Source organism: Chlamydotis macqueenii, chromosome 2 (genome assembly GCF_036417535.1).
Source record: "Chlamydotis macqueenii isolate bChlMac1 chromosome 2, bChlMac1.mat, whole genome shotgun sequence".
Lineage (NCBI taxonomy): Eukaryota > Metazoa > Chordata > Aves > Otidiformes > Otididae > Chlamydotis > Chlamydotis macqueenii.
In genome coordinates, this window is record NC_141557.1 from 33,186,532 (window position 1) to 33,316,488 (window position 129,957).

A 129,957-nucleotide genomic window follows, 5' to 3' on the forward strand; every position below is an offset into this window, starting at 1 on the left:
TAGCGTTTTCTGTGGGAAACTCTAAGCAGATATATCTACTGGGTTTCTGATTTGCAGCCTTGTTGTGTTTGTTAAGTGCTGGAAAGAAAAAAAAACCTAGCCGGAGAATCAAAGGCAGAAAGATATTCTGTAAAGTGGCAATATCTAAAAGCCTGATGTTGTAAATGTTCAGAGTTTGGAGCTCCCTTTGAAGTGACATGGAATGCGTATGATACCTGCCTATTCATTTAGCCACTGATAAGGTCCTAATTAGCACAGCACTCCCATAGCACCTCCCATATAGTGAAGTATAGAAATAACCACGTCTTTTACTTCCTTCCTTCGCAGCTGTAAGAGAAACATCTTTTGGGGTTTTTATTTTTTGCCAATGTGTGCATTCAGTGTACTTGTAAATACCTTGCTAAGCAAAAAAAAAAAAAAAAAAGAAAAAGAAAAAAAAGAAAATTTGCTTTTATTCCCAGGAAGTGGTGGATTCAGCAGTCATTTGAGTCACGCGAGGGAATGAGTTCTGTGGTTTCAGGTCAAGCTCTGCTTACAAACTCTGGCCTGAAGGCTAACACTCTCCTCGGTTCAGTGCAATGTAGCTGCCGCAGTGAGTCATGATTGCTTCTCCTTCCAGGATCAGGCCATCAGACCCTTACATCCTAAAAACTACTTCAATGGAAATGTTCCAGCACACAGGAGAAGTGCCTCCTGAAAGCAAAACTGCAGGATCAGGCCCTTCAATTTTAAAAAATGACATTTAATATGGACAGACAAAGGCACCGGGGAAGAACACACTGACTCTCTGTACACCTGGAGGAGGGACAGCAGTACAAAACAAGCTTTTCTTTAACCACAATGGCAATCTTCTAACAGCAGCACCCACTCAAAAGCATAGAACTCAGAGGTTGATAATCATCTTTCAGTTCAGGTTATTGCATGCAATTTTTCACATTCATTCAGTTTTCTTCATACTGCTCTTAGTAAAGTAACTCCCTTAACAATAAAAGCTTTTATGGCAGCCCATTACACAGGAGAACTAACCACTCCTAGTTTTTTTATTGACTTCTTAGAATATTTATAGCAGTCTTTGTTCTCCTTGCAAGCTTATGCATCTGGGTGTGTATGGAGATTTTTCTTCTTTTTTTTTGGCAATTGAGTATGACAGCCAAATACATATATTTTTACATTTGTAAGGTTTTGAAGTTTTATATTTGTTTTCCTCTATGTATTATTATTGGCACCAAAGCCAACATTCAGCCTGCTCCTCATTGTTTAGCACTTGAATATTCAGTGCTGGAAATTTTATTCCAAAAGTTGCCTGACATAAAACTTTATTTGCCACCATTCTACCTCTTCCCAATAAACTGGTTACACTGTGCACACAGAGATGTTTTGATATTTGGCTCCATGCTAATAACGCAAAGAATTTGCTTGGTGTCTAAAGGAACAGATTAAATTTCCATTTCAAGAATGTGATAGAAAAATCTCACATTAACACAATAGTTTGGCATCCTTGTAGAAATCACCTCAGCAGTGACCAAAACTATCACAATGACTTCTTTCTGCATAGCATTTTGGACCCAAAATGGTCCTAAAACTTTTGATGTAGCTTACACAGAAGAAAAAATGGCACCAAATAGGAATCTGTTTTTGAATACCACTATCCTGGTTTTCAGCATTTTTCATTTAATTTTTTATTCTGTCTTTCATAAACAACAATATTTTGTTGTTTACACCATCCTCACAAAACTCAGATTGAATATTGGAATAGATGGAGGAATTCAAGATATACATTGGCTTTTCTTTATTTTCCAGTATAATGAAAGAAGAAATTGTACAAACTGGAGTGATGGAACTGTTAAAATTAAAAGCAGAATTCATTTATCATTTCTCATTTACAGTTCAGAAAATAATCTTTGTACTAAGAGTTAAGGCAACACAAATAATAAATAATAATAGTAATCATCTAGTAAATACCTTCTTGAATTTATTATACACATACTTACTGAATAAATAATTAATAATTGAAATTATCCCTTTTTTAATCATCAAGATTAGAAAGCTATGCTTTATTAAAGTAAAATAAAGATACAAATTGCTGATATGATGTTAGGTTTTTGTAGTGTTCTTAATAAATACAAGAGTGTAGTAATAAATGCATTTTTCATGGTATCTTTCACAGAGACACATTTCCCTGGAGCTATGCTGCCACTGGAATGCCACTAGGTAGGTGGAATCTTAATTTTCACTAATAATACCAAGCAAGTTATTTGGGCCTTGATAATATAGAAGCTACATTTTGCTGTGTTGACCTGGGGTAACTTCTTGGAATGGCTTTATTAGGTGGGTATATGCTCCCTACTGTGGGGCTACAGAAATGCCTCATCTCTACAGTGATCAGAGGTTTTTAATAGGGGAATAGCGATTGTGTGGTTATCGCTACATTTGGATTCTTGAAAGCCCCACTGGCTCAGTCAGGGCAGTCCTTGTTCCTCCTAGAGATGAAGGTTACAGGCCATTTCTTGGGCTCCTCCTCTCCCTTGCATCTTGTATTCCCTGGGAAAGGACATGAGCCTCTTAAGTGACACTCTACATGTCCTGCAAGCTGGGGAAGAGCCCCACTTGGCCCTGGCCCTGCAAGCTCATGGGTCAGGTCCGGTGGCTGCTTCCTGGCATGGAGCTGATCTTCGGGGAAGATCTCCAGTGACCCCCTGAGCTAGTCCCAGGATGTGCAAAGATATGGAGTTCAAAGGAAATTGAGTCAGCAAGCACCAAGCACCTTCACTGGCCTAAGCCACCTTCCAGAAGTTCACATCTCGTATGGAAAGCTTCTTGTCCCTGTTTCAAGACACAAATCACTTCTTAGGGTTCAACTAAAGTTTGTCATCACAAGACAGCAGCTGCCATTCCGTTGTCAGAAAGGACATAGAGTGGAAGCAGCTTTGGTGATGTAAGTCGCCTCTTTGTGATGACTTAACTCCTCACCTCAGATTTTGCTTGCAAACTAGTACTGGCTTCTGTCTTCAAGATCAATCAGCAGTTGATACACCATATCTGTTTCACCACGTCTAACTGGAGAGAAAAGGTGTGGTGTGTCAAAAAGGTCCTGAAAAACCCACAGGGATCTCTTCCATAGGGGTGAATCTTGTCCCTGCTCTGCTCCAGTAAAGACAGGAGACCTCTCACCATTGTGCAGAGAGGTGACAGACCTCACTGAAAGTGACCTCCCAGGTACCTCTTACAGGAGCCTGGTAAGGTGAAACTTTGCATATGAGGAGTCATCATCTGTGCAAAGAAGTAGGAAAGATATAAGCAAGATGTAGCTGATATGAGGGAAAACATGAAGCAGAGAACATGGCAAGCTCGCTGTTCACTGGACGAACTGCCATGTCAGATCCTTGTCCTATTGTTTAAGAACTTAACCAGGTGACTCCTCAGCTGTGCTTGTCCAGGACAATGCAGCTCAGACCACAACAAATGAAGTACTTTTGCAAGAGTATAAGACAAAATGTTGACAAGTTGCAGAGTGACTTTTGGGGAAGATGAGACTGTAGAGACTTGCCACCAGAATAGAAATAGGAGGTGATGGTGAAAATTAAAACAACAAAAAAGAAGAGTTGTTTTATACAGGCTTTCCCATTAGTAGCACCTTTGTGAAAGACACACAGGAACTCCACAAAGTCCCTCAGTGTCACTCATTTCATGATGTAGTTTATGCAGAAAGTATCTGGATCCTGTAGTGATGGTAGTTGTAAAGAATAGCTGCGAAACCCAAACCAGACGGCAGATCAGGCAAATTGGCTTTGGGAGGAACAACCACCCGCCTTAACCCAGCGTACCTTTTCAGTAGTCTGAAAGAACCCTGTAAACAAAACCATAGTTTGGATATCAGTAGACAGATTAACTACAGGCATTTTCATGCTGCCATTGCACTGCTTTTTATGTATTCAGCCAAATATTTCTAAAAGGGTTGTGACTCCTCCCTGTTTGAATTAAAACTCCTAGAAATTCAGAATGCTAATACAAAGTAAAATTCAATAAGCTTTGCAAAATGCTTAAAATTATACTATAAATATTATTTAGACATATTTGTAGGCTTACGCGTAATGAGTCCATGAAAACAATAGCAAAATACTATTTTGTTCCTTCAAACGTTTTTAATTTTCATTGTGCCATTACATTTTTTGGATTGAAGTGAAACAGAGACATGTTTAAAGGAAGCATAATTGGGCTTTTTTGAAATTATTATTCTGAGAGTTGAAAGAAAGAAAAGTCAAAGAATGTATTAGAAGTCAGAGTTAGAAGGAAGTCAGGGAACACATAACCTTTCAAGATTTTAAAATGCGAGGTATAAATAATGTTTGTTTCCTGGTAAATAGCAATCATATGCATAAAATGGGAATGAGCTGTAGAAAGAAATAAATAAAGAGAAAGTCTATTCATCTGAAATCCTAGGAACTTTAATGTTGTGGAACACTGTTGGACTGCTTCAGTTTTGCAAGCGCTTTATCTCAGCTGAAAGGTGAAATTAGCAGCTTTCTCAAAACCCTGGGAAGCTATTGTGTCAATGCTACAGGCTGGAGACCACTGTTTGATGCCAGTGCCACTGGTTTAGATGAGCACTGCAATCAGGAGTATTAAAAGTGAGTTGGTGAAATGTGTTGCATGAAGCAGTGGAGCTGCTTGCAGACAAAGGATCTGAATGGGGCTTTATAGACGTCTATAGGAGTATAACAATGTCAAATATACCAACTGATGAAGCTGAATTCAGCAAAATTAAAATAAGCAGGCTGGGAAAAAAGCTGGGGAGAGAAGGGAGATGAAGGGAGGACATTTGGATAAAATAATCAATTAATAAAATTAATTGTAAAATTCAGACACAGCTGGGCAAGTCCCTGAAATATTAATACTCTAAGGAATAACATATTAAACATGTCTCTCATAAGCTACTACTCATGGTTTTCTCCACTTTAACATGAGACTGTTTGATTTTTAATCCGTCAAGGTATTGCTTTAATTTAGGAGGAGATTACCTCACCGCTCATTTTACCACCAAGAAGACGACTGCAATTTACCCCGTGTGGTCACTTTGCTTTCTTTTTTTCTTTCGTTCTTTTTTTTTTTTTTTAAATGTCATCAAAGTATCTTCAGAAAATTTATAATCTTGGATTAGCCTGTGGTCTTTGTCACATTCATGTAAATCTGAAGTAACTTTGCTAACAGGTAGTTCTGTTTTTCAGGTAATTTATAACTTTTACATATTTTTTTCTGACACAGAACAGCTGAAAGCATTCTGCGCAAGCCTGCTGAAAAGCTTGTGTTGGAGTAATTATATTTTTGCTACTGTGTGAAGGAGTCGAGGTATGATATTCTAAAGATCATTATCAGAAATGATGGGAAATAAATAATCTTTCTGCTATGTGATGAGGTTTATGAGAATATCCCTAGACAACTCATTACTTTTAAACTGACATGAAAATCAATTAATTTTAATAGGGAATAACAGATTATGTGTTTAATAATTCATCTAATTTCATGAGGCAAAGTGAATTAGACAATGCAATGTAAATCTAATAGCAGTTGTAACCACATAATTTGACTGTTTGTCAAGAGCAAAGCATGGTGAAATGATCAAGAATTACACAGAGAGAAAAACACTAATTGTGTGTAAACTGAGTGACAGTTACTTGTAACCCTAAAAGCCTGCGAGTTCAGTGTAATTATTTCTATTAGATCTTTCCCTAAAATTGTCCTGTATCATTAATTATGTATTCATATTAAGCAGGCAAATTAATAACTAATACAAAATAACTTTCTCGTGCTTTCAATTTAGAGATACTATTCAGTTGCTAGAGATTTTATAGAGTGAAACTATGTGAAAACTGTTTTATAGTCTGCATTAATTAAACAATAATGACCCTGAGAGCAGGCATTTCTGCCTGTTAATGACCAGCTGGAAGAGTTGAGGACCTGACGTCAAGCAGGGGGCCCTTAACCTGAGTGGTCATTAATGTTGGGGAAATGCCCGACCCCCGGGTCACTGCTGCTGTTAATCGAAGTCATGATAATTGTTATGTTATTTTTTTTTTTCCATGGACAGAGAGCAGGCATGTGCTTTCCATCTGAGTGACATTTATTTCAGATTAAGGAAAGCAACAAAATAGGAAAGAACAAAAATGAAGTCTCCTTGTGCCACACGGCACCCACCCTGCTGAGTAAAATGGCAGCCGCGGGCAGCCGCCTGCTAGAAACGTAGCGCGGAGCACCGGCAGCGAGACCGTAGCAGTCTCAGCTCACATGTTACAGGCCACATGATTGTGTTAAAGCACAAATATTATATAGAGATTGCCCTTGTATATGTTTGAAAATATATGTGTTGAAATACATGTTGCCATGGATGCAGGTTTGTCTTTAGAGCAATGGTCTCTGCCTGCAGGGTAATGACACGAGTCACCTATAGAATCAAGGAGCATCACACTTCTGTGTGTTAATATGAAAAAAAATAAAACATTTTTCAAAACAAGTCAGAAAGACCCAAAGTACTTTTCTTTTTACAAAAAAAAAAATACAGAGGAATCATAACTTTGTGGATTATTTTTCTTGTTTGTAGCCTGGAGAAAAAGTCTTATTAGTGGAATTACAGCCAGAAAACGTGACCTGACCTATATAGAATGTGTGCTCCCATCCCTCTTACCTTTAAAACAGTTTGGATTTGAGGCGCACAGGTCAGCACAGGAGATGAAGCAGCTGCCAGGTCAGGGTGTGAAAATCCAGCAGCCACCTATGCCAAAGGAATGGAAGATGTCAATTCTCCACATACTCTACCAAGAGCAGTGAAAAACTTTGAGGAGATGCTCAGACATTTGTTTTGTTACAGTAAACAGAAAGATGGAAGAAGCAGGGTCTGGATACGATCCTGGAATTGCAGATCCAGACAGGAGAGAAAAATATTCACATCCAGGGCTGAAAGGGCTTCCTAGCAGTTTCCTAACAAGACAAGACACCACCTCTTGTGAGTCCGCTTCTCTATACTTGCTTCCCTCGTCCCAGCAGCACGGCCTACTTCATGTGTAGGAATGAGAAATATTTACACAATATTTGCCTCTTGAGAGACATGCACTGCCACACAGTCTTTCTCTTATATCTTGAATTAAGGGGAGAAAGAAAACCTTAAGGTGCCAGTCTTTTCTGCTGGTTCCCTTGGTTTTGGAGACACCAGAAGAGAAAAAAACAAAGCTGGAGCCTTCTTGCCTGCGTGTGGCCCACAGTATTCTGTCTTCTGGGATGTTGACCCTATGAGTTGTACAGGGGGAAGCACAGCATAAAAGTGAAATCGGAAAGATATACATATAGGCTGAACAAAGAAGAAGGGGTAAACAGACACCATGAAAGGAAAGCATATCTTCATAAGGTTGGAGAATGCATTGGTCTTCTCTAGCAGACCTGCCTGTCTTCCAGCCATCTGCCAAGGAGTAGAGGAGAACTGCTTCTGAACTCCACTTGGAGGCTCATCAAGTCATGTGTGCAGATTTGGTGCAGTTTCTTGCATGCTACTGCTTAAAATAGTGCACCTAGGTGCAGTAACTGAAAGCTGGACGGAGAATTTCCATGGTAGTTGTCTATGAAATATCAGTTTCACCAAAACTTCCGTACTTGGCCCTTAAAAATTAGCTTCGTGTTCCTGTTACACCTATTGCTCAAAATATGCTGATCTTTCAGTTTGAGAAAGGCCCTTCGCTAAGTGACCACAGCTGAGAAGACTTTCAGATTACATAGGACCTCTGCACCAAGATCCTGTTTTGGCTGAACACATTTTGGTCAGCTTCTAGCACTGGTCTGCTGCACGATGAGAGTGTAGCATCCCAGATGATACAAAGAGCCAATTTTCTGTTTCCATACATAGGAATTCTGAAAGACTTCAATAAAAACTACCATTAGCAAAAAATAAAGGAACATAAATGTGTTGCTAAAAAAGTTTATCTGCCTAATCACCTCTGCTGTTTTTGAAATTAAATGCTATTTACTGCTCTGTCATGTAATGCGGTGAGCTAACTAAAGCCACGTGTTCAAACTACGCCTGCCAATGTCTCAGAAAAAATTTGCCTTAGCTAACCAAATGCACCTGAGTAACTTTGTTATTTGCATGCATTGGTATTTGGCATTTGGCATTTGCATGCTTTAGGTATCCTTTCCCAAGTCTGTTAGTAAAATGAAAATTTGCTAAAGAGAAAATTGTTAATATTTAGGTCAAAAGTAGTCAAAAGTAGACATAGTGTCAAAAGTGTCAAAAGTAGACATAGGAAATTCTTTACATTACAATAAACCATAAACTCAAGCCCAAAGATTTTCATGAGAAAGGAAAAAATTTGATAATTAGTCTTTTGATTCAGTCATTGCTGCCCTTATGCTTTTAATCATTCTAAAACCTAGCACTAGGTTACATACAGAAAATCTAAGCAAATTGTCTGAAAGTCCTGAAGGAATTTAAAATAAATGCTTAAATGAATCTCTCATTACTGTCATGCGACAAATGCTAAGATGTATTCATAGCGATGCACACAATTAAGTTTAGAAGAATTGTATGAGGTCAGTTTCAGCAGATTCCTATCGATTGTCCTAGTTAATAAAGAGTTAAAAGATGAAGTGAGTTTTTAAAAAATATAAGTGCTTTAAAGGTGCTAGAAAGGAAAAGCATAGTACTAAGTGGTCATGTGGCTAGTGCCATTCATCTTGGTAGTGACTATCTGTCAAAAGTGGCAAGAGCCCCTGTTAACAGCCCTGACCTGTGCTGTAATGAAGGGAGAGTGCACAGCAAAGTGTCCATTATCAGGCAGTTGGGAGCAGTAAATTGGTGCAGTTTGCCTCAATCTTGCAGCAAGTTGAGATGTAAGATAGGTGGGGATCAGCAAGCAGCAATTTTATCCTATGATCATTTTTGTCAGATCACATCAGAGTAGGAACTTAGTCAGATTCATTATTTCAATTAAATAAGTCCCCTCATTAAGTGACCGCTGGCATGAATGTTTTCTCTTGTCCTTCATTTATAATCGTGTATACACACCTGCTAATATTTGGACAGGGACCAGTGATGGAGAAGCAGGAAGGTAAATGACACATTAAGATGATAGTCAGGTACAATCAAACAATTCTTGCACCTTCTCAACAGGGCTAACAGCTTGCAATAAAACAGGCCACCTATGTTACCTATACACTAACCTACAGTGCTTACATGCAGTTCTAACTAGGAAAATCCATTTCAGACTGCTTAAAAAAACAAAATGTAGAAGTAAAATTCCACCTGTATTCAATCCCATGCAAATGAATTGATGCTAGTGCCATTTTCCTAGGGAATAACCCCCAAAATCCAGGTGATGCCCAATGGGATGCTCTCGGGTGCCCCGACATGAAAATGTTCTGGATGAACTCGCAAACTCTCCAGCAGACTTAACCCTTAGGGACCCTCCAGTAAATTAGATAAGTAAACTGAAGATAAATGTACTTGTCACCACCACTCACTTCTCCCTTCTCAGCAGCAAAAGCCTTTCAGATCCGCCCACCTGTTTTCCAGACACTAGATCACATCATCCATATTCCTACCCCATAACCGAAAGAAGGAATAATAAAACTTCTGTAATTCACATAATTCTGTACAACACCCCGTCATACCCTTCTGCCAAATCCTTGTGAAACATACCTGCCCTCTCTGCCAGCTCCCAGCCACACAGGTAGATTGGGTGATGGCCAGAGAGGTAAAGCTCAAGTCCAAGTGGTATTACATTGCAAATGGCCACAGCTTTGTCCTGAGCAGTACCATTCCCCAAAGATCGCCTTCCACATGTGGGTCAGTCCTATAGAACTGAATAGAAAGTGCTTTTTTTTTCCTCACAGGTGCGTTAAATCAACGGTTGAGTGCCTTTTTCCCTCTTAGTCTATGTCAGGAGTGCAATACCCAGCTCTAAAGGAAGGACACAACTCTTCTGTTCTTTGTCATTAGAGATAAACTGGAAATACAATCTTCTATATGAGTAAAAGTTTTTGCAACCTTTAAGATGCTGCGCTTATACCTTGCCTACCGCAGTAAGTTTCTGAAATTTGATAAGAGACTAGAGAAAATGCACCTTGACTCTCCTTTTATTGTTGTTTTTCTGGTTTTCATTAAATGAAATTTAACTAAGCATTTGCTAAAACAAAGTGCTGAAAATCACTGCTTCCCTCCTGGCATTTGTGTTCCTCAGAAAAGCTTTGGCAGCAGGCTAAAAATACTTATAAAAAACCTTGATCACAACCTTCTGAAGACTGAATCTGTACAACTAACGAAGTGATTATTACTAGCAGGTACTTCACCAGGAGCACATGAGACCTGAGAGCTATAAAAGTAAGCAGTGTTGAGCGTCTCATCTTGGGACATTGCACCCAGCAAACAATATATTTCTTTCCTGGGCTCAGAGGCACATGTAGCTGAGCTTTTGCTTAGCACGTACAGGCATTTCGTGCCTCCTTCTATCTCCCACTTTAATATAGTTATATTCTTATCAGAGGTAGTAGCAGCCTCCTGCAGTGCTGCAGGGTTTCTGTCCTGCTGAGATGTGTGTTGCAGAATGTGTGCATATATGCACAGATATAAGCACATATAAAGAAGAAAAAACCTCTTGAAGCATCAAATTTACATGTAAATCTGACTTTGATCTTCTGTCTGTGCATTATAACACCCCCAATAATGAAATGGCCGGATAGAGAAATTCAACTTTGGGGCACCCCTTTTCCACTGGATGGACACAGAAGGGCGCAGAACATGTAATTAGGCCATTTTGTAAAATCTTGGTGTTTCCAGCTTGAGAAAGCTTGATCTCAGCAGCCTGGATAATGTTCTTCTAACAGAGTCGGCAGTGATGTATGCAAAGATGTGTTGTATCTCTGTACTAGGGTGTTACTTCGACTCCTACAAAATCACAATTCCCATGTAAGCAGACCCAAAGCTGTCTACCCTTCTGCTAGTAAGCAGACATAGAGCACAGAATGGAATCAGGACAGGACCTAACTTTATAACTTTTCATCATCTTGGACACATTTTGGAGGCAAAAGCATCAGAGGAGGATTTCAGAGCTGGAGGGAAGGGGAATATTTCGGTCCTCCGGAGTCCTCACCAGCAAGTGAGCTGTGAGGAGCAGCTTGGAAGATCTGCAAGCTGAACCCATCCTGAGCTGGGAAATGCAGAGACAGGAGTTTGGGAGGTGATAATAAATAGAGATGATGGAAGCTGGTAAAAGATGCATTGCTGACATAACATAGAGGTTGGACGATATTGTGAAATGCGGATCTCTTCCATTGTCCTAAAGTGTCCCTCCCAGACCAGTGCTCCCCTGTGCTCAAAGAAGTGCTGGCACAAATCAAAAAGACTGCTGCTATCTCTAAAAGCAGGTAGAGGATATGTAGTAACGAAGTCAGAAGAAACTTAATAACATTAAAAGTTTTCTGGATATTTTGATAGGTTTTAGAATACCTGGTAGGAACATGGTCTACTTATTGATTTTAGATCTTTAACCCAAATTGAGGGAAAAAGAATTAAAAAAAAAGAAAGGTCAGTGACAGTTGTAATCTAGCCCAGGGTACAACATCAGGCTGAATCTGGTAACCACAGCATGAAAAATTTAGACGGAAATTCAAATCTAATCTGTCCAAAAGCAGGGTGAGAATTAGTTTTCCTTGTGGTATTAGCATAAACGTGTGCACTGAGCTAATGTTGATACTGGGATTCCCACCTGCAGGTGCAACGAGATCCTTGCTTCATTTTTCCTGTACTGTAAAGCTGTTAGCATTTCTCAATGCCTTACAAGTTACATGTGCTAAGTATCAGGACCACCCAAGCAAGAACCAGGATTTATATCTCATAACTAATTGGTCTGTGTAATACCTGCAGAAGAGGAGTTTTAGCTTGTAAAAGGGGGCTGGTCTTTTGCACAGGCTGTAGTGTACAACCAGAAACATGGAGTTAGAGGCACAATGGTGAAACACAAGTGAGGAAATCGCCACTGTTCATATAGTAGGTAAAATTCATTTTGAAGGGGCTAGCACCATCTGTTACTACTTCTATAACAACTCTTCCTACAATTTATCGGCTCAAACAAGGCTGTAAAGGGGAACAGAAGCTCCTGCTTTCTCTGTGTACCTTTGCAGAGCTGTGGGAAGTGAAGGGAAATAAAATTGTCCACATTAGTTGTTACACAGGCAAAACTGTAATTTTGGAGGGGGGGGATGTTTGCCTTAAAAGCTGTGTAAATCAGCTTGAAACTGAATTAAACAGGTGGCAAACCACCTGTACATAATGATTAACTGTGCTTACACAATAATTTATGTGAAAATGCTGTCAAATTGTGATAACATCACATCTGTTACTACTGTAGTACTGTGCAGTATATTTGTATGTATTATTTCTTTAAAAAAAAAGTTAGGTATTATTGCCCTCTCTTCCCTATGTATTGCATTGAGGTAAAGTATTTGCGTTAGAAAGCTTAGTAGTCTGCCTACTGGTGTCAGCTTTGAAGTATCTTATTTGTCCATATTTGGCCATTGGAACAAAAAATTCTGAAACTTTAAGTACTGCAAAGTACCTTAATTAGTCTGATAAACTATTATATTTTTAGCATTTAAAATGTTGTTGAAACACCTTACTACTTACAGGTATTTACATTTACTACCCTGCTTATATTTAGAGTGATACTGGAGTTTGCTTTACCTTTGAGAATATTATAAACAAAAAGATTTGGGCTTTATTTAAATTCTATTCGTAGAAACAAAGGCAGATTCTTGCCAGCCAGTATCTCTAAGTCTGTGAATTTACACTGTTACAAACAGAAGCAGAATGAGAGTCAGGCTTCATGGCATGCGTTTCCATCCCATGAAGGTATTTTAACCTGCACATGGAAGTACAGTGTCAACACAACAACTTGTGAATTTTGGCTAATGCGACCACCTCACCACTCATCCATCTGACCACTCAAGTGAAAGGCTATGAAAGAGCTCCCATATTCACACAGGTTTACACAGGAGAAGCTGAAATCCAAGTCAGTTTATTTGCATAGATAGGTTGAAATGAGCAATGATATAGGACCTGTTTCATGAGCTTTTCAGCCCCTTTGTGGAAAGGCTCCAGCTTCCCTCAGCTGGATGTGGCAGTCACCAACTCGTTGTCAGTTCAGCCGCTCACCATCAGTGTCCAGTTGTACCCCACCTCCATCCCAGTGGGAGAACTCAAGTTTGGTGGCACTCTTACATAGCTTGCACAGTTGGAAGATATGACAAGGTGTTTGGAAATGGCAAATCAGATTCATTGGATTAGAAAAAATAATAACAACTGTACACTTTAAGGAACTGTTACTAATGGCCAATAAGATCCCGTTTCTATCATAGTAGCATGTTCAATTCATTGCACATTTATATAGGTGTAAATGACAAGGTAAGGTGTAGAGAATAGCAAAATATTTTAATATTTGAAGTAACTAACCCAGAGACCTTCAGGTTACTGCCTCTTAATGAGTTTTTGTAAAGCATCACATCTATGTATAGGTTTTCTTATTAAATAACTTTTAATCACTGTAATATTATTTAAAGGCCTAGCATAAATATGTATTTCTCTCATAAACTGGTGACTAAACACACTGGTATATCTAACCAGGGAAACCAAAACAGGGAAATTTGTATAATGAGGGAAATTTTATTATAAGCCAATGTGTTATTAGTCTTTTTAAATTATATAACTATAAGCCTAAAATTACCTTTTTCATACATTTGCATATTCTCAGTCATCTTAAACTGAAACTGTTGGAGAATGAGGGTCAAACTAAGAAATGCCATAGGAATCTCTTTTATACAACACAAAAAACCCCCATTTTTTTAAAATTCAAGTCTGCAGGGAATCTTACTAGTGAACACTGGAACTAACTACGGATAATTCTTTTAATGTATGTATCATGCATTTGTGAATGCCTGGCTAATAGCATACCTTTATGTATCTTGGATTTAGTGGCATATCTATAGTAGGGAACAGCACAGTTGCACTACTCACTACATTGGTTTTGTGCTAATTGCCTTTTCCCATAGCAGGTCTCCGTGGGCTACATAAATCTTAGCCAGGATTATCCTGGCTGTTTCAGTCTGTGGCATAGCTTTGACTTCACGCCATAACGTTAGAGCTGACACGACAGACCCGGTTCCTGATGTCCGCATAGCTGCCAGCTCCGAGGCATCTTGGCGTACCAATCCACAGGGCACTTCTCAATCCCCTGCTCTTGTTTATCTTCTGCAGTTCTTTAAAAGCAGGATTTGCCTCTTCCTTTCCAGAGAAAAACCACTTTGTCAGTCAAACTGTAATAGGGAATGGTTTTAAAAATCCTTACAATCAGTATCTTTTCAGTGTTGCTACAGTTTTCACAACTACAACCATACCAAGGATTTTAAAAAGATACAAGAGCAGAAGATGTCATAATTTATTCCCATTTTTATTTAAGGGTTGATTTTTCAGTGCACAAAAGGGAAGAATGGGCAATGAGTGAGAATTGGGCCCAAACTTCATGCCTTTAAGAACTTCCATAATAATTTAAATCATGCCTTCAGCAGGAGGGGCAGCATCTTTTGCAAATTTAGCTGCAGTGGTTCAGGGTATTATCTGTGTTGGCTACTCTTTGCCCCACATTTCTGCCAGAGGTTACCCTGAAGAAGCAGAAACAGCAAACGGACCATCTGCTTGACTCTCACTATCTCAGTTCCCTACCTCAGATGTTAACACAAACTCACTTGTGTTACAGGTTCAAGATAATACACCACACCAAACTGGGGCGGCTGCTTGAGGCACACGTTACCTTCTAACATCCCTGCTTCAATCCCTAGCATCAATCTCTAGCTTGTAGGCTGACTGGAGGGCTGACAAGTAGCATTTCCAAGTGCTGTCAAAATGTTTGCCAGCTTGTCTAGCAGAGACATCACATGACAGTAATTTCATGTATTTGGGGTATTTAGCCAGCCCAAAGTTAAGTGTCTGGTTTGCTAGTCTTAGGCTTTCTCTGAAGAGAAAGGCAGGCACTTAGAGAAAAGATTTATCCTATCCTGTAGCATATATCTAGGACTATCTAAAATGAAGTGCCCTTTGGAGGTGCTTGTCTCTCTCCATTGCCTGTAGGAGCCAAAATAAAAAAAAAGTTATAGTAACACAATTTTTAAACAACTATGCCAGTGGGTGCATATCTGTGGGTTGAGAACCCCTCTAACAGGGTGCCAGCTTAAATAAGGACAAGTTCCACAAGTGCGTAGATGGTCACAATTGTGAGCTATACTGAAATCCAGCTTATGGTTTTTTAGCATGCATTCATCTTGCTGAGGATTTAATTTAAACAATTCTTGTGATGATTTATCTTTGAAAAATTGAAAAATTGTATTGCCTTGCTAGCTTACAGGGATAAAAACTTCTCTTCAGTTGAAATTAAAGTAATTTAGTTTGGGAGCACTACAAAAACTTTTGTAGACATTTATTTGTCTTCATTTATACATTACTTTTATGCATGTCAAATAAGTATTACAACTTCGAGAACAGCACTGTACTGAGATCATAACTTGATGGAGTTTAACTAAGCCCTTCATGTTCTTTCTCTGGTGGTGCTGTTTTTAATGGGAGAACAGATAAGGAAGAAAGCACTTGTTATAAAAACCTATCCTATTATGATAATTAAATAATGTTATTACAAAGAAAGAAATTAGTGCATGAAACCCTCTGAAAATTAAAATTTTACTTGGGCCTCCCACAAGATATCACAGAGGCCCAGAGAGGAGTTTTAGTAGTTCCTCATGAAGAAAAAACATGCTTGAAATAAGAAATTCTATTGCAAGGAGCTTTTGGATAGCTTGGAGAGTGTCTGAAAGATATCCCAGCTTTACAGCATACCCAACTGAGGGCAGACAGCTGCTGGGATAGAAGTATCTGAAATTACCATAATTCTTCCCAGTTTGATTTTTCCTCCCTGATTTGTAGGCATGAGAAACTCCAGTGCACATAAAATTCCAGTGTTTCGTTTGGGTATAAAACTAAGCTCAATTCACACAATTACTTGATCTTCCTTTACTGAAAAAAAAAAAAAAAGGAAAAATAAAGTTCTGCAAAGTATATTCCTGTATCAAACTGGATGTTTTATAGATTTTCTTGAAATTCTGTATCATTGCAAAAGGCCCTAAGTTCTATCAAAGCTTTGCGTCAAGGACTTACATCCAGGACCTAGTGCAAGCCTTTGCAGAAAGCTGAATTTCAGCCTTTGTGAGCACGCAATCTATAGACTCTCACTTTTTTGTTTAAGTTATTTCTTTTAGTCTTACACTGAATCTATAAAAATTATTATTGTGGAGTCAGAGCTGCTTTACTATAAAAATTAATTTTTCACTATGGAACAGAACATAAACATGCACCCATTAAACTTCCAGTATAACATTGATGAAAGCCTCCTGATATTCTGCAAGTCTACAAACAGAGTTAAATGATGACAATATCAGTACCTTTCTATGTGAATTTCAGCCTCACCCCATCAGTTTTCAAAGTCTTCATTAACTGTTTTAAAATCACACCCTGAAGGTGAGTATAAATCTATGCTATTTGTGTATTTCATGTCTTTATTGTAAAAAAAAAAAATTAGTCTCCAATAGCAGCCACATTTATTTTGCTCAAAAAATGTGCAAGAAGTAATTAAAGCTTTTCTACTATACCATAAAAAGATAGTTATGTCATTTTTCTAAGTTAGTCCTGATCATTAATACTATAATGCCAACAGAGAGATTCTTATGTGCGTGTACCCCTGGAGGCACCTCTCAGAGAGCTCTTTGAGCAATAACAACAACACAAAGGAGATTTAATCTTTATGAAAACGCTGCTGCAAACTCTCTGGGTTATCAGAACAGGGCCAGGAGTCCCCTTGATACCAGCATCCATGATGGAAGGATGCATACGTGCCACTGCATCAGAAGCAACGCACTTTTCATGTAGTTGCATGTGTGTCGCTGTGCCTGTCCTGTTATCCACAGCTCCTGTTTCTGTATTGGTGGTTCTCTGCATTCACAGTAGAACAAACAGCCTAACAATCAGTTAGGAGAGCTTCAAATACCAATTGCAATGGCAGCATTTCCAGTATGATTAAAATTCTAGCCTAACTCACATTTGATTTGGGGAGTCACTACTTCTTAACAGGATAAATGGAAGAATCCATTGAAAAAATGCATAACATGTATTTTCTGTCTCCAGCTGAGCCTATATAGTCAGTTGGCCTCTGGACCCTTGGATTTTATATCTATCCCATCACTTTCCAAGCTATAATTCACTCCTTGTCTTTCAACACTATGCTAACATGAACAGGCTTTTTTTTACAATACAAAATCCTCTGACAAATACATTTGATGACTCATAATTGTTCTGCTTTGTTTCTTGCAGGGATGCCAAGAGCATTATGTCCGTTGTACAGGAGTTGATTGAATTTATTAATTAATGCTTATCATTAATATTAAGAATGTAAGGGGTTTTTTTCTAAATCACTTCCTCCATTGTACATTGGGTTTATTTTTCATAAAAATGTAGAACAGATGTAAATCTAAAAAAATCTACTCAATCGAGTGTTCAGAAAAGACTAGAGGAAGAGGCCTGCCATTCTCAATGACACACTGATTTGGAAGCTGTCGTTGCCCCAAAAGAATGGGTCTGTCCCTTCTCTCTGTGGATACCTCCACCTGTTCAGATTTTGGAGCAGAGGTTTCTTGAGGACATGGATTGCAGTTTGCATCTCCTCTGGTTAATTTCTTTCTGCTACAGGAAGAGTAGAAAAGGTCCTGCTACCTTGGCACTCTATGGCAGTATCTAATTCATCCACACTGCATGAACTTTGCTTTTTCCTGCAAGTTAAAAGACATTAATGTCTTGATGCACCTAGCAACTCTGTCATGCTCACGTTACATTCACCCATAAAGATCCTGCTTTTCTCTTGAAACTGGCATGGCAAATCATTAATGGTTTGCATTGCAAAAATCTGTGCTGATAGTGTAGCAGCTCTTCTTGGTTAAAAAAAATGTTTCCCTTCATCTAAATCTCTCCTCTGCTGCCTGGCTGTCTTGTGTTGAGAACCAAGAGCAGCATCCCTGAGAGGATGAGAGACAGGAGAGACACCCACCCACCTTGCAGACACTCAGGAAGAAATCCCAAAGAAAATGTTATCTCGGCTTGGAAGTATGATCCCCCTTTGGGACCCGAGCTAGGATAATGTGTCTATACATTAGTCCTTGCACATGGTCACTTTTGAAATTATGCCCAGGATGATTACAAGACAAAGTCAGGACTAAAATGCGCAGTGATCACGGAAAACCAGCCTCTCTTGGGATTATCTCTCACAAATGTGACATAACTCAGTCCCTGCTGCTTAGATCAGGAAAGTTGAAATGAATGACCTTTTTAGTAAGTCAGTTTTCTGCATTTGGTTTAAACAGGAAAACTCTGGTCCCAGCTGTAGAGCTCCCCTCTAGCAGTGAGAACAGTGGGAATAATATAGGGTGTCGATTTATGTGGGAGGAGGAGTTGACCCTTAGTCAGAATGGATTGGAGGGCCATTGCCCTGTGCTCTGCTCTGCCGAGTTTGGAGGCAGAAGTTCATTGCTGTTGTGACGACTGCTATCGGGAAGCTGAAGTGCCCTGGGAATTTCAGATCGCTCTTCCCAGGCATGAGGAGTCACGGATGCCCGCTGGCACCTCGAGCTTTAGCTCCCCACCTGACACAGGACCTCATGAACTTTGTGAGCAGCAGGGGCCTGGAGAGTGACATTCAACCACCGGCAGAGTTCAGGCAGGGTGTGAAACAACCCACAGCTGGCCATCAGTCACCAGAGCTGGCACAGACCCTGACCCCAGGGACTATCGCCAGATAATTGCTTTAGACCAAATGCTGCAGCTTATTCTCTAGCCGTGGCTACCCTACATGCTAGGAATGACTTCTTTACAGACTTGTTCCATGGTCACCTCCCCTTTGAAGGACAACCACAGCCCTACTGCTCTGTGGTCCTTATATAACCTTCCTATGAGGGGAGAACATCATCTTCTTCTTCTTTTTATTTTTTATTTTTTTTTTAGCCCACCATCTGCTCAGCAACTCTGAATTATTCTTCTTTTACACTTATTTATTTTTTCCCTCCACCCTCTCAGAAGCATAAACCTATTTTCTGGCTCTGTGTAACTGATTTAAATGCTTACTTTTCTAAAGTACCAAACAATTTAATGGAATCCTTCACTACTGCATATGCTAGTTATTGTTATTGCTACATTGTACTTAACTACATTTTTTTAAACCATTTTCTTATTGATGGGTATTTCAAGCCATTCTTTCATAGCTATAAAGGACACAGTCAATTGTAACAGATGTAATGTAAGATATGTTTCGTCTTTTGAAGAACAAGATAAGGAAGCACATTGCAATATATACTCAGGTTTTGAAATGATAGAATATAAGAATTGGAGTGTCATGAACCTAAAGATTACTAATGGAAAGGCTACTTAGTTTTTAATGCCATATTTTCCAAGATGATGTGGAAGGAACAATATGCAGTAGGCATAGCAGTGCTAGACACTTGGAAACAATGCATGAGTGTGTATACAAACCTGTTTTGATGGTTAAAAAAAGACATACATTGCCCCAAACATAAGAAGGACATGGACCAGTTGGAGAGAGTCCAGAGGAGGGCCACGAAGATGATAAGAGGACTAGAGCACCTTTCCTATGAGGACAGGCTGAGAGAGTTGGGGCTGTTCAGCCTGGAGAAGAGGAGGCTCTGGGGAGACCTGATAGTGGTCTTCCAGTACCTAAAGGAGGCCTACAAGAAAGATGGGGAGAGGCTGTTCAGTAGGGCCTGTTGTGATAGGATGAGGGGTAATGGTTTTAAAATAGAAGGAGGTAGATTCAGATTAGATATTAGGAAAAATTTTTTTACAATGAGAGTTGTAGAGTACTGGAACAGATTGCCCAGAGAGGTGGTGGAAGCCCCATCCCTGGAAACATTCAAGGCCAGGTTGGATGAGGCTCTGAGCAACCTGATCTGGTTGGAGATGTCCCTGCTCCTTGCAGGGGGGTTGGCATTATCAATAAATCCCAGTGGGTACCTAATAGCATCTTTGCACATATAAAGACATTTTGAAGACTTTGCTTACAGTATCAGTCCTGAAGAGCAAGTTGTGATGTAGGAGTCCTGCTAAATAGCAACAGGGAACTTTCAAGCCCCTGCTCATCCTTTGCTGGGAGATACTGAATGGAATCTGCTTCACCTGCCTGCATGCTTGGTTGCGGGAATTGTTACAAATGAATCCTCAGGAGCTCAAGGCTGAAATGATCATCCATTTGTTACTTGCCATGTTATCTCTGCTAAGCAGTGCAAATGAATATGAAATTCACTTCTGCATGGCTCCTGAAAATGACAAAACATTTCTTATCTAACCATAGAACACAAAAGAAGATCCATAGTTGCTAATGGTACTGACATGTAATCTTGTCTGACATTCTTCCTACAAGCACTTATTAGTAATTTGCTAAAGAGAGGACATACGAGTAACTGGGGTCAGTTAGTCATTCAATTTGGCTAGATTTCCTGGATTTCATGTTTGGATCCTGTGAAAGGCTAATCTCTATATTTGAAACATTTAAATATAATGTAATCATCAATGACACCATATAAAAAGAACCAGCTCTTGTTTATCACATGTATTTCCTAATGTCCATAATCACTGCTTGAGCCCAAGCCCCAGAATTATGAATTTGTCATTTGTCTCCAAAACTTCAGGTCAAACATGACCTATAGTCCCTTTTTTTTTTTTTTTGGGGGGGGGGGGGTGGGTTACCATCTATTTCTCTTTCCCCTTTTTCTTTGTATTAAATTGCAGGAAAATTGCACATTTTTCTCTTGGTCTTTTAAAGGCACGTGGAATAAATACATACAAAGTATTTTTCCATAACAAGTCCTCAGAAAAAATACCATCTGGAACATTGTGCTAACTATAAGCTTTCTTACTCACTGGTGTCACGGCTGATGTGGTGGGAAGACTCAAAGGACTATCTACAAGTATTTTAAGTCAATTCCTCTTCTGATCCAGTGTGGTGGCTAGAGGAGGAGAAGCAATAAATTATTGTAACAGAAAGCAACTTAATTCATTCACTCTTGGAAACAGCATTAACAGAGATAGCCCTTACAGGCTGTACCCACAACAAGGAGTGTGAGGCCAAGAAGGGTGTCTACGTGGAGTAAAACAGTTGGTGCAGAGGACCTGAAGATCTCATTATATATGTTTCCATTTTTTTTTCTCTTCTGCTCTAGTCTGGTTCTGTGATCTGCATGCCTACTAGCAGTTAGAGCACTAGCCACTCTGCTAATGCAGTTTCCAGTTTAGTTTCACTCCAAAAGGAATGTGCTGTGGAGAGATTGCACCTCAAGTAATTACTGTAAGCTCACAACAAATGTTGGCTTACAGTGCTGCTGTGAAGTGTTGCTCACAACATCCATGCAAGAAATTTCATGCTTAGCCCTACATGAATAACTACTACTATTTGCAGGAGTCAGCAGGACTCATTCAAGCTTCCTCCGATGGTGACGGATGGGTGAGTTCATACTGACAGACCCTGTGAAGACAGGAGTTACAATAGTGTTGAAGTGTGGCATGCAAGTGCTTTAGGTAGTCTTAAAGTCTTAAAAGAGCTTTTAAAATAATCTTAGAATATCCCACTACTATGGGAAAGGAATTTTTCTAGAAATTATATGAAAGTTCAGGAATTGTGCTAGAATTTAACATATTTCTCTCCAGATGGAGCCTCTAAGGTAGAAAGTAGTTAATGAACAGTCTGATGTCAAGCAGCAGCTGAGGGGACCTGGTCCTGAAAACCTACTATCCTTGTGCCCAGAACTGCTGTTTTGTCTTCCTGACCAGCCTGCTGGAGCTGACCCTACTCTCAGCAGGAGATTGGACTAGGTGATCTCCAGACACCTCTTCCAATCTCAACAACTTGGTGATTCTGTCACAGTTTCTCTGATCTGTGTTTCACCCACAGGCTTTATAATCCTGGAAGAAAATGTAATAAAGATCTAACCATCCTTGATTTTGGGTTTTTAAAAGCTAAAAATATCATGCATCACCCCTCAGCGGTGTGCTGAGGCTATAGTCTTAGGCTCTTGAAAGTCACACACACACAAATATCAAAGAATTCATCTTCATGTAGGTTCTTATGGAGCCTTAATTCACCCCCTAATAGGAAATATGTGTGCTCATACATGCAGAGTGGCACCCTTAAATGCTAAAAGGTCAAGAAAACTCGTCAAGAAAATCTTTCTGATCTGCCACGATCTGAGTTCAGAGACCTGCTTCACCTAACACGGATTAAGAGATTAGATACTAAGTCAAGCAGGAGCAGTAGAGATGTCACTGATATATGTCACTATCCTGAACTCAGGTGTCATGTGGTGAAGCCAAGAGGAACTGAGAAAGCCCTATGATTGCTAAAGGATATCCATGAGATTGAGACGGTAGTGTACATTCAGTTACTAACTTGGTTTCTTCAAAGATTGCCTTTATTTTAAATAGTGTTTTCCTTTTGATTTAGAGGGCAATCTACTTAAGTTGTGTATATGAATCAAGGTATACAAAAGCCATTTTTTTGGTCTACATTTTATTATTTTGTGATCTGATTTAAATCTATTATGACTTAATATCTGGTTACATTCTATATGCCATTGACAATGGATACATTTTAATCAATCAAACTTCTCTGCAATTTTAAAAACTTCAGAGATTCTACTTACATGAAGCAGTAATTCATGCTCTGGATAAATTTAAGCTCTAATCTCTATTCTTGTATCATCATTTTTTATTATTATCATTATTTTATTATTACCATAATAAACAACTATACCTATTTGGAAGAAAAATTAGTTCTTTCCAATAGTGAAGAGAAAGTAAACAAACCAGAAATGAAGCAAAAGCCTATGACAATGTTGTATTCATCTTCCTTCTATTTAATCTGAAAGAATGCCCCTTTTGTGCTCACACCGACGTTGTAAATATTATCATTAAATCTTGTATTAACATGGGCCTAGCCCACTATGGTAAACACTACCTTAGCAGGAGATTTTTACAGGGTTAATCAGTTCTATGGTATTCCCTCTAATTCTATTTATTCTTTTCATACCAATCCTACCCGTTTAACATTCTTTCCAGTACTTCTATTCTTACATCTTTACAGTTATTTTATGCTTTTTCATATTAATCTATTAATGAACAGAAAGTATTATTCTCTGATTGCAGTGTCTAATTCTGTCTCAATTACAGATTTCTTTTATTGGCACCAGTACTCTGCCATATTTTCCAAAATACATAGTCCAACTAATTCTTGTTGCAGCTTACTTCTCATAAGGAAGGAGCAAAAGGAGAGATACCTAATGCCCCTCTACTCTTTTTTTTTTTTTTTTGCTGTACCACCGCATAGCAGAAAACACCTGAAAAGGGAGCATCTGGCTCTCTCTCATACATTTAAAGTAGTTTTTATAATCTTTTTGAGACTGACAAAATATTTCACATTTTTTGGTCTTACAGAACTTTGAGAGAAAGGAAATTATTTGCTCACTTCAACAATAAGAAAAAAAAACAAATACACCAATACAGAAATTGCACCTAGAGTATTTCCAAGGAGGTGATTAGATCCAGCTCCATGTGACAAAGATCCAAACAGCCCTTGGGACAGTCAAACTGAGAGCTGAGCTGCCTGATTCAAGATCTACTTCTCCTTCCACATAAGAAACACCACAGAAATTCAAGACTAAGTGAAATATGCCTATGATATATGTCTAGTGACACAATTAAATGGGTTTTGAAAGTTCTTGCTCTGGGAGTTATCAGGAGGTGACAATCACTAGACAAGCTAAAAAGTGTTTATTGCAACAGCGAGGCTCTCAAAGTGAATTTCACTCTTAAGAGCTTATTGCCTAAATAAATTCAGACTACATAATCCAGCAAGAGTGTGAAACACTAATTTTAGTGCTTCTATAAAATGAAGACCCCAAACTCTGGAAACAGAAAACATGGAGTGAAAAGCATATCTGTTCAGATTAAGGAGCTGAATTCAGGGCTTGACTTTTAAAATTCTGAAAAATCCACTGGTGGCTATCATGGACACTTGAGTGCCTTTACCTGCACTCTGAAGTAGGACATCACCCCATAAAGTAGCCAAGGTGACAGATCTGTCTAAGAAGTTATAAATTTAATATTGCACTTTTCTTCCTCAGTGCTTTTGTGTTCAAAAATAAATTATTTGCCTTTCATACAAAAATTTTCAAAAATGCTGTAATTTCTAAGCTCTAGTATTGAAGCTCACTGTGCTGTGCCTAAATGTCTTATATTTGCTGTCTCACTAATTAACATCATACAGAATATTGGGATTCCTCTTCCACTTAGTACATAACACCTGTTATTGCTAATGGGAGTCATAGTTAATTATTAAAGAAGAGTAGATCTCTATTCATGCTGCAGTTTGCAGTTCAGTGGGTTAAAAAATATAGCACAGTCTCAATCTTAAATTTCATAGATGATATGCTGGCCCTGTTGAAGTAAATTAAAATTTTGCCATTGATTTCCAGTGGTGAGTGTTCCACAATACGGGTTGGTACTGTAAAAGAAATCAATATTATTTTAAGGCTTTTACTGGCTGAATTCTGTTTATTTTTAACTCCCTTGTTTCCTTCATGTAGACCAAGAAAAACTCATTCAGAGGACTTTGTGGACTGATAGTTTAATGAATATGATTTAGACATGAGGCAGCAGCTTAAATCATACGGCACTTTTCAAATTTCCCTTTTATGAGCGAGGTGGTTTTAGCATAGCAAAATGAAAAATTCAAATACACTCCCACACAAACCCAAGACTATCAAACAAGCTAAAACAGACGTCCCAAATATTTTGTTGTTATGACCTGGTTTTGTGTGAACACACAATATATAGATATCCTTTACTTATATCTGCCCTCTCCATCATTAGACAATCAGCAAAAGTGGCTCATTTTGAAAGAGTATTCAAGAAAATGTAGCACAGAAAATCAGTATACCGGCTGAGATCCTGCCTGCTCAGTTTTTGCCTAGAATCACTTTCCCTAACAAAGATAATAATCCCTGAAAATATTAATTTAAGGGATGTACTGACATCATGTATCTGTATATGTACTTCACTAAGTTGCTATGAAATTGAACATGTATTTTTATTTTACAGTATCCTAATTTTCAGATTTACAACATGCTTTTAAAAAAGCATAACAATTTTATGCTTATTTTCAATTTACAGGGAATTATTCAGTTCAAAATGTCAGTACAACAAGCAGGTTGCTTAAGATAATACATGGCATTTGATATGACAAGATTACTTCAGCTGCTGTATATTAATATGTATATGTGGAGTATAGTTTTGGAAAATTAAAAGGTAATTTTTTGTTTTAATTTAAAGATATTTCTTGAACAGCTTTGCTTTTAAGTTCTGGAAAGGCAGCCTGGCTATTTTCATATTTTGTAAAGTAGAAAGAAATACATTTATCAGTATTAAATGTAGCGCAATATACTTTACATAATGACACACAGAGTAGGCACTTGTATATTATATTTTAGATAATGTTGTCCTTGCATAATTTGTCCCACAGTATACACAATTTTCATCAGCAAGGAAATTTATCCAACATATTTGCAACACCCTTACACTCCAAATATTTGGACCACTCTGAGATGTTAAGGGAGTTACTTCATGAGACAGATCACACACTCTTGTTTCTCTGTGAAAATGCGGTGGTACCTTAATGAATGCTGAATTGCAGTGGAATTCCATGCGAGTACTTACGACATTCACAAGGCTGTGGAATGAGTTAATTATGATCAGTGTTATTACAGTGAATACCTAATGAATTAATAATGCTGGCAGACTTAAAGTGAAGTGTTACCGAGGACTGTGGTAGAACATGTAAGGTTAAATATTATGTGATGAAAGGCATTACGCACTCAGCGGGAAGAAGCAAAACTCAGTCTTTGTAGCTCCACACTCGCAAGCACAGTATCTGCTTAGCATCGCGCACGCTGCCTCTTGGAACAAGTCGAAACCACACTTCCTTGCAGGAACAAGTGTTCAGCAATGCTAGCCGCAGTTTAATTTTCCAGGGGTAGAAAACATACCCTGTAGAGAAGCAACATTTTGTAGCAGCACTCTGAAGCTCTCCTTCTCCTCCAGAGAGTATTTTTCTGGGTATCTGTAACGTTAAAACAGTTCGCTGACAGAAAGCTGGAGACAGAAAGAACACCTGACTCTCCTACAGCATGCTGCCCCGAGTCGTGCTGTTGCTTACCAAACACTGTGGGCTCAAGCTGGAATGAAACTGTGAAATACAACAACCTGACCGTACCTAATAAATTATTGCTACATAACCTTCTGAAGATAACCTGCCTAGAACTCATCGTGAAATTTTTGTTTAGTTATAATATATTGCAACAATTCAACAATTCATATCTATTATAGATTTCTAAGATGCCAAAGCATAAATGGATTTAATCAGACATAATTATTTTTATGCTCACAACTCAAAATATGAATTTATGGCTATTTGGAAGCCAGTGGGAATTGTTTTTATAAATTTTGAAACAGCTGTTGGCAAATGTAAGTGTTAAAGCACAGAAAACAGCTTTTAACTTCTACTCATCAGGTTTGCAATAAAGGAATCCTCGTTCCTTGCGAGGGCCAGACTTGGATCCACGTACACTTCCAGCAGCTTCACTGAAATCCCTCCATTCATTCCGCACTCACAGGCACAGAAAAGAGATAAGAATTTGCCCTCTTAATTTTGATTAGTTCTGCACTGGCCCTCTTATTGTCTGTAATTACAAACACATATTATACAGCAATTATATGGGGGATTAATATAGATGAACGGATAAAATGAGGACTTTACTGCACTTTTTTTCTCTGCCTTGATCCCTAGTATCTTATCTTTATCGAGAGATGCTTATACTGCCTAACGCGTGTGTATCCACCTTTACATGTGGATCGTATGCTTGCATGTTTTGTTAAAGAGGACCAAGCACGTACTTAAAATCATGTCAGTGCCTAACTCCTGTGTTCGCCAGAGCTAGCACGCATCATCACTTTCACAATTTTATTTGTAGAGTTTTAGCAGGATCATTCTATTTTACACAAATATATGCATTCTACCTAAACGTACGGTAGTTCCGCATGCTGTACTCCTGCCAAGTTCTCATAGTTTGCATTCTATTTGAAAATCTCAGTTTACTTTTAAGTAATTTGTGAGGTTTTACATTGTATCAATGAATAATTTTGTGTTACATCTTTACTAGATTACTCCACTCTGCCTCAGGGCATTCTAGACAGATAGTCTAAAAATATCTAATTTTCTCTAAAGAAATTCCCGTTCAAGTTCTAGATTTAAATGCAATGATTTTGATTTGAAAATAAGTGAACAACAGAAATCAAAATGATCAGTAAAATCAATAGCACAAGATAGACTACTGCCAGGAAACGAACTTGTTTATGAACTGGAAGAAATATTGCGTATGGAACAGCGGTGATGTCTGGCCTGTCTATACTTATGATATTCAAAGTAATCATTTTTAAACAACCAGCAAGAGTAAAACTCACCATTATTAAGTAAGTACACTTTTAATTCAGAGTATGTTACAACTTTTACACATAATTTACAATTTTGAAGATGTAACTAAGAAATGACTGTGTACATCGCAAGCTTAATCCTAGTATCTGACTTCATCAAATGATGGGGTGCTCTTTCATGCCTGTACTCTGTGTTATTGCAGAAATCAGTAGCATTTCCAATAAATTGTAGATTGACCAGTACTAAAGACTCTTCGAAAACCACACTCGGTCATCTCCCACTCAATCCTTTTAAGCTTCTATTAGGCTCCTTTGAAAACCATAGAGTGCCCTCTGTTGATCAAAATATATTCCTTTAACATATTAAAGCTCTCACATAACAGATGTTACAGTTTCATCTTTTCCAATGCTTCAGTTAAAAAAAAAATGCTAATTTTGCAAAAGTGAAGGTATTCACTTAAAGACTGGTGTTAGAATACAGAAGTATATTAAAAAAAAAATCAAACAAACAAGACCTACTGCATTACTAAGTATTTACACATAATACTGATGATTAGAAAGATGCATACCTCGCCATGCTAGTTGAAAGTAATTTCTTTCCCTGCATGTGCATAGGTATGCACATGTATGTCTGTTGGTGCCAACCATCCCAGACATAGTTATATACATTTCTATTAATATAAAAATAATATATATTTTTTTTAAAATGATGCAAACATCTATGCTAAATGCCACAGAATACAGAGAGCAACAACAAAAAAAAAAGTGTAGTAAATTGTGATAACTTAATCCTACCATGTTCTCCGAAAAAGCAAAACACCTGAGAGCAGCTTTTAGCTCCCATGTTGTCTCCGCGTGACACAGAGAAATTGATGGTCTGGCTTGCTGGTGACTCTTTGAAACTAAGTTTCGAGCAAGCCTTGATAAAACAGTAAATTTTATTGCAAGTTTTGAGCAGAAATTCATAGAAGGATGAGAACAGTGGGACTTTTTTCATCTTTTTTCTTTCTCATCTGTTTGTTGGCTGAGTGAAAGCATTTTTGTGCTTACGACTGTTTCATACGTTAATTCATTGAGGACGTCAACACTGAAAATTATTGATTTGCATTAAAAAATCTTATAAAATAATGTATCATCTGTTGTAGTTTATTGAAATGCTGAGAACTGACTCATACTTCATGGTGAATGTTGAGATAAATAATACTGTATATTCAGTATGTTAGTTAATTAAATAGTTCAGTTTATCTTGTGTTTGTATCATTGTACAGATAATGATTCATTTGTAGAAGTAATTGTTCTGTGCTAGTTTGTAATAAAGGAAGACCAATTTCTGTTCTTCTGTAGCCATTTGAAGATGTTGTAAAAAAAATAATTACATAGTTTAATTTCTTTTACTGTCTTATTACTTCAGTACCAAGTGTTGAAGAAACAGGTTCTAATGCTGAATGTCTGTGTATTCAGAAATATGGTGGTAACTATAAAAGCATATAGACAATTCACCTTTTGAATCAGGATAAATTGCTAGGAAATACAATAAATTAACATTAATTGCCTAATATAAAACACATAGACTTAAACCAGAAATCTGGAAATTAAAGAGGAAAAATACAGAAACTCTGTTTTGCCATGATATTGCCTCTTGCTTGCATTGTATTTATTCTCCGAATGTGATTTTTTTCTAATGCTATAATTAAAACATATATTCATGAAACTGAGGTTTTATTAAATTGAGAATATGGTAATACAGAATCTTTTAAAGTACATTCATCAATACCATTTGGCATATAATCTTCTTTTCGTCAGGTCCATAGATTAAATCCATTTCAGCTGTGAAATAAAATACCTCAAGTATATTTTTGTGGAGAGAAAAAAAAAAAAAAGACAGAAAAAATGTGAAACGAAAAACACCACAGTGTTTTTTAAAATTGACAATATAGGTTAGCATTCATACTGATTGTCATTTACTTTCTTTGGAATCTTAATGATTCTATAGTTTCATACACACTTTTGGTAACTACTACTGAAAAGTAAACTAAATTTTTAAAATAATATTTAATAACATAGAGAAAAAATAACTAGATTAATACTCCTTGCATTTTTTTAAATTAAAGTCTCACATTAATGATAAATAATATAGAACTGTATTGCCTAACTAGAAGGGGAAAAAAATGCTTCGGAGTGTATACATTTAAAATAAGTTTCCTTTGGCTTGCCAGAATAGTTTTTACAAATTCCCTCGAAAATAATGGAATTAATAAGTAGAAATTAGTTCCAATATAGAAGGTTCTAACTGCAGAATATTCCCATGACAACGCAAAACGCTCTGTATTCCTGTGCTTTCTACCTGTCCTAGCAGCCACAAGAGGGCACTCTGCTTTTTTTCCTAACTTGGTTCAACTGCTCTCTGTAGTTTATGGATCTCCTCCTTTACCAGTAATACCCAAATTTTTTTTTCTTTTTCTTCCCATTTCAAAGATAACATAGTGTATTTTATCACTTTATATAACGAACTGATGAAATGACAGGCTCAAAAATCCTTAATGAGTTACTATACTTCCACAACTCGATGAGCTCGATTGGTATATCCCTACTGCAATTGCACTACTGGAGCTCTCACAAACACGTTTTGTTGTGTTGAATATATATGATACACGCAAAAGACCACCAACAAGATTTTTTTTTTGGAGAGACTGAACTCTGGGGCAGCATTAAACAGAAGCAGGACTCAGTTTTCTGAGTCACATCAGAAGCGGGTGCAGAACTTCTGTAGCACCTGGGAAGGACTACACTGGAGGTCTGCATTTTTGCTGTCAGGCTGTGCCTTGACTGCAAAGTAGTGTACAGCCAACAGCTAATTGTAAGTTGTAGTCCTTGTACCTGCCTCAAAATATCTATTCTATTAGTCATTTTAGATGCTATACATAGCAGTCCAGCCATGGCGGTTTTTTTTTCTGAATATATTTTCTACTGTAATATATATTTTCTGCTGTACATAATAAGTAAGGAACATTAACAAAAGTTAATAAGTATATCCCCAACGCAGACACAGAAGGCTGCCTTGTGTTTTTGATATCCTAGACTCTATACAACTTTAGATCACACAAGACTAACCTTCCAACTAGATTTCCAAGTAAGCTTTCCAAGAATAAAGCTGTCTAGGAAAGGCACAGGGCAGACCTTTTGGCACCCACGCATCACTCCTTTTCAGAAGCACAACATGCTTTTACGTGAGAGCTGCATCGGAGTGAGGGGCGTGATGCTGGTGTCTTCCACCTTTTCAGCCTTTTGACAGTCTGTCTCCATATGGAAGGTCTTTCTCCACATTCTGTCATTAACAAAACCACAAGTAAGCTTTGTCCCTTTAGCTGGGCCTTTACCAGACCCATACTGGGTCCTGGTATATGGTGTCACACAGAAAGATGGATAACATTCACTCTATATTTGTGGTTTATCTGTGGCGTATTTTAGATGTTAACTATCTTTCCACCAAACTTCAGTTTAGATGTTCAAGAAAGTAGATAGGATTTCCCCCATGGAAACCTTCCCTCTGGAAACCTTCAAAGACATGTCACTCTCCACACTGACTGAAAAGCTCGAGCACTGCTTTTTAAACTTCAAATTGCTTAAATTTCAGTGTCAAGTTGCGTGCCTGAACTAGGCAGTTTCTACATGCAAGATTTTGTAGCACAAACTGCTAGAATAGCACCCTATGGAGATCTAGAGGCATAGGAAAGGGTTTTATAAAACAATGACAAGCAACAAAGAAACATGAATTTTATAACATAACTGGTGTTTTCTGCTTGGCAACATCCCTGGTGTGCTGCTAGAATGATATCGGAGACCTCAAGTGTTCACGGACTATTAAAACATAAGTATGACACTTTCATAGCTCCCACAAGGGTTGTACTGTTCATTGCATGAATGGAGTAAAAGGTACTAAGATGATGGGGATATTACAGTAATATCGTAGTATTATACCTGTGATCAACCCAGTCATAAGAGATAGAGAATTAAAAGCACAGTTACTAAAATGGGAATGTCAAGAGGTAGACTGCATAGTACTTATTTGTTTTTTCTCTGTCTTAATAATTTCAGTTTCTTGAAGCAAGTGAGACACAACCAGAGCAACAAGAGATGCTTAATATAGTCGAGTGCAGAAACAGGTATGTTTTTCTGTATGGCCTCACGTATCTTCATCCACTGACCCTACAACCAGTCCTTGCAGATGCGCCTCAGGTCACTATTTCTGTAAAGTATTTCACAGTTAGATGTTGATCACATAATTGGCAAAATAAACTATGGCATTCTTTTCCCTCTGGAGGAGGAGGAGAAAATGAATTATGGGTTTGATTTGGTTTGAAGGTGATTTAGAGGGGTAAACCTATTTACGACATCATAGCTGTTAGAAAGTCGAGTCATGTCAGTGGTTGCTGGGTGAGACTAGATTCATCCAGCTGTTGCTCTCTATTTTTCTGTAATTACTTGTGGTCACTCTCCACCCAGCGAGTCAGCCATGACAGGACATGACATGAGTCCAACGCCTATATTGGCAGTAGCTGCAGAGATGGAGACCCTCCAGCCCACTGTGTGAGTTAGCAGCTGTGTATTGGGTCATATTTCATGTTGGCAGCATTTCTTCAACCAGCTGCTGTCCTGGCCTGGTAGCTATGTTCCTCTTGCTTTAAAACCGATGCCGATGTGACTCCCATCTACAAGAAGGGCCGTAAGGAGGATCCGGGGAACTACAGGCCTGTCAGCCTGACCTCAGTACCTGGGAAAGTTACGGAGCAAATCATCTTGGGTGAGATCACTCGGCATATGAGTGGCATCCAGGGGATCAGGCCCAGCCAGCACGGGTTCACGAAAGGCAGGTCGTGCTTGACCAACCTCATTTCCTTTTACGACTGGGTGACCAGACTGGTGGATGAAGGAAAGGCTGTTGATGTGGTCTACCTGGACTTCAGCAAGGCCTTTGACACGGTCTCTCACAGTATTCTCCTAGGGAAACTGGCTGCCTGTGGACTGGGTAGGTATACCCTTCTTTGGATAAAGAATTGGCTAGGGGGCCGTGCCCAGCGGGTGGTGGTTAATGGAGTCAAGTCCAGCTGGCAGCCTGTTACAAGTGGTGTCCCCCAGGGGTCGGTACTTGGGCCCATCTTGTTCAATATCTTTATTGATGACCTAGACGAGGGGATTGAGTGTACCCTCAGTAAGTTTGCAGATGACACCAAGTTGGGTGGCGGTGTTGATCTGCCTGAGGGTAGGGAGGCCCTTCAGAGGGATCTGGATAGGCTGGATCACTGGGCTGAGCTGAATGGCATGAGGTTCAACAAGGCCAAGTGTCGGGTCCTGCACTTTGGCCACAATAACCCCATGCAGCGCTATAGGCTCGGAGCTGAGTGGCTGGAGGACTGTGAAGAGGAAAGGGACCTGGGGGTGTTGGTGGATGCTCAGCTGAACATGAGCCGACAGTGTGCCCAGGTGGCCAAGAGGGCCAACGGCATCCTGGCCTGCATTAGAAATAGTGTGGCCAGCAGGAGCAGGGAGGTAATCATCCCCCTGTATTCGGCACTGGTGAGGCCGCACCTTGAGTATTGTGTTCAGTTTTGGGCCCCTCACTACAAGAAAGACATTGAAGCCCTGGAACGTGTCCAGAGAAGGGCAACAAAGCTGGTGAGGGGTCTGGAGCACAAGTCTTATGAGGAGCGGCTGAGAGAGTTGGGATTGTTTAGTCTGGAGAAGAGGAGGCTCAGGGGAGACCTCATTGCACTCTATAGCTTCCTGAAGGCAGGTTGTGATGAACAGGGGTTTGGCCTCTTCTTCCAGGCAACAAGCAGGACCCGAGGAAATGGCCACAAGTTGTACCAGAGAAGGTTTAGATTGGACTTGAGGAAAAACTTTTTCTCTCAAAGAGTGGTAAGGCACTGGAACGGCCTGCCCAGGGAGGTGGTGGAGTCTCCGTCCCTGGCAGTGTTCAAGAGGCGGCTTGATGAGAAGCTACAGGATATGGTTTAGTAGCTGTGGCAGCAATGGTAGTGGGAAGACGGTTGGACTAGATGATCTTATAGGTCCCATCCAACCATGTGATTCTATTCTATGAAAACTGACCCTTCTCTAAGTTATGGACAAAAAAAAAGAATGAGCAATCTGCTTATGTGTAGCTAAATATGAGCAGTTCTGGAAATAAAGACAACCAGTGCTTGGAGAGGGGACGATCTGATCTGTCAAAAGGCCACACTCAAGCTTGAGTCTCCTTTCCTTCACCCCGATCACAGAATATACAACAACTGGAGGTTTGATTTCCTCAGTTGCAATGCTCATCACCTGCGCTGTTTGAACAGAGAGAAATTTTCCTTGCTGTACTACCACTGCATGTTTTTGTCTAATTTTTGTTCTTTGATAGCAAAATCATCAGGAAAGGGCAGGGTCTCAACAACAAACAAGGCACTGGTGGCAACTGCTGGAAGTATGCTGAATTAGACAGACCAATCTGTTACTCTGGTAGATAAATCTTTTCTCTTGTTTGAAACTAGAAAACACAAAGTTGAAAATTGCTCCTGGCTCTAAGTAATAAAAACATAATATATCCTCTTCATGCGGAATCCATCAAAAGGTAAAAGTATATTAAGTCTCAAGTCAAATGACTTCCCAATTAGCCAGCCAGGTTTGTATCCATGAAAAATGCAAATTACAGATGAGTGATGAGATCTTGTATGCATTACTGTTTTGCAGTCTCAGACTTTTTAGCTAGAACGGTTGTAATAAATAATGCTTCTGAGCACTCATGCTGTGAAATTGCTTGCTGTTGTGAATACATCTCTTCACTACCTGCAGGTACAGCAGTGAAAGCACCAGCACTGTTAATCACCCCTGAAGCAGTGAAAGAGGAAAGAAGGGAAGATCCTTCCTGGCAATGTCTTTCTGAAACCCCAGTGAATTTAGATGTCATATTATGTTCAGGAACTCAACAGTGCACCTGCTTAGAGACTTGATGTGTCAGATGGTCTTTCCTCTGCTCTAATCCCCTCACTCCCTTCCTGTCTCTTAGAAAGGTCGTTATTTAATACACGAAAGAATTCTGATTGTTTTTTGAGTGAGCAGGCAGAGATGTTATCACATAGCTATCTGTGAAGTGACCAGCCCTGCAAGTTCTAGGTAGTCCTTCCCAGCAGGCAAGTGGTGGTGGTGGTGGCTGCTACCCAGCTCAGCAGTAGCTCCTCTCCTCAAAGGCACTGAAATGGCAGCCTTGAAATGTAGGTCTGCCTCCGATCCACACGCATCACTACTCAGAGTAAAAACTTTGCTCCTTGCAGGGGGGTTGGACTAGATGACCTTTGAAGGTCCCTTCCAACCGTAACCATTCTATGATTCTATGATTCTTTTATCCACCTGGTGCTTTGGTCACACCACAACACTTGTCCAGATGTCCAGCTAATGCTGACAGAATTTAAACTCAGTAGCACATATTTGTGTTCTTTCAAATTCCAGAGGCTTTAAGGATGGTCACTGCCCCCACTGTTGCATGCTGAATTGCAAGCCACTGATTGTATATTTGCACTTTAACACTTTCTCTTAGAAGTAATCCACCATCTCCCCGGGGAGCTGCAGGGCCTCCCAGATGATGTCTGCATCTATTGCTATTCTGTTTACTCTCCCCTTCAGAGTGAGGGTATCATGCAGAAGTTAGACTCAGTCTAGTTTATGATGCAGGTATTTTTCATGTGACACATAAAATATTGCAAATATGTCTAATGTGTTATAGAAAGCAGTTGTATATAAATAATTTTTGTCTTTAATCCCTTCAGTTGATGGTCTCCTTCTGATTCTCCAGCTGATTTCACACCAACGTCTAACTTACACCCTCTTATTTCATGCCTGCTGTTAAAGTTGGCAAAGTGAACGTTGTATTATGTTGGAACAATACGTGCAAAAATGTTTGATAAAACAAGTCTGACAGTTTTGTAAAGGGACAATACAGCTTAGAAAATCTACCAGTGGCAACCTGCATATTTCCACCTGTATGTTTCAGTTTTACAAGGAAAAACTGTATATCCTTTGCACAGCTCAGTAGATTTCTTTTTATACGGCAACAATCTTTATCTAGATTGCTGCTACCAGTTGTATATGGGACATGCCAGATTTGTGGAAGAGTAGATAATCTTTACACAACAATGCTTTGGTGTTCTGTATTTTAAAGGGAGAGAGAGCAAATTGAAAAACACAGGAGGTTTTGTAAAACACACAAGAAAGTCGAAAAGGATGTTTGTTCCTCTGTCTTTCACACGTTCTGCTTGGTAGCTCTGTTCTATAGTTCCCCTAGTTGTAATACGGGACTGCTAGTATTATAAGCCTAATACATTGGTCTGGAGTTATATTTCACTCAGCCTTGCGAAGTGCTTTGAGAACCTTGCTGATGTCAGCAAAATACAAGACAGGCTTTTTTCTCTCTCTCTTTTTTGTTATTGTGCCTGGAAATCATAATATTCAAATAAAAATAATTTATATTCATGTTTCCTTTGAAAATAAAGAAAGATATTGAATATTTTGCAATTAAGATCGCTTTTCATTTGCAAAATTTGCCAGCAGTCAGTCCTCACACATAGAAAAATGTCATAAGACAGATCTATGACTTACTTATCACTTAATTTATCTTGCACACAGATATTGTTCTTCATTTAAAACACTTCTGTCAGTTGTATGCAATAGTATCTCATGTCTATGTATATTGTGATAAAAGAAAAACCACCCTAGAGTGTCTACATTTCTATTACCTCAAGATCTGATTTTTTTCAACTCTTCTATTAAACAGAATAGGTCTGATTTAACAGCAGGATTAGGCAGCTCCACTAAAACACTTGTTACTGCAGTAGAGGATGTTCTGTTGTGCACTGCATGCTCTTTTCTTTCTCAGCCAATGCTATCTTATTTGTCAAGTAACACCAGGACAGTGCTGCACAGCTTATGTGATAGACCCGTACTTGAGGTGCATTGCTTCAGCAAAGCTGCAGAACTGAAATTGTAACATCACTGTTGGACATTCATAAAAATCTAGAGATAGTTTTAAGTCTGATAATACAAGTATAACTTTACTGTACTGACCTCATGTCCAGTTAGTAAATTCCATTCTGCACATCTTCATTACTTACTGGTTTCAACTGAGTCTAGCTGTAGTTTTCAACTTGTGGCCTGAGGAAGTCTAAGCACGGACAGACTATTTCTGAGCCTTTCAGAAAAGCTATATAACAAAAGGAAAGTAATTGGCATTAAATTAGATTAACTTTGCAGACATCTACCTCTTCAGAGGAAGACATGGGAGTGCAAACTTAAAAGAGTTGAAAATCATTGGAATATACTGGATCACATTTAACTAAGTGCTGGATCCAGTTTAACTCACACTCTTTATAGAACATCTTTAACACTCCCAAAGGTAAGCAAAGGAATATGAGAGTACCTCAGAATAAAATCCTGTAGGTCCATCTGATTAAACAACTACCATAATCAACCCATGGCAATTGCATTCAATAATGCACACATTTATTTAAGTGGAGATCATGCAACTGTAGATCAAAGCTTCAATATTAAAGTAGCACTTACAGCAAGAGTGTAATCTTACCATCTAACAATATTAAAATGAGTTTTGGCCTAATCTTTATGTGTTAATCCTACTTTTGAAAACTATTTTCTATGCCATTTGCAATGGAGCTTGGTCACATCCCCTAAGAAAAAAAGAACTAATATTTATATATTGTATTTCCATTCTCTATAAAATTAGGAAATTTTACATTAAAAGTATGAATTCCCAAAATTTCAAAAACACACAGAACAGTGGAAGTACATTAAAATAGAAATAGGATTCAAATGTTTGAAAGGTAGCACGGAGCTGCTAAGAGAGGTTACTGTTATTTTCAAAAGCAGAAATAGTAAACCTATCAAAACTCATGAAATTCAGTTAGTTAAAGCCTCCGTCAAAAGAAGTGTGGCCAGTAGGTCAAGGGAGGTGATTCTCCCCCTCTACTCGGCCCTGGTGAGACCCCAGCTGGAGTACTGCATCCAGATCTGGTGCCCCCAGCATAAGAAGGATGTGGACCAGTTGGAGAGAGTCCAGGGGAGGGCCACGAAGATGATAAGAGGACTAGAGCACCTTCCCTATGAGGACAGGCTGAGAGAGTTGGGGCTGTTCAGCCCGGAGAAGAGGAGGCTCTGGGGAGACCTTATAGCAGCCTTCCAGTACCTAAAGGGGGCCTACAGGAAAGACGTGGAGAAACTCTTCAGCAGGGCCTGTTGTGATAGGACAAGGGGTAATGGTTTTAAAATAGAAGGAGGTAGATTCAGACTGGATATAAGGAAGAATTTTTTCACAATAAGCATGGTGAAGCACTGGAACAGGTTTCCCGGAGAGGTGGTAGATGCCCCATCTCTGGAAACATTCAAGGCCAGGTTGGATGAGGCTCTGAGCAACCTGATCTGGTTGGAGATGTCCCTGCTCCTTGCAGGGGGGTTGGACTAATGACCTTTATTATTCTATGATGACTTATTATTTATTCTATGATTCTATGAAATATTTGTGGAAGAGAAAGCAGAGGAAGGAAGAATACTAGTAGAGGTTGATTATGGTCAGCCAAACTCACCATTTTCTCATAGGCTGTGTATACAGCTCCTGCATGTACCACAAGGGGAAAAGCAGAGGCCCACAAAGGGTTGTCCTCAGTGAAAGAGGAAGGAGACCTTTGTTTACCTTGCCATTATTACGTACATAGCTCTATGCACAGAGGCAGATGGTGGGGAACAGCTGACAGTACAGTTTATACTTGTTCGGACGGCTCCCGAGTCTCCCCTCACGCCACACCGTCAATGCTGAGAACACAAGAGTCTCACTCCCCATTTGAATCAATTTCCTTTTGTAAAATTATTTTAACTGGTCTTTCTTAAGACCTGTCTGCATGGTAAAGTTAACAGGAAACGCACAAGGCTTTGTTTTTTAACTGGAAAATAGTCTGCTTATAGCAACTCTCATTTGACTTTGGTATTATCTTTTCTTTTGCAGCATTAAAAGTGTATTTATTGGAACTAGATGATGCTAACCTTAAAAAAAAAATCAATGAGGCTGTATCTAAATTTTTTCAAATGTGATACACAAATCCTCACTGCTCACTCTCTTAACTGACCAAAAATCAGATGACTGTGCCAAAGTAACACCAGCTCAAAATGAATCTACACTGTTGCTCAGCTCCAAGCAGTACCTAGTAGGATTTTATATTTAGACTCTGCATGCTGTGAATGAAGTCAGATAGCTTTTAGTTGTCTCTGTAGAGTGCCTACAATGTACACTACACAACAGATTCCTCGCTATCTTTAGATGACTCATCTATAAAATAACAAGCTTTTTTGAGTTTCTGTTAACTTTTTAAATATATAAAACTATGAAAAAGCATTTGATTTGCAGAAATTGATGATGCAAATACCAGTACACATCAGGATCATAGATTCATAGAATCATAGAATGGTTTGAGTTGGAAGGAACCTTAAAGATCATCTAGTTCCAACTCCTCTGCCCTTGGCAGGGACACTTTCCACTAGACGAGGTTACTCAAAGCCCCATCCGACCTGGCCTTGGATCAGTGGTGCATTTTCAAATTTTTGCATTTTAGTATTTCAGTCAGTGTGCTAAATAACCAAAAGAACTACAGCTCTGAATAGGGAAATTTCATTTCACTGAAATACCTGTCAAAATTTTCTATATGATTTAATCCAGATGTTCAGGAACTTGCATGAAAAGTTAAGTATGATGGATTACAGGGTCCTCTAAGTTCTTGTTTTCTGGAGGGAAATAGATTCAAAATATCTGGAGGTTAGTAACACACAGGAAGCAAAACGTGGACCAATCCTGAGTAATCTTGATACTGAGTAAACTTCACCATCCAGATGCTGAAAAAAAGAGTCTTCCATTTGCATCCTGAAAATGAAACATTAACCCATTAATCACTCCTTGGAAATACAAATAATGGAATTTGGGTCTTTGCCTGTCTTGCATCCAAGACTTCAGTTCAAACTTTTCCCCTTTAGATCTAGCCCAAACATGTCTTCTTGAATAAACTTATTCATCTAAAAATCATTTATACCATCAGTATTGCTCATGTTATTAGTGGTTAGAATATGAAAAATCAACAAAATTTCAATGTGTTTGCTTTACAGAATGTTTATTTGGTATACAATAATATCAACTACTCTATGTTCATGAATATTTATTTAAATTATAATATACCTAACAAGTTAATTCATATTCCTAATTTTTATATTTTTAACTCTTTACAGAATAAGAGATATCAAATTTTTTTCTATGATTTGGATCAACTATGCTTGAATGAAAATTAGATTTCACTTCAAAATGACCTCAAACAAAACCTGAGATAGAAAAGTCAAGGTACGCATATACAAAAGGAGGTGAGGAAATGTTGAGTACAACACAGCATATTGTTATCTGATTTATCAAATCAGACATCATGTATTTGAGAAGTCCCTTTTTCAGCATGTTCTTCAGGATTTCAGAATTAGTAAATTCCATCTTTTTTTTTTTCTTTCTGGATGACGACAATATTACTGCTTACTCTCAGATTTTCAGCTTTGCATGAACTAGTCATTAAATTGACCCACTATAATATTCCCTCTGTTTTCATGGGAGATGCTGCAGCTGTCCAAAGCCAGTTTGGTGCCTCAGCAAAGATGCATCTCCATGTGCTTACCCAGTGCTGTTACCGATTCTGCGCTTCGGATGATTTAGAAACTTTGGCACCAAAAGCATGCTGCTGTCAGCTACTCAACAGCAGGTTATCTCCCTTGTGGCTAAGTTGTGCCACAGATAAAGAGACAATGGAGGAGAACTCCAGCCAGGCTTCAGCCACAAGGCTTCCTAGCTCGGCCGTGCCATGGTCAGTGCACTGCTCCCCTGCATGGCTCCGGCACGGCACAGTGGGGACTGGCGGCTCTGCAGGACCGAGACACTGAGCCACCTGCACCTGCAGCCTCTGGCCAGCCCAAACACCTCAACACAGGAGCCTGGCTGAAAGCATATTCATTGAACACAATATTGTGAGCTCACACATAGAGCCACTGCTAACCCTCCATCAATAAACATCCCACTAGAGTGCGGAGGCACTGAACAGCAGTTGTGCTAGGTCTGGGCAAGTGTAGGACTTTCAGCTTGGCATTGGTCCTGCTGGACCTGAGCTGCCACGAGCAGTCTTATCACCACTGGAATATCCTAACCTCCATGTATGTCTTTGAGATTGTAAATCTTTCAAGTTCAATTTAGAATATGTCTATAGACGGTACTAATTTTGAATCACCATAATTTTGAATTTAAGCAACTGTGTAAGTTCTTATTTTCTGTATTTTTACATCATCATTTGTTGTACATACTAGCAAAAGATTACTCCACCTATTTAGGCTTCCACACCTTTCTCATCATTCTGACTACTGTGTGCATCACATATTAATCATTAGGATACAGAAGAAAAAGCCTCTGTGAGGGGCCAGTGATATACTACTCCAGGACCCTACCGTCATCCCTGAAATGAATGACCTGCAGAGACAGAGTTGTCACATACACAGATACACTTTCCCATTAGCAAAGATTTTCCAGTAGCACAAATGTATATTATCTTTAAGGCAAGATTCCCTGGAAGTGAGTCACAGACAGGTGTCCCAGCAAAAACTGAAAGGGATCCCAAAGATCAGTTTCAGGCTGGGGATATACCAAATACAAAGGATTCTGGGTGACCCTGATGAGATTTTACCATTCTAAACCCTCCCATAGTTGTATTTCTAGAGTCAAAGGTTTGACTTGTGATCTGTACAACACATAAAATACTTAACACAGGCTCTGGGTTTTTTTTAAGCAGGTCATAAATTTATTGCAGTCTTATGGCATATCATTCAGATTGATTTATGGGGCACAGCTCAGATTTTTTATAGCTGAATTACCAAGCACAAACCAGGTACACCATCCCATTAAAAATGAATTTACTATGGGAACTGCACACTGAAAGTTAAATAATGGCTTGATTTTCAAGCTGAAACTGAAATATTTGCTTTTCTGCCAACTAATCCAAAACATTCTATGAATAATTGCATTACCTTTGCTTTCAAAATGTTATTTATTTTAACTGAAGGTCATAGTATTTGGGGAAAAATTACAGAATAACGAGCATTACTTTACATACTCTGACCTGTATGTCACCACTGTCACACCTTTGCACCAAAGGGTATGTGTCTCTTGGCAAAAGAATTCAGTTACGCTGTTGGAGTTCTAAAAATATATGTTTATTTTATTATAAAGGAAAATTTACATCTATATACATACACAGGAATAGGTGCAATTCATATGAACTGCAAAGTCATGAATGAGTTTCAGATCAACAAAACGTAGAACAAAAAAGTTCTTCATCCCAGAGAGAGCACATCATCATAAGCTGTTTAGTTCACATTTCATAGGAAGTAATATTTTAGTAAATGTCCTAAAGCATAAGGATAAAAAAAAGGGGTGATGTTCTTTTTTTCGTATTCTTTCTCCCACCAGTCTTATTTACTATCATAAATTCAATTGTACAGACCTTTAAAGGAGAGATAAATGATCATAACAGAATTTAAAATGTTATAAGAATGGCCCAGTGTAGATATTTCTCAATGTTTCTATTTTTCAGTCTACAAGGATAAAAGCAAATTCCCTACAACAGTGAAAATATAGGATCTCAGTCTGACTAGCAGATACAGTCTTCATTTTTATTTCTAAAATTTCCTGAATATTAAATTTATGATGTGCTTAGCATTGAAGAAAACAGTCACTTTGAAAAGAAGTCCTATATAGCATTTTTCATTAAATGGTATGCAAAGCTTGCCTAACACACCAGAAGTGATAAAATAAGAAACCATCAGATTTGGATGTATAGTGGCTCCTAAAATAAATGTGTATATGTATATTTATTATTTTATATACATATATATTTATAAAGAGAGTAAAGGTAAATAATTTTCCCTCCTTACCATTTTCAGTAATTAGCAATTACTGAAAATTTTGCTAATTTTCAATAGAGCGGGACAATTCGAACTTCTAAACAAGTTATGACAGTAACTGAGCATTTGAACTGCTATCCGTGCTGCTACGTGAGGTGATCCGTTGACCTCGGCTGAATCTTGCCCAACATACTAATTCATAATGGAATCTCTTGTGAACTGAAAATAAGTCCCTGGTCTTCATCTAGAACCTCATTTTGTTCATGGTCATGAAGCCTTGGAAGACCAGAGGAACTAATTATGTGGCTATACTTACTTTAATACACAGGTAGTATATATTTTGTTTTGTTTCTCCCCTGTAGACTACCTCCTTTATTCTGTTTCTTAAGCAAAGGGGTCCATTTATCCACACGCGACCCAAAGTCCGCTACCATAAACTCCTCCTACACCATCTTCAAGCACACAGTGCCCACTGACAGCTTATGAAGTGGAGCAGTTGCCGACTGAATGCAAAGCAACAAGTTGCCTTCTCAGTTTGGTGCAGTAGAGCTGAATTATACTAAAAATGCACAGAGCCCACAACCAAGGGACTGACTTCCTTACATACTCTCGTTCTGCACTGCTGGCCTTTGGAGGAAGTGCTTGCATGTCACAGAAGCACTTGTTTGATTCCACTTTTTCCCTCTCTGGTATACATTCAGTCAGGATCTATGTCATCTACCTGGTGTAAGGGTATGCTTCACGTGTAAAGGATAACCAGCACGTTATATGCAGAAAGAACAATTAGTTTCTATGGGTTCTGTCTCATTTGAAAGAATAATAGTAAAAACATACAGAATCAGCTTTGCCTGATCAAGCCATGACTCTCCTTCATCCAGATTTTCCTCACTTTTGGTCTGGAGTGGTCCCATTCAGCTGTGAATTTGTAAAGCACTCTGGATTACCCCATGTCTATGGCAAGAACTCTGCAGTCCTACTGCCAGGTACTGTATTGCCAGAGATTAATTTGGTCTGATCTTCCTAACATAGGGCATGGAATATAATTTGTGCTAGGCAGCCTGCACACTGTGTTGAAAGGAGACCATGAAAACAAGGGCCAAAAGCTGAAAGATTTTTTGTGATAAAAGACTACATTAGAGGGACCTACTAGACAGTGAACTCCATAAAGACATACATCTGTCTTTATCTACAAGTGATACAGTGTACAAAAGAACAGTTATAAACAGTGCAAGTGTGATGTGCACAGAGTACTTGAGTGCTTGTAATCCATTGATTTATTACACCATTTGACAGTAGTTTCCCAGTAATGGGTCATAGCTGTTAATTATGATTTTAAAGTGCAATTGGAATGAAAACAGGACTTCTTCTCTTTAATCTGTTATGTGTGACACACTATGGTAGTGTGATCTACTACTTGTGTTGCAAAATACCATGATTGGCCAGTGGTACAGAAGATGCTATAAAAAGAGGTCATAGAGCTAAGTTATTTCATACCCTCCTTTCTACCTTTCCAGCTGTGTCGGCAAGTCTTACTTTTATAAGTATATATTCTTTTTAGAGTTACTAATTGCTTGATTTTTATTTCTGAGCAAATAGTGACATTAAATAAATGTAAAAAAAAACCTTTATACAACACAAGGTATGTCAGTATTTATAACAGTGTAGGCTTTAAAAATGTTGCCTCACATTCTCTAGTTATAAAACACTTCACACAGACAGAAATTGTAAATTATTCTTTCATAATGCTTAGCAATAGGCATCTGAGTCACCTACTTGGTGAACTTGATGAAGTTCTCAGGGAATTTGGGGCCCTCAGAATCAAGTGTACAGAAGAGACTGTCAGTCAGTGGGCTCAAGCAAGTAATGTCGGATAACCAGCTACAAAGGTCAGGGACCCACCAACTGCCATGCAAAAAAAGAGTTAATTTATGTTCTATTTTCTCAACTTTCCTCTCCAAGACTTGCACAAATAGTGAGGAGGAAAACTCAAAGAATAGCTGGTGGGACAGGAAAGAAGAGAATGTCTTTGGGAAAACTGGATTCCAAGTGCAAGGTTCCTTGGAATAGCATGTTTCTGCATATCCAAAGATAGAAAGGGTTTTCAAGTATCTCATTTTGTCTTTCTACCATTGGTCTCACAAACATTAGCCTGGAAGAAGCTGGAGAACTCACCTTCCATACTCAAAAAAAAGTAGTAAGGTCATTTCAGAATTATATATATAAATATTCATCCCAAATCTCAGTCTCATCTTGTACCTTCTGTCATGAATCTATAACATTCTTATTTTTAAAATTTTCCTTACTATGAGAACAAAGGTTGACTTAAGCAAAGTTGTTGGCAGCAGAGATCAGCAAAAGAGGAGACTGGACACAGTATTCTGGACACAGAATTTATATTCAGAAAGTGAAAAAAGAGACTGCCTTTGGAGAACTAACATGACACACAACCAAGGTGCATAAGAAAGAGAGTATTTAATCCACTCACTTTCTTTCCTGGTATCATTTTTGTAGCTACCTTCCTAAATGGGTCCATTTTTATTGCAGTTTTCAGCTCATTTTCAGAGCAGCAGCCAATGATTTCTCCACAACTCAATTTTGCATTCACAGCCACTGATTATGTAAGAAAGAGCTCAACTACCTTGGGATATGCCAAGTGTCAGCTTTTCTAGGTATCTTTTTTTTGTTGTTGTTGGATAAAGAAGAAATACAGTGACAGTCTCCAATATGGGGTGTGGGGGAGAAAATTAATACATTACTGCCCAAATCTCTGCTCACTTCATCAACCAGAGGGAGAGGGTGACCTTGTTTTCTCTGCTAAATTGTCCAATTGCAGTTTGAACTCCCATTTCACACACTTGCAGAGCAGATCCACTGTTCATCTGTTCTCACTTGTTAAAGTCTCTTTGGCTAGTTTTCCTTATGTGCAATTCATATCTTGTGAAGCTTTTTTTTTTTTTTTTTCCTTTTTTTTTTCAGGGAAAGAACCTGTTTACAACAGAGCCAATGTACAACTGATAAGAAATGAACCATATGCTCCCTAAATTACTAATTCTGCTTACTAACTAGAAGAGCAGAAATAGTGTTAAAGACTCTTTGCATGAAAGTCTCTTACTTTCTGCTGCCATTTACTTAAAAGTCAGAGCAATGGTCTTTTCCCGTCATCCTGACCCGGTCATTAGTGTGGCAGGTGGTTGCTCTCCAGGACCATGGAGAGTGCCCTTACCCGCCCCGAGGGGCATCCCTCTGCCCCCAGGACCTAGTGGAACACATTTCACTTAAGTAAGTATTTTCTGAGGGGGGAAAAAAAGTGTGTGGGTATGGGTATCCATCCTGTTAAGCTGGAGACAAGGCAGATATATGTGCTGGTGATTTATGGGTGAAATTCCCATCAGGGAATCTTTAATTTTTCTCAGTTCACTATAGACTCCACACTTCCTGCCTGTTATTCTCTGCCTGCAATGGTAAAATAGTTTGCTTCAGGAGATTTTGAAAGATAGTCCAGTTTTTATGGACTTTTGAAGTCATATAATGAAATAGAACTTTTCAATCTTTAGGTTCCAGAGAAAGGTCTTTGAGTCCTCCTTTCCTCCCACTGAGAACTTCATTTACCTTTGCTTTTATTGTTTACATCCCTCATTCATGGTCACATAACCCTCTTGTGGCAACAACAGCAAATGCACACATGACAGAGTTTTACAGAAAGGATAATGTGTTTTTACCTAGCAGCTACACTGGACAAGCCTCCTCTCCAAGGACTGTTAGCAACACTCCGTAGATTCCATTGTGAAAAAAGTTTGGTTTAAATATTAATATATATAATTGTCTCTGAAGATGAACTCTGGAATCTATTCAATTTTGGAGGATTCTTTCCCCAAACAATTTTCCTTTTAGTGGTTTTACTAAGTACTTGCAAAAATCTCAATATTGGAATCACTTGAGAGAGTCCTAAAAACAGGACAGTGAGTGTGCTAGGATACATGTTCAGCAATGTACCACAAATTTTAAATTGAAAAGTATAATTCAGAGTACTTTGCATGTCACAGTTTCATTGTGATAATCAACTGGGAGAGCTGAGGTGTCTCCTGCTTTTCAATGACTTTCAAGAATAAACAATGCAGAGCCAAGAACGCACAATGGGATTCCTTTCAATACTTAACCAGAAAACAAACCCACGCTATGTCTTATCAGAGGTGTTATTCTTCACTAATACATATAACTGAAATTGCTTTAGGCATTCTCATAAAAGTGATTGTAGTTATAAAGAGAAACATAAGGTAAGGGGGAAAGGTTCAAGAGCTGATGTTTTCTCTTCTTTAACTGACAGGTTTCTTGAATACTGAATTGTCTTTTTATCTCATACCTGTCAGACAACTTATATTCCAGCAGATAAGATTTCTGAAGAAAAAGAACTCTGAGCAAAATTTAACCAGTTTACTAATTTGGTGTCAAATATCTGACTATTTACATACAAGGAAAATACCAACTCTGAAAAAAGGCTGCTACAAAAAAAAAAAAGTGAGCAGAAAAATGGCAAATTTAAAAAAAAATACATCTTGTATGTGGATAACATATACAAATACAGTGCACATGAAAACACACATATTATGTATATCAATCAGCATGTGGATGAAGGACAGACCAGATGATCACTTTACATCTGTTCCAATATTCCTCCTCTGTGATTTGGTGTGTATAAGAGTGCATGCATTCATGCATAAAACATTCTTGTCAACTTAGGCAAGGACATGACAGGCATTTAGTTAAAGGTTATTAGTGATTTTAAAGACAAGGTGCAAAACAGGACTGCAGAAAAGATTTTTTTATTTTTATAGAGAAAGAAGAGAATGCTTCATAGGACTAGGAAACAACAGATTTGAAAAAGTTCCAAAAGAATACCTGAAATACCAGATCCTTTTCTAAGGTCTTGAGCAAAAACCCCTTTGTAGTTGTTGGCATTAAAGAAATGCTATACAGCTTGAGCAAACCTAATGCTTCTATTCAAGACTGTCTCAAAGGAATGAAACCAACTAAAAGATTAGATGGAATCTGAGTTTTAGACCAGAAATTCATTTGTAACAGGATTCCCCTTAATAGCAAATGCTATTTAATATTATTGATGTGGGCGTTACGGTACCCAAAAGCATGTCAACTCCTCGAAGAGCTCTATAATTCCTTTAGTAAGACGACTGTAAAGAAGTTCGCTTCCTTTTTGATAACTGACCCAGAGGGAACTTACTGAGCTCAAAGAGAATGCACAGATATAATTTTTCTCTAGTAAAGGCAATATACATAGAAGAGAAAGCACAAAGAATCTCACTTTATTGTCTTAAATAGATGCTTGATTAATATGTATATTTATGAATAATGTTTATTTTTCTAAGCTGTTGACTCAGCTTTACTTAAGTGCATATTATCATATACAATTCTGAGCAAGTGATGGCATAATCCTCTATGTTACATAAGCTTATCCCCAAATGCTTTCTTTTTGAGCTAGGTGCACCAGAAAACAAAAATAATTATGTATTAAAAACTGCAGAAATGTTGGTGTTGACTTGAAGGAGTAAACATAACTGTGTAAGCCAATACGACAATGCATTGGACACAGTATAGCCATTTAGCTTACAGAGAAACACAGGAATAAGCCCTTCAAAAATCAGAATGAACCTGTGAATCCTTTTTTTTCTTTTTCTTGATTCCTGGATATTGGTTAAGTCTGTAACACGTGCAGACTGTCAGGAAAACATCTGTTATGGGACAAATGAAACATGACAGAAAAATATGCACCTAATTTGCTTGGTATTATAGCAATATTTTGTATATGGTGAACAGGTGCATACTTCTATTTATATTTGTAGTTACTCTGTTCTTGTGACACCTTCTCTGCTTCTGAAACCAGGGACTTCCTAATAAGTAACAAATTTAACTCCTTTCCCCTCCTCTTTTTTAAAATAAAAAATCTTCTGTTATTTCCTGTTGGCTTTTACTCTGATATATCTACAAAATCAATCTGACTCTTCTTTGATGTACTAAGACCTATGTTCAGAATATAATCATTCTTCTTATTATCAGTTGTAAGTTTTTTCTTTAGGCATTTTTTTTTCTGAACAAACAGTATTTCCAAGCTGTCAGTGCTGCATACAGTACCTCTTCTTTTTTTTTTTTTTTTTTTTTTTGTATTTTGATATCATAGTTATACACCAGAGAAAAACAACACCTGTTTCCAAAGTACAGTACAGATCAGGTTTACAGCTTGCAGCATATGCATATGCACACATAAACTTGGACAGGTACAGTTTATACCCGTGCTTTGCAAACAAAACCACAGGAAGGACTTCCCATTCTGAGGATCTGGTTATCCACAAATACTGTCTCTCCTGCCTGTGAAATGCAGACAGAGCAACAGACTTCAGAGGATGCTCTCAATTGCTTCAAAATGCCACTTTCTCCTGGGACTGTAAGAGGTCAAAAGTTTCATAGAAAAAAAAAATAAAATCTTTACTTTAGAACAAGGTACAACAGAAGCATGAAGACTAGTCTTCACTAGAAAACTTCTAAATTTGTTTTGCTTTTCTTCTGCATTTTGATGTCATTCTCCTCCAGGACTCTTCCTGTAAATATCTTTTTACTCTGAAGCTATACAGTACAGTAATTTCTTCCTATATGTTCTGTTACAGCAGGGTGCAATTGATGTAATCCTCTTATCACTGATTAGAAGTTCCTCAGTGGGGAACATTGGTGGGTACCAAGCCAGAAGACGACATTTTGTCAACAGCCCATTACACTTACACATCGATACCAGCTTGTTGACATGGCAACTTGAACTTCATCCTTCTGCTTTATGTAGAGTTATTATCTGCCATCTACTAAGCTGACGCTGGAGTTTCACCCTTTCACGGCAAAAAAAATACAGATCACAGCCTCCAGTGGAAATAGTTTTGTTTTACCAAATGTCACAAGAAGGAAAGCTTGCTCTGTACTAATGCACTGTACTGTCTACCAAAGACAATTAAAATATTATTCCTGCACTTTATTCTCTCCATAAACACACAGCCCATTTGTTGGTTGCCTTGCAAGCTGACTTATAGTTGCCAACTGTTACTGTAGGGACTTTCAATCCAGATTTTTAATCCTATGGATTCCTGATGTAGATCAGAGAATCTGATCTAATCAGGGGACAAACTTTTTACCAGGGTCTATTGTGATAGGACAAGAGTTAATGGTTTAAAACTAAAAGAGGGCAGATTTAGATTAGGAAGATATCTTTTACAATGAGAGCAGTGAAACACTGGAACAGGTTGCCCAGAGAGGTGGTGCATGCCCCACCCATGGAAACATTCAAGGCCAGGTTGGACAGGGCCCTGAGCAACCTGATCTGGTTGGAGATGTCCCTGCTCCTTGCAGGGGGGTTGGACTAGATGACCTTTGAAGGTCCCTTCCAACCCAAACTATTCTATGATTCTATGAATAAGCACTACCTTTACTTACCATCAGCATTTCAAAAATATAGCCAATGCCATTGTATGTGGGAATTAGATAATTCTTTCCCCTTTATGCTTAAAACAACAACATCTAAATGAGTAGGTGTCATTATATTAGTCTCTAAAGCTCTATACTTCTGATAAAGTTCTTTCACCCCAAATAGTGTGGAGGTTATGCCAGTTTGAAAATGTAGCCTAAAAAACCAGCTACCTTTGATGCTTTATTGATTGCTGGAATGTGCTAATTCACCATTCTCACACATTTTACCCTTTGCACTTCTACTGTTTTGATGCTCTGCTACCACTCCTGTCTTATGATCCTGCCCCCAGGTGATATTCCCAGACTGATCATAGTCTGCCAATGTTCTTGTCATCCCTTTATCTTCAGATCCACTTGCTCAATTTCCTTCCAGCCTGTATAGTTGGTTACTTCCCAGCTATGCTTTGAGAAGCTCCTCCTCCAAAAGCAGCAACAATTGGAATTTATAGATAAATAAATAATTCCAAGCAGCCTTGGTATTTACAGATAAAATTTTTTCTGTTCAACTCTCTCTGACCAACCGCTGGCCCTGAAACAGCTCAGACAAAGAGTTGTGCAGTGACAGTTTGGCTCCTCAGGTGTTGAGACAGGTAAGATTACCCTGGAACTCCCTTCTAGACCTCTTTTATTACATTTCTATATTTAATAATGATCACATTCTTTGTGATATCATATGCTAATAGTTGCACACATTCTTCTCTATCGCAGCACAACACCTGTCAGAAAGGGGCAGATACAGATCAGGAAAGTGAGATTACTGGTACCTCCCTCCATTTAATTGGTGAGCTTGTGGTTTTCATTTGTCAGCTTGCCAGGCATGAAGCTTGAATTATATGAAATAGCAATCAAAAATGACTCTTATGTTAAACTTCAGAAAACAAAACATCAGCAGACTTTCTCAGTACAGACCTATCTACAACAGCCGATGACACCAAGCTGTGTGGTGCCGTCGACACGCTGGAAGGGAGGGATGCCATCCAGAGGGACCTTGACAGGCTGGAGAGGTGGGCCCGTGCCAACCTCACGAAGTTCAACCAGGCCAAGTGCAAGGTCCTGCACCTGGGTCGTGGCAATCCCAGGCACAAATCCAGGCTGGGTGGAGAATGGATTGAGAGCAGCCCTGAGGAGAAGGTCTTGGGAGTGCTGGTGGACGAGAAGCTCAACATGAGGAGGCAATGCGCCCTTGTGGCCCAGAAGGCCAACCACATCCTGGGCTGCATCAAGAGGAGCGTGGCCAGCAGGTCAAGGGAGGTGATTCTCCCCCTCTACTCTGCCCTGGTGAGACCCCACCTGGAGTACTGTGTCCAGTTCTGGAGCCCCCAACATAAGAAGGACATGGTCCAGTTGGAGAAGGTCCAGAGGAGGGCCACGAAGATGACAAGAGGGCTAGAGCACCTTTCCTATGAGGACAGGCTGAGAGAGTTGGGGCTGTTCAGCCCGGAGAAGAGGAGGCTCTGGGGAGACCTTATAGTGGTCTTCCAGTACCTCAAGGGGGCTTATAAGAAAGATGGGGAGAGGCTGTTCAGTAGGGCCTGTTGTGATAGGATGAGGGGTAATGGTTTTAAAATAGAGGGAGGTAGATTCAGACTGGATATAAGAAAGAAATTTTTTACAATGATGAGAGTTGTAGAGCACTGGAATAGGTTGCCCAGAGAGGTGGTGGAAGCCCCATCCCTGGAAACGTTCAAGGCCAGGCTGGATGAGGCTCTGAGCAACCTGATCTAGTCAGGGATGTCCCTGCTTCTTGCAGGGGGCTTGGACTAGATGACCTTTGAAGGTCCCTTCCAATTCTAACCATTCTATGATTCTATCTTGTAAAATACCTTTTTGTCTCAGAAAAAAATAAAATTAAGGCAGCCAAGAACATTTTTTTCAGCCAGCCCACCCAGTTTCAAATGTAATAGTGAGATATACACTAAATAGAAAAAAACAAGCCCTATAAAAATGCATCCAGGGGAAATGAAAATTAAGTTGGCATACACTTTTAGAGATAAAAATGCATTTATCTTTAATTCTGAGCCAATTTTTTAAGAAAGCCATTTCTAAAAAGTTTCATTATGTTTTGTGAATCAGTGAAGGGTGATTTAGGTTTTGTAAGGTGAATTTCTTTGCTAGTGTGACCAAAGGCTGCACACTGCATACAGCCCAAATTAATCTTCCCTCTGGGAGTTAATTTCATGAGGTTGTAAATTAGCAAATGTGCAGAGGCCACTCTTTCCCCATGCATGGTTTTACCTAAAAAACACTTCTACCTACCACATCCTTCTTATTTCACTCTTTGACCCTTTCATTTGAGTGAGGTTATGAGCAACCTGCCAAAGGGAGTTTGAAGGTTTCAATCAATCGATCAATACCCGTCAAGAAAATAAGTTTCAGAGAAATACTGAGAGTCTAAGAGAGCTATTTGAGGAAACCTGAGGACTGTATTATTTACGATCATCACAATGGTCACTTACGTCCAAGACAATATGCAAGAGAGTAGAAGAGGAGCCCCACTTTCATCAATGCCTCTTTTGAAGCAGCACCAAACTGGAATAAATATATTAAGCACATGAAACCCAGGTGCTTCTAAATAACCATTTATCACAGCAACATTGTAGCAAAAAAAAGCATCTTCTCTTCCTTCTTTATGCTGTGAAGAAAGGCTGGATATGGCAAACTGACATCCTGTCTTGGATGCCAAAATATCCTTCTATAGCACTGCCCCTGGCCCAGTATCTATTACTCAACCAGTCGTGTCTGTTCCTATAAGTTCATTTTAATGCAAATAATGGCATATGGAACAAAAATCACCTGTTATTTCAGCACTGAAAAAAAAAATTATAATATTTTAACACTTTAAGTTACCAATGTAGGCTGTAACGTGGTTCCTAGTCTCTTACAGTTTTTGCATCATGGAAATATGGACAACTGGTGTAAGACACACTTTCTCTTCTTGCTTCTCACAAGTGCTTTCACTAGCCAGTGCTTCCATTATTCAGAAAGTGAGTAATAAAAGATAGCCAAGAATGCTTTAAAGTAGAGATTTCATTTTTTTGCAAGTATTTTTTTAAAAGTCAAAATTTACAGAGTGTGGTGATTTATTTTTGAAGGAAAATCCAAACTTGAGCCCTTATTTAGAATCCCTCTGTATTTAAGATTGTTACAGCAAGACTAACATTGTTTGCCAAGATCTGCAGTACCTGTTAAACCACTTATTTTTTCTTAATATTGTCCTGCAGCACATTCATCATTAATGTATGCAAAATTTGAATGAAATTAATTACATGTAAAGATTCAATATTTCTACCTACAATTCAATAGCAGCACAAAATTTCAAGTTATTAATCTTGTATTTCAGGTTTCCATGTTGAAATTTCCGTGGATCTCATTCCAGATTTATGCCAGAGATTAATTGCAAAAAGACAGCATAAGTAATTTTAATTTACAGATTAATATATCTTGGTTCTTAATCTCATCATAAATACTACATTCAACATATGTGACTCATGAAGCTACACAGCTAGTAAATTTTCTTGTGGCAAAGTGCATTAAAACTCTTTCTGCATACCTTTCTTTTACAGGCATATTAATAAGATTTTTTACTACTACACTGTCACATACTGCCTCTAGGATTACAGTCATTTCAGGAAAGAAGGCATTAATGTTATTTCCAAAGGCCATATTTGTACTTCTACCAAGTATTAAAGATTATATGAACATCATGTTATGGGGGACAACTCTCAACTGAGTAGTCTCACCTGCCATTGCAGTTCATAAAATCATAGAATCATAGAATGGTTTGGGCTGGAAGGGACCTTCAAAGGTCATCTAGTCCAACCTCCCTGCAAGGAGTAGGGACATCTCCAATCGGATCAAGTTGCTCAGAGCCTCATCCAACCTGGACTTGAATGTTTCCAGGGATGGGGCATCCACCATCTCTCTAGGCAACATGTTTTGGTGTTCTACCACCTTCATTGTAAAAAATTTTTTCCTCATTTCTAATGTAAATCTATTTGAAAACCATTACCCCTAGTTGTATTGGATTTAATGGAAACTGGTGGTGCTCATCACTGTGCTGGGAAGAGACTGAAGGGAACAAAACATTGAATTCCACTATAAGCTCTGTAACCTGGCCTGGGTTTGGATCAGATTCCATGTACTTTAAGGTAGAAAATCTCTCAATTACCTTTAGAAAAGCAGTTTCTAAACAAGTAAGCAAGCAAAAAGCCCTGTTTCACAGTAGTCTCTGTTGCTAAAAGGAGTCTGGTGCCCAGGTCCTGATCTGTGCTTAAGCACCTCCTGAAGTGGATCAGGATGCTCCTAGTTGTGTAGAATTTCCTGCGGTACGATAACCACCCTCTAGAGCTGTAGAATTAGTCTGTACAAGTCTATTGCTGTATTTTCCCTAGTGTATACAGAGAATAACAAAATGTTAAAGACCAGACAGCTATACAGTTAACATAAGTACTTATCACTTGTCTATCCATAGGTGGAGACATAGATCTTCCAGGGACCTGTATGATTTTCGTGCTGCAACTTGGTTTTTGAAAAGCAGAGGTAACACATACTTTCAGCAAACCCCAGCTCTCCCACTGCTCCTTGCCCTGTAGGAATGATGGATCAGGTAAAATGGGTAGCATTGACCAAGTCCCTGTTTCTTCACAGAATTCACCTGATGAACTGCTAATGAAAATACCAGTGCTCAGACAGCTCTACCACCATCCTGATCCTGTTTCTCGTCCACTTCGTGAATTTTCTGGAAAAAATAAAGTAACAGATTTTTATTATATCCATGTCATATCTTCTTCAACTTTGCCAGGCCTTTTTATGGTTTTCCAAGCCTTAATTCACTCTCCTACCCCTTTTTTGGCTGCCCTGCACAGTCAGTGGTTCACAAGTCACCTTGACATCAGTTGACTATTTTTCAGCACAATTATGATATTTACATTGATAACTGGAGGCAAATGCTTTAATGACATAAAATTAGGCAATTATAGTAAAGTTAAAGTCCAAGATGCACACTAAAGACCCAGAATAATCCAGATGACTCAAATGAAGCTAACGCATATGGGCTGTTAATCAGTAACATGACCTTTAAGACTATGAGGGACTGCTGTTGGAAAGCGCTGTCATTCTCTCCTGCTAGAGCCTGAAGGAAGCTGGCTCCTTCATTTGCCTTCAGACCTTGAGAATAACTGGCACACTGCAGAAAAAAAAGGAAAGAGTATGAGATTAAATGAAGAAACCAATAGCTTTTATTTACTTCCTACAATCAGGAGTGCTGAATTGAAAATCTATGTACTAACATTCCAATATCACCAGTTCTTCTGCATGCACTGCTTCATGATCTCATTACACCTAATTCTGACCCAGAACTGGTCGATTTACTTAATGCAGTTTCTGAAAAGGCAGTCACCAAAATTTGCAAAAATAAAGTATTAAAAAGTATTCACATCCTCACAACAAATACAGTATAACTGCACATACTTGAAGCTCCCTCACCAGAACAGCAATTCAAACATAGAGAATCACACAATGAACTAATATAAATGCTTTTAAGACAATTGGGGGATTTTGCCCAAGATAGGTATGACATATCTTTCTTGGTATTTGTGCTGGAATAGTGATTTGCTGTGCCTGTCTTCAGCAGGTGGGATGGCTGCTGGTGGGTATGTGTTAGAGCAAGTACAATCTATTTCTAAAGCCTAGGTTAGAAGAAAAGTCCAGAAGCCAAAAGTGCTGGTTACTGCTCATTCTCTTCTACTGAGTCACTGCCACAGACGCACTAGAAAATTATTTCTAGACACTACAATGTCATCTTTTTGCAGAACTGCCTTCCTTTCTCCCTAAATTTCCATCTCCAGACTGATTCATTCTCTGCACTTAGTGTCTGTATACAGAAGATATTTTCACCCTAGCTTTAGGCTGGTCTCAATTTTTGCAATTTTTTGCCAAGAGTTATTTTTGCCAGAAGTCACGTGTATGTGGGATTCTACCACAAAACCAACCTATTTAAAACCACTAGTACCAATAATAAATGCTAAAATTAAAATGGGGAGGAGGACTGAATCTAAAAATGTGGTCTGTTTTAGGCAATGGATCAATGTTTCTATTTTGAAGTAAATTATCTTCTGAATGTGATTCTGTTTGTCAGTAAAAGAGCATAATAGCAAATTGAGTAGATTATTTTTCAGCAAAGGACAGGTACATGAGTTTTGGTGACTGTCTGTCCCAAATTTACAGTTAGAACTAGAAACTTTGATCAAGGCTACTAGAAGATTGTAACTCTTTGAAGAAGACATTATAAATTTATGAAGTATCTCACAGATTTGATGTCAAACAACAGATAACATTTAGGCAGCAACTTTAAGACAAAAAAATCTTTTGTTTCCTTACAAACTCCTGACAGAAATTAATCTCATTGTTACTATTTTTTTTTTTTGCAGTATGTTTGAATAGCTTTGTTAAGTTAAATCAGTCAGTCACAGCTATATAGTCAACCTCTTTGTGTATCAATCTTTTCAGATGCTAGTCAGGTTCTTATCCCAAATATTTATCACATAGTAAACACTAACAATAAAGGGCCCGAGTATCTAAACCTATTGGCTTTCTACACAGTTGTGCTGTGTAAAGATGGGTACAGACCTGAGCTTGATAGAAAACATCATCTTTATATTTTTATTAGCCAAGGTTTGCTCTACTTGGATTAAAACAGTGATGGCAACTGTTTCACTCCTTAAAAAGAAATAATCCTTCTCTTACCTGAATAAGTGGAAAAATTATTTTGCATAGAGGGCTAAAAATAGCAAAAATTGAGGTAAGATCTAGTGAAGTTTATACAGAGGTGCCTGCGGTGGACTGCCAAGCATAAGGCAGCATGCAAACTGAGATGCTTAATAACAGCAATTCTAATAGTTTTAGAACAAAACTCTTGCAATGTTTATACTGCTGACACACATGAAAAATACAGAAAATTACAAGATGGCTTCTGCAGAGGCCACAAATGTTTGCAGTATTTTAGCCATCATCTTTCATTTGTGACATGTAGTTTTCCAGGATGCATTTATGCTAAAATAATATATTTATGTAGATGAAATGATTCCTGTTTTGCCATCAGCTTATTAGCTCCTTTTTCAGACAAGGCAACGTTGCAATATTCAGTTGGAAAGGAGTTATTTTCATCTATAGCCGTATAATGCCTGCAACCATGGAAATTCCAAATAGTTTCTGATATTTCTATGCTACCACATGTGTAAAGAAGAATAATCCATTGTTTACCTCTCTTCACTATCTTTTCCTCATCTGCCTGGAAGTTCCTAGAGGAGATACCTGTTTTCTCTCTGAAATAGACGGAAATGTTATGGCATATCCTCCCAAGGGAGTGGCTGTTCTTGTTCTGGGTACTTAAAGTGGTAGGTTTAGGTTTCCGTTCCTTACAGTGGTAACAAACACAAAGCTGTGGCTAAGGAAAGGCTGGACAGACCGTCTTGCCAAGGGAAAACTGGAGACCCAAAGGGCAGAATGTGGTTACTGAAGAGTCCTCTGGTGAGTTTTCATCACTGGGAGTTTCCCAGGGCTGTGTCACCACAGCCCTTCTGTGCCTCATGCTCTCCTGATCACTTCCTCATCCTTCAGCTTGTGCCACCTCCATCTCCCCACTCAAGCCTACCATTACTCCAAGTGACTATGACTTCTGTTGCTGCTTTGCACTTTGCCTGACTGGTACGGATAGGTTACAAGAGGAAGTCACAAGAAAGCTGTATGCTCCTCCTGACTCTGAAGAGTTTTACGTATGTGGCAAACCAGAGCCTATCCCAATATCTAGGGTGTGATCAGAATTTGGGCCTAGTCTAAGCCTAGGCTACTTTGGAGAGTATATTCTAGCCTGAGTAAAGCAGAGAAGAACTAACAAAATTACAATATTAAGAATTACTTTAAATTAAGTAAAAAGCCTTCATATTTGCCTTATGCAAATAGTGCAATCTGAAAATGAATGCAGCTCAAAAAACTGAGGCTTGTGTTTTTTTAACATGGTTAGGTCAGTCTGTCTATGATTAGATGTTGGTTTTATAGCCAACTGTCCTGGTTTTGGCAGTCATGGAGTTAATTTTCCCCTCAGTAGCCAGTGTGTTTTGGATTTCGTATGTCAAGAATGTTGATAAACACCCTGATGATATGAGCTATTGCTAATAAGACCAAGGACACTGTCTGGCTTTCCAAGTCTCACTAATGTGCAGGTGCAGGTAGCTGGGAGAGAGACAGACAGAGTAACTGACTCAAACTGGCCAAAGAGAGTATTCCATGCCATAAACATCATGTTCAGTATATAAGTGGGGGTTGCCTGGGGAGGGGAGCATCTCTTTCTCTCACTTGCTGGCACTGCTCCAGCCACTTTCTGGCTCCTTCTTGCTCCTTTGCTTCCTGCTCAGTTTTGTTTCCATGATTGCTGCTTGGGACAGGCTGCATTGGTCATTGGGACATCAAATAGTGAGAAATTGTGCATTGTTCATTTTGTATATTTCAGTATCCTTATATTCTGTTATTATTGTAGTTTTCCTTTGCTATTCTAGTGAACTGTCTTCATCCTAACCCACGAGTTTTCATTTCTTCCCACTTCTCTCTCCCATTCTGCTGAGGACGGGGAGGGTGAGCAAGAAACTGTGGTGACTCGGCCTAAACCACCAAAGAAATAACTGAAAGTGTTTTTGATATTCCCTGGAAGCATCTGCCTCATAAAATGAAAACATAATGTTTCCAGAAAACATTGATAAGTTGACTTTACTATCTGTCACTTGAAAATAATCTTTTGTGTTTTTTTCAATACGGTATACTTGCAACTTATCTCTTCATAATAATTGTTCTTCGTTTTTCCACTTCAATAAGCTAACAGAAGGATCCGGGTTCTGAGCTTGTCATTCCCTCTTCATTCACTCTTCCTTTCAACCAGGCACACAGAAAAATAACTTGTTAAATGCCAAAGTACTGGATCCTATCTTTTCAGTGCTGAAAAGAGAAGTCATTGGTTTTTTTAAATTTAAAAAGTCATACCTGTTACTCTTCCCCTTCAAGCCTAACCACACAGCTACAACTGACATTGCCTACAATCTCTTGAAACTTGCACTTCTTGATAAGTTCTATATCATTTTAAATACCTATTACATTGCTTTAAAAGAGAAAAAAATGCCCTTTTTTTTTTTTAACAGCACTTCATTAGTGCAAAATTAATCTTTTTGGATCCAAAAAAGCTGTCAACCTATAAACCTAGCCTTTCCTGCACCTTCTCTGAAGTCAGCAGAGAAGTCAGCTGGAAGGGGCAGCGGGATGACCTGAGCAGGTCCCCTTTACACACCCCAAGAGTCCAAGAGTGTCCCCAATGGGCCCAATATGCTTTGGATGATCAGCCACTCTAAACTAATGCCTTGTTTTATTTGTTTTCTATTTATTTGTCAGTTGGAAGTGACCTACAACAATCACCTAGTCCAACTGCCTGATCATTTAAGGGCTGACCAAAAGTTATAGTATGTTATTAAGGACAAATGTCTCTTAAACACTGAAAAGCATGGGGCATTGACCATTTTTCTAGGAAGCCTTTCGCTCTGCTCTACCTTGTTTTCATGCCTTCACTGACATATGTCTGACCTTTATCACTGCCTACAGTTACACAGGCCTTCATCCGGAGTGGCGATGAGAGACTAATTTGGGAGGAGATGTAAGAGCTGCAGTTTCAAGCACACTTGGTGGAAGGAAAAAGCCATGTCAGTCTACGTGGAACAGAAGCTAGAGAAACTGAAAAACAGCTCTGCTTTCTTGTAATTTCACTTCCCAGTTGCTCTGAACATCAGCTATGTAATTATCTTGGTAATATCCAGAGACAAGAGATACAGCCCAGTAGGTGCTCGCTGTGCTTTGAACCGTACCCTCAGTAGGTAGTGAGACTGCTGGCAGAAGACTTGCTTAGTCCTCAAAACCTTATTAGGCTTCTGTGAAGGGCTTAGGCTGCTAGTGTATGCAATGACAGAATCTCAGAGAACTAAAAATCACCTGTGTTAGGAAATGTGTGAAATGCTTATTAAAAAAAAAATAAAAGAAATATGTATAATAAAAAGGACACTGCTTGCTGTAAAAATGTTCATTACAGTATCTCCAGCTAAATAATTTCAGCATAAAGCTTATCAAACAACTTCTGAAGCTTCTTCTTGGTTAATTCAGTACCATATTAAATGTCATATCAACACAATGCATTCAGGCCTATCAAATCATGGCCAGAATTATGATGGGAATCACCCGAGGTACACTCCTACCAGCAGCTCCCCTATGTCTCTGTCTTCATCCTGATTGTCTTAGCAAAAAAAAAACCCCTTTGTTTTTTCACTAAACCTGCATGGAGGGTGAAGTTATATTAAACAGGGTGAGTTGATGAAACCACTCCTCACCACTGAAAAGGAAAACGACTCTTTGTCTTTCCCTTCCTCCGTGTTCCCCAGCACCCACCCGCTCCCACCACGTAGGTGGCACAGGGGACCTCTCTGTGACCTGTTCAGCTCAGTAACCCAGCACAAAAGCCCAGAAAAAAAAAAAAAAAACCAAAACACAAGAGCATATTCTGCTCAAGTAGTGAGCTCAGTTAGCTCTGGGAGGGGACTGATGAGTATTAGAGCAAGAAGAGAAGGAGAACAGACTGTGCGGTCGCCAACAGTGCTTATAGAAGAGAGATGTGTAAGGAGGCCCCCTGAGCACAGGAGGAGCAAGACCTCCCCTTCTCAGGGGGCAGTGAGATGTTAGAAAAGCCCAGAGGCTTATGGAAACACACCCTCGAAAATTTCATCCTCATTTTTTTTCAAATGTGTCAGTGTTTACTTGTGCAAGCATTGCCAGGAATAATACTAATGAGAAGGAAGAAAGATTAAATACAGTGAAAACAGATTGTCTTCGTAAAATCACTGGAAAGGTATTATTCTGGACAAGTAGAAGAAAAAAAAAACCACTGCATATGTTCGGCACATATTGTTCTTTTTTTAATATATTGCTGCTTTCCGATAAGTTTCATGTATTTAATTTTTTTTTGTTGTTTCAAGGTTACCTAATACTATCTGTCTTAAATTCTGGCATTTAAATCTAGCTCTCACCTATTAAATCAAATACTCTGAACATCCTGAAAAGAATAAAATATTATTATAGCACCAAATAAAATAAAAATATTTTTAATAGAAAATATGTTACCCAGAGGATTGGTAAAATAATCACACTTACATACTGATTTTCTACACACCCTGAATTTCATAAAACCAGCTTTATTAATAAAATGTTATTAATAAAAAATGAAACAAAATTAAAAGCCAGTTCTTCCATCATGAAAATATAAAAAGATTTATTGAGGTAAAACTATATTCTGTAAAGTAAGATTAGTGTGTATTGTCTATTTTGTCCGCCTTTAATAATCTTAATGCTTAAATAAAGACACTAACAAATAATTACATGTTTTTGAAGATCCACAGGACAACCACCTATACATCAGTCTGAAAGTGGCTTCCAACAGGCCATAAGGGTGATGTTCTTCATCTCTTTCTACTTTGCTGTGCATGAAGCTGGTTCACACAAAGCCTGACAACTTCTGTGGCCTACACACTGGACAACACTTTTGAGCATCTTGAGAGTAGTCCCTGAGGTCAACCTTAGGACCATTCTCAAGAGGAAATGTCAACGCATCCATGCATGTATATGCACACCACATATACGCCTGGGGAAGATCATGCCTATAATACCAGCTCCAAAGTCCTATTCTGTTACTAGGGATACTTAAAAGTCCCAGAACAAGGTATGTCAATGTCCAGGTTTTGGCTGGGCTGGAGCTAATTTTCTTATTTTCTTCTCAGTAGCCTCTGTGTTTTGGATTTAGTATGGGATTCGGTATGTGAAGAATGTTGATAAACACACTGATGTTATGAGTTGTTGCTAAAGAGACCAAGGACACTGTCTGGCTTTCCAGGTCTCGCTAATGTGCAGCTGCAGGAACCCAGGAGGGATATAGCCAGAGCAGTTGACCCAAGCTGGCCAAAGAGAGTATTCCATGCCATATAAGTGGAAGTTGGCCAGGGAGGGCAGCTCTCTCTCTGTCACTCCTTTGCTTGCTGCTTTGTTTTGTTTCCATGATCGTTGCTTTGGATGGGCTGTATCAGTCATTGGGAGATTGGGTCCTGAGAAATTGTGCATAGTTCATTTTGTATATTTTAGAATTCTTACATTTTGTTATTATTGTAATTTTCCTTTGCTGTTCAAGTAAACTGTCTTCATCTCAACCCACAAATTTTCCTTTTTCCCAATTCTCTCCCTTATCTCGCTGGAGAGGGAGAGAGGGAGGGTGAGCAAGCAACTGTGTGGTGACTAGGTCTAAACCACAACAGTCAAAACAAAGTATATTCTATCTACTATATTTTTGTATGTCACCTGTTAGAAATTAAACTTCCTTATTTCTTTAGACTGGTCTCCTACAGCCAGCATAGGAAATTAGAAGTCCTATCAAGAATTCCTTTCATGTCAGGGAAAATTCCTTCGGAAAATATTTGTTCCACGCTTTAAGCACTTCCATTTTAACTTTCCTTTCTTAGCTATAAAATATGCTTGCAACTCCCCTCTAAATATTCTAAATATCTCCACTAAATTGATTTCATGTAAAATAAAGCTACAAAATTTATTATTATATTCACAATATGATCTGAAATGCTGAGAAGTATTTTAACACTAATATAGCAAAGCAAGCCCATCACACAAAGATAATAGCATCCCATTTTTTCACAGTTTAGACTTAACCTTAAAATTGATTATTTGTTTTTTTACATGCTATACATTCCAAATAGGTGCACAGGCTGACACCACACTGGCTTTCTAAGTAACAACAACAACAACTTGTTCTAAAGCAATGCTAAATTAATCTATGTAGTCTCTTTTTTTTTTTTCTATTTTTTTTTCCCAGAGGAATGTCTCCACTCTCCTGACTTCAGTCCCTCAGGGCTTCAGCATAACCCAGTATTCCTTAATCAAAGCTTTTTTTTTTTTATGTCATGGATATTATTCTTTTCGAAACTTCACAGCTTTCATTTTCATCAGTCATAAAAGGCATCATCGGCATCAGCATCTGTTTTACACCATTTCCGCCCTCCTGTGACCTGTATCCAAAACTCCCCTCGCATGAAAATCTTTCTACATACTCAACAAAGTACTCTAAACTCAGCTTTAAATGAACTGTTTGTTGCAATCTTATTGAGATAAGAAAGTCCTATAGTAAGGAAGATTCTCTTAGATTTGACAGGTTTAAGTTCAGTGCCTTTCTGCAAAGGCTTTTCTTACCACTTAAACATCTTTTTTTGAATACAGACTTTAACATCTCTCTGCATTAACATCCCAGCTATATGGTGGGTAATAAAACTCCTTGATTTTACCAGAGTGTTGTGAGCATAAGAATGTCAAAAATTAGAGGTGTCTCACACATCCTGGAATAAGCATTTAGGAATAAGATCCCTTTTGTGAGTCCTGTGGGGCTCAGATAGATTACAATGTGCAGAGTCTCAAGCAACTGTTCAGAATGTATGTGTGTGGGTACGTATGTATTTTTTATGAACAATAGAAAAATCTTGATTAAATTCTGATGCAAAAGCGGAATTGTGCAAAAAGAGGCACTATACAAAAATAAGCTATTGCTTTATTAATGAAGAAATAGAAGTAATAATGAAATTAAATTGAAAAATTAACACTACAATGGGTGCACTTTTTACTATTCAATTAATTATTAAATACTATAAATAGCTTAAGCTTTTGTCAGTGTTCCAATTATGTTTCAACTGCATATTACTCTATTATCAGTGGTGTATCTGCAGTGAATGAATACCTGAATAACACTGCCTTCCAGCTTTTGCCTACATTAGTAATTGCAGCAACACTGTTAACCACAGTTTATAGGTTACTTACTGATAGGTATTTTCACTTCCTCTGCTTGCAAGACAGACTGATCAGCTTCAAGGGATGGTTTCACAACTCTAGTAAACTGAATTAACACCCAACCACAGCTGATGCACACACTGCTCCCTGCCCTTCCCACCTTTCCTTTCTGCCCCAGCGCTAACCACTCACTCCTGTGGCTCACAGCACACCAGCTCCAGAGCTAATGGTGCATTTCTGGGAGCCGCTGTCAGTTTGCAGTGGGTTAGATCAACTTACAGCAAAGCCTGCCTACTGCCACAGCTGGAATAAGGAAGGATGGGGGCTTAAGGGGTCAGGAACATGTGGATGAGGAAGAGTGGGAGCAAGGGCTGGAGAGTAAGGCTTTCTTGGCCACTGAGATCACTTTCATCCACCGCTGTCCCTTCTCTCTAGTATGTTCCTTCACTAATCATAGAATCATAGTTTGGGTTGGAAGGAATCTTTAAAGGTCATTTAGTCCAACCCCCCTGCAAGGAGCAGGGACACCTTTAATTGGATCAGGTTGCTCAGAGCTCCATCCAGCCTGGCCTTGAATGTTTCCAGGGATGGGGCATCCACCACCTCTCTGGGCAACCTGTTCCAGTGTAAAATAATAATAGTAAATACAGGCTAAAAAGATCATAAAGCAGGGCAGGTTTGTTCATGCTAGTAATACTTTCAGTGGTTCTTTTCTGAAGTGTGTACAGTATTTGCTGATGAGTCACATCTCAGACATATTCCTCAGATTTTGGGATCTTCTTCCAGTAAAACTAGAAGAGAAAACACTTGGGCTAACAGCAACTGTGACAGGTTCTCCCCAAAATGCTGGCACAGATGGCCCAAATATCTTCTCCCCAGAAACTAAATAGCAGGATGTGGCAACGATGGCCCTTAACATGTGTGTGTGTGTGTGGCTGGGACATACTGGTCTGATTAAGAATTGTTTTTTCTTGAAAATAAACAATAAAATGTCTAAAATAAATTTTTAAAGAAGCTGACAGACTTTAGACCTGAGGTTTTTAAACAATATGAAATGTCAGCCAAGGAGCTTCTCCAAATTACAGAATACCTTGAGACTCATAAAACCAGTGAATAGCAATGCCTGATCACTCAGTTCAGCTTCTGACATAAGAGGAATGGCTGGGAGCAAGGCCAAAGAGTGAATTGGACCAGCTATCCTCACATGCCATAGTAGCTCTCCAGGGAGTGTTACCGTGTTGTAGCAGTTAAAGCAGCACTATCCTCTCCTTGTAAAAATCTCTGTCAGCAACATGGTAGACAGAGGATCAACTTTCAAAAATGTTTTGAGAAGAAATGGTAAATTGTTTCATCCTCACTGCTTATTTGTAGGCTCATCCACATGTTCTATGAAATTCAAACCGTGTGCTTTAAAATTCCTATGAGGCCACTACATGTCCTGACGCTGCTGGTATACAATATGTCATGCAGAGTCCTTGTGAGACATCCCCCATTTTGGGCTTAATTCTTCATTGTGTATTACTTAAGCTAACTCTGCCCTATGTGGCCTATGAAGAGTAGGTCAGACTAATTTTTTCTGTCCGCATTTCTTACGTGAATTTCCCTTTCTAGCATATCAGTCAACTTGTGCTTATATACAAGCTGAAGTGAAAACCAGCATGGATAAACATGGGGCTTGGACTTGACACAGGAGCTGAAGTAGCAGCCATAAAGTACTCATGGAGGTCATGCTGCCAGCAAAGGCATCCAAACATGGGACGCATCTCTTTTCAGCTATGCTGCAAGTACAGTCTCACAGCATGGCTGAGCCTATTATGAAGGAGGGAGAGAAGAAAAGACATCATGATAGCAAGGAAAATTGGTGTGGAGGCATTCTGCTAATCCCACAGTGAAGAAGTGGTTTCACGCCTCTTGTAGCTGATCTCCACCACTGCTGAAAGGCACAATTCCAGTCTCTGCATGGCCACCTCTTCTCACCTTGACTTTGTGTTCGGGCTGTGCTGCTTCATCAGCACAGGCAGCTGAAACAGCTTGCTGACCTAGCTGAGAAAACACCTATTTTGTGATTGTTTTTTCCAGCTGGGTTAAGTCAGCTTCTCTGACTGCACGGCCACACAAGTGCTGGTACTATCACAAGGGTGTCAGTGGTGATGCACACCGGGGCGAGAAGGAGAACCATTCTTTTTGGAAGAGCACCTTCTCAAATTGGCTAAAGATAGCTGTGAAAACACACAGCTGAATATGAACCCAGCGCAGGTAAGTATGTAGCTGTGAATCAGCACATAAAACTAAATGCCAAACCCAGAAGACTTTATTAAGACTTATAAAGACTGCTGATACAAGGAGTATCCTGTAGCACTGCAGTTGCTAATGATTAGTGCTGCAACAACCAGTGACATTGGTATAGATCACTGTGATTTGCAAGATCATGGCTTTTCTGACTATGAGAGGAGTATTGTCAAGATCAAGCAAACTGAGAGAAAGTACAAATCTTAAATATTTTCGAAGTCTTTCTGTTACTAAAAATCGGAGATTATAAACTCTGGCAAAACAAGAATAAATTTAAAATAAGAGTTGAAACTAAGGAACTTCAAGTATGTCCTCTGATACAGGACAGAAGAAAAGATCAAACTGGCATAAGATCCAGCATGCCAGTTTTATGCTTCTAGAGGTGCTTCCTGCTTTGTTGTGTCCATAGCCGGCCACCCCATCTTTACAGAGAGGCTCTACGGGAACTTTGCACAAAGCATATGCTGGTCATACGAAACAGAAGGTGTCAGGTTTGGCTTTGGTTATCCCTGTCATTCCTCTTCTCACTCTCTGTTTGAAACAGGAAAAATAGGTAAGGTCAGCGTAGGGACAGGGACCAGGGAATTCTACCTGCTGTATAATTTGTTGTCAAACCGACAAAACAGTTTAGCCGCTCAGAGCCAAATCTTTCATCTACACCACGGTGCGATTACAGTAGCCACTGCCCAGCTGTCTCCTGCCTTTGCCTCTCCCTCCTGACTGAATGCACACATTCCCACAGAGGGACACTTAACGGTACCCAGAGAGTTTGGTTCTCCATGCATGCTCTTTAGTCATCTCAGCTAGGCAGTGGAGCAGTGCTCACTCCAGAGCTGTGAGGTGCCCTTGTGAAGCCTGAGGGCAGACTTCACTCCAGCGAGAACATCTTTAATTTTTTCATACACAAAACATACACATTAAAACAGAAAGTTCTTATATCTTTCTCTTAATTATCTTTTAATTATTTTTTTCAAGTATGTAAAGAGAGAAACAATTTCCATATTATATTTTATGTTGAGCTTATAAACTTGTTTGACAAGCTTAATGTTTCATTGTAGAAAAAAAATACAAAAGATATCTTTCACTATCTAGTAACTGAATTTTGCAGTGCTCATACATTTGTCATTGCAAATATGTATTTCAGCAGGAAACCACATGAGATGAATTAGATTTCCTGTTCAGCTTAGAGAGTAGTAGAAGGATACTGATGCATCTAGCTAGTTCAGAGCTGTTATCTACTCTTACAGGAGATACAAGTCTGACATTAAAACTCTTTTGTTGGTCCTCATCTAAGACTAAGGTGAATGAGCTACATGGTGTCAAATTAGTTGTGTCCACTTCTGTGAGCCGCTTGTTGCAACGTGCAGCTACCGAGACAGCAAAGTTCAATCAATTTGCAGCCTAGGAAAGCTGCCTTTGATGTCAAGCAAGTGTGCCTGTGTTGTAAAATAAAAATTTAAACATACAGCTATAAATTAAGGTGCTTTTCTAAGTCAGATGGAGAGCTGTTCATGGCCACATTCTTTTGCCAAGCAGGAAGGGTTGAACGCTCCTATTTTTCAGCAACAGCTTCTTACAGCATCACATAATTCCAAGGAGTATCCAAAAGCAATTTCCTTTTTTTCTCTCACATAATAACTAAAACTTGATAGAAAGAGAAGACTTCTGTTATGATTTAGAATGTGACTTTTAACACTTTGGAGGTGAATCTTAGCAATCTGCATGAAGCTCTTTATAAAACAGAAAGCACTTTTTACATTTTCATCATAATTCAACTCAAAAACAAAACAAAAAAAACCAGTGAAACAAAATATGACCGGTGTAAAATGGCATACTCACTTTCTTCACTGGGTTGTTGACATATTTTTCCTTAAAACAGAAGAAAAAACAGACTCAAGTAATCATTGGATCTTCCACAACACATAACATCAAATGGGGACAGCTTTGCTTACAAGGCCAAAAGTAAATGGGTTCTTTCCAGAGAGCTTTAAATTTCACTAACAGAAATCAATTACATTTGTAAGCTTCCAATTGTATTTTTAATTTTTTTTCAGTATCTGAAGTCCCATCTGTGGCAGAAGAGCCATTCCGTATTAGGTTGTGTGATAAAATTCACCAGAACGTCCACAGGGGAGCTCAGAGAGACAGTGGCAGAAGGGGAACCCCAGGAACATCACAGGAGCCATCAGCCCACTGAAGACCCACCTCCACAAGCCCCAAGGAGAACACAGACACAGAGTGGCAGGCGGGAACCTGAACCAGGGACCACTGAGGAACGAACACCTTGCCCAGGCCCCATCAAGGGCTGTCGCAGCAGAGCCTCAGCCCCAGTGTCCAGGTGAAAAACCCATCATGACAAGGAACTGCAAGTGAGCAGCTCTCCGGGTCGCCTTTCAGACCAAGCAGGGTTGCTGCCCGGGGGTGGGATACACCATGGGATGCAGGAGAAAAGCAGTTTGGGATCATACAGGACTTACTAGGAGATGTTTAGGGGAGAAATCAAAGGGAGGAAAAGAGAGAGGTTTAGGTGATTTGGGGAGGAACAAGAGTGGGAAAATTGTGGGGCAGTGAGATAAAAAGAACCAGTCATGTGTAAATACTGTGTATTTCAGTATTTCTGTGTCTTACTACCTGTATCCTAACATTTTCTTTGCCTTTTTAACTCCTTTTGCCCATTGACTTATTACCAGACAACTTTCAAGTAAGCAATTTGGCAATCAGTACTTTATGATAATGTAGTTTCAGTAAAGAAAATTAGTAAGTATTTAAATAGCTCCTTATAATAACCTTTGGCAATATTTAGAAGGAAAAGTCTGTTAAAGTTACAAAGATTACTATTACACTGGTCATACAATTTTCCTTCTGATAAATTATTCTACTTTATTCTTTTCTGTCTTGTAAATTTTGTCTTTTACAATGTTTTCCGAGCTAACCTCTTATTAAAGCAAGAGTCAAATATTCATTTTAAGTAGAGTCATGACTTCTACGTTCACTTGTCATCTAAATATTTACCTGTAGTGGAGTGTTTCTAGAATTAAACATTCATAACACCTCATTGCCATCACTGTCTTCAAGAATTCATGGAAGATGAGTGAGTCTGAATAGAGGAGAATATAATATTATCTTCAGAAAGAAAAGGGGAATTGGCAGTCAACACAATTTCAACATCAAGAACAATACTCTATAAATTATTAAATAGCAACATTAAAAGCACCTGACGGATCAGTGAAAAAGAAACACTCAGCAAAGATTTGTTGCAAACAAAAGTTTGTTAAACTACTGTATTTCCTTAATTTAACAGAGTATGTGGCCTGCAGCAAAAGAAGCAGTAGAAGTGATGTGTATGGACTTTAGTGAGTCTTTGGGCACTGTCTTACACGACATTCTTACAGACAGTGTACAGAAATATTCTGTTCTGGGCTAAATTACTACATGGTACATGCACAATTGCTTGCAGAAAATAATCCAAGACTTAGCAATATTGTGTTTTCAAACAAAAAGGATGTATAATATAGAATTCTGTTACTCTAGTCAAGATCTGATATGATGTAACATTTTCATTCATTACTTGGATGATGGAACAGAGAGCACACTTATAAAATTTGCACATGATGCCAAACTAGAAAGGCTTGCAAGGGAGCTGAAGGATAAGAATTCAAAATTACTTTGACAAATGGAAGAAGTGGTCTGCAACCAATAAGGTGAAACTCAATAAACACAAATACCAAGCACTACACTGAGGCAAGAAAAAATCAAACACAGAAATATAAAATGGAGAATAGTAGCAGCACTGCAGAAAGAGACTTGGGTGTTACGGTAAACCACATATTGAAAATGAGTCAACAATATGATGCGTATGCAAAAATAGAAAAACTCATCCTGGGACATTTTAATAGATGTGCCATATGCAAGACAGGGTTAGTAATAGTTTTTCTTAACTCACTTCTCAGAAGTCTTAGTTTGGTGTAGTTTAATAGGACACTACAAAAAGATGTTTAAAAAAAAAAAAGGAGATTTAAAAGATGGAGAATGATTGAAAAAACCTTCCAATATGTAGGGATCCCATTGATATTCATGACACTGAGGACAGGATAAAACCTAACTGGCTTCAATTGCAGCAGGAAAGGTTTAGGCTAAGACAGGAAAAACTTTCACAACTAAGGATAGCTATGGACAGGAATAGGTCATCTGAGATGTGGTATAATCTCCACCATTCAGGTTTCTAAGAACAGATCAGGAAAATACTCGTCAGAGATGCTCTGTTCCTTGGAGCAAGAGGCAAACAGTATGGGCTCCAGCAGTTTTTTTCATTCTAGCTACTGTTGTTACAGTATCAAAGAAACAGAAACTTTTAACTTAAACTAGCTTTTTTATTTTAATACTAAATATTTTCATGTCAGTTTCTGACAGTGATTTGCCTTTCTTATCTCCAAAAAGAAATTCATGCCCTTGTGGTTTGCTCCTTGTAAGTAGTAACATTTGCAGAGAGGTTAGATCTGCTGCTGACTTTGATCCATTCTCTAAAGACAGCTTAATGTGTCTCTTGATGCCTGCAGGTCTTTGATTCCAAATATTTATCTTCTTTTGGATTTATTTCTGGCCACTTGAATTTCACGTTTCCCCACAGAGCCCCTCTGATACGCACATCAGCTACAGAATTCAGTTGCCACTGTTCATAATGCTTCCTCCTGGCATCACTGAGGTTGCTGTTAATTCTTGGTAGACTTACTCATTACTGGAATAAATCATCCAATGCAATATGTTTGCTGTTTTTACCATTCTATTGTGGTGTATTTAAACAGTTACCAAGTTCATTCTAAGAATTTTGTTTTCTTAAATATTTTGCCTTTGGTTTCATGGTTTTATGCCTCTTTCTGCAGTTAAGATCACTACACTTATGATCACTACACTTATGATCACTATCTTGCAGCTACTGTGACAGAGGGAATCAGCTGTAATTACTTCTTAAATCAGATCTTGTTTGTTACTGAGGACTCAATCTCTTGTGCACCAGCAAACTTACCTCTCCTTAAAGCAGTCATCTGTGGTAACAAGAACTTGCTACTCTTAGCTGTATCCTTCAGTGGCACTTGAGCCATGAATCCTGAGTACTTGCAATAATCTGTTACTACTACTTTACTTCCATTTGTACCCTTCTTTGTGCACTTCTTTTACAAGGGTCATTCTTCTACCACAAAAAGCACTGAGATTTGGATCTAGATAAAAAATGTAGTCTATGGCTCGCGTTCTCACTTCTCTCACCTCAGAAACTTCATTAAAGTAAAACTGTACCACATTGAAGAGTCGAGATTAGAAAATATATTTGAGACTATCGAATGTGCTTGTTTTGTCAGTTTTCTTTTCTATTAGAGTTTAGGGGTAAAAATTCTACCTCACATTCTCCCATACACCTGCTGTACTTGTAGACTTGAATTTCCAGGTATATCCATTGATTTTCTCAAACAAGAACCAGCATTGTTATTGACATGTCTCTCATGCAGCATTTTTTACATTTATTAATATAAGACTTGAGCAGAACTGAGTCACTGGTAGCACATACAAAATTTGGATCACAAATTGCACATTACACAAAGCATAGGATATTCTGCTTATGCTTATGTATATTGTAGGCATATTGACTAATATCCTACATTGTACTGCATCCCACTTTCTCATCCTCTGGTACTTGTAAGCTGCCAGCCCTATTTCACTGCTGGGAATAGGGGAGAGGGATCATGGTTCTGTCTTTGACAGACCCAATAGCGTTAAAAAATTCACATAAAATACCATAAGCCTGTCACCACACCCACCATCAGAGCCTCTCCATTTTTGCAAGATGAATTGAGCAAGAAGCACGTATCTGGGCACGGCAGCAGTGTTTTCAGTGGCAGCACAGATGCATGCAGACTTCCTGAGCCAGAAGCGCTGTTTTCTGCACACAATGGGCCACGTAAAACGAGACAGCAAAGTTGGAGCTGCATCAGGCATAACTTTCTGTGTAGTCAGATACTGTCACTGATGACAAAGACAGAATCCCTTTTGGTGTCACAGCTAGCTCTATGAGAAGAGTTCTGCAAATGCAGGTGGGGCAGCTCAGCAGTGAAATGAGATTTCTAGGATAGGAAATACAACATTAACAGAAGATTTGTGAAAAGTTCAGCCCTTACGTGGGGCTAGTATGACTATATGACTAGTATAAGCACGTTGCTGAACAAGTAGAGGAGGATAACTAGTCATGTGGAGACCTAAAGAATCATTCCACTATATCAGTGCTCTGGCAGCAGGCTGGGACTGGAAAATTAACAACAAGCAAGGTTATTTAGGAAATGAAAACAACCATTTTGATAAGAAGTGGGATCAGATTTTTCTTGGATACTTTCTCAGCTGCATCAGGGTCACTGAAGGGGAAAAAATACTCTTTGCATATTCAGGTCTCCATGCTCTAGATCAAAAGGAAGGAGTAATTGTGTTGCAAGCTGTTGTAGATAATCATGGGAGACAAAGCCAGTGTCGGGTGATTGAGCAAGTTGCATGATACCTGCGTGTCCCAAAGCTCTCTCCCAGCCATGCTGACAGAAGCAGACTATGATCCCTCAAGCTCCCAGCACATTGAAATCAACAGACTGACCCATCAAGAGCCACTGGTGATTGTGCCTGCACCCCAACACCCAAATTCATTAGCTCAGCCGTTGGCAATCATCTCCACTGAGGCCTTTTCAATTACTGCTTAAGTTGCTGTCACACGGTAGCTGGCTGTGTGTTCTTCTCCAGCTCAAAGAAAAATCATGGATCTTCTGTCAGACTTGATTCTACCCATAGCTTTCCTACAATTTTTTAACAGTATCTATCTCCTAATTGTGAGGATGTGCATCCCAAGTTTTTTCCTTCCCTACTTAATTTAGCACTAGTTATGGTAGGTTATGCCACATACTTGGCGATGGGGGCTCTCTTGCTTGGGAGAAAGGAGAAGGCAAGATGTCTGCAGAGATGTAGCTATGTCAGAAGTTAGGGACAGGAGGAGAGAAGCCAAAGACACTTCATAACAATGACAAGTAGAGTCAAGTAGCTCCTCAAGTTCGAACAGACTTTGGGCAAGACTTTATTTTAGCCTTCAAACTTGCAATAGGTCAAGCATAGAAAAGTGTACAGAAGAGATGATCACTCTCTTAAGGTATGCACGTCACCTTCATGCTGGGTGACATGATTTTGGGTGGTGAAAAAGCAGACCTTTGACTAAGCCAGGGGAAGCCCATCAATGAATGTCCTGAAGTTGATGTCCATGCTGTGTCCTTGGACACACGCAAGTCCTGGATCGCAGCTGTGACCTGTTACTGTGACAAGGAATAAATTCTGATGTCTTGAGTAATGTCAAGTGGATTCCACTTTTCCATCCTAAGTTAAAAGCTGACTTTTAAATGTCTGGTGCAATGTCACCCAATAATCAGAGTTGATATGGTAACAGGGTAGGGAGTGCATGGGGCCTGTCTAGAGTCATGTTATTGCATAAATTCTGTTTGCAATAAATAAATACTTCATTCAGTGTCTGAGACATACCTGTTTTCTCATAATTACCCCCACACGACATGAGAAAATCCTAGGAGAACATCAGGTGAGTGAGAAGCAGGTGCAATGGGTACAGACACAGTATAGAAGGGAAGGGGAGCTTTGTGTTTCAGGCTTGGACAAGATAGGGCCGTGACAGGCAGAACTGTAGCATTCATTTTCACCATTAGTCTTCCTGGATGAGGGATTCTTAACCCAGTCCTGCGCTGTTTGAGGTCTCCCAGGCCGATGCATTTGCAAAGAAATGCCACTACAGAATAATTCACGCCTTGAGTTCCCATGGCATTGTCAACAGATGTTTTCCACAGAATTCAAGCAGGTCAAATACCTCTGACTTGGTCCACTTGGGATGATGTGGAACAATGCCTCAGGAGCGCACTTGCCAAGTACACAATTTCCACTCTGGCTCTGGTCCAAGCTCTGTCTGATCAGTAACGCTATGCTGTCACCAAATTCTTCAAAGCTGCTGTTGTTGCAGCCAAGACAGTTTACAACAAAACACCAGATTCCAGCAAGGGCTCAAATAAAAGAAGAAAAATATGCACCCAAACTAGCATATATATAGGGAAAGTGATTTCTTGGAAACATTTGCGTTCCACGACAAAGCAGTATCAAGAGCAGAAAGGGAGCATGAAAGAATTGTCAAAAGAGGCTTTGCACTGGCAAAGAAGGTTCATTCAGAAATGTGGACATCTGATACCTGATCTTGCATAATCCTGCCAGATAAAGATTATTCCTTCATTTGTTTATTTATATATTCTTACCTCCACCCCCACCTTCAGTCAGAGCAGTCTTACACTAGTTCAACATACTGTGTCTGAGGGCTGCAGCATTTTTAATCTAATACTAGCTACCCTACAGCTGGATTTACAGTTTTCGTGAAGCCACCATCTCATTACTGTCTCTGCTGTTTACAACTCCTGGCCTCTCCGCTCTCTCTGTCCAAACGCAACCTAAGTAAGTGCTGGCAGATAGTAGAGAGGATAACCAATGAAACAAGAGCACGCAGCCAGCTGTCCCTCCCTCCCCCTTCACGCCCCCCTCTTTTTTTTTTTTTCTTTGTGAAGATATTTGGGTGTTGCTCTGTACAGCATTACAAGCCTCACTGTGCTCAGTAGAGCAATGCCTAAATACGTTCAAAAATCTCAGTCAGTGTATTAGGTGAAAAATCAATGAATGCTAAAGGATAGCTTAGAAAGCAAGCCAGAAGTGACATAAAAGAAGATACAAGATAGTTTGGAAGCTTAGAAAAGAAAAAAAAATGCAAAACACAGGTGGAGAATTTGGCTGGAACAATATTTTTGAGGTGGAGAAAAGAGCAGTTTTTAGAACCACGAAAGAAAGTAGCACAAAATAATGGGAAAAGCAAGGTCCAGGGAAGTAACTTCACAGAGAAAAAAAGTTGGAGAAAATAAAGAAAATGAAATCAGGGTACTAAATAATGTCATCAAAAGTCTAGAAAACCAGAAACAAAACATAGAACTGACAAACAAGAGAGACAGAAAATTGCACATATGGATACAGAGAAAGGATAATTAAAATATTAAAAACAAGGAGCTAAGCTCTTTGTAATTAATTAAAATACATATACACTGTGAGAGATGCCAAGCAGTAGAGACTCAGCATTAAATGGATTTTCTTAGTTTGGGCTGTTATGCAAAACAGCCACCCTCATGTGATACTATGCCAAGCTACATCTTGCCAGGAACCTCACATTTCAGTGGGTCTCTGCTCACCCAGGCATTTCCACTCTGTGCTCTCTTCCTGGAGGTCAACACACTTCTAAACTTCTGAGCCTGAAAGAAGACGGTGATGAAAACATTCTGCTTAATGTTTCTCTGTTTATGATATATTTGTTTAATCCATTCCAACAGCAGTTGGGACTCCTGTGTCCCATCCTTAGACCTAATCCTACTTCCAGGTAACTCAGCAGGTGACTTCTACTGACTTCTATGAGAGCTCACAGAGAGCAACCACTGTCAGGGTGCACAGCGTAGGTACTGTTTCATGTGGGAACAACGCCGAAAGAGGCAGGTTCAGAAAGCTTAAGTTGGCAGAAAGAATTTGAACAAGAGTGACATTTGGAATTTGGGAAAGAGTAGGTGGTATAGGAGTAACTGTGGATGGTAAAAATATATAAAAATCATGATGCCCCTACCGAAACCACCTACACCACCACCATCTTCTATCTGTCATTTCAATCACTTGCTAAGTTGAGACAGAGCTCTTACTCTTTGCACCCTAGAGCCAGATTTTCAAAAGCACTGTACCTACAGCCGCAGATACAGTGAAAGTTTAAAAGCTTATTTAGCTTATTTACCTTAAAAGTTAAAAGTTTAAAACACCAGTCTCTCACTAACAAAAAGAGTGCCCTTGCTAATATATTTGCCCATTCTTCATGCAATCTCTCTTTCATGAGGTGCAATGAATACACTGCCTCTCAGGGCCCTGAGGGCACAGGCAAGCTGTGGTGCCCTGACCACCCTTGCCCAGGACCCCCACCCACAACCCAGGGGCCAGGTCTGAGCTCTAGTGGACCTCCTGGCCCCAGACCCAGACCTGTGGCAGAGGTGGCCCTGTCTTCTGCTCCTCTGATGACCACTGGACCACTGGCAGGTCCCCATCACCACCCTGACCCTGCTCGGACATGGAGGATGGCGCACTGCCTGAGAGGGCACTGCCGTGCCGGGCTGGGCTCTCCTGGGCAGCCCATCTGGGGCAGCCCTGCTCTTCTGCTCCCCGGCACTGCCTAGAAGAAGGCACTGAGGTTTGGCTGAGCTCTAAACTGTGAGATATTACCATTTGCTTATCTGAACACAATTTATTCAACATTTGTAATATCATTTTCTGATGCATCTGCTTCTGACCTGTGCGTTCTGACTGTGTACACCATCCAGTAACAGCTTACGCCATGGTTTTTTTCTGACCATTTTCTTACTCTGCAATGGACAAGCTTAATATTTCTACATTTCCTTTATTCCAGAGGGTGTGCTGGAGGCCTGGGATGGAGGCTAAGGGTGTCCTCATCCCTTTGAAGGATGAAGCTGTCGAACAGCTGGTAAAGAGTCTTTGGCACTTTTGTCACTAACTTGTGGTTAGCAGGTGCTCTGTATTACTTGACAGAGAATTTGGGCATGTAGTACAGAAAATTTAAACTGACAGATCAGCACATGCGTACCACAATCAAATTTCTTCCAAATTTGAATGGGTTAACAGGCTTTGCCATGCTCCCAGCTTCCGCAGATCCACTATTTCTTGTACAACGCCACAACCACAACCAGTTATGGCTTAACCAGCTGCCTTTCCAAACCAGCTATGGCACACCAGGGCCTTCTCCCACAGGGAACGGGGACCACGAGAAGTGAGGGAAACCAACAGCACAACCATAAATTATCGATTTGTAATGCAACGACGACCAGCTTGGGCCAGCACAGGCTGCTAAGGGCTGATTCCCGCTCTGTGACTCTGCAGCGACGCTACGCAAAGCGCTGAGCAGAGCTGAGCTGACCTGACCCGACCCGCCACCCCCCTCCCTCTCCGCCCGGCCTACAGGGCCCCAGCAGCCCTGGCCGGCGGTTTACGGCGCCCAACGGCACCTGCCGGGGAGAGCACCGCCCACCGACCACCTCCAAGGCTCGCCACCCTCTCTGCGCCTGCGCCACCGCCGCTCTGTGCGCTCCGAGCCTGCACGGCGGCGCCCGCCCAGAACTACACATCCCGGCGTGCCCCGCGCGCCCGCCGCCACAGCTGAGCCAATGGGGAGGGAGGAGGCCAGTTCCCGCCTCCTCGCCCCCGGCTGCGGGAAATATCCCCAGCAGATGTGGAAGCGATTCCTGGGCCGCCTGCCTCCCGCTGAGCCGGGCGCGCAGGCAGAGAGCTGGATCGGAAGCCTGTCACGAAGGAGCAGGGGAGCGAGGCGGGGGGAATAGGCCCCGGCTTCCATACGGAAATAGCGGGGTCTCCCCTCCGCCCTCTCCGGCCGGGCTAGGGAAGGGAGGGGGCCGCCAGCGGAGCACGGCGCGGAAGGAGAGGGCCGCGCCTCAGGGGATGTTGCGGCGCCGCTTCCCGCGCGCTGTCAGTTACCGGCGAGCGAGGCGGGCAGGTGCCACCGGGTTGGCTCGCACCTCCCGCGGCCCCGCCCGCCCCTCGCCGGATTTGCTGGAGGCCGGCTCGCGCGCGCCGTCAATCAGCGCCCGAGCCGCGCCGGTCTCGCCGGCAGCCCGAGGGCTCGCGGCTCGGCCGGGCCCCGCCCCGCAGCGGCCGGACCCCGCCTTTCGCCTGCCCTCCCCTCACGCTGTCAAGCGCGGCACGAGCGGGGGAGCCGGGGCCGCCCTCCCCCCCCCGCCCCCGCCCGCGCCGAGGGCAGCCACCGCCCCCGCCCCGCCCCGCCGCGCAGCGCGCGCGCCTCGGCAGCCACGCCCCCTCCCGCCCGGCGCGCGGCACGGGCTGCCAGAAGACGAGGAGGAGGAGGGAAACGAGGCCCTTTCGCCTGCCCCGCTGCCTGCCGGGGCCGGGCCCGCGGGGCGCCGCGTCCCGCCCACGCCCCGCCTCCTCTGCCTCCGGCGTGGGGAGCGGGGCTGAGGCGGAGAGGGGCGGCCGAGGGGGCCGGCGGCTGGGCTCGGTTTCCTGCTCAGTGGGCGTCAGCCAGGCCCCGGCGGGCCCCGCCCCCGCCGCCGCTCGCCCGCCCTCCCCCTCGCCGCCCGGCCGGCCCGCAGCTGTCACTCAAGGCGGCGGGGCTGAGGCCGGCGGCGGCGGCGGGCGGAGAGAGAGGCAGCTACGCCACAGCCCAGCGGCGGCCATTCGTGGAAAAAAATAGGCCGTCCCGCTCCTCCCAGCTCCGGCAGCGACCGGCCTTCTCCCCGCTACCCCCACCCCACCCTCCGCCTCCTCCTCCTCCTTCTCCTCCCCCCTAGAGCGGCGCCTCAGCGGGGCATTAATGCGGGATGAGCGGTATGTAACCCCCTCCCTCTCTCCCTCCCGTGCACACCCCTCCCTCCCTCCGCTCCTCCCTCCACCCTTCATCCCCCCTCTATCCCGCCCTCCCGGGTTCCCCCTTTTCTTCCCTGCTTCTCCCCCTTCGTACCCCGGTCTTCTCTTGCTGCCCCTCCGCCCATCCGTGCTGCTTCCTCTTGTGCCCCCTTTCTTTCTCCCCTGCCTGCCCCTCCGACTTGCCTCCTCCGTACCTCCCTCCTCCATTCCCCCTTTCTTCGCTAACCCTCCCTCCCGTGCTCATCCCTCCCTCCTTCGTTCCTCTTTTCCTCCCCCTTTCCCTCCCATGCACAACCCTCCTCCTGCCCCCTAAAGCATCGGCGGCCACTGAGTGGCCGTCGATGCTTTAGGGGGCAGGAGGGGGAGGAGGGTTGTGGGTGGTTTTTTCCTGCTGTCTCTGGGAGAGGAAACCAAACCTCCCCTTTCTGGGTGTTAACTCTCCAGCCCCCATGGGTTGGGTTTCAAACCACGTTTCTTAGGACTCGTTCTTTTGTAATAATGATTTCCACTGTTGTTTTTATGAAGAGGTAAAGGCGACAAGCTGGGAATCAAAAAGGATATGCTCGTAGGTTTTGTTTTTGTATAAATGAAGGTGAATAATTAACCTGTTACACTTGATATTTTTGCAGATCAAAAGAAGGAGGAAACTATGCCCACAGAGGGAGAGAAATCTCCCGAGGCAGAGAATAACAACAATAACAATAAAAAAGGGAAAACTGGAGGCTCACAGGTAAAGCACAGACATCCAAATAGGGAAGTGCCCAAACTATTAGCATTTAAAATGAAATGTTTGGCTAACAGCATTTCCCGCTCAAGTCATCTTTCTTTGGGTTGGATGAAACATAGTTGGTTGGGTGCAATATTTTTGCTGCCTGGACGTGTTTTTTGGTTGCATTTTGCAGTGATCAGCTGCTTTCTATGCAATAGAAGTACTTTTATTTTTTTTCTTTATTTTAGGGGAAAAAAGAGACTGGATTCAGGATGCAGTTGAGGTCCTGGCTGTCACATATTCATTGATAATTGGGACCTTTATGTTTAAAGATTATTTACAGAAACACATACTTCCTTATTCAGAGCTGTAGCATTGGTCTCTATGTAGAAGCACTTTTTTTTTTTCTGCTTCCTGTGTGAACCTTAATGCTTCTGATGGTTCCTACTCACGTTCTTCTCCTGAATCTGTTCTGTTTTCTCTCTTTATGGATAGGATTCTCAGCCTTCACCTCTCGCTTTGCTAGCAGCCACTTGCAGCAAAATAGGAACTCCTGGTGAGAATCAAGGAACTGGACAGCAGCAGATTATTATAGATCCAAATCAGGGGTTGGTGCAGCTTCAGAATCAGCCACAGCAGTTAGAATTGGTAACAACTCAGCTTGCTGGAAACGCTTGGCAGCTTGTTGCTGCTGCTCCTTCTGCTTCGAAAGAAAATAATGCTGCTCAACAAGGATCTTCTGTTGCCTCGAGTGCACCAAGTCCCTCCAGCAGTAACAATGGAAGTACATCTCCTTCAAAAACCAAATCGAGCAGTTCTTCTGCAACAACCCCTGGACAATTCCAAGTCATTCAAGTACAAAATCCAAGTGGTAGTGTCCAATACCAAGTGATCCCACAGATTCAGACAACAGAAGGTCAACAACTTCAAGTCAATCCGTCTAATGCTACTGGTCTACAAGACCTACAGGGTCAAATTCAGCTTATTCCTGCAGGGAGTAATCAAGCTATCCTCACAGCTGCAAATAGGACAGCTTCGGGGAATGTTATTGCTCAAAACCTAGCAAATCAGACTGTTCCAGTCCAAATTAGGCCTGGTGTTTCCATACCACTGCAACTGCAAACTATTCCTGGTACTCAGGCACAAGTTGTAACAACGTTACCTATAAACATTGGTGGGGTGACCCTGGCATTGCCTGTGATAAACAATGTGGCAGCTGGAGGAGGTTCAGGTCAAGTTGGCCAGTCTACTGAGAGCGGAGTTTCCAACGGAAATCAGCTAGCATCTACGCCTGTCACTTCTGCCTCTGTTAGTACCATGCCAGAGTCTCCTTCCTCATCTTCCACCTCTACGACCACTGCCTCAACATCTCTCACTAGCAGTGACACGCTAGTAAGCTCTGCAGAAGCAGGCCAGTACACAAGCACAGCAGGCAGCAGTTCAGAGCAGACGACTGAAGAACCTCAAACAACTGCTACAGACTCTGAAGCCCAGAGCTCCAGTCAGCTGCAGTCCAATGGACTACAGAACGTCCAGGATCAGTCAGGTTCCCTTCAACAGGTCCAAATCGTAGGTCAGCCTATTCTGCAGCAGATACAGATCCAGCAGCCTCAACAGCAGATTATTCAGGCCATTCCTCCACAGTCGTTTCAGCTCCAGTCAGGGCAGACGATACAGACCATCCAGCAGCAGCCTTTGCAGAACGTTCAGCTGCAGGCAGTGAGTCCAACTCAGGTGCTCATCCGGGCTCCAACTTTAACACCATCAGGGCAGATCAGCTGGCAAACTGTACAGGTTCAGAATCTGCAAAGCCTTTCAAATCTTCAAGTTCAAAATGCTGGGTTACCCCAACAACTAACCATTACCCCTGTGTCTTCAAGTGGTGGCACAACCATTGCCCAGATTGCACCAGTAGCTGTTGCTGGTACCCCCATCACTCTGAATGCTGCCCAGCTTGCTTCAGTACCTAATCTTCAAACAGTAAGTGTTGCCAACTTGGGTGCTGCAGGTGTTCAAGTTCAAGGAGTTCCTGTTACCATTACCAGTGTTGCAGGTGAGTGTTCTGACAAAGTTTTAGGTTTGGTTTGTTTCTTGTTTTTTTTTTCTTACTATTGCAAGACTACTAGACAGTTTTAAATTAATGCTTTTTTCAGGATTTTCTCTAAGAAATGTTAAATGTGGGGAAATACCTTATACTTATCACTAAAATTCAGATTTTAAAATAGCTGACACTTCTCTTAAACATTGAGCTAATATTACCAGTTGCGTCAGTTGAAATGGAACTGTTTGATAAACTATCCTTAAATGATCCTGTTCTCCATCTTATTAAAGACTTGTAGGCTTCAGGAGTGAACATGAGACTTTACTGTTAAAGCTTTGATATGTTTAAAAAAACAACAACAAAAAGCTTTTTCCAGCTAAAAATCTCTGCATGGGGGATGTAGAATGAGAAAAGTGACTGTATGTGAACTGAGATATCTCGTGTCATGGCATGTGTTTGTAGGAACTATTGTATTCTGCACTAGCTCCTAAAGTTGTTGCCTTAAAATTTTGAGTTCTGCGAAGAGATTGAGTGGAATAAGGTATGCTTGCGCACAGCATAGTTCCTGTGACTTGTTTTTTAAAAAATAAAAACAACTGGTAACTGTACCTCATGCTTGCTGATGTACTTTTGATATGTGTTATGAAATGCCTTTTTGATTATGATGGTCTAATAGTTGAGAAAAGAGCTATTAAAAGGCTCTAGGCTAGTTAACAAAGCTTATTTCTTAAGTGAATTCTGTGCAAGGTCTCTGCAGTGTCCCAGAAGGGCAACGCTACATGTAAGTTTGCAAACTTTTAACATTTCAGGTAAAACTTGATTTAGGGCTTCTCTCTGACAATTTGATAATTGCTTACATAAGCTTGGGTTTATTCCATACAAGTAAAAGTCTTCTATTGTAGTAGTTAGAATAAACTGTTGTCTTAACAGCAACTTGACTATAGACAGTTTTTTAGTATAAAACTCTAAGAAAAAAATCATGTTTAACTACTGTCCGGTCTGCATAAACAAATCTTAGTATCATATTGACTCTTCATCTGGTTGGTTGGTTGGGGTTGTTTTTGATCACCATCTGCTACAGTGAGAAATGTTTAACTGGGCAAAGAGTTGTTCCCTTTAGCTGAAACATTTTTGAGGAGAATTAGGAGAATTTCGTCTGCTATGGTACTCTTCAGCACTTGATGGTATGTTGAAATACTAAGCTGGGTTGGATGCACTAAACCTGGCTTACTTAAGGAGTGCCACAGAAATGTTAATCTGAGTAATGAGAATTAAAATCTTGACCTTGTGTTTAGCTGTAATGGTTCAAAAAGAACTTTCAGTTAGCTGGAGCTGGTCAGCTACTGCAATATCTTGCAGTCCGATTTGCCTTGGAAAAGTTTTTTCTTGATGGGAAGGTGCTGGTTGACTACTATTGTTAGACAGAAATTCTTACTTTGGTAGGGAACTCTCCATAGAAAGCCCACTTTGGGAAAAGCCTGGATTTGGGGATGCAGGAAGAACCTTTCTGCGTGCAGTTTTTTTCCTGCTTGCTAATGGTGTACAAGTATTTAGTACACACTAATAGGTATAAAAACAAGAGATTCTGAATATTGTCATGCTCAGTTATCTTGACTGCATGTCTGCTTGCATGTGATGCCTTTGGGAAAATAAAGGGATTGAGATTTGTAACTGAGGATGAAAGAAAGGGAATGAGTCACAAGTATGGTCCCAGAGAAGCCAAGCCTTAATCATACAGGTTCATATGTTAACTAAACTTAAGCTTTGTGACCACTGAGTTCCCCTCCACTCCCCCTCCCAGTCCAGGTAGGCCCTATGACTGTTTCTGTAGCACTTTTAATTTTATGCTAGAAGCAGTGAATCCTTCAACCTTTCTCCACTCCTTCATATATAAGGTACTATTTCTGTTTCCCAAGGCTTGATGTTATGGAGAAAGAACAAGCTTTGAGAATGTGAGAGATTTAGTTATAGTTTATTTATCTTCTTTATTTCTACTTCTCTCCTGTGAAACTTCTTGATGCTACATTTTGGGAATAGGAGACATAGTAGCATTGAAAAGAGCGTGAAAAGTGTGATGTGCAGTCCTTGATGCTATATTAAGTATTCAAGGAAAGAATGGTTATGAAATAGAAAATTACAAATGTGCTAGAATCTAAACTTTGCTTGCCTCTTATAGGGGATAAGCTGTCTTGATCAAGGCTACTAACTTCCTCAGATTTGCTGGGTTTTATTTGAAATATGTTTTGTTATGATGGTTACAGGAAACACTTAAAAAAAAAAAAAAAAACAAACCACTCCGTTACCTCAACATCTGCAGACTGGTATTTCCATTCTTTTTCTGCAGTACCTAAACTTGTTGATGTGAACTCTTTTGTACATTAATTGAACTCTCCAGAAGTGGAACACTTGCTACAAATGTGCAGTAGAAATAGGTGTTAGAAATAAGCCATGTGGAGGATCTCCAGGAAGTGTCAGGGAAAAGACTGAGTGACGGATTCATCCCAGGCATTGATTCAGGTGCTCTAACTGTGTAAGGTGAAAAAAGTTACTTTGTCCTTCAAGCAAACCCAACTATCAAGCCAGCTGAGTCCTGGGGTGGGGGGGAAATCACAATAAGTATTTGTCTGAAATAACTGTTCTTTTATTTGTGTTGTATTTCTTTTCCATGAACATTGCTTTTCCTGGTTATTTCTACAATGGGGTAATATTTTCTTGGTTTTTTTTTTTATTAAGGAAATGTAAGCTATTGGGGAAAGTCTGTTGTTTTTTTTTCTTTTGGTGGGGGGAGGGGAGAGGGGTTGGTGACATAAATTCTTAATTCCAAAAGAAGCAAATTTCACATTGGGAAGAAAAATATTAAAATCTTTCAGTACATATTGTGTTTCGGTCTGCTTTCTATAACCTTTGTTACTTGAAGTCTCTGAGCCCAAGGTGTGTAGGCTCTACTCTAAACCAAACAAGATGAGTAAGTGAGTTTGGGGGTTTTTTTTTGTTGTGTTTTTCAGTTAAAAATTCAAACATTGCTCTTGGTAAGTATCACACTTTGGGTTGTATGTATTTGGTCTTCAAAAAGCAGGCCAAAGCAGATAAGTTCTTACTTTCTTACATTTTTTTACTGTGAAAATGACCGAGCACTGACACAAGTTGCCCAGAGAGCTTGTGGACTCTCCTATCATTGAAGATATTCGGAAGCTATCTGGACATGGTCCTGGGCAACCTGCTTTAGGTGGCCCTGTTTGAGCAGGGTGGTTGGACCAGATGACCTCCAGAGAGATCCTTTCCAGTCTACACCACTCTGCGATTCTGTGAATTTTTTCTGAGAAGATGTACAAAGTGTCAGTCAAAGGAGTAAATGTACAGAAGACAGCAATCCCCTCTGCCCCCATCCCTTTCTTAAAATAAGATATCCTTTGTCTTCTTAAAGCTTATTTTCAGGCCATTTTATTTATCCAGATATGTTAATTGACAACACAAGTGACTATGGGGAAGGAACTTGTTTTAGTACTAGATGGTTCTAAGAAAAATATATAGCTCATAAAACTATTTCGTTTTGGTGGACTAAGTTTCTTTGTCCCTCAACACATTGGGCTTGGAGTGTATTTGTTTTAGGAATAGCATGGAATGTAATATTTGGGAATGCTGAAGAGAATGAGGTGAAATAAAACAGACCAGTTAAACTGTAATGAAATGCTGAGTATTAATGGCTTCCCTGTATAAGTTTTGTGTTCTGCCTGTAGGATTTATTTCACTGGAGCCTTCAGAAGAGGTCACAAGCTGCTTCCAAACTTTTAAATTATTTTTGTTGACAGTAGGAATCTAGTGGTGGTGGTGTAGATCATGTCTTTTCAGAATAATTCCCTATTTCTTGTGGGGAAAAAAAAAAAGAATAGATCAGGCTTGTATCTACCTCAATTATACCTCTTGATGTAATTTTGCTACATCATGATGAAGGTGTTTATCCTATACAAAAGTATATGAGAGACTTTTGTTTTAAAAATAGTGAAAAATACTACTTGTATATTATGTATACTTAGTCCAAGTTTTGTTACTTGCTTTAGGCAAAAGTCACCAGATTCCATCACCTTGCAACTCAAGTTCAAGCTATTTTGTTTAAGATGAGTGGTGACATGGCCTGAATTATGGGGAATTTGGAGTTCATCCACCAAAATAACCTGGAGGAATGACTTCAGTTCAGTGGAACAATCTGTTGCCTGGCAATTCTGGAACTGGAGAGTTTTAAGTCTTTTGTAGGCATGTGCTGTGGAGTCTAAAACAGTTATTGATGAAAATAATGTCCAATACCAAGTGTTCTTATTGGAGCACTTGAAAAACGTAATGAACCTTGCCCTTCTGTTTCATACATGTAGTAATGTGAGTTACTAAGGCATTTTTCTCTTTGACCAGCTAATTTTATTTCACTAGTATTAGTTATGCAATTTGTCAGTACCTCTACGTCTCCTCCTGGTTTCTTGTGCCTTTTCTCATTTGCCTGCATCCAACTTAATTCTGTCTTCAAGGCTTTCTCTTCCCTTTCCTTCTTTAGTAACTCTTCTTGTATGACAGTCACTAGTTTTATGATTGCTGTTCAAAGACTGAAGACATTGTTTAGGTATTACTATCTTTCCAATTCAAACTTTGCAGAGGGGTTTGAAACATTCTACCAGGTCCTTTCAACAGGAATAAAATTATACATAAGATTAGATGCATGTAACACAGGAATAGTGAGTGGAAAAAGGGAAATATCACACTCATTTTTAAAAAGTGTAAAAAGGAGCACCCTGGGAACCACCAACCAGTCAATCTCACTTCTGTGCCTTGTAAGGTCATGGAGCAAATCCTCCTAGAAGTTATGTCAAGGCGTATGGATAACAGAGAGGTGATTAGAGACAGCCAACATAAACTTCACAAAGGGCAAATCATGCTTGACTAACGTGACGGTCTTCTACAATGGAGTGACTGTTGTTGATAGGTAAGGAAAGAGGAGCTGATATCATCTACCATAACTTCTATAAGGCCTTTGATGCAGTCGTATACAATAGCCTTGGAGAGATATAGGTTTTATGGATGGACTTTTAGATGGATAAGGAATTGACTGGATGGCCACATTCAAAGAATTCCCATCAATGGCTCAATCTCCAAATGGAGATCAGTAATCAGTGGTGACCCTCAGGGGTGTGTATTGCAACTGCTACTGTTCAATATCTTTATTAATGACTTAGTGGGATTGAGTGCACTCTCAGCAAGTTTGCGGATGAGATCAAGCTGAGTGGTGCAATTGACATGTCTGAGGGATGAGATGCCATTCAGAGGGACCTGGGCGAGCTTGAAAAGTGAACCCATGTGAACCTTATGAGGTTCAAGAAGGTCAAGTGCAAAGGTCCTGCACCTGTGTCAGGGCAATCCCCAAAATCAGTATAAATGAGTAATGAATGGGTTGAGAGCAGCCCTGCAGAGAAGGACTTGGAGATACAGGTAGATGGAAAAATTGGATATGAGCCAGCAATGTATACTTGCAGCCCAGAAAGCCAACTGTATCTTGGGCTGCGTAAAAAGCCACATAAAAAGAGAATCAGGGACCTCAGATCGGGGGATGTGATTCTCTGCCTCTACTCTGCTCTTGTGAGACCCCATTTGTAGTACTGTGTCCAGTAGAAGACAGTCATGGAGCTGTTAGAGCAGGTCCAGAGGAGGGCCGTGGAAATGATCAGAGGGCTGGAACATGTCTCCTGTAAAGAAACACTCAGAGAACTGGTGAAGAGAAGGCTCTGAGAACACCTTATTGCAGCTCTTCAGTATACAAAGGGATCTTATGAACAGAGACTGAGAGATAGTTTTTACTGAGGGGGAGCAGTTTTAAACTGTAAAAAGGGTAGTTTTAGATTGAACATAAGGAAGAAATTCTTCACTGTGAAGGTGGTGAGATGCTAGAACAGATTACCCAGAGGAGTTGTGGATGCGTTATACTTGGAAGTGTTCAAGGTCAGGTTGGACAAGACTTTGAGCAACCTGATCTTGTGGAAGATGTCCCTGCCCGTGGCAGGGGGGTTGGAACTAGATCTTTAAAGGTCCCTTCTGATCCAAACCATTCTATGGCTCTATGAATATAGAAGTCAAAGGTGCTTCTGACCCTATCTGATGCTGACTGCAGGTGATGCATACAAGAATAATCTGCTCAGATGCTCTTCCCACCATTCAGTGATCTGCAGCTCAGGTCTTCCTGAGCCACAAGTGTGATTTTTTTTTTTTTTTTTTTTTTAATATTTAATAATCCTAGGTGGATTTATTTTCTTCTGTGAATTTGTCTTTTTGAGTCTGTGTAATTTTTTTTTGCATGTTCAATACTTGTATGCAATAAATTGTGTCTTAAATGTTGTATAAGACACATTTTTATTTAGTGTTCTCAAACTCCTATATTATGAAAAATTAAATGATCTGATTCACCTTCATACCCCACACGGTCTTCTGTTATCTCTATCACATATCTTAGTTATTGAGGGAAGAGAAGATGTTTAGTTTGAAGTCCTAGAATATTACACTTATATTGTTGAATGGAAGAAAATGCATTTTCATGACAACATGTAACTTGTGGGTCTCCTTGCTCATGTTAATGTAATAGTGAGTACGTGTACAACAAGAACTCAGTGAGTTGTGTAGCTAAGCAAGGAGGGATGCCTGTAGGTGCTAACAAGGTGAAAAGGGTTTAAAATAGCCCCAGTATATACAAGCAAGCTGGCAAATATAAATACCAAGGGTGGAAGTTGAAGGCGCTGAAGGATGGTGGTTGCACGATCTTTTTTTGAATAACATCTTGTGTTTCCCTGGGTTTTCATTGGCAAGCAAGTTGCAGCAAATACCTGGAAAGAAACAAGCTGCAAGCTATGGAATCTGCAGTTTTCCACAAAAATAGAAAAAAAAAATGCAGGAGTTTTTCTTAGGTTTTTACTTCATAGTGTGTTACCTGGCATTCTGAAGATGTAGTTGGGAGGAGTATAGAAATTTAGCATACTTTTTCCAAAGTAATGAAAGGTCACTTACAACTGTTCTCAGGTTGCCTTGAGCTGAGAATTGTTGCAGAACCACAGTGTTCTAAATATTACAGCACTGGCATCCCTTTCAAATGCTTCAAAGTAATTATACGAGAAGCATTTAGTCTTCTAATGACAAAATTGTTTTGGTTGTGGGATTTTCTTAAACTGAAATTCAAAATAGTGGCAGAAACAGTTTAACAACAAACAATGCTGGGTGAAAACAAATGTTTGCCTTGGTGACAGTAGCTTAAAAATAAAGTATCAGTATACTGTTCCTGAACTTGATGCATAAGGAATGCACAATCTACCTGTTCAGCTAAATTGCCTGTGGAGAATAACCTGGTAAAAATGCCTCAGTGAAACAAGCCTTTTCTGCTTGACCTGTGAGTAGAAAGGCATGACTTCATCATTGCGTCTAGATGAAGTGGGGGGGGGAAGTGTTTCAATTACCAACTTTGCTCATAATTGTGAGGTGAAATAGGTTTCTAATGAGCTGTTTCTATGAGCTGTTTCTTACTTAAATGTAAGTTCTTAAGTCTTCAAAGAAGAATGCTTGTAAAACTGTATTTCCCTACTAGAGTATGTGGTCTTATAAAAATGTTTAATCAATACAAGTGCATTCTTTGAGAATATCAAGTTTTGCCATACCTTCTCTCATTCCCTGTTGTCAGAAATCAGAGCATATAGGACAGGAAATGAACTGGCTGAACTTTTGTGTTCAGAAAATGTCAAGCAAGCGAACTGAGTGATACTGCACATCTTCATCAGCCTGTTAGTATTTTTTTTTAAAGGTTCTTAGATCCACATTAAGCTGACCTTCTTTTTCTTCCATTACCACCTAGGATAGAGGGGCAGTGAAAAGCATATTCAAAATTTGATTTTAATAGCTTCCTCAGCCTAACTTAAATTATGGAGTATTTAGCTTCATATGATTTTGGTACTGGTAGATAAGATAAATAAATTCTTACTCTTTTAATATATTAAAAATGTTTAATGGCAATGGTGGTTATTGAAAAATCTAACTGTGTGTAGATTGAGATGTCATGTGCTAAGGGGAATACTAATTTCAAGTATAAACAATTATTGAAAACCAGCTACATTTTTTCAGTAGTCAGTGATTTTAATGGACAATTTAGTAAATAAAAGTTGTTTTATTTATATGCTGTAGCATAGTGGCTTTGGAAGTAGTCAAGACTGCATAACAAAATGTAATTTTTATAATGAGTGTTTTGCTCTTACCATAACACTTTCACTAAATCAATAGCTCTGGACATCTGCAGTCTCTTGAGAAAAGTAGCATCTCAGCACATGCTTAGATTGGTTGGGGCTATAGCTATATAGATTTCTATATGCATCCGTTCTTAAGAATGGAGTTTTCAGGGATGTTTAATACTACTGACAGTGGCTAACAGTCATATGCCTTAATCAACTGGTTATTGGTAGACCATGTTATCCCAACATGCATAATTAGTATTAATAGATTAGCGGACTAGTATTTTGTTATAAAGAGAAAATGATCAGTTAATATCCTTCAGCCAAAATGAGCTTGGGATACATGTTAGGTACAAGTCTGACTTTCCTTAGTTATAGAGTAGTTTCAAGTGATAATGTGACCACTTTCCCCTTGAGCAAAATACTGAAGTCTAAGAAATAGGGGCCTTGGTTATCTTGTTTCTTCAGACGTCTGACTAAAACATTGAGCTCTTCAGTTTGTTCTGAACCAAAAAGGAAGACCAGGTGAGATTAAACATAACATTTTATAGGGATAACAATGTTACAGAAGAACATGGCAGAACTTCTAAGGGTTTAGATATTGGAGATTTACATGGCCCTTCTTCTGTAATTATGTAATATGTGTAGCATTGTTGGTCCTTGCCTGATGAAGGCTGTAACAAAGTTACAGTTTTTACATCTTTACTAAACAAATTAATCTTTGTATTGGTTAGCCTGTCTACCCTTAGGCTGTTATACAACCAAGGTTTCTGTCTCGTGTTTAGTCTTGCTGTAGAAGGTCTTAAAAAATGTTTTCTGAATCTTGTTTTTCCTGATAATAACTTTTAATCACCTTGCCAATGTTTTTTAATTCTGAATAAATTATCAACTGCTATGCAACTTAATGTAGTTTTAAAGTCAACTATCCTCCCTTCTCTTTAAAGGATTTTCCATTTTCCATGTATGTACTTGCTAACTAATCCCTCCTGTGCATAGAGGCATATTTATTTTTTATCTTGATCAATATGAAGATAACATTTCATATAGCCAAAGTCTTTACTTCAAGGGCATTCATAAACCTTCTAGTCAATTGTAAAATATGTCACCTAGCTACCTAAACTGTAGTCAAAAACCCCACAAAACCCAACCAAAAAAACCCCACCCCTCCCTCACAAAAAAAAAACAAACCCAAAGAGTACTGGAAACTTAACTTGCCTTTTTTCATGTCAGCCTCTTTCTCTCCTTTTAAGATTAGGCTATTACTATTTCCATGGTAATATACACAAATTCAATTGAGATGTTGAAAAACACACTTCCTGAGACCAGTGTTTTAGTTTCTGTATGGCAAAAGTGTGCAAGATAGGCATTTTATTTATTTATTTTTTTTTTTTGTTACAGCTTGTCAAGTATTGAGCTCCTCTAGTCAGACTGTAGAGACGAGCAATCAAAAAGTTTGTTCCTAGTCCTATCCCTATTTCAGAGTTAAAGGGAAGAGTTGGAAAAAAGAACTGGGCCACGGCCTGTTGTGGCTATAAGCTGTAGAATATCCTGAGAGTTGGGGCGAGGTGATGGGGTAGAGGGAGGTGTTCCATAAAAGTAAGCTTAAAAACCTTCATTTCTTAGATATACTACTAGTTTCCATGGAGTGCATCTGATATTCTGCAGCTCAGTTGGTACCTGAGTTTTGCCTTACCTGTTTGCTCCAAGGTTCAGTATTCAGGGACCTACTTGTGTACTTGTGTTCATCTGCAGAGAAGTGTTCTTGAACATTCATCCTAAATACACTTTTCTTTTTGACTGTTTTTTCAATGACAATGAAAATCAGCTTTTTTCGGAAGGATCTCTTTCCTTAGCGGTAGTATAACAAGTTATTCTTCTGATTCCAGCTCCTTCTTTAGAATACCTAATAAATTAACCCTATTTTCTTTCCATTTGAAGCCACAGCATCCAGAACAACAGAGGCTTGCTTTGACTGAAAGCTTTACTTGGTTGTGCAAAACTAAACTGTAGCTCCGTGGTTTATTTTTGTGGTGTTTCTATATAGGTCTTTCTGTGTTGTATTTGTGGTAGCTCTTTCCTATATTTAATAAAGTAATAAAAAGAAAACTGGCTTTCAGTTTAATGAAAGATGCTACCAGCTGGGAAAACTTATTTTCTGTCTCAAAGTACTGAAGTGACTTCAGATTGTCCTAAAGCATTTCAGTAAAGCCTTACTTTTTAGAAGGTCGTTAAAGTACCTCCATGAAACTTGTTAGGCATTGTTTTGTCTTTGTGTTGCCAGTAAGATTATTGCACAAAATTAAAAAGACTTCAGTTTTTTTAAGGTATTTAAAACCTGCAAACTTACTTTTTACTGCCTTAAATCTGATGCTTTCAAGTGGTATTTTTCACTTGAAATTATGATACTGTTCAGTATTTCAGCATGATTATGATGCTGTTCAGTAATTTTTGAACACACTGAACCATTTGATAGGAAGCTTTTGGAGGAGAGGATAACAAGTTCTTACAAATCTTGTCAAAGTTGGCAGCAAGCAAAAGATCAAAATATAGAAACTTGCTGCAATGCCCCTGCAGGAGTTAGAAAAGACAGATGTCTAGTTGATGCTGCAGTTTGCACTGGAAACTTTCTGCTTGTAGTAGCATCTGCACACAATGTTGTGCTGTGGCAACCTAAATTTCTTGTAGTAGTTGGATGGATCCGATTCCTGTCTCTCCTCCAAACTATTATTCTCTACAGAATGTGTGGATTCCTTTCATCAGCCATTACACAGTTTCTGTTCTGAGGAATTATTCTTCTGTCAATTGTTTCTTCATAAATCTTTATAAATCACTGCTTCGGGGTAGAAGAGAGGGCAAAATTGTCTGTGTACCATTTAAGTAGCACTGAATCACATCGTCTTCTGGGTAAATATTGAAACTCAGTGTTTTCTTCACATATATTTAATTTTAAGACATTATTTGTGTTATATTCTTCATTATGAAACCTCCTTCCTAGTAAATTTTATTTGGGAAAACATAATCTCTGATGATAAACTATTGCCATAAACTTCTCCTAATTTTAAAAATCTTGTCTATATCTTAATCGAAGTATTATTTCTTATTATACATGCATAAAATATATTATTATCATTAAATATGTTGTATTATAAATATAAAACTAAATATATAAAAATATTGTGTTATTATAAATTATCTCTATGTCATTGTGGAAAAAGAATGTTAGAGTAACGGATATTTGCAGGCTGCCTGTAGTTGATGTATGCAGGGGAAGGGAAGAGGAGAAAGCTCTTTTTCCCTCTTTGCTTTGCATCAGTACGTTGTTGAATGGCTGAGCTGCTGCATCAGCTCTGATGCTTGTAGAGCTTTGTAACTCTGCAAACTGTCATTTACTTTACTTAGCTGTCCTTTAGTAATATACATTGAATTATGGATGTCAGTTGCAACCTTCTCTTTCATGTTTACAATAGTTGAACAAATTTTCTTTTTTGCAACATTATCCACTCTGGCTGTAGGTACATTTTGTAAAGCATTCCTCAGATTTTGCAGTAAGGTGCATGCTACTGATATAACTGTGTCATTAATGCTGTCATCTTTTTGACTGCTGAATGCTAGTTGCACAACAGCAACAGGAAATCTATACAAATTATTCTGGGGAACTAAATACCAGAAACTAGAAGTGTCTTTCTCTTAGTCTTAAATTTCTCTTCCTTCCAATATCCATTTTTACAAAGCTTGAATCCCATGATTTCTATGGATCATTGAAGTTAAGTCCTTTTCCTCCCTTTGCGCCCTATTTGCCTCAAAGAGTAGTTTTTCATGCTTGCTACTTCATGTGAACAAAAATAGGAATGCAGGTGCAATATGTAGTAAAAGGAAACTTGTTTTGACTTATGATGGATGGCCAGACCTACTAACCATGATCTTCAGTGGTCAGTCACTCTATTAGAAAGTACTTCCTAAGTACCATGTATTAGCTTTCTTTAATTGTCGAGGTGGTGTTATGTGAGTTACTATTTCGCAAATTATCTTTGAAGCCTAAAATTGATTGAGAGAGAGATGTATCTCCACATAGTAATTACTTAAAATTGTTGAGTTTTCTTGTATGAATGTGTTACAGACTCCTGTATATGGGAAAGTGTGTATGAGTTGTAACTGCTAAGATGCGGTTTTACTGCAAAACTGGAAAGCTGAGTAAGTAATGCTGAAGAACAAAGGATGTGCAATCTTTTACCTTGATAATCCTGTATCTTGTGATAATAACTAATGCATTTACTTTAACTGCTTAAATGGGAAAGATTAGTGACTAAAATCAGGCAGGTTCTTCTATTTGAGAAGCTTTAAAAAATTCTGTAATGTTGTTCTTAATTACATTCAGTCATAATCTTATATGCAATATTGCAGTGAGTGAGAGTCTTATTGCACTTGATTTGCAAAATAAATACTGTGTCAGGTTGCCCTGTTGTTTGCATGTTGGCGTGTGGTCAAATAAATGGTTACTACGCAAAAGGGAGAGAACTTAGACCTGAGAGAAAATGAAATGCAATTAAATGCAAGTTTGTATCAGTGTACAGTGTATCAGTAGTACAATAACATTTTGTGGCAACTTAATGTTATAATTTGACAGCATGTACAACAAAGTTCAGTCATACACAAGATCAATGATGGTTTTGTTTATCAAGAATGTTTTACAGTTTCAGGAAATCACTATTAAAGAAATCATGGGAAATTGAGAAAAACTTTTTATCTTCTAAAAGAGGTATAAATATGCAGTCACTGCTTTGACAACTCATGCAGAATAACATAGATGAACTGAAATGTGACTTTGTTCCCTCATGTAATGATTTGTTTAGACCTGTCTCTGAAATCTAATTTGAAACATGAGAGCTCTTGTTACGGAAAGATTTGATTCTGAATGGCCAAGTATAGTGATATCAAGTCTTGTGGTTTGGAGTATGTTAGGAAAAAGTAATGTCAAGTGATCTCATGATTGTAGCAGAATTTTTAAGAGGCTTTAAATGGTATTTTATTGCCACTAGTAAGAAGTCATATGGATTACTTTGGGTAGGTCTTTTTTTTTCCATCTAGAAAGTGTCAGGACATCATTATCTTCCTATATGCATAACATTATCTCAGCCATCGGTTTTCAGAACAAGCAGGCTTTGTTTCAAACAAAAAGCGAATTTGTATCTAGATCCTCTCTATTGAAAAATCCTCATTTTTATAAACCTTTAAAAGTTGTCCCCATTTAATTTTGTAGGCTGCTGACAAGCTCATATCAGCAGTTGAGTTTTCTCAGTATATTTTCTTCAGTACACTTGATTTAAGAAATAATGAAATTCCTTTATCTTCTCTTAATAAGTATAAGTGATGTAAAAGTTAAAGTCCTTAGTGATCCCTAGTGGATTCTAGTGTATAGTTTAAAAAAAAAAAAAAATCCCATACAACTCAAGACTGTAGCAGGTTTACTTTGAGATTTAGATCAGGGCATCTTCTGTAAGTTGTTTTCTGAAAATTTTCTGATTTTTCTTCAAGAGAAAATATTTTTCAACTGATCTAAAATACATTTATTTTACTCTCAAAGAACAAGAACAAAGACTTTTATGTTTAAGAATTTTTAAATGAGAATAGATGGGTTTCTTTCTATCCTGTATGGTACTAGTGTACTAGCTTCTTGGGATGCTCTTTAAGGAGTTCAAAACAAAAAATAAGACCAGGAATTACATTATTGAACTTTCCAGTGTTTTCTGATAACTGTGTAAATCTCTGACAGAGAATATTTATCAGATATGTGTGCTTCCTTCAGTTACTCTTTTACCTCAAAAAGTAAAGATTTGCTTACTAAATATTGTGGCCTGGATCTTTAAATAAGGCTATTTGTGTGATGTTTTCAGAGTTTCAGAACCTTCTGTTCTGAATTTAATAAGTGAAATACAGGGGAAGGCAGTTTAAAATAATAACTTTGTGAGAGTAATTTAAAGAAAAAAAAAGCAACGTTCATATTAGAAAATGTAATAACTTTGTTAATGCCATCTAAAGAGCAGTCATTTAATTACTGTTTAACTGAAACCATATGGATAATGTAATTGTCTGCCTGAGGAATCTTACTTTTGACATTTTCCCTTTTTGTATTTTTATTATCACCTTTACAGTTATTGTGAAGAATTTCTACTCAAATGTATCACTATATTATGTTTAATAAATAGATTAAGATTGTAGCTCAGTATGTGTATCATATACTTCAAGACACGCATGGTCCTCACATAGGGGAGGGAAAGTTCAGAGCAGACAAAATATGTGTCAGCAGTAGTACTCCATATTCTGAAGAAGTATTAGAAGACCCTTGTGTGGTTGGTCATCTCATGGCTTAGAAATGGAAAGCTGATTCATTTCGAATCAGCACAATGTATTGGATTTTTAGAAATGCTGAACAGGCTTCCCCATAAATGTGGATCGCTCAGATCCAGCAAGAGTTATGTGCTGGACATTCATCACTGTAGCGCTAGTCATGGAGTGAAAAATGGCGTTGTCCTCCTCAGGGTTCAATTGCCTCAATTCACATGTTACTTGGAAAGCCTTGGTCTGGTAGCCTGGGGGAAAGTTGCATTGAAAATTTAATACCAATTCAAGAAAATCAGAGGGAAAGGGAAAATTGAGAGAAAATTGTGCTCTTCAGTTGTGCTCTGACCTACAGAGTCAGCACAGTCGAGTAGATCCCAGGACTTTTTTTGCTAAAACAGGACTTTTTGAGATGGATGGAGTCATCCCTCTAACAGATTGTAATGACAAAGGATAATTCTTATTAATGTACTTGAAAATGTGATGGATAGTGAAAATAGCGTAAGAGGCTGCAGTTAAGTGTGGCCATAGTACCTACTACATCTTTAACTTTTGCAGTAACCATTCATAGACTCGTCATTTATAGTCCTGCACTATGAATTAAAGGAGTTTGCATCTTGGGTTTAGTTAACAGACAGGAGAGCGGTTTGTGCTCTGTGAAAGACTACGAGCTGAGCAAGTTCTTCCTGTTAATTTATTTACCTTTGGCTAACCAAAACCTGCAGCTGATTTTCAACACAAGCAATCACATTATCATGTTAAGACAAGCATTAGATATAACAAAAATTATCAACTGCCTTTGACTCTGGCTATTCATAGCACTCGGTCAGCGCTTCAGCGGCTTAACAACCTGACAAGGTATTGCCCCTGGACTAGCACTTTCTTTGGAAGGTCTTGTGTCCACTTCTGCCACTATCAGACGCAAGTAGATATTATTATTTGCTTTTATACCACAGCATTCCCATTACCCTATCATATTCTCCCTCAAGGATTTTCATGAATGCTTTTCTTCCTCATTAGAATATGGGAAATAAATTTATTTCCAGTACATAGCTATCCTGAAAAGAAAGACTTTGTTCTGTCCTAGATATATGGAGGCTCTGCACTCATGATTAGTCCTGTAGTTCTTTTGCTATGGTTCTTCTGCTGTAAATACCAGAATTTTTTTAGATTTTTTTTTTTGTTTTAGTATCTATTTGCCCAACAGCAAATGTAATTCAGACATTATCTCTTCTGGATTTGCTCTTGTTCTTTTCAGAGAACCGAAAGTAGTCAGCATCTGTCAATATTTGTGGCCTTCTTAAGAAAACAAGGAATTCATGTTTATTCATAGCTAGGCAGATCAGGTGCAAGTTCCAGACAGAAACCAAGAGAGATAACTGGGAAGATCTGGTCAGTGCTTCTGGTGAAAATAACCTGGTACTGACCTAGGCACAAGACAGATTTATTCTATTTCCTCTAGTCAACAGTGGCCTGTTAGAGGACAGTCAAGTCACTTTGGGAGGTTCTCTGTATATCATGTTCTTTAGTCCTAACCTATCTGCGTGTTTGTGGTGGTGTTAGATGGTGTGTGTTAGCTTTCATTTGTGGCTGTTGTTACGGTGTTATGCGACATAGCATATATTCCTCCTTAGCAATCGTGGAAATGAAGTAGTCATTATCGCGTGCTGTGTCATGTGTGAACTCACTTGGGAGCTAGGCTGTATGGACTTCAGAGAGAGTGTTCTTCTCAGTCTTATTCCCATTGATGGTGTTTGTTACGGATGCTTGAGAAGTAAGTTGGAGTACCCATTTGAATGTCTCTGAACCATGTTCCCTCCAAGGGATTTCTGAGTTTTAAATTGATGCTTCAATACTGAGGACTTTCAAATCTTAAAATGTTATAGTCTATTCTAAGGAATTCTAATTGGTCATTACACTCTCTTAATAAGTAAGTAGTATTTTCTCTTATTTCCCATTTGTATGAAGGCAGTGAATTTTTGAAAATGGCAGCATCTAATGATATTTTGTCCCATTCATGTTACTGGCAGGACTGGCATTCAGTGTTGCTAGACTGCATCTGGAAGTTATATCTCTGTGTCAGATTTAGTTTGGCACATGTCACAAACTGTATAGTACTAACTTTTAAAGCAGTTACTCTGCTGCTCAAGAAACTATACTTCTTACCTATAATTTGCTTTAATATCAAGGCAGTAACTCTTATTTTCTTTGATCAAGAAAGCCAGTGAGATCAATGAACTTATGCAATGCAACTGAATTCTTAATTCATCAACTCAATCTTAGAATTCCATTTGATTCAGTCAAGCTGCTTTTCCAGTCTTCTTGAAAACAGTCCCTTCTGCAAAACAAAATCATAGAATCATAGAATATCAAACGTTGGAAGGGACCCAGAAGGATCATTGAGTCCAACTCTCTGCTCCTCACAGGACTGCCTAAAACTAAATCTTGGTCACCCTTCTCTGGACACACTCTAATAGTTTGATGTCCTTCTTATATTGACGTGCCCAAAACTGCACACCATACTCGAGGTGGTACCGCACCAGTGCACTGTTGAGTGGGGCAATCACCTCCCTTGCTTGACACAGAGCTAGCTATGCTGTGCTTGATGCACCCCAGGACACAGTTGGCCCTTTTGGCTACCAGGGCACACTGTTGAGCCATATTCAACTTAGCACCAACCCAGACCCCTAGATCTCTTTCTGCAGGGCTGCTCTCCAGCCTCTTGTCCCCCAGTTTGTACATATAACCAGGATTACACCACCCCAGGTGGAAAATCCTGAAAAAGAAAAAAACAACGAAACTCTGGTGTGCTAGCTTGTTCAAGTCTAGTCCTACAACATTTCTTTGTGAAAGTTCCTTTGTGGCTCAGTGTTGACTCAAGACAGGTTGTAGGAAAAGTGACAATTCTGTATGTGACATAAAGCAACTTTTAAAATTAGCTAAATGTAGTTTTCTGAATGTAGATATGTTTTCAAAAGTTATTAGAGACATTAATTGGCAATAGATTTAACAATCTTTCTGTGTAAGATTTTAATGTTTTCTCATTTATCTCAGCTTTTGAGAAAAAGAAAGCACTTGTTAAACTAGTTCACATTTCTTAGTATCAGTCAGTTATTTGCAGTCCTGTACTTTTCTAATAACAAATTACATTAAACAGTGCTACCTAAGCTAGCAGGTAAGTCCTTATAGTGCCTCAGGAAAATGACTGGATTTAATATTTGTTTTGTGGCTTCCCTTAATTTTAGGTGGGTTTTTGTTTTATAAAAAGTATAAAGTTTATTTGTGCATTTCACTTATTTAAATGACTAATAAAAGGTACAATTCTTATTTTACAGGTCAACAGCAAGGACAGGATGGAGTAAAAGTACAGCAAGCCACAATAGCTCCTGTTACTGTAGCAGTAGGTGGCATTGCTAATGCAGCAATTGGTGCTGTTAGTCCTGATCAGATAACGCAAGTACAACTGCAGCAAGCTCAACAAGGTTCTGATCAGGAAGCGCAACCTGGCAAGAGACCGAGAAGAGTTGCCTGCTCATGTCCTAACTGCAGAGAGGGAGAAGGAAGGTAAATGTAAATTTTATCATACATATTTAGGCTTTTTATCACAGTTTGCTTCATTTGGGCATGAGAGCATGAGATTTTCTTATATTGCCTACGCTTTTTAATGCTTTCTATTAGCAAGTATGTTTATATATTTCTTTTTAGACAGTGGATTATAATACACGTATTCAAAAAACGTGTAGACGTGGCACTTCAGAATATTATATTATATTATAAGAAATTATATTTTAGAATATAATTACTTACTTGGTTTGAATTTGATCTTTTTAGAGGCAGCAATGAGCCAGGAAAAAAGAAGCAACATATCTGCCATATTGAAGGATGTGGAAAAGTTTATGGCAAGACATCTCATCTTCGAGCACATCTGCGCTGGCATACTGGTGAAAGACCATTTATATGCAACTGGATTTTTTGTGGCAAGCGATTTACAAGGAGTGATGAGTTACAAAGACATAGAAGAACCCACACAGGTTGGTCAGCCCTCTCTATGCAAGTCTGAATTATAGTGGCCATGGTTAAACAGTGATATCAAAGAGCTCACTTACTAGGATCTCTGAAAACTACTTTTAAATCTAAGTAAGTAACTTCAACAGAGAAAGTGGTAGAGCTGTTTTCATCAGTGCAAGCTGACTGTGAAAACAAATTAATAAAATGAGATCTGTTCAAACTGTTCTTCTTTACTTATGCTAGAAAAAGATGATGGTTTCATCGCAGATAGCTGATGTACATTAGCTAATGCCTGATCTAAATTTGGCAAATTTTCTTGAGCATGTGATTGGCCACAGACCAGGGTTGCCATTTTGTCACTTGGACTAGCTCTGTCCTTAGGGAGTTCATTAACCTAGTCCATACATCAGATTTGATCTTCTTGGGAAGTTTCTTGAAATTTTAAGTGAGAAGTATAAAGCAAGTTCTCTTTACAGTTCAGACTGGAAAGGTGTATCTTTTAGAAACTGAAAATTTTGTTAGCCTTTGTTTTTCTAGACCCAAGAAAGTTTCCCTCCCCCTCAACAACTAGCATCATAAGATAGCACTCGAAGTCTAAGCGCTAATTATCTTTGAACAGTGACAGGACTTTTTAGCATGGTGAATGTATCTCTCTTGACATCCTCATGGAGCTTTGAGATTCATGTTTCCAAATTTGCTTCTCATCACTGTAATCTAAATAACAAAAATATTCTTTAAAAATGGTATCAAGTAGCTCTTTCAGGGTTTTTACCTCTCCTACTCTGTCAGGTTTATATAAGTTTATGAAAATTCTCTGGTAACCTGAAATTCAGACTTCTCACCAGATAATCCCAGCATAGAAATATTTGTTGAGAATGTTTTAGTAGCAAAGAGCAGATTGCCAAAAGCCTGTGGCCTGGAAATCAGAGACGTAGAGAAGAAAAGATTGTATCCTTTTAAAGATACTTCCAATGTTGAATAGAAAAGGGTCAGATTCAAATGATCAAGCAAAAAGTGTTCAGTGCTCTCTTTCATTAACATTTTGGTTTTGTTCTTCTTTTAAAAAAGGTGAAAAGAGATTTGAGTGCCCAGAATGTTCTAAAAGGTTTATGCGAAGTGACCATCTCTCAAAACATGTCAAAACTCATCAGAACAAGAAGGGTGGTGGAACAGCCCTTGCTATTGTTACCTCAGGAGAACTGGACTCTTCAGTTACTGAGGTTCTTGGTTCTCCAAGAATTGTCACTGTTGCTGCCATTTCTCAAGATTCAAACCCAGCAACCCCTAATGTTTCAACAAATATGGAAGAATTCTGAAAGGATCGTTTATATGGACGCCTAGTGCTGCACTTAAGTTTACATACCTTTCAGGATATGGAAGTGGGCTGGTAAAGTGGATTACAGAGCAGGAAATCATGTTTTCAGTCATGACTTCTAGAAGTGTTACAGATTGGAGGGTCAGCATGGGAAGTGTACACCGGTGCAACAAGACAAAAATTTCAAAAATACGAACAGCGCAAATTGATGTACTGAATAAACAGATGGGGGAATATTATTTCCATACTGTACTTTTTTAGTTTTATGTCTGTATATCATGTAATGATTTTAAATGAACTTCCCCCCCCTATTTTAGCGTTGTATGTTAATGTGTTTATAAAATCAGATAATATCAATGTAAAACAGGGTGGACCTTGACTAGAATTAATATCATTTGATGAAGGTACATGGTTTTTAAAATAAATTTGTAATATTTTCATAAGAACATCCATTTCCCATAAAGCACACCAAAACTGAATACAGATTGAATGATAGTGGAAATATTTTAGGTTTTTGCTCAGTGCGTAGAACATGTCAGTTGATTTTGGCCGTCTTTTCTCAAGTTTTGGAATTACTCAAATAGCAGCTGGATAATGCGTGCTACAAAGTGGTTCTGTGTTGGACCTCAGATTAATTTTGACCACTACATTATAGTAGTGTGTATAAATGACAATCAGTAAGTCCTAATTCCTCTCTTTGTTTGGGGAGCTAAGGTTATGTAGAATTAGTGTATACAGTAGGAAAGATAAAACAGTAGAAAGATACTAACATAAGGTTTTACAAAAGTAATGGTATCTATATGTAGGACAACAAATTAATATGGCAACTTTTGTGACAATTTTTAGTATTTCATTTCATTATATTTTAAAACATGCATGGTCCTTTTCTAACTCGTAGGTAACATGAATAACAAAAACTCACTCTTCAGTATTTAAATGTTTTAATTTTGTTAGAATTCATGGAAATTAATCAGAAAATTGAGTGTCGTAGCTCATTCTCCAGTATCTTCTCTCTGTAAATACTAGTTATTATATTGTGGTTAATGTGCTGAGTTCTTTATGCTTTGACTTAATAGCCAAAGAAAAGAATTAGTTATCACATTTTAACCAAAAAAAAAGGTATTGAAAGTAAACATTTTCTCTCTTTCCCCCTAAATATTACTGTCATTATTTTCTCTTCAAGGATAATATGTGGGCTGGTAGAAAATACCTGTTACCTATCAAGTCTTACATTAAGCCTCCAACCACAAAACAAACTGGGGAAAGAGGAATTTAGTTATCTTTTTACTACATGACTTTTGATTTCAAAGGTTTGGTTAAATTTTCAGATGTGCCAGTTTAATAGGAATATAGAGGAAGTAAAAAACAATGACAGCAAAAACAAACTACATTTTGTATGTGAAAACTCCAGTACGTATAAGGAGGAAAGATGGCCAAATATTTCATACTCAGGATTTTTAATTACTTCCCATGTAACATTTTACACATACAGTCATTTGGTAATAATTCTCATGACCAGTTTTTAAAAAAATTTATACACAAAAATATTTTTTATGTAACTAAAGGAAGTACAGTGCAAGAAGGATAAGGGTTGTTTGGTTTTTTCCCCTGCAAATTTCAAAGGGAAGAATGTGTTTGGTAGCTGTTGGTTTGAGAGGCATAACAGACACCTTGTGCATTTCCTCACAACACATACACTTCTCATCTGAATACTTTATCAATCTTGTGGTGTTTTCTGTATTTTTGAAGCAAGAGAAATACCAATCATTGTTTACACTGTGTACACTTTAGGCCAGCCCTTTGTAGCAAAATACTAAGCTGAAGGTATTTTATACTTTCAGTTTACATAAAAAGCTTTGAGATGAAAGAAAAACAATTTTACACTGTGGTTATAAATTTCAAGTTTCTTAAAGCTTTTGTAGACTTGTAACAGAGTCTTTAAATTTTAGTTGGGTTTTGTACATTATTTTGTATATTTTATTTAAAGTACTCTTAACTGATGTATCTGGATTTAAAACATCAGAATCAATTAGTTGTTACATTTAATACAGATGAACATTAGGTAGTATTAACTGTTAATTTTATTATATAGGAAATGAAACGTCAAAAATATATTTTATCATTATGCTTCACAATCAGTGCTATAAATTTCTTTATGCAAAGAAAAAACTTTCCTAATGTTAATACCATGTTTCCTAGAAGCTAACAATTTTTGTAAACTGAGCATTCTGCACAACCATTTCATATATAATTTTTTCATGCATACTTACGTATGCAGGTAGGAAACAGAAGTAATTTTTAATCTGCAATGAATCCCGATTACAGATGTATCAAAATCTCAGTCTGGTTTGCTTCATAGCATCTCAAGTACATTAACTTGTGTTAGCAGGTGCACATTTTACCGCTGGAATTAGAAACATTTTGACAGTCTGTTCTGCATACCATTCTGAATCCACTTTTCTGTCTTAAAAGGATCGTAAATTTCGATGTCCTTTATCTGACTCAGTGGGATATAGCTGTTGTAAGTAATAGGGCACAGATGTGCAGTAGTATCTTGTTTAATGGCATTTCACTGTTCATTCCCTTTGCCACCATTAAAAATTTTGCTTTATTGTAATTATCAGTGCAAAGTGTATTTACCATGGTAGAACTCCAGTGTTAGAATAGTTTTTTTCTTACAATATACTTTCTTTGGTTAGGTTTGTGTATGTGTTGCCGATTACATTAGAAATTGGTGTTAAGTCATTATTTATCACATTCTTTCACGAGAGCAGTAATAAAAGTGTGTAATCTAGGAGAAAAAGTTAATTTGTCAAAGTTAGGTAAGCATGATGTTTAGGTCCTATTTCTCAATTTTATAACTGTTTTATTGCAACTATATTTGTATTTAAGTCTTCATTTTAATGCCTTGTGGTGTTTTTTTATGCATGTCACTGAATTGTCATCCCGCAAGAATTGATGTGCAGCATAGGGTATTAAATCTACATAATGATTTTGAAACAGAAAAATAGTTGATGGTAAAAATGTAAATGTTTTGCAAAAATTCCTTATAAAAAAATTTTGTAGTAATATTTCACTTGTAAATTTTTCTAAAAAAAATGGAAAAGGAAAAAAATGAGAGTAACATTTCCCCACATCTAGATTTTAGAAATTAATTCTGCCAGCAAAGCCTGTAAGGCATTAATTTGACACTTTTACAATGCTGATTTGTATAATTTTTTTGGTGGGTTTGGAACTAAAATAATGTACAAGTTGTTGCCTGCAATAACATTTTGCAAGTAACCTATTAAAATTCCCTTGAGTTTAAAAGGTTTCTTCATTTAATTACTCTACAATATAAAACAGCAATAAATTATGTTTGCATGATAATCTGTTCATCAAGAAGAACACTAGAAAGCAAATGCTTCTCAATGGGGAAAGGTTGGCAGCAGCTTCTGGATTTGTGTAATTAAGACCTGTACTTGCTGGTCAGCATTTCCCAACTGGCAGACTCCCAGCGGGGAATTAAACCAGCAGATTCTAGCTCAGCATGAATTCTGTGGGGTTTGTTCAGTTCTAGGGAATGGAAGTTACAGTTATTACTGAACATACCAAAGGAGTAACCAAAGCAAAAACTTTTCTGAGGTAAGGAGTATGAACATACACACACACACACACACAAATAATTATTTTTTTTTAAAGATCATTTGGTTTGAGAGAGAGATGAATAATAGAAGTGTTACGATTGTACTGTAGACAGGGAATGAATAGAACAAATAAATTGAAACCTGAAAGTACTGACTTCAACTCAGAGAAAATATACTGAGCTTTTCTTAGCGAAATGTGAAAGGGCTCTAGCATTGTGTTATACTACAATAACTTCAATAGTATACTAATTTTTTTTTAGTACTAAAATAATTTTGATGGTAAGCCTTACAGTACTTTTGCAATTATCAAGTAGTAGTATTTCACAAGGGAAGAAATAAATATCAAGAAGATAAATAAAAGAAGATAGGAGTTCAAATTTGTGGCTCCTAGGCTTGTACTGCAAGACAGAATCATCTTTCCTTTTTCCTAATTGGGACCTAAAATTAATTATCTTTATTGTATGTTTGATGAAATACCTGTTTGAGTGTCATTAGCCTCAGTTTGAATGCAATGATTCTAATGTCAGACAAACTTCTTAATTGAAGTCAAACTATGTAATAATTCAACGTAACTGCATCTGACCAGCTCATATGCCTTTATTGACAATTCTTTAGTATTGTGACACTGGCATTTTTATTGTGATTTACAAGGTATGTGGAGTTTTGAAGCAGTTTCTAGATTATTGATAAAAGAATAGTTCTCCACTTACACAGCCACTGTTGTGGTACAAAACCAGAAAATGTAACCAAATTTAACATAAGTCCTTTAAACTGGATCATTCTGCTCGGTGACGCATAGAATATAATACCAAATTGAGTCATTTTTCTACAACTTCAGATTCAGTACCTTTGCTATTAATTTAATTACATTTTATATTTATTCCATTAACTTAATTTTATGTCCAGCTAGGTAGCAAGTACTAGAGTGTTGTTTTCTGTATGTAAAATTCCTATTTAACTCATGAAACTTCTTACTGTCACCTTCACTTCTTTATGCTTTCTATGTCCCTGCTTCCCGTTCCTTTTCCTTTCCCTGAAGGTACTTGCATCATTTCCTAATGTCCTGAGACTCATCAGTGCACATGGAAATACTGTGGGGACCAACAGCTAGCATATACTATCCTGACTAGAATAACTTTCATGGGGAGAGGACAGCAAGATACCTTTTCTAGCAGAACTGCTTCACTCTAAAAATGGCTAGACGTTATTACCGGCAGCTGGATTGGCCGTGTAATCAAGTGATGTGAATGTCGCTAAAGGCACTTTCTTCAACTAAGCTAGACAGTAAACCACCGTGAACGGGGGATTTGGCTCAACGAGCCCATTCCATAATGCAAGTCATTTACCGTTAACAGAAACATTGAAAGTTCCCTCATTTTGCCATGGAACTGTCTTGTCTCTTCTCCAGAAGCATATTGGGATAGAAGATTTGCAGCTTGCAGAGGACTTTTAATAGGCTCTGGTATTTGGGAATTGTTCAAGTGAAATGTTTCTTCAAATCATTCTGCTAGCATTGCTGTGGTATTTTTCAGTCTGGTTTCATTTTAGTTCATTGGGTTTTTTTTTTTTTAGCAAAGATCAAAAATTGCATACTTCTAAATTGCCAGATGAAAGAACATGGGCATTTCTCTGACTTGTATGAGAAGTAGTGTGCAATGTAAGATTCATAACATGTAGATTCCAAGCTTTGTCTATCATTTCTAATTGTATATATGGAAAATACCTAGCCTTGAGCCATTTAGTAATTTCTTATAATACGTTTTTTTTTTAGCAAAACTTTTTCATTTGAAAAGAAATCCCTACAAAAATTATGTCAACCTATAGAGTTTTCCCTAGGAAGAAACCTTACCTGTTCTAAAATGAAGGGTATTGGAGACCATAAATATTCAGAGGTTTCTTTACTAGCAATACATTTTATAGCATTTCTAGAGTTTTTCACTTTCTCCCTTGCATCTGTCCCCAATGCTGTATCCTAGCCTAGGTTTCCATTGACGCCTCTCTTACTGCATTGTCAAATACTACAGCTTTTTATCTTAATAATCTCCTGCTTCTTCCCAAAACCACTGCAGAAACACATAGATTGGACAAAAGAAGTACTCTATCTCAAATATTTATGTTGGAAAATTCTTTTGGAAAGCGTTTGAGCTGAATGAGGTCTCTGTTCCATCCCCATGTATTATGGAAGCGTAGTCCAGGGTAGAGTTTAAAATGGAGTATAAATTTGCAGGGGAGGGCGTGTTTCTTAACAAATGTTTGTACTGCTGGTCTGAAATTCTGTTAATTTTTAAGCTGTTTTAAGTTCAATGCATAGTTTTGTGTCACTTGTATATATTTTAAAAGAAAGTCTGGACAAATTCTAGGAAGAACCCAATCTCAAAGCTGGCTGACCTTTTGGTGTTGACATGTTTGTCAAAGTTTTGGAAGATTTTTGAACAGCTGAAAACAAGCATTAAGAGAAGCATGCTCTCCGCAGACCTAGACACATTCAGATTTATTTAAAAAGTAATTGAATTAATGAGGAATTGATTTACTTTCATAGCTCAATTTACTGACTTAAACTACTGATGACGGGTAAGATATGTGTCTGCCCAGTGATGCATAAGCGTCTTTCAGGAGCTACTTGAAAGGTTTTTTAGTTTGTCCGTCTGCAAGTATATAAAACATTGTCCTGTTCCTAACTCCTTTCAGTCAGTTCTACTTCACTCTTACACATACACATCCTCTGCTTACAGTTTTAAGAATCTAAGGAACTAATACATAAAATTACACAGGTAGGTGGAACAAAGCCAGTAAACTGAAAGTCAAACCAAGTGAATTAGTGTTTTCTAGACACGTTTTACTTTTATCCTGTTATAATTTTTACTTAGGCATTCCAGGTTTTCATCACCTTCTTTTGTCAATTCCAAACAGGAAACTTCCATAACTAGAGGTGGAAGAAGAGTTTATTTAAAGGAAAAAAAAATGGTAGCTACAGCATAAACAGGATTCTGGTTGGTGTACCCTTTCTCCCTAAAGTCTTAGATTTTTATTGACAGCTGTCATTAAAGATTACTGCTGCTGGTAAAGGGAAAAGAAGTCAAAGTAATTGAAGGAGGCCATAATTATTTGAGAGAGGGTTGAGAGGGATAATAAAATATCTAATTAGCAGGAAAAAAAAAAAAGGTGATGTAAAAGAGCATATTACAAAACAAGAGACTAAAGAAGAGGAACAAACATGAATGGAATCTAAAATTATAACAGGAGTAGGAAAAGAAGTAGTACCCATTTTGAGCTAGAAGGAGATGGAGAATAGGTAGGTTTATCCCTTTGCAAATAGACATTTTTCTTTATACTTTTTGCTTTTGAAAAGAACACTGGTCATGCCAACAGTGTGGGCAGCTTCTTTCTGTCTTGGTGAGCAGCAGGAGTCACTGAGCACTCAGTAGACTCACTACTAAAAGTTCTTTGAAAGTGGAAATCTCTGTTAGTGCTGTTTTTTTTTTTTCTAAACTGCTGGATTTGCAGGCACAGTGGATTACATTAAAAGCAGAGTCCTCTGGGAGCTGTGAATGGACATAGTAAATGTCAGTCATCCTGAATCTCTTACCATCTGTTTACATTAAGACAGGCAATCAATTTTTACAGGCTGTCAAAAAACAGAAAGATTTTTCTACTTACACAGAAAAAAAAATAAAATTTCCCTCAGCTTTTTCCCCCTCCTCTTTTATAGCAGCACGAAACTACGCAGAAATCAAGTTGTTAAGCTTGATGGAATAAAAATACTTTGGTTTAAATGGTAAGAGCTTAAGACATGAAATAGAAATACTTTTAAGCTCCTGCTCTTAAATATGGGCAGAACTGATTTCACTGTCTTTGAACAGCAACTTTGAAAAAATTGAAACAATGTAATTCGGATGTATTATGGTCAATACAGCTCTGATATTAAACACAATCTACACTTCTACATTAACATTTATAAATTTCATTTCTGTTGAACTAAATGCATGAAGCTTCTTCTGAAACTGACTTTGAAACTTTAGGGTAGCCTTTTCTTTTTACACTCTAAGCTTTCAAAACTTGTTTGCCATTGTGGATCAGCTAGAAACCACTCTTGCTATTTAGCCAGCAATAATGAGTGATTGCACCTTTGTTCTTCCTTTAGTTATGACTGTTCAAAGCCTCTAGCTTCAGTTTGTTTTAGCATAGTAGCCTGTTACCACACTGTTAGAATAAAATTTCTTCGTCTTTTAAGAACTCTGGTCTGTATTAGATTGTTATGTACTTAATTGGCAGTAGCCAACTGATCGCCCAGTAGTGTGCATGTGAAGAGTAGAGAGCTGGAAAGCAACGGAATATGAAGCAAAGTAATATGTAAAGAAGTGTTACCTGCAAAACTACTAAATTTAATCCTGTCTCTATTTGTTCTCTTCCATTCTTTAAGTTCTGCATGTGGCCTGCAGAAAAAAAGAAAAAAAAATTCTCCTTGGTCTTGAGAAAGTGTCTAGCAAATACACATGAACACATGCAATGAAAAAAAAGTTGGCCGAGACAAATATTTATTGCAACCAACCCCTGCCAGTTCAATAGCAATGATATGTTGAGGAAAGTCAAAAGTTAAATTTATTGGGAAAAATTATAACAGATTTCAAATGTGTCCCAAGTTCAGAGACACAACTAAATACATTTTAAGAATAGTTTAACTTTGTCATACAAACCAAGGTGTTTTTGCATTAGTCACATGGGAAAACAACTTTTTCTGAAATGAGTAGCCATCTACAGCAGTGCTCTACAGTTTGGCTGACCAGCAGGTTGGCTGACCACTGTTAAGAGACAAAGGAATGTGCAATCTGGAAGTGCCAAACTGAAGAAATCTCAGAGAGAAATCACTGTCACATGCCAAATAAAACTGGCTTTCTTTGCAGCTGACGTAATTGACGTTTTTATCAAACTTCTACAGATGTTTTGCTTTCACTGGGTCGAAAACATGTATTCTGCAAATATCTGCATTTTGTTTGTGCTTAATCAGATACAATTAGCCAGCTCTAGCAGCCGTGAAGTTGGGAAGGCAAACACTAGTGACCTGTTTCTTCTTCCTTCTGCAAAAAAAAAGCGAACTAAGAATCAGTTTTAAATCGCAATGGGAAATATTTACTAAGCAGCAAGTGTAACTTCAGAAAGCAGCTGTCCTCACAGGGCTGTGTAAACAGGCAGTTACTTTTCACATGACCTTAAGTAAGTTCATTCATAGGTAAGAACTGGCCAAATAAAATCGTAATAACTCTGATGCTTCCTTGCAAGCCCGTGTGTGGTAGCAGGGCCCGGGAGGGCGTGTCCCAGGGGATGCAGTGCTGGGCTTCCAGTGGGAGCCAGACTTTTGTGGTCTGTTTTATTTCTAAAAACTTCCACCTGATGGGCTGTCCTGGCATTCCCAGGGCATACTGGGGAGTAAGTGTGGGCAGACAGCAAACAGTTAATGTGAACGTTTGCGAGGGAGGATGCTGAGATGGGGACCCGTATTTCACGCATTCCCGGAGGCGGCGGTGGGAGGGGGTGGATGATGTGTAAGTTTTGCTCCTTAAGGATCCGATGCTGTGAACGATCACAAATTCCTCCGAACCCGCCCGCGCTGCCGGTGCCCTCCTCCTCGCCCGCCCCGGGGGCTGCCGCAGGCGGCGGGCGGGCCGGGAGAGGGGGCGGTGGAGCCGCCCCCGAGCTCCGCGTCCGCCTTCGGCGGCGCAGGTGGTGGCAGCGGGCGGGGGCCCGGGAGCCGGGAGCCGCCATCCCCAGGGAGACGGGACCGCGGTGAGTACGGGGCGGAGAGCGGCGTGCGCGCCGAGGGGGAGTAAATCGCCGCGGCAGAGGCAGCGAGGAAGTGACCGGTTCTCTCGCCGTGGCTCCGCCAGGCCGGCCGGGGCGCGGCGGGTGAGCGGGGCCGGGGGCCTCGCCGTCCTGCCGGCCCCTCGGGGATGACGGTGGGCTTTTTCCGGGGAATTCAGAAGGTTTTTGTTGTTCCCCCACCCGGTGTGATTAGTGGGAGAAAGCAGCGGCTTTGTTTCTTTTTTAATTTTTTTTTTAATTTTAATTTTAATTTCGAGGGTTGTGTTATTGTGAAAGTCTGCAGAGCGTAGCGACCAGCAGCGAAGACGGTGAGAATGCCATCTCAATGAAATTCAGTTTCCGCCTGAAACAAAAAAAAAAGTTGTTGTTCTTCTCTTCTTTTTGGAAGGGGGATGGAGGTTGGACAAAACCTCAAGCTGATTCCAAATTCTTGGTTTGACCAGCAGGCTCAAAAATAAACTGTTCGTGTAACTCTTCTTTGCATTGCTGTGAGACTGCACTTGTATTTCTTCTCAAATAAGCTGAATACATTTTAAGAATAGTTTAACTTTGTCATGCAAACCAAGGGGTAGAAATGCTGATGGTTTACAGTGGCAGTCTTCCTCGCATCCTCTCCTTCCTCCTCCCTTGACTGTCTGTGGTTTTTAAGATCTTCTGTGCCATTTACTTTGATAAATGTCATTGATTTCTCCTCTGCTCTACTGGCTCTGTGGTATCTGTGTTGAGAATTAAAAATAAGAGAACTGCGTAAAGCTTGGTCTTGTTTCAAAGACCGTTTTGCCACGTTTTGTGGCAAAAGAGTTTTTTTCATGAATGTAGTGGCTGACTGGAAAATCTGCGAAAACTTTAGTTGTGTGTAGCACAGCTCCCCTTCTCCCCCTTCTTTTTCTACCGATGAAGTTATGCTTGTGCTGTGGCCAGGACTCTTGCTGTTTCTTACCTCCAGCTGCTGATCTATGCCAGAAGCATGCTGCCCTTCTCTGAGGAGGTTATTCCTCCGCTGAGGAGCTGCCTCAGTCCCTCGTAGCTCTCTGATGGCAGTCAGTGGGCCACAGCCTGAACGTTAGGGTCACTTAATACTCTCTGTGCTTGTTTGTGTGATGGGGTGAGCTAATCTCTTGTCAACATGGTCCCAGGCTGCACCCAGTTCAGCCTGTACTCGCTTATGGCTTTTAACTTTTTCAGGTAGGTTAAAAGTATGTGGCTTCAGTGAAAATTCAGATTCTTTATTTCCTAGCAAGCAGTGAAATTCACAGTAACTTGCACAGCTGCCAAGTCGTGAAATACAGAGGCCTGGCAAACACAACTTTGAAGAGTTAGTTTGCTTTTGGACATGAATACATAACTTATGGTGAGATTATGCTGTTGGAAATATTATTTTGGTTCCCACCAACTTAAGAAGGAATCATGTATATAGAGTTGCACAAACAGAGTTAGGTCTGTGGCAGTCTCATCTTGTGTCCTAAAATGCAACCTGGCTGGTATCTGGAAGTGTGACCCTCATTCTGTATCTGTTAGCTACAAAGCAGGCTCTCTGGATGATGAGAAGATACAGTTTTTTGGCAGAGCAGAGTATAGATGACTAAATGCAATTATGTATATTGAAATATGGTACCAATGAAAGGTGGTGTGGAGTATCCAAGGATAGCTTTCAAAAAGTGATTTGCATAGTCGTATTTCCAAGCCCAAAGGCTTGGAAAAGGTCAATGCATATCCACAGGGAAAGTTGAAAAGCACGTTTGGGAGGGAGACTAGGATGGTCATGTAGTATAGGTGTTCTGGAAAACATTCTTTGAATTTGCAACTTTCCTGTTTATGTACCTTGCTTTCTTCATTCAGTCCCAACGAAACATGCTGAGATTTTGACTTCTGTGATGCATCAGTTGCTGGAGAGCTCTGATGGGTAGCTGAGGCTCTCCTCATCTTCTTTAGTCTGTCTAAACAGTAGTGCAACAGTGACATTGTCAAACCAATAACCTGCATCTTTCTTGTTTCAGGTGCCACGTGAGGTGATGCAGAAAGCTGTCAGTGCTGTGAGGTAAACCACAAGATGCCTTGGAATGGAGAAAACCAGAAAGGACCTTCAGTTTGGGGAGCTGTCTCAAACAGCACGGTAGCTTTCATAGAAGAGGTATTTATAGCCAAATACTTGTAATAAAGCAGCAAAAACAAGGATGAGATTTTAACTGCACCAGAGACACCTGATGAAAAATAACTCCTATGAAAGGAAAAAAAGTGCCTTTTTATTAGAAGTAGCTACTCCGCTCTCTATAGACCCATCAGAGATGGCTTGTTGCTGGAGGCTTAGTTCTGTGTAGTGTGTCGCTCTTGTTTTATTTTTGTGTAATGGATATGACTGCTGTCATCCAAATTGTTTACAGCATGAAATATATCTCCTTGCCTGTGCTCAGCTCTCTATAGCCATCCTCGATGCAGTGATAGGTGGTGTACTTCTTGTCCAGTATGTGCCCTTGTGAAGGATGAGGGATGAGTCACCTCCCTTGTGGGCTGTGATGATGAAGTGCCCCTCCTTTGGGAGCCATGACATGGTGAAGCTACCGTGCCGGCAGTTAGGCACGCAGGGAGTCATCATCTCAAATCGTCTCTGTGCCGGCTATATGATGTAAAACCAATTTGTTAGGTCACATGATTAAAGGCTTTTACAGTTCATAAAGGAGGAAAGCTCATACAAAGGTAGTAAGAAACAGAAGTAGTATTTCGTCTTCTACCAGTTTTCCCAAAATTGTGCTGCTTCTGAAATGTAAATCACAAGAGATTCATACACAGGGTTTCAAAACTTGTCTTATAAGAGTTATTAGGATTAAGTGATTTTTAAAAAGTGCTTATATGAGATTCTTAAATAATAAGGCATAAGTAATTAAATTCATATCTATGCAATTTATTTTAGTTTACATGTCTTAAAGTTGCACAGAAACTTTCTGCTTTATTAACAACACTATGTAATAGACATTCAGAATTAGAGCTGGATACAAAATGTCTGGGGTTTTTTTTGTCTTGTAAAAGTTCTGGAAATAACATGAAATATTTAATTTTGAAGTGTAACTGAGTTTACACTCAATATCCTGAAGAAAAAGTACAAGGAGACTGTAATCCAGATCAGACTCCTACCTTTGCAATAAAAATTCCCTTAAAATTACATTTGAAGCTGTGCTTTAAGCTGATAGTGATGCTACACTTGGTACAAAAAGACAACATCATGGATGTGAAAGTGAGGTACTGCACTTTCCAGCTCCTGAGTTATGCCTGTGGTCCTGACTGTGATGACCTGGGACTCTTTCCAAAAATTTTGAGCAGTGTTGGCTCATCGAAATAACATATTTTTTAGATGGAAATACTCTAGTTCTGAGTAAATTCTTGTAATCACAGATCCAAGATCAAATTTTGGATTGAACAAGAGACCAGTATAGTGGTTCATGTCTGTAGTTGGGCTTCAGGAAACACAAATTTAAGACCAGGAGAGCCAAGCAGGTTTTACAGAGCAGTTTTAATACTTACCTCTGTGTTTCTATGAAAAATTGATGTTTCAAGAAGGGAATAACTGTGTGCCATTTATGCCACAGTATTACAGATCCTGTGTATAAATACTGATGGCTATGACAAAAAGAATAGTTTTCATCTTCCTGTCTTTCTGTACTTTGTTAGCAGCATTCAGATTTCAGGCTGGTCATTATCTCAGCGGTTTGATCTTGAGAGGCAGTGCTTATGAATAGGGGCAGGGACAGAACCACAGCCCTCCTGCCGAGAAGGAAATCTGCTCCTGATTGAAGCCCATGACAAAACTCCCAGCAGCTTCAAAGGAGAAGGATTTCAAGCACAGCAACCTGAATACATGTGAAATCCACTGTTGGGCAGTTTGGAAAGGTCAAGGTTTTTTTAAAAAGATTAGTAAGGGAGAGAAAAAGACTGAGAGCAAATTGTGACTGGCATAAAGAAAAGAGAAGAGGAAGTTAACTACTGAGTTCACAGTTCGTCGCTGAATCTGTGTTTATTAAGGAAGCTGATTTGTGTGAAATCTGATATAGGCATTCAGCTGGTTTAGGTATTTCTGCTTAAAATGAGAATGGGATTATTGCTCCTCTGTTTTGGTGTTATGGAAACAAACATCTAAGGTTTGGTTGTCACAAATGGCATCTGTAGCACTATTGTGGCTGTTTACTTAATTAGTGTATTCTGCAGAGAAGCCAAAATTTTCCAGCAGTAGCACTTGCTAAAATTTTTAACTTAAATATCTCATAACTTCCAGTGTCCGTGTGTTGCTCATCTGTGCTATAAAAGTCTTCATCAAAAAGTGCTTTAAAATTTTATTTTAAAGTTTAAATATTTTAAAACCTTTTGCAGAGAGACTAAATGAGGAAGAAAAGTTTAGAGATTTTGACATGAATTTAGTGCATGCTCAGTATATACACAAGGGGTTTCATTTGTATCTGTGATATTTAAATTTAGTCTCTGAACTCCGGTAACATATTATAGCCTTACTTCAGTGTTCAACAACAGAAAAAATAAACCCCCAGAATGTCGTTTTTTTTCTCCTATTTTCCATACTGGAGCAAACCCGAACCCTACCAGATTTATGAAGTTAATGAAGTTAAGAGCTTTATGATGTTAAGGGAGCATAACTTCCTTCACAAAGCTATAAATGAACTCATTAAATGAATGGCAGCCTTACGAGTCTCTAGGGAGCATACAAGCAGTGTAAGGCATGCCCTCTTCATGGATGAGATGGGAACTGGCCCAAATAAGAGATCTCGGGAAGGCTTTGATGACGGGAGGACAGGCTGCCATGGGAGCAGGGCTCCACTGCTCTGGAGCAGCTGGCGATGCTCAGGTGCAAGCTTGGATGGAGTGTGAGCTTCAAACTGCTGAAGAAATCATTTGTCACTCTATAAATTAGGTCTCGGGAGAGAAGTGATGGTTAAAACAGATAAACAGAAGCACTGCGCTGCTCATCATAGCTTCTCTAGCTCGTATTTTTGCCCACTTCCTTACACATCATGGTTGAGTAATAATTGCAAAGCAACAGGTATGCTGAGGCTGCTCGTGTGCTGTTTGTGTCTTCACTGTCAGAACAAGCAAAACTGAACCCTAAAAGTGAACCTCAAGTTTGTAACTACTTGTGTAAGAGCAGGCTTGCATCATTATTTTTTTTATTACTTCCCTTTCTGTTATTTTTCAGCTTCTTGTTTGTAAATCGCTCCAGCATAGAGAGGAGCAGATGAGACACGGTGTGAGTGTAGCAGCACATCTTTAGCTGCACCAGGCCCTAAAACTGAGTTCATAGCAAAGATCCATCTCCCAGAATTCTGTAACTCAAAGGGTACTTCTCAATTTTGATGTTTGGCAATAAAATACTTTGAGTCTTTTAAGAGCCTGAAGTGACTGAAGCCCATATGCTGATAAAGACATTTCTCCAAGAAGCTCACTTGGGGTACTGGTGTGAAGTTTTAATTGATCTGTCTATGGCTTGGACCTGATTCAGCAAATTACTTTGATTTGAGCATGTGCTTAATTTTAAGTGTTATGACAAATAGTAACATACTTCAAGTTCCTAAATGCTGTCCTGAGCAGAACCCTGTACTGACAGAGACATGGTTTAAGAAACAATGTGGAGAGAAGATAGGAGAGATGTTTATGTAGTGAAAGAAGATGAAGGGCTTAAAATAAATGTGTGAGCTAGAACCAAATTCATAATCAGTGTTATGTGTTTCCATCACAGAAAAAAAAAATATTTCCAAAGTATATCACAGGTGCCTATTTCTAGGAAATAATTTTAAACTTGAGCTTATAGCCTGCAAGTAAGCTGGCTTTAAGTGGTGTGTATTAGTGGCTATTAAACCACGGAAGGGAGGGTTTGTGCTACTAATAGGATTTGTTTCTCCTGTTAGGAAAAGGTATAGGGGATATGGAAACAGATTGCGAGTAGGGGGAGAAGGGAGCAGGCGTAGTTCTATTTTCTCAGGGAAAGAGGGGAGAGATAATAAACATGGTGTAAACCTCTTCTGAGTTTCTGAAGCTGCTCAGCATTCATTTTCAGCTGACTGAGAAGTAATATTGTCCCAAAACATAATTTCCATCTACAGTACAATTTGTCTGAGATTCAAGTACATATTTATGTTGACAGAAAAGGAAGATATAAAGCTGATTTTGATTCAAGTAGTCATGAGTTTGAGAAGTGTGGCTTGGGCTAGCTTGTTCTTATCATATTTAAAGAAGCTGTTTGCAATATGTCACAAACAGCGAACTGGCTGTTATTACTGATTTGTAATGTGACTTCTCCCGCTTTGCCTCCAGGTGTTAGGTATTTTAAGCAATAAGGAAAACTATACATCCTGGCCAGATTGTGTTTCCCAAGATATGGAGCATCATGTGGAAATAATGAAAAATAAAGCACAAATTGTGAAAGGACTGATGTCAGAAAGGACTCATCTTCCCATTCCCACACTTACAGTGAAGACTGACTTGCATCAAGTATATGCCAAAAATAAGTAAGGAAAGATTATTGTGTGACCTATGCAACACAGGAGGGGAAAAAAAGAAAAGGCTAAAAAAATAAGTACCTTATGGTTTTCAGTCTTAGATGTAAACTGGTAGTAAATTGCATTAGCAAGAATATAATTAAGTAGTGTTCCAAAAATAATATTTTTACTGCTCTATTTTTCTAAGCATTAAAAGGTGTTTTAAAGTATTTTCTGTGCAATTCATACATTTTAAATACTGTAATTGCTCTGTCATGTGAAAACATGAAGTTCCAGGAATTTATATTTTGGCTTTATTAATTTCACAGGCAAGACTTAAGCTGTCTGTAGAGTCACCAGAATTTGGAATGACATCAAGCTAGGCTTCCAGATTACAACGTAAGTTTATTCTGTTGAATTACTTTTTCAATGTGTTTCCAATAGATTGTATTTTTCTATTGCCTTGAGTGTTTAATGTGAACTGAACTCTTACCATGGAATGCATCTCGTTATTTTCAATGAGAGTGGTACTAATCTCAAGGGATGGCATCAAGAAGGAGCATGGCACTAATCATTGTGATGTGCATCTGTAACCTATAGAAACAGCAAAAACATGAGTCACATCCCAGAGAACTCAAAGTCTGAGTAAACCAAAGGCTTGATTTCAGTTTAGGACTGACTGTGTACAGAGGTGATTAATAAACAGTTGTTGGATAAGTAAAGATTTATAAACCTGTTCCTAATAGATGGTTTTTGAAGGCCCTGGTCAGAATCAGCTCCTTGCTCTCTGTCATGGCAGTGAGGTAGGTGTGCCAGGCAGAGTGGTGTAAGTAGGTATGGAGCTAAAAGTAAGTCCCAAGAGATGAATTGACTTAAATGAAAGCACTGATGGGGAAAAAATAGAATGTGAAAGGGAGAATATAAACTTTAATGTTCCATTAATATTTTATTAAAATGCTTTGCTGCGTATTATTAGTTCCTCTTTTTCTAAACACTGGCAAAGTGTAATAAAAATATATTAAATAAAATGTATTTAATATTTATGTTATCTGTAAGCATTCATTTAAACACCAAATTACCATGTAACTAACTTAATAGAAAATCAAACAGTAAAATGCAGATTTTTCACATCTGAAATAATTGCAGGAACAGTTCAAAGGATCTGCTGCCAATAATTTCTGAGAAGGTATTTGGCCATGGTTTTGATTAGTAAATACATCTGGAAGTGTGATCTGTGTTTTCATAAACAGCTTTTTTTTATCTCTGTCTTCAAGGTTTTTTCTGGTGATTTTCTTCTTGCCAGAACTAAATTCCAAATTTTGATGTTGTTCGTCTTTGAATATAAAGGGAAGTGGAGAGAGAAGAGCTCTGTACTATCACAGTACGATACTTGCTTTGCAATTGAGGGCCTTTTTTCATATTTTGCAGACAAGATCCTAATTCCAGGGCAGTACTACATGCTGTCGAATCAATGCTTATTAGGTGGTCACATCAGATTCATGACACTGTGAATAGGGGTTCTGCTGAACAACTTCTGCATGGCCTTCATCCAGACCCCCAAACTGAGCTGAACTTCTGAAAGAAAGAAAAAGACAATCTTTTATTTATAAGTAAACAAGTAGGTGATTTCAGATATTATTGTAAACATCAAGGAGAACTTTCTTTTGGTTTGCCTTTCCCCATGCACTCTGAAAAACAGGACACCAAAGTGATTTTTTTTGTCGGTGTTTTATTTATGCAAATAGCTCATAGTGGTTTCCCAAAGTAATCAGTTTGCATGAATTGTTAAAGAAAAACTGTTAAACATTAGAGGACAGTGAAAGTTAGTGATGAACGGCTCTATAGCTGCAAGGAATTCTGTTGTTCTTGTTTATCTTTTCTAAATTTCTTCTCATGATATTTCACAAACTCTGGAGAAAATGAGGTTGAGAACAAACCTGGGAAATTATTGTGAAATTTGGCTATGAAACTGTTACTATTGTTTAATGATAATAATCATAGCTGTTTACAAGTGAAACAGCTTGTTTTAATTGAAAAATAATATACAAGGTTGTTTACTTTCCAAATATGAAACATTGTTGGGAGCTGTGTTTAATCCTCTGCTTCTTCCATGCTTGTTACTAGCGATGTTGCAGTGTCAGGTGAGTGAACATTATGAAGATCTCAGTTCATTCCCCACTGAAAGCTTTTGAGGCCTGTCCGTGGGTTTCAGCGGGCATGGATCAGCCCTTATCTGCTCGTAGACTTGAGACATATTCATTAATTCTCTGAATACAATTGTAAGTTGCTTGAGTTCTACCTTCTGCTCTTCCTAGTCTTTTGACAGGCAACCATGATATTTAATTGCTTTATTTCTCCTTTGTTAATTCTAGCTTCAGAGTTGTGTTGTTCAGAAAATTACTACGATCTTAAAAGCCAAAGAAAGCAGCTATTATCCTGCTTCTCAGGACATTTTCAAGGAAGTAGAAGATGGTAAGGGCAGAGTAAATGAGATGTATATTTTGTCTGTGTTTATGTGTGTGCATGTGTGTGTTACAGAATAATCTATAATTTGTCTTGAAACAGCAGTGTCAGTCATGATGCTGAGATATATCAGGGCTGCAGGGGCATGCACATGTTAAATCAAGCTCCTTTGTGTGCTAAGCTGGCTCATTATTTGGGTTTTTTAAAACTTTATGTGGATGGTTTTCCTGTCATAAAAATATGTGATTTTAAAATCAATCAGTATGTGCATTTTCTCGGCATTGTTTTTGATTCTTTAGCTGCAATTAAATCTGTTGATAGATAAATTCTACTGCTAAAAGATATTAAACAAGGCAGTTAGCAATAAAGTAATATTTGGCTAATATACTACTTATATATAAAAATTAAACTTTAATGGATTATAATAAAATACCAGTTTCTATAATGTTATTTGGTTTAGGAGATACTGGCTCTGCAAACAGCTTACACTCACAAGTATTGTCTTGCCTGTTTTACTAACAGTTAAAGAGTTAACTCACTGTTAGAGTTTTGAAATAAAACCTTAAAGTATTCACATGTTTACATCTTTTTTTTTTTTTTCCATTTTTTTCTTTTTTAATTCCCAGTGTTAAAATTTTGGTTTCTGTATTGGGGCAATAGTTTTGTATTAGTGAATTTGAATATATTTAAGCAGTTTTTCTGTTGACGTGTGACTAGAAGAAAGGACTGAAACTTCCACCAAACAGTCTACAGTGACAGAGTGCAAACATTTTTGGGTCTCTTCTGAACTTTTGAGGCCAGAGGTGTGTAGAGTACCTACCAGGCAATGGAAATACATTATTCACCAGGTCCTTGCTGCCTGTAGAGGCTGGCGTTGCTCTACAGCCTTGATTTTACTAGAAGTTTTGAGCAGTAAAAGAACAGACTTTATCTATGTTGAACAGAGCCCAAACCTAACTTCTTGTATGAGTCTGAATCTTTCCCATGTCATCCCATGCCAGCAGCAGCCTGGAACACGCCTATTGTGCTTCTGCCATGAAGGGCAAAATAGCACAAGCTGCTACAGTCTATGAAAAGAAATAAGTTGTTGGTGTTTCCTAAACATCCAGCTTGAAGCCAACATGGAGTCCTCTTCCACTTTGGTGAAAAACCCCAAGCCATTGAACATAACACTGGAAGGTGCGGCGGAGCACACATCCCATTCCGGAATGTCCAGATGCACTTTCCTCTTGGTGCCAGTTCAGTCAGGAGTATTAACTGATTATCATTTGGCCTCCTGTAATCAGACCTGGCCTTTTCTTTAAAATTATTGCAGGCTTCAGAATTGTTTTTCTTTTATTCCAAGGTAGAATTTCACATTTCCAAGACCTGGGTATCTGCAGTGATTCCCACTTCTCCTCAGTCTGGTTGGTAGCAGTGAGAGGAGCAACAGACTCACTACAGGATGTTGTTAAGTATCCTTAACTACCAGAAAAGCATCCTTAACTACCAGAAGTGGAATGGGAACCATCCTATCCACCTGCAAAGCTTCTGTGCAGTTCCATAAGCAATCTTTGGCTGTAGCATGCCACTGCATATCTTTCTCTTTTAAATAAGTACAGGATAACTTCGAGCTCTTCATTGAGGCTAGGTTTATTTGGAAATAATAGTCTCTTAAACTGTAGCATTTTTCCCTTTTATGTTTTTACAGTACTTATAGAAGCCCAAGATACTGATCTGTGTCTGAGACTACTGGAAAAACACATTCAGCTCTTTTGGGAGATGGAATTCCCAAAGATCCGTAATTTAATCCCACCTTTATTTCACACCATCTGCCTGATACGAAACCACTCTGAGTTCTACAGCATGCCTGCGGGAGTAATAGTTCTGTTGCGGGAATTTTGCAATCTGCTTATTGACCACGTAGCCTCAAGTAAGGGCGGTAAACCACATTAAGTACCTAATAAATAAATATTAGCTGCTATGCAGTACACCAGTTACAAAGACATGGATTTAATCTGTCTGTTAGTTGTCTGTTAAACACCATAGCTTCACTATAGATACTTTCAGGCAGTATTAGATTATTACATTTGAAGTTGAGCTGAATAATGAGTCATCAGCTGCACCATGCACATACTGTGTATTTAAGAACGAAATATGTTTCTTGTCTAGAGAAAGAAAACCATTCTTCAGAAGCCCTATAACCTTCTCAGGTTGGATTGTTGCTCCTTACTCCCCTCCTTTTGATTTAAGTTTGCTGCCTCTTTTCTTGTCATGTTTCTTGGTAGGTATTTCCTTTCATGTATTGCAAAAAGCCAGTAAGAGCTATTCAAATCAAGAAAATAGGGAGTCTGCAAACAAGCTGTGATTGGGCCACCTTGATGCATTTTCTGTCCTCCTGTCATCAATAAGCTTTCCCCATGCTTCCACTGAAAACCAAGGTTTTGGTGGGAGTATAGGAACTTCTGCATGTTGGCAAGCAAAGCTGTTCTGTAGGATTCTGTGTTCTGGAGGTACTTCTGTGGGTCAAGAAACAGGAGGATTCCCTTCAAAGCCAGCATGTTGAACTTTCTAAGCAGCCACCAGAACCCTCGCTTGGGAACAGCAGGCAGGCAGCCTCCCTGACAAGAAAATATTTTCAAAGGAGAAACTGAAGAAGCATTGGAGCATGTGAAAGTAGCTAAAGCTATCTTAAACAGCTTTAAGTATTCATTCTTTAGTCACAGAAACAGATTGGAGAGTTACTTTGCCTGTGGCAAGGAATTTAAACCATGGGATTTTAGATCTGAGATCTTGTTTTCCAGATTTGATGTGTTCCTCAACTGCTAACTGAAGATTGAGGTATTACTTATCATCTATGTTGCTGGATAAATATACTATCTGAGACATGGGGGCTATTCTCAGTCATACAGGCAGCAAGATTCAGATTTCTAATATCCAGAATGCAAGACTACAGTGCACAGGAAGAGTTAGGAGTGTTGAGTAGGATGCAAACACTGCATGCTGTGCAAGGAGCAGACTAGGATTAAAAGTAAGAAAAATGACAAACATGTTTCCTACATCCAGCCCTTCCCAGGGTTTTGGAAGTTGCTTGAGTAAAGTGCTGCTATTCATGTGCTGCCCAAGGCTGGGACTTTCTCCTGAGCATGGCACCTGCATCTGTTTTTTTTTTCCCAAGTACTGAGAAGGAGTTATCTGTTTATAGCTAGAAAAAATGCAGTGTTTTAGGCTAGTCCTTGGGTGAGACAGAATAGTCTTCACCTCCCCTTTTAAATCTGTGCCAACAAGCAAGGGAAAATGAAAAATATGAGGTCAGGAAAGGAACGTAGAATGTTTTTCTAATATTGTGATTAGAGTAGTTGTGTAGGATGGGAGCAGTTATAGCTTCTGGTTCCTGCACTTGAGGGCTTTTTTAATGCTTTTGTGGTTCTTGGCAATCAGATGGTCCCACAGAGAGCCCAGCCCTGTGCAAGCAGGTCCCTTCAGCGTGAAGTGGCAAAGTCTTTGTAGACAACAATACTGAGCCTAAGGGTCTGCAGTCCGCCAGGACTCAGCTCGGGGAACCCGCGACTGGTTTGCTCCTGAAGAGAAGAGATGCTGCATGTTTCTAAACACACAGGGAAACAGCTATTTTCATCCCTTTGGGGCATAAAACAATTACTTCATTCAAGTGAAATCAGAAATCAAAGAAATTAATTTGGCACATGTTACAAAGGAGGTTAATGTGGGTTCAATTCTACTCCTCTGAGAAAGATTTATGTTTAATTTTCATAGCAATGTTTTGTGTTAAGGTAATAAATTATGTGTTTATACATGAAAATATATGTTTAGTAGTCCTTGCTCTTCTTTATCTAGGCCTTTTTTAAACTTAATCTGATAAAATTAAAATGGAGTTAAATTTTTATGTTCTGTTCATTTCCACTTGTATTTTAATCCTACCAATGACTCAACCAGCATAAAGCCTTGCTGGAATTAGCTGTTACTCTGCCACGTTTTTCGTGTTGATTATTTAAGATGGCACAGATTTTAACTTTTCATCTGCCAAACCGGAAGATAGAAGGTCAAATGAGGCAAAAACCATCTCAAACATTAGGTTTGTTACTGGTTTTTTGTTGTTTTTTTTTTTTTTTTATACAGACATACCATTACTGGATTTTTGTTCATCTAATCTAGGAAATTTTCATTAACGTATTGGTATTTCAAAAGCTGGAAAAGCTGGAGTTTTGTGAAATCAAGGGGAAAATTTTAAGCCAGTAGGTCTGCAGAATGAATGAAGAGTTTCTGGAAAATTGTGAAGTTTTCAGAAAGAGAACATAAATTCCTTCAGATTACAGTAACATGGTAATATTGTACTCTGCCCATAGACATTTGTGCTGCTATTTCCTTCTTTATTTAAAAGTATCTGTGAACTTGGAGGTTGTGAAACTGGGAATTTTATAGCACTGAATGGAACTAGGCATGAGAGGGACTTCCAGCACAGCTGGCTTCAGTGTCTACCACTTCCTCACAAACCAGAAATTCATTTTCTTAAGAAAAGATTTCTGGATGCTTTCTCCTGATCAGATGACTGAATTATATAGAAATGCTGTATGTGGAAAAGCATTCAGATGGCTCTCACCACAGAATTTGAGTGAATAAAATAAATTTAAATGAATAAAAGAGATCTGGATAAAGTGAAACAAAATCCTCCACAAACATTGCCCAAAATTTAAAAAAGTTAATTATTGACATACTATACACAGAACTGACAGTCAGTTCTATAAGCTTTTTTTTTTTCCTGAGTGTGAGGATGTAATTTATACACAGTTCTGGTGTAAATAACAAATCAGTTGATTCTACTTGAAAAATAGAGAAGGTTTTTAAAATGTTAGTATATAGCGAAGTCTTGCAGTAATAGCTAAAATAATTCCTAGCAGTATGTTCACTAACAGCCATGGTATGTGTAGCTGATAAAACAGAAATAATGTTTATTACTGTTCTTTTCACGGATATTGCTTTTTTTTTGTCATTTTCAATATTTTGGTGTTAATTCATAGCTATAAATATCTGTAAACTTGGAAAATGGTGTTTTCTGAAGGATTTAGTCCACTCTGAACACAAACTCAAATAAAGAAGTACGCTATCATGTTATGTAGTTGGCCTTGCTGCCTGCTGGCTAGAACACTTGGCCACCTTCAGAGCAAGCTCTGGTCCCAGCACACGGGGGAAGTATTGATTAAATTCTTCTCAAAGTGAGGAGGTTGGTGAACTCGGTTCTGCTCCCTCACAGGTGTGTGCCACAGCCGAGGGGGGGAAGGCAGCAGCGTAGGGGGTGAGGCAGCCCCAGCCCTAGCTGCAGATTTAATGGATGCCCCACGATGACTCTTCGTTGCCATCCTGGTCCAAAAGGTCGCAGCATCCCAAGTAGGATTCAGTCACTCCAAATAATCTACATTATAAACATACTTTTTCTAATCTGTTTGCTGACTGAACTTTATTTAAATTATTTTTTTTCTCTATTGGATGACAATTTTTTTTTTTTTTTCTGTAGCAGTTAGACCCACTCATTCCCCGCTGCTGCCAAATCCTCAGGCCAGCTGATTCTCCTAGCTGTATCCCTGCCACTTCCCGCTGCTTCTGACACCTGTGTACCCACAAGCCATACTGGGTTTGCACAGATGCAGACAATTAGGAGGTGGGCTCAGCCTCCTGGTGGGTGTAAGCTTTGGTGGTGTTCAGGAGCTTGGACCTACTGGTTTTGGCAATGCAGTAAGGAGAGAGAATGCTGCCTGTGCAAGGAACATGTATTTTGGGTATGGTGTTAATTTAACAAGCAAATTTTCTGAAACAGACCCAAATCTTAAAGTTATTGTTATTATTAAAATAATATATATTAATAGTAATAGAATTATAAGCAGAATGTAGAAATTTACTGTTCTATTAGATGTGGTAGGAAGTACAGTCTGTGTGTATGTGCGCTGTTTTTTTTTGCAAATATGTGATGTAACCTAGGTAATTAAAAATCCATAAGAATTCTTGTAAACCAGATTCGTATTAAATAAATGGTACAGGTTTAATTCATGCAGAAGCCTTGCAAAGTTGTTACTGTCTTTGGGTAAAATCCTGACACTGCTTTAAAATCCATAGCAAAGCTTCCCAAGTCTTGAGGTCAGGACTCGCTATACTCTACTTCTAAATTTCATTGCTCCTGATAAAATCCCTTCTGATCCATGCTAAATTCCTGCAAATCCCTGCAGAAAGCTACGAAGCAGCTTCAAAAAGGGGAAGTCAGTGGCAGTAGAGACTTACTGCTTTTTTTTTTTTTTTTTTTTTTTGTCTTCTGAGGCAGCAGGATGCTCTGAAGCATCTGTGGGAGATGTGGTTTCAGTACACCCCTTCTCAGGTCTGCATGTAGTTTGTCTGGTTTTGCCTTTACCCCCATGAAAGGTTCCTTGTATACTCACAATGTAAATGTAAGTGTTGGTGAGATGGTTGAATAACATTTTTAAGCTGCTAGGTAGAGTACAGCAATTATCATATTTGGCCAGACGGAGATTTAAGCTGATCCATTCTTGAGGCAGTGATTCCTTCCTTAGTGACTCAACTGACTTGGGGCAAAAGCAGCCTTTACAGCACATTTCTGAATGATCGTTCTGCATTGTAAGCTTGTTGACTTTCCAGCTTACTGCCAAGTAAAGCATAGCTGATGAGTGTTAGTTTTCAAGTTTGAGCCACTCTTGCTCATGCAGGCTTAGTGTTGACAGGAGTACAAGTGGAATACCAAGCACCAATTACTGTGCTGTTTTTACTGTCATCGCTATTTTTTTTTTCTCAGACTTCAGAAACAATTTGCTTTTGGGCTTTACAATACTAATCAGGAGCTTTATCAAATAATAGCTGTCATCTTAAACCTAGTTTGTTTATCAGAAGCGTCAAGGTTCATGCTATTCAGTGTATGATACATGAGTAGTGTCCAGATATTTCCAAAAAAGAGTTTTATGTACTTTTGAATAGGCAATGTGCAGTATGTGTTTGGTTAATATGTGGATGCCATTGCCCCAAACCCAGAACAGAGCAATAATCTGGTTTGTGCAGTGACTGGGGGTCTGAACCCAAAGAGGACCAAAGGATGCTTACCTTTCAGAGCACAGATATAGGCTTCTCAGACTGATTGTCTTTAAGTGGATTTTTGATGTGTTAAATGTAGATATTTTAAATACATATCACACTCAACCACAGAACTAAATCTGAATTTCTTTATTGGCTATGAAGAAATGCATGTAGTTAATCTGTCATGTGTTTTGGGTATCTGTGTGTGATTTTGTGCAATGTATTTAAGAACAAACAAACAAAAACCACATTAGTTGGGGAGGAGAGGATTAGAAAGGAAGAAGATTGTTAAATAAACAAGTTAATTAAATAAACAAGTTAATCCAGCCTCTTTACAAAGAGGCTGGATTTTATTTAAATGTCCAGCTTGGCTATTGGTACTTCTATTTTATTTTTTCCAAGTGGCTTGCAACAGAAAAGAAATTTAGCCAAGTTGTAAAGAAGAATATTTTTTCAGAGGTCATCAATGTTTAACGTATTCAACAAAGGAACATGTTGTACATGTTACTTTATGTGTTGCTAACAGGACAAAGCAGAAGGTGCTGGAGCCCTCCCTTTAGAGCCAGCATGAACTTGCATTAATATGCACCTGTATTTTCTGCTCTGGTATTATTTTTCCAAAAGTCCTTATCTGTGAACGTGGTTAATTACCTTGAGTATTAAGAAAGTACAGCTGTGCTATAGAAAATGACTGTTTTTCTGTTGCCTAATACATGTGATAGCTGTGGGTTCTTAAGATAATAAAATTAAATGTCACAATGAGTCAGAGTCAAAAGAAAATGTTCTCTTAGTGAGCTGTCTTCAAGTATTCGAGTAGCTGAAGTTTGATTCTCATAATATCCTACTTAATGATAATATGCTGAGATGATTTGGGCTTGTAAAAACTTTTTGAGAAGTTCACTGTTAATGGGAGGGTTAACAGGATGAAACAGCATAAAAGTAGGGAGTGATATTACCTGGCATAGATGGCTGTCCCTCTCATCAGGCTTCCTAAACAAAGGTGTCACTAGTACACACGTGTATTGATCTTCCACTGGTACACATGCATGTAGATCTGAAGCTGTTATTTAAAAACAGTCTGTATTGCTAAGCAAATGCTTCTTTTGTTAACTCAGTTTCTGTAAAAACACAAACCAAAAGCATCGCTGTTAGCATTGATCATTGCTCATCAATTACAACAGTACTGAAAAGCCTGAAATACAAAATCTCAGAAGTTTATTCAGTGACAGAGATGAGCTATGTGCTTAGCACAACCTTGGGCTGCCCATTAGCTTTTCTTCTCATTGGAAAGACATATATTTTATTTTTTTTTTCCCCCAACTTTATGGGAGTTTGAAGATGATTATACTGAATTTGAAGCCAAAACTCTGGGTCTTGACAGATGTCTTGCCTCAGTTCTTTGTGTAGGATTTCATGACTGTTCAAGTTTAGAATCCATGTTCAAGGTCAGTACCCATACACATTAAACTGTTCTTCACTTATTATTAGAAAAACAGTTTTGTACATTGCTTAAATTATACTTTATATCGAAAGAAGCTGTTTGTGAATTGAATGCCTTGGAGTACTAACAGGTATTTTAGCTGCAGAATCAAACTGAGATCTTTGATTCTGTCCTCATTTCACTGATGTTCTGAATACAATTTATTTCCAGAAGTTAACCCATAGCTAAGGCCAGATCTAAAACATCATTCAAACAGGGAGATCAGGAACAGAGAGATTTCCCACTCGCTAATGTTCTGTGTTTGCACTTGACTGCACCAGGCACAGAGAATCTCATGGCAGATGTGTCCAGGCTCTTCATCCAGTGTAGCATATGTAGCCTGAGTAGTTGGAGCATGTTTCTGCAGTAGTATGTATCATTCTTAAGCAGGAATAATTAAAATGTAAGATAGGGAACAACTGATTAGAAACAGTTCTTCAGAATACAATTAAGGAGTTGTCATATGTAGAACCTGAGCAAGTGAAGTAATATGATTTAGAAAGAGATAAGTATGTAAGATGTTCAAAAGAGTGATTGTCCTGAAAGGCACAAAGAGAACTCTCACATTTTAGTCACCCTTGATAAGGTCTCCAATGGAGTATTGTGCCCAGGTCTAGGCATTACACTTCAAGAAAGATGATCTGTTGATGGTTATTGAGACTAAAGAGGAAAAGACAGAGAATGGACATAAATCTTCACATACATTAGGCTTCTGCATACGGGAAGGAAATAGTTTGTTCTCTACATCCAGAACATAGTGAACTTAATTTAAAGCACAGAAGGTTCAAGTCTGCTGACTGGGAAAACCAATTTATGCTAGAATAGATTGCTAGGGGAGGTGATGAGCTCTTCATTATTGAACAATCTTTCAGGGAGGGCTAGAGAAAGGTCTCTTGGAAATGGGATAGGTATAGCAGACCTCATCTTGGGGCAGGAACCCAGACTAAATACTCTTGAAGTCTCTTTTAAGCATGTGTTTCTGTGATATTGTATGCATCACACTCAAACTGTGTCAAAATATTGCAAATTAGTTGTGGTAAGTATAAGGCAGTAATAACACCTAACTACAAATTTTGAGTAAATGAATTTTCCTTACGTTGTCACTTTTGGCATTGTTGGCAGTTAAATTAGTATCTTGCATTTAATACTGGTGTTCACCCTGTTTCCTTCCAAACTTATTTTCTCACTGAATTCAGATAATATACACAGTATTAAATCTACTTTTTCAAAAGGCGGATATCTTATCTTAACTTTAATCATAGTAAGGACAATGGAAGACAACTTGTCCTCAGAGAAGTCACTTCTGCCTCCCTCTTGTTTGGTAATTTTTTTTACTGCCACAGATGCTTTTTTTTTTTTTTTTTCCTTTTTTTCTTTTCTTCCCCCCTTTCCCAAGAAAACATTAATATACAATTAAGAATTTCAGTTT

The 129,957-nt window shown here is 39.0% G+C and overlaps 1 protein-coding gene and 1 long non-coding RNA gene across 2 annotated transcripts; one reads left to right on the top strand and one right to left on the bottom strand.

Moving 5' to 3' along the window:
• Nucleotides 1-55,134: 55,134 nt before the first annotated feature.
• Nucleotides 55,135-79,072, bottom strand: LOC147601619 (uncharacterized). Its single transcript, XR_015257873.1, has 3 exons — nt 79,047-79,072; nt 69,413-69,497; nt 55,135-55,382 (listed from the first exon to the last, which is right to left on the bottom strand). It is a non-coding gene; the product is annotated as an uncharacterized LOC147601619 (long non-coding RNA).
• Nucleotides 78,651-102,878, top strand: SP4 (Sp4 transcription factor). The gene is made up of 6 exons (XM_086742488.1): nt 78,651-78,913; nt 79,582-79,682; nt 80,157-81,714; nt 99,614-99,842; nt 100,110-100,309; nt 101,355-102,878. The coding sequence occupies exons 1-6, from the start codon at nt 78,907-78,909 to the stop codon at nt 101,600-101,602; spliced, it is 2,343 nt and encodes a 780-aa protein (XP_086598614.1). The 5' UTR covers nt 78,651-78,906; the 3' UTR covers nt 101,603-102,878.
• The last annotated feature ends 27,079 nt before the right edge of the window (nt 102,879-129,957 follow it).

What these genes read in the sequence shown, in the direction of transcription:
- SP4 (XM_086742488.1), top strand. An exon ending in GGAAAACTGGAGGCTCACAG is followed by an intron (nt 79,683 to 80,156) that starts GTAAAGCACAGA and finishes CTTTATGGATAG; the next exon opens with GATTCTCAGCCTTCACCTCT. An exon ending in ACATAGAAGAACCCACACAG is followed by an intron (nt 100,310 to 101,354) that starts GTTGGTCAGCCC and finishes CTTTTAAAAAAG; the next exon opens with GTGAAAAGAGATTTGAGTGC.